The 144,179-nt window shown below is 48.2% G+C and overlaps 1 protein-coding gene across 1 annotated transcript; it reads right to left on the reverse strand.

The window, feature by feature from the left end:
- Positions 1-24,565: 24,565 nt before the first annotated feature.
- Positions 24,566-117,342, reverse strand: LOC138252602 (zinc finger and SCAN domain-containing protein 30-like). Its single transcript, XM_069205752.1, has 4 exons — positions 117,281-117,342; positions 98,611-99,473; positions 53,621-53,983; positions 24,566-30,190 (listed from the first exon to the last, which is right to left on the reverse strand). The coding sequence occupies exons 2-4, from the start codon at positions 99,245-99,247 to the stop codon at positions 29,439-29,441; spliced, it is 1,752 nt and encodes a 583-aa protein (XP_069061853.1). The 5' UTR covers positions 99,248-99,473; positions 117,281-117,342; the 3' UTR covers positions 24,566-29,438.
- Positions 117,343-144,179: the final 26,837 nt, after the last annotated feature.

Below are 144,179 nucleotides of genomic sequence, written 5' to 3' on the forward strand. Positions count from 1 at the left end.
TCTGTCCAAGTGACTCCCACAGTCCAGTGACTCTTCAGTCCAAGTTTGGTGTAGGTAAGTCCTTGCCTCCCCACGCTAGACTGCAAAGCTGTTTACCGCGTGATTTGCAGCTGCTCCAGCTTCTGTGCACTCTTCCATGATTTCCTTTGTGCACAGCCTAGCCTGGGTCCCCAGCACTCCGTCCTGCAGTGCACAACCTTCTGTGTTGTCCTCCGGCGTCTTGGGACTACCTTTTGTGACTTAGCGATGACACCGGTTCACTTTTCTTCTAAAGGTCTGTTGGGGTACTTTTGCAGGTGCTACCTGCTTCTGTGAGGGCTCTCTGAGTTGCTGAGCGCCCCCCGTCTCCTCCTCCAAAAGGCAACATCCTGGTCCTTCTTGGTCCTCAGCAGCACCCAAAAACCTCTACCGTGACCCTTGCAGCTAGCAAGGCTTGTTTGCGGTCTTTCTGCGTGGGGACACCTCTGCAAGCTTCATCGCGATGTGGAACATCCGTCTTCCAAAGGAGAAAAGCCTAGTCCTCTTCTTTCTTGCAGAACTCCAAGCCTCTTCCAACCGGTGGCAGCTTCCTTTCACCTTCAGCTGGGGTTTCCTGGGCTCGTGCCCCCCCTCGACACTGTCACAACTATTGGACTTGGTCCCCTTGTCTTACAGGTACTCAGGTCCGGAAATCCATTGTCAGTGCACTGCTGGTGTGTGTTCTTTCTGCAGAATCCCCCTATCACGACTTCTGTGCTCTCTGGGGGTAGTAGGTGCACTTTACTCCTACTTTTCAGGGTCTTGGGGTGGGGTATTTTTCTAACCCTCGCTGTTTTCTTACAGTCCCAGCGACCCTCTACAAGCTCACACAGGTCTGGGGTCCATTTGTGGTTTGCATTCCACTTTTGGAGTATATGGTTTGTGTTGCCCCTATACCTATGTGCTCCTACTGCAACCTATTGTGATTCTACACTGTTTGCATTACTTTTCTTGCTATTACTTACCTAATTTTGGTTTGTGTACATATAACTTGTGTATATAAGTTACCTTTTTACTGAGGGTACTCACTGAGATACTTTTGGCATTTTGTCATAAAAATAAAGTACCTTTTTAGTAACTCTGTGTATTGTGTTTTCTTGTGATATTGTGCATATGATATAAGTGGTAGAGTAGGAGCTTTGCATGTCTCCTAGTTCAGCCTAAGCTGCTTTGCCATAGCTACCTTCTATCAGTCTAAGCAGCTAGAAACACCTCTTCTACACTAATAAGGGATAACTGGACCTGGCACAAGGTGTAAGTACCTCTGGTACCCACTACAAGCCAGGCCAGCCTCCTACATTGGTTGTGCAGCGGTGGGATAAGTACTTGTAACTACTTACCACTTTGTCATTGTGTACTTTTCATAAGAGAATCATATACCAAACAGTTCAGTGTATGTACACTTAACCAAAAATGTTTGCTTTTCTTCTCTAAAACTTTTTACAAAGTTCTGAAAAGTTTCTTAAAACTTCTAAAAGTTCCTAAAAGTTAGAAAAACCTTTTTTTTCTCTGTGCTTTAAAAAGTTATGAAACTTTTTCTTCCTTCTCACTATCTCTAAACCTTTTGCTATCATGTCTGTGGTAGATTCAGCTCTCAAAACTGTCAATGCAACTTATGACAGTTTGAATTACAAGAGCTTAAGGAGTCTCTGCTTAGATAGAGAGTTTAGTTATAGGAAAGAACCCTACAAAAGAGTTTCTGTTTAACATGCTTATTGTAAATGATGAGTCCCAAGCTGGCCCATCAAATGAGAGGTTAGTGGAAGCTCCCCAGTCTGATTCAGAGGAACCCCTTGAGGAAGCTGGGGAGGGTTCTGATAAGGGTCTGCCCCCTAGCAGGACACCTAGTAATGTTGGTAGTAATGGAGGGTCCCATCACAGTAGGGCATCCTTTATTCCTAGAGGCCAAGTTACCAGGGTCCAGACAAATAGGGACAGCTCCCCCTCTGAAATTTCCTGTGTCAAAGCATTCCCAACCCACCCACCCTGAGGATAACTTGTTAGAAAGGGAACTCAAAATGTTGAGGGTTGAAGAGACCAGACTGAAGCTTAAACAGCAACAGCTGGCCTTAGATAGGGAATCCCTAGACATTGAGTAGGAAAGAAAGAGGTTGGGGTTAGGACCCCATGGTGGTAGCAGCAGTATTCCTGATAATCCTGTTAGAGAGCATGATTCTAGGAATCTGCACAAGATAGTCCCCCCTTACAAGGAGGGGGATGACATCAACAAGTGGTTTGCTGCACCTGAGAGGGCCTGTATGGTACAGGGGGTCCCTTAAAGGCAGTAGGCTGCTATTTTGTGGCTATCATTCACTGGAAAGGGTAGGGATATGCTCCTTACTGTTAGAGAAAGTGAAGCTAACAATTTCACAGTTTTGAAGGATGCACTCTTGGATGGATTTGGCTTAACCACTGAACAATACAGGATTAAGTTCAGAGACACCAGAAAAGAGTCCTCTCACGACTGGACAGGCTTTGTAGACTGTTCAGAGAAGGCCTTGGAAGGGTGGTTACATGGCAGTAAAGTATCTGACTATGAAAGCCTGTATAATCTTATTCTGAGAGAGCATATTCTGAATAACTGTGTGTCTGACTTGTTGCACCAATACCTAGTGGACTCGGATCTGACCTCTCCCCAAGAATTGGGAAAGAAGGCAGACAAGTGGGTCAGAACAAGGGTGAACAGAAAAGTTCATACAGTGGGTGACAAGGATGGCAAGAAGAAGGATGGTAAGTCTTCTGACAAGGGTGGGGAGAAAGTTAAAAATACTGAGTCTTCATCAGGCCCACAAAAATCCTCTGGTGGGGGTGGTAGGTCCAAATCATCTTCAAATAATCAACCTAAAAAGCCTTGGTGTTATTTGTGTACAGTTAAAGGCCATTGGGCAACTGACTCCAGTGGTCCAAAGAAAAACACCAAACCTCCCACTACCACAACCCCTGCTGCAAATTCTAGTGCCCCTAGTAATAGCAGTGGTGGTGGGAAACCTACAAATAGCCAAACCAAGGGTGTAGCTGGGCTCACTATTGGCAATGTAGTTGGGGTTGGTCTTGTTAGGGAGACCACAGAGGCTGTTTTAGTCTCTGAAGGTGCCATTGATTTGGCCACCTTGGTTGCTTGTCCTCTTAATATGGATAAGTACAAGAAACTTCCCCTAATAAATGGTATTGAGGTTCAGGCCTACAGGGACACAAGTGCCAGTGTTATTATGGTGATAGAGAAACTGGTCCACCCTGAACAACGCCTACTTGGTCAGCAGTACCAAGTGACAGACGCTCATAACAACACCCTTAGCCACCCCATGGCTGTTGTGAATCTCAACTTGGGGGGGGGGTTACTGGTCCAAAGAAAGTTTTGGTTGCCTCAGATTTACCTGTAGACTGTCTACTAGGGAACGATTTAGAGACATCAGCTTGGGCAGAAGTGGAGTTGGAGGCTCATGCAGCAATGGTGGGCATTCCTGGGCATATTTTTGCTTTAACCAGGGCTCAGGCCAAAAAGCAAAAAGGACAGGGTAACTTGGATCCTGGAACAATGGACCAAGTGCTCCCTAAAGCTAGGGGTAGCAAGGGTAAATCCCTACCCACTATCCCTCCCTCTACAGATGATTCTCCTTCTGAGGAAGAAGAATTTCCTCCCTGTGCAGAACCTTCACCAGATGAGCTGGCAGCAGACACTGCTGAGCTTTTGGGTGGAGGGGGGCCTGCCAGGGAAGAGCTGAGTGTGGCACAGCAAACCTGTCCCACAATAGAGGGTCTCAGACAGCAAGCTTTGAAACAGCAAAATGGGTATGTCAGTGACAGCCATAGAGTTTACTGGGAGGACAACCTCTTGTTCACAGAGGCAAGGGACCCAAAACCTGGAGCAGCCAGGAGATTGGTCATTGCCCTGCAGTACAGAGAGTTCCTCCTAACTCTTGCACATGGCATTCCTTTGGCTGGTCATTTGGGCCAGATCAAAACATGGGAAAGACTTGTCCCCCTGTTTCACTGGCCTAGGATGTCAGAGGACACTAAATATTTTTGCAAGTCTTGAGTGACCTGCCAAGCCAGTGGCAAGACTGGTGGCACCCCAAAAGGCCCCTCTAACCCCACTTCCAGTGGTTGGGGTGCCCTCTGAAAGGCTAGGGGTTGACATAGTTGGCCCCCTGGACCCTCCTACTGCTTCAGGCAATAGGTTTATCTTGGTGGTTGTGGACCATGCCACAAGATATCCTGAAGCAATTCCTCTAAGGACCACTACAGCTCCTGCAGTGGCAAAAGTCCTCCTGGGAATCTTTTCCAGGGTGGGTTTTCCTAACGAGGTAGTATCAGATAAGGGTAGCAACTTCATGTCTGCATACTTGAAAGCAATGTGGAAGGAGTGCGGTGTTACCTAAATGTTCACCACTCCTTACCATCCACAGACTAATGGACTGGTAGAGGTTTCATAAAACTCTCAAAGGTATGATAATGGGTCTCCTTGAAATACTCAGGAGGAGATGGGATGTCCTATTACCTTGCCTCCTTTTTGCTTACAGGGAAGTACCTCAGAAAGGAGTGGGCTTCAGCCCCTTTGAACTCCTCTTTGGACACCCTGTAAGAGGTCCACTCACTCTTGTGAAGGAGGGTTGTGAACAACCTTTAAAAGCTCCTAAACAGGACATAGTGGACTATGTACTTGGCCTAAGATCCAGAATGGCTGAGTACATGAAAAAGGCCAGTAAAAACCTTCAGGCCAGCCAGGAGCTGCAAAAGCAATGGCATGACCAGAAGGCTGTTCTGATCCAGTACCAACCAGGACAGAAGGTGTGGGTATTGGAGCCTGTGGCCCTAAGAGCACCCCAGGACAAATGGAGTGAACCCCATCTAATTGTTGAGAAAAAGGGTGAGTTTACCTATCTGGTAGACCTGGCAACTGCCAGGAGTCCCCTTAGGGTGATTCATGTCAACCGCCTGAAACCCTACTATGACAGGGCTGATCTCACCCTGCTCATAACAACAGATGAGGGACAGGAAGAAGAGAATGACCCTCTCCCTGATCTCTTTTCCACCACTGAAACAGATGCTTTAGTGGGGGGAGTAGTTTTGGCAGATTGTCTGACTGCAGAACAGAAAGACAACTGCATCAATCTCCTTGGACAATTTTCTGATCTCTTTTCAATTGTGCCAGGTACAACATCCTGGTGTGAACACACAATTGATACTGGAGACAGCTTGCCTGTCAAAAGTAAGTTTTATAGGGAGCCTGACCATGTCAGGAACTGCATAAAACAAGAGGTACAGAAGATGTTGGATCTGGGAGTGATTGAGCCTTCTGAAATCCCATGGGCTAGCCCTGTGGTGCTTGTACCAAAAGCTCACACCAAAGATGGAAAGAGGGAGATGAGGTTTTGTGTAGACTACAGAGGTCTCAATCAGGTAACAAAAACTGATGCTCACCCTATACCCAGGGCAGATGAGCTCATTGATTCACTGGCATCTGCCAAGTATCTTAGCACCTTTGATTTGACTGCATGGTATTGGCAGATCAAATTGGCAGAATATGCTAAACCCCAAACTGCCTTTTCAACTATAGGAGGGCACTACCAATTTACAGTGATGCCCTTTGGTTTGAAAAATGCACCTGCCACTTTTCAGAGGTTGGTGAACACAGTCCTGCAAGGGTTGGAGGCTTTCAGTGCAGCATATCTTGATGATATTGCTGTCTTTAGCTCCACCTTGGATGAGCACCTGGTGCACCTTTGGAAAGTTTTGGAGGCCCGGCAAAAGGCAGGCCTCACTATCAAGGCCTCAAAGTGCCAGATAGGGCAGGGAAAGGTGGTTTATCTGGGACACCTGGTAGGTGGAGAACGGATTGCACCACTGCAGGGGAAAATCCAGACAATCATGGATTGGGTTTCCCCTACACCTCAGACCCAGGTGAGAGCCTTTTTAGGCCTCACAGGGTATTACAGGAGAATCATTAAAAACTATGGCTCCATAGGAGCCCCTCTTAATGATCTCACGAGTAAGAAAATGCCGAAAAAGGTATTATGGACAGCTAGCTGTCAGAAAGCTTTTGATGAGCTCAAACAAACAGGCCATGTGCTCTGCACCTGTCCTAAAAAGCCCATGTTACTCCAAGAAATTCATTGTTCAAACTGATGCATCTGAATTAGGGGTAGGGGCAGTCTTATCACAACTCAATTCTGAGGGCGAGGATCAACCAGTTGCTTTTATCAGCAGAAGGTTGACCCCTAAAGAAAAGCGTTGGTCTGCCATAGAGAGGGAGGCCTTTGCTGTGGTCTAGGCACTGAAAAAGTTGAGGCCATACCTGTTTGGCACTCACTTTATTGTTCAGACAGACTACAAACCTCTACTTTGGCTAAAACAAATGAAAGGTGAAAACCCTAAATTGTTGAGGTGGTCCATATCCCTACAGGGAATGGACTATACAGTGGAACATAGACCTTGGAGTACGCACTCCAATGCAGATGGACTCTTCAGATATCTCCACTTAGACAATGAAGACTCATCAGGTCATGGCTAGTCTTATTGTCCTTCATTTGGGGGGGGTTGTGTAGGAAAGTACCATCTTGCCTGGCATGTTAACCCCATATTTCACTGTATATATGTTGTTTTAGTCTATGTGTCACTGGGACGCCCTGTATGTGTTCCCTGTGTGATGCCTAACTGTCTCACTGAGGCTCTGCTAACCAGAACCTCAGTGGTTATGCTCTCTCTGATTTCCAAATTTGTCACTGACAGGCTAGTGACTAAATTTACCAATTCACATTGGCATACTGGTACACCCATATAATTCCCTTGTATATGGTACTGAGGTACCCAGGGTATTGGGGTTCCAGGAGATCCCTATGGGCTGCAGCATTTCTTTTGCCAACCATAGGGAGCTCTGACAATTCTTACACAGGCCTGCCAGTGCAGCCTGAGTGAAATAACGTCCACGTTATTTCACAGCCATTTACCACTACACATAAGTAACTTATAAGTCACCTATATGTCTAACCTTCACCTGGTGAAGGTTGGGTGCAAAGTTACTTAGTGTGTGGGCACCCTGGCACTAGCCAAGGTGCCCCCACATCGTTTAGGGCAAATTCCCCGGACTTTGTGAGTGTGGGGACACCATTACACGTGTGCACTATACATAGGTCACTACCTATGTATAGCGTCACAATGGTAACTCCGAACATGGCCGTGTAACATGTCTAAGATCATGGAATTGTCACCCCAATACCATTCTGGTATTCGGGGGACAATTCCATGATCCCCCGGGTCTCTAGCACAGAACCCGGGTACTGCCAAACTGCCTTTCTGGGGTCTCCACTGCAGCTGCTGCTGCTGCCGCCCCCTCAGACAGGTTTCTGTCCTCCTGGGGTCCAGGCAGCCCTAGCCCAGGAAGGCAGAACAAAGGATTTCCTCTGAGAGAGGGTGTTACACCCTCTCCCTTTGGAAATAGGTGTGAAGGGCTGGGGAGGAGTAGCCTCCCCCAGCCTCTGGAAATGCTTTGATGGGCACAGATGGTGCCCATCTCTGCATAAGCCAGTCTACACTGGTTCAGGGATCCCCCAGCCCGGCTCTGGCGCGAAACTGGACAAAGGAAAGGGGAGTGACCACTCCCCTGACCAGGACCTCCCAGGGGAGGTGCCCATTGCTCCTCCAGACCTCTGCCATCTTGGAAACAGAGGTGTTGGGGGCCCACTGGACTGCTCTGAGTGGCCAGTGCCAGCAGGTGACGTCAGAGGCTCCTTCTGATAGGCTCTTACCTCTCTTGGTAGCCAATCCTCCTTCCTTGGTAGCCAAACCTCCTTTTCTGGCTATTTAGGGTATCTGCTTTGGGGAATTATTTAGATAACAAATGCAAGAGCTCACCAGAGTTCCTCTGCATCTCCCTCTTCACCTCTCACCAAAGGATCGACCGCTGACTGCTCCAGGACGCCTGCAAAACCGCAACAAAGTAGCAGGACGACTACCAGCAACATTGTAGCGCCTAATCCTGCTGGCTTTCTCGACTGTTTCCAGGTGGTGTAGCCTGCCTTCACCCTGCACCAGAAGCTCCGAAGAAAGCTCCAGGGGGGGGGCGGAATCTTCCCCCTGCTAACGCAGGCACCAAACGACTGCATCACTGGTCCTCTGGGTCCCCTCTCATCCTGACGAGTGTGGTCCCTGGAACACAGCAACTCTGTCCAAGTGACTCCCACAGTCCAGTGACTCTTCAGTCCAGGTTTGGTGGAGGTAAGTCCTTGCACAAGGTGTAAGTACCTCTGGTACCCAATACAAGCCAGGCCAGCCTCCTACACACGCTTCTTGCTGCACCCTCACAAAATAAATCAGCATGTATGAAGAACGAGGAACATGTCGTGAATGTGTTTACACCACAGCATTTCCCTGTAACTTGTGAGGAAAACTACATTGCATGTTTGTTTATATTGATACAAGCAAGTGTTGTCCCATTTGTGAACTGTGTGCCAAATGGTTTATGGAGATATCAAATTCCTTTATATGAATCCTCAGAAGTGTTTGATGACTCATCACCAGTCTATAAATAGAACTGCCAAGGTGTTTCCTGTGCTAGGCTTCAAGTATTCCTTCGTTCGCAGGTGTTCCCGTTCAGATGGAGTTTCCATGATTCTTTCTGGATTCGTCATTTCAGTATGAGGCTTCATCGGAGCTTCCCTCTCTGGAGTGGATTACTTTCGCAGCGGTTGGAGAATTTACGAACAGTATTCCATCTCCCTCAAATAATCGAAAACATTCCAGGAGAAGTCAAACGTGAGTAGTCCCCCTCTGGTTCCCCTGGTTTCAACCTTCTCGAGGCAAGCATTGAAGTTAAGTATTGAACTCCTGAAAGCATCGCTTGATATCTATGCAAAATTAGACGTTTATTCTGATTATTTTTGGAGCGACTCTATTGTGTGAAAATGAATAACAAAAGACAACTTCATAAGTTTGATTTTATGACGATTTTGTTGTGAATTACAAAAGCGTGTTTAATAGTTGAGCATTCAAGTGGTGATAATTATTGTGATTTTGCTGACAGGCTCGGTGATTGCTCAATCAAATTAGAATAATTATTGTTATTTTGCTGAAAGACTCTGTGATATTTGTAGTTCTTTTGTTTTTGATTTGTTTTTGGTCTTAGAAATTCCTGCACCAAACGCTGAAGCAACTTTCTTAGAACAACAGTGATGCTCCTTTGTGAACCAGTATTTTTGTTTCTCTTCCCTTCCCAAATCCCTGTTCCCTATCCCTTGCCCCCAGAGACTATGCGCTTGTTCCCTGTTCAGTTCAGATACGAGAGAATAGTGTTTAGGGGTGAGGGTTTTATTCTCTTCGCTCCAGTGGAACCTGGAATTCAGGTGAGTGGATATGGTCTTGTCAGAATCGTGTGATGAAAGATGTGTATGACCTTGATTCTAGGTGAAGTATTACCTAATGGTAAGCTGAGGAAAGGTCGATCACACTAAAACAACATGCCATACCAACTGTGCTCAACATTTCGTTTATTCTAGGGAGTGGAAACCATTCAACCTATATATTTGTGTTGAGGTTTCTAAGGTCTACACATAGGCATATCTCTCTTACCCATGCTCTATTCATTAATACAATCAGAGCGAGCCACTCGGAACACTCCATAGGCTCAATTACCCTTTGTTTTTCTAGTTTCTTTAATTCCTCTCTTAAAGGTTCTTCCCTTAGATGGGGTATAGCTCTCACTTTGTGAACTACAGGATAGGTATTGTGCTTTAACTTGATCCTATGTTGGTAATTGCACAAAAGGCCGAATTTACTGCCAAATAATTCTGGAAACTCCTCACATATTTCCTTGCCCATAAATGATCTCTCACACATTAAAACATCTTCAGGGTTATTTGGGTCTAAATTCATTCCTAATTCCTTTTGGTGTGTCCAGCCAAGTAGGTTGGAACACCATTCAGTAACATAAATTTTGCCAATAGTTGAACGTTCCTTGAATTCTATGCACATGGTCGTCATACCTAGTAAGGGAATGGGATCTCTGTTATACCCGCTAAGTTTAATGCCACCATTCTGTAATTTGTACCCTTTCCCTGCAAACTGGCTAACAAAAACATTCTTATCTATCAATGTGTAGGGCAAACACGAGTCAGCGAACATTTGTACTTTCACTCCATCTATAGTAACTTTACATGTGGAATGAGTTATGTATATTAGTGTCTGGTGTGTTCACTTGATACTTCATACTTTTCTTTACTGTCTTCCTCTCGGTCCACTGCACGCACTTGTTTATTTTCTGTGTTTTAGCATACCCTCACTTAATGACCTCTTTTGTTACATTCATGGCAGACAAAAGATTGAGCTGGACAATTAGGGTTATTTGCCATATGACTGCTATTCACACACCTATCACATCTTGTGTTTCCCCTTTCCTGGTTCAGTTTACTTTTTGCTTTGGAATCTGTATGTTTTCTATTTATCTTTATTACAATTGTACCTTCTTCCTTATTGTCATGTAGTTCATCATTATGCACTTACTAGTACACATTCAGCTGTGTGCTCAATGCTTTCGGCTATTCCTCTTGTGTCTTTAAGATCTAAGTAATCTTTCCTGTATTTTAATGTCATTTGTACACTTACCAATTGATCATGGATCAGAGAATCGCACAGTACCCTGCACTGGCATGTATTAGAAAGCCGACTGAGCACAGCAATATAACTGGCCACTTTTGCATTCTTCCCCAGTGCTCTGCTGAAAAGCTTGTCTCTCCAATACTACATTTATGTTTTGTGCAAAATGATCTTCTAATTTCTTGACTGTCACTTGGTACGTGTCTAACTGTTCCACATCGTCGTCTCCATCATTAACTGTACATGGATCACACAAGTTCTCACCCACTCCTTCCAGGGTAAAATAGGATCCCCTATGTGGGGCATTTAAAAAGGGTGAGGGCCTGGCTCGTACTAGTGGCTGCTATACCACCTAGAATAGTGTGACTGCACTAAAACCTTGCAGAACAGTCATCCACAGCAACACATGCGGCTGTAAATATTAGATATAAGACTAAGGGGCTGATTCTAATTCTGGCGGGCGGCGGAGGCCGCCCGCCAGAATTCCGCCCCCATAATACCGCTCCGCGGTCAGAAGACCGCGGAGGGTATTATGAGTTTTTCCCTGGGCTGGCGGGCGGTCTCCAAAAGACCGCCCGCCAGCCCAGGGAAAAACTCCCTTCCCACGAGGATGCCGGCTCGTAATCGAGCCGGCGGAGTGGGAAGGTGCGACGGGTGCAGTAGCACCCGTCGCGTATTTCAGTGTCTGCAAGGCAGACACTGAAATACCTTGCGGGGCCCTCTTACGGGGGCCCCTGCCGTGCCCATGCCATTGGCATGGGCACGGCAGGGGCCCCCAGGGGCCCCGCGACCCCCCCTACCGCCATCCTGTTCATGGCGGCTTTCCCGCCATGAACAGGATGGCGGTAGGGGGGGTCAGAATCCTCATGGCTGCGGAGCGCGCTCCGCAGCCATGGAGGATTCAAACGAGCAGCGGGAAGTCGGCGGGAGACCGCTGACTTTCCGCTTCTGACCGCGGCTGAACCGCCGCGGTCAGAATGCTCGTTGGAGCACCGCCAGCCTGTTGGCGGTGCTCCCGTGGTCGGTGGCCCTGGCGGCCACCGGCCGCCAGGGTCAGAATGACCCCCTAACTGTAATGTAAACCATGCCTTGGAATTATATCAGTTAATAAAATGTTTGAAACAGAACATTTACACACGTCTGCACTTTACAATACTCCCAGCATGACATATGGTTGTAAGCAAGGAGAACCTCTTGCTGGTGCTTACTCGACTAGAAGGAAAGAATTCCGTTTGGTAACGAGGAGGGGCGGTCCAAGGGCAGATCTCACCGGTAAGAGGAGACCGAGCCTCGGAGGAGAGTCCGGCAGGACACCCCTGGAAGTGGAGGGGCGGTCCAAGGGCAGATCTCACCGGTAAGAGGAGACCGAGCCTCGGAGGAGAGTCCGGCAGGACACCCCTGGAAGTGGAGGGGCGGTCCAAGGGCAGATCTCACCGGTAAGAGGAGACCGAGCCTCGGAGGAGAGTCCGGCAGGACACCCCTGGAAGTGGAGGGGCGGTCCAAGGGCAGATCTCACCGGTAAGAGGAGACCGAGCCTCGGAGGAGAGTCCGGCAGGACACCCCTGGAAGTGGAGGGGCGGTCCAAGGGCAGATCTCACCGGTAAGAGGAGACCGAGCCTCGGAGAAGAGTCCGGCAGGACACCCCTGGAAGTGGAGGGCGGTCCAAGGGCAGATCTCACCGGTAAGAGGAGTCCGAGCCTCGGAGGAGAGTCCGGCAGGACACCCCTGGAAGTGGAGGGCGGTCCAAGGGCAGATCTCACCGGTAAGAGGAGACCGAGCCTCGGAGAAGAGTCCGGCAGGACACCCCTGGCAGTGGAGGGGCGGTCCAAGGGCAGATCTCACCGGTAAGAGGAGACCGAGCCTCGGAGAAGAGTCCGGCAGGACACCCCTGGAAGTGGAGGGCGGTCCAAGGGCAGATCTCACCGGTAAGAGGAGACCGAGCCTCGGAGAAGAGTCCGGCAGGACACCCCTGGAAGTGGAGGGCGGTCCAAGGGCAGGTCTCACCGGAAAGAGGAGACCGAGCCTCGGAGGAGAGTCCGGCAGGACACCCCTGGAAGTATTCCGAGTCTGCCATAGTGTGTGCAAAGCGCTTCAGCAGTTCCTAGATAATATGTGAGAAGTATAGGTCTGTTGCTCTCGAATACAAACACTGCTGATTTAAAACAAATCACTTTCGTTATCAACACCCCACACGCTTACACCGTCTCAGAATTTGTGGAATTACAGGTGTTGCAGCCCAAGCGAGCAATGCAGCAGGCCTCCACAGAAATCCCAGTGACTGGTCATCTAGAGATCGAGCTGCTGACGCCCTGGGATCAGCGCATTCACTAGTACACTTGACATCTCCGTTGAACCTGTAGGGATGCGCGTTTAATGGGCCAAGCGAGACGAGGGTAGAGTCCCCGGTTATGCCCACAAGGGATGCCAGGGTGTTTTCAAAGGTTGGCGCAACCAGGGCTGTTGAGATATCTACTGCAGCGGTATGAAACCATGTTCGGTTGCGGTCCTGGGTGGAATTAGGTGGCTGAATTGCTGGATCACAGCACAGGAACGGTGGGTAGAGCATGTCTCTGGAGACACGCTCGTAGCTGACAGATCAAAGGTTTCCTCAGCACACGTGCCGCTGAGATCATCACTACAGTGTATATTTAGTGAAGACAACATAGACAGTACACTTATTTTTTCAAACAAGCTCTTTAGCAGAAACATTTAACCACTGCCACAACTCAGATGTGACTAAAGGTCTCCAATAGTAGTTACAATGCGCTGCACCAAACTCCACTGAGGGAAATAGTGTCCCGCCTCCAATCAACTTCAATTGTATCCTGCACCACTGTCTGTTGTATTCTGCAACAGCACCTCTTGATCACACTTACACGTCAGTACAACGTGGACCAGGTTTCCTCTGACAGGACTTCACGGCACTATGGGTGACCACACGGGGTAGGGGTGTCTACCCTGTCCCTTACACCGCTGAGCACCCCATCCTCACTGCCAGTGCTAAAATGAGGATTGAGGCCAGACCCAGTATATAGCTTACTAGTCACAACAACAACCTTCAACATCAATTCCTACAGCTCATCTGAGAGCATTCCAAGTGTCAGCTGGGAGCCCAGGACCATTCCAGCTGTGGGGGATGCAAGGAGAAAAGGCTAGGTGGGAGATACCATGACAATCAGATATGAGAATTTATGGCTCAATAATATCTTGACAGAAAACATGTCCTGAACTAAATAATATTAATTATAACAAACCCTTTGAGAACTTCTCTCTCAGCGACAAGGAGGGCATGCGGTAAGAAGCTTCTCAGGGAGGTTTGTGTGGGGTTACTCAGGCTCAGCAGTCAATACTAACCCCAGCAGTGCAATGAGATACAGCCCAGGGTTTCTCTTTATAAAAGAAAAGTCCTTTATTACAAAGAAAGCAAATTCATACACATTACAATCACACAGAATAGCCGATTAGTGTGTGCGAATTCTATGCAATTGAAAGAGGGTGCCCCCGACCCCTTCGAGGCATTCTGCCCACCCCTTCCTCCCATTAGCCAATATCGGGGTCCTGTGGTGAAGGATCTAGTTTAGGGTTGCAGCGGTGTACCCCACCTTTCTTAGCACTTAGTAACTGAGGGAGGTCTGCCCTTTCAGTTTTTCAGCCATTTCTGCTGGTGCGGCTTGGGGCGCGTTCAACCTTTCCGCAGGTGGCAGGTGGGGCCTGGATCCACGCACACATCAGTCCCGCTTTGAGTGAGCAGCTGCCGGCCACAGAGCGAGTCATGCTGAGGACTCTCTGGGAGGAGATGGTCAGTTCTCTTTTCCGTGTGTATTGTACTGTGACACACTCCTAGGTGCCATTCTGTGACATAGCGTAGGTAGCTCGACTGAGCACTCAGATCTTCAGTGCCTCGGCTGCCAGCTCTTCAGCACAAGGTGCCATTGGCATCTCTGCTTTCGAGTAGAGCCTCCTCCAGCCATCTCTTGGGCAGTCCCGTGTTCTCTACTCACTGGCGCTTCATGGTGGGGGAGGGGCACCTCTCAGCTACAGTCTTTTAACTCTTCACAGCGGACAGACTGCTCATACGGGGGCTGGTAGTGCCAAGGTCACGGCAGTGCTTAGTATGTGCCAAGGCCCTTCTCAGGAGGCCACTGCAGCTTGCACAACTCATTGTCTCTGCCAGCTATGTTAATGACAGTAGCAGCACAGGTACTAACTGTAGGAAAGTGCCCCTTTTTAGCAAGGTCACCTCCCACTTTTTGCTCACTGGTGCTAATGTTGTTGATTGGTAGTGCACTAGGTATCTGCTAACTAGGCCCCAGTGCCAGTGGTTGGTCCCTAAAATGAGACCAATGACAACTGTAACTCATTTGACAAGGACGTCAGCACCCCTGGAAGTCCCTAGTAAATGGTACACCTGATCCCAAGGTTACTAAAGAGGGTCCCTAAAGGCTGCAGCATGTACTATGCCACCCTAAGGGACCCACACTCAAATACATTTGGACTGCCATCACAGAACATGTGAAATGTCACAAGCCATTTTTAAAACACAACAAGGCACACACCCTGTGTGCAACGGCCACACCTACTACATGCAATATATGTAAGTGACCCCTACAACAGGCCTTGGAGCCCCAAGGCAGGGTGCATTATATTACATTTGACGGCATATCTACATGAACAGGTGTACCTTTGGGATGCCTAGTTCCATTGCTAGATTTTACAAGTGTTCAGGAAGCCATCTCGATAACATGTACTGGGCACTGGCCATTACCAGTTATCCAGCTACATGTTGACTTCACTGAAAATACTGGTGTTTGGTATCAAACACCTCGTCTTAATAAATTTGCACTGATTCCAGTACCAGAATTATTATTTCACGCACACAGAGGGCACCTTAGATATACCACCTGAAAATCTACTAGTCCCATAGTGTGCTGCCATCCTGCCTGCCACCACCGATGAGTTTCCAACCCCCTGCAGCTGAGATCCTGTGCTCTCTGAGGCCAGAAACAATGCCTGCCCTGGCAGAAGGTGATCACACCTCCTCCAGTAGGATGGCTAGTGATTAAGCATATCAAGGACGGAGGCTTCAAAGCCTCTGCCCCCTTTGATATGCAACCCTAGCTTCCCCCCAGACCTGGGAAATGCCACCTCCTGCCCCGAGGCCCATCTGGCACCAGAGGGGGTGGGAAATCAAAGAGTCAGAAGGTGGGTCACCCTTACAGGCTAGGCACACCCCCTTATGAAGTGGACAGTCGAAGAAAAGTTTAACCATCTTGGTTTTGGTGAGAACTCTGGGACAGGGTTATGCCCATTCTCCACAGCAAGTGGTCATTTAGGGGGTGTAGCCCATTGGCTACTACCCTACACTCCCCTTAATGCCCCTAAATTTAGTATTTAGGGAAACACTCAACACCAGATCAACAGATCTGACTACCCGGGAACATAAGATGGACAAAGAAGAGCGGTCACCGTGAGAACTGAGGACTTACACCAGACTTGGCATCAAACCCTGCTGTGCTGCTGGTACCCCAACAACTGAGCTGACTCGACCAAGAGCTGTGCATTCTCCCTGTCCTTGGAGGACTGCCTAGCACTTCGCCAACCATCTAGCATCTTCCTTGGGGTGGAGGAGCCATCCACCTGCACCTGCAGGTACGGACCACATTTGTCTGGTACAACGTTTGGCGGGCTATCAGGCCCACCAAGGGAGCACCAGGAGGAGGTTTTTGTGGCTCTATGAGGTCAGCCCATCTCTCTGCTAAGTTGTGAGACACTATAGCATCCAGCAGCCACACTACACCAATACCCCGAGTCCCGGAGAACTTACAGCAACCAAGGCTTGTTTATGACCAGCCCAGACACCACCACTGCCAAAACTCACCTGCCCAAGGGACTTCAGGACCCATGAGGCTCTAGTCAAGAGTGGCCCTGCTGTTGTGTTTTCTTCTCCTCTGCAGGTCAGACCAAGAACCATTGAGAGCCTGCAACACAAGTGGGCAGCTGGCCAAACACCTCTGCACCTGAGCCACACAGCCCGGGTTCCCGACTACCGACTGTGCCCCCTTGCTCTAAAGACCCTCACGAGCTGAGTACCCCCAGGGGTTCAACTGGACTTGTTGCCAAGTCCACCTTGCAGCCTTTGTTTGCAGGTGCCTTTTGCCTTCAACTTGTAGCCCTCGCGGCTATCAACCTGCCCAGCACTTCCGCACCAAGACACGCAAGGAAAGGTGAACTGAAACTGCCGGGGGTTCTTTGGGCCTTGGCCCCCTTGCACCTTAAGTTCCAGAAGGCACCCCCTTTTTGCAGAGTATGACTTTCCTCCCATAGGCCATCATTACCACGTTCAAGGCTACCACCTCAAAACTGTTATTTGTGTTTTCTTACAAAATTCATAACTCCAAAAGTACTTCCCTGATACGGATGATCTTGGTGAAAAAAAATATATAAGAATCTGCATCATTTTTATAAATTGGTCTTGTATTTCTTTTTGAGTATGCGTACCATTTATTGACTGTGTGTGCAACGAATGCTTAACACTTCCCTCTGATAAGCTTAAACTGCTCGACCACACTGCCAGAAACAGAGCACTTGGGATTACTAACGTAAGCTCTGTAAACCAAATTGGGTTGTCAGGACCTTTTGCATGGTGTGCCTTACACTGGCCCACCACATAAAAAGCCAGCTTCCTACACTAACCACCCCAATCCTATAAGTGTGACAATGTAGACTATTTCAGGTCACCCAAAGCTATAACAAAGGCTTGGGTGGTAGATATTAGTTATTTATTTTGAAAATCAAAATTATAAAATCACCGTTGGTGTGTTCATTTCTAAATTAGACAGTCACTGCCACCATGTGGTGGACTGTGATAATCACCGGTGTTGATAATTAAGTGCTCACAGGCTCAAATCAAACACTGGCAGGAGACAACCGCAGATGTCAAGCCCAGGCTTCACTCAGGGTGGCCAATCAGGAGCACTCTGCTCAACTGTCTTGGCAACGATTAGGGGGATGACTCAAGGAGACACTAAGGCACACTTTTGCAATTCCTCTGGGACTTCAGATTGCATTGATCATTCAGGTTGCTGTTGGATGAACTCCTCCACCTGGGTTAACTGCTACAGCCTCTTCCAAAGGTCTGCGGCCCTTGCAGGGTTGTCCTTTCCTCTTGCTCAGGCAGGACACCTTGGTTTCCAGGACAAGTCAGCAGTTCTCCTTTAGATTGGACTGCAGGTGATGGTCCCTCTGTGAGGCAGACATCAGCCTGGGTTGCGCAGTGGTCCTCCAAGTGCTCTGTGGCACGCTCCCTCCTCAGACGAAGAGAATTTAAAACTGGAACAATAAGTGGTTCAACAGCTCTAATTTTTATACACAGATGGGGACAGGGAGTGTAGATTCTCAGTCTCTGGTTCCCTTTGCCTGTGTCCTCCAGCCTCTGTCTTAAGTGAAGCCATTCAGGGCACGGCCGCCTCCAGGTTGGAGCTCCCACAACAGAGGTACAAAGAGGTCTGAGCAGTGAGCTCCTGACCATCAACATATCAACAGCAACACCAGACAGTGATCAGGAAGCTAGGCACCTGGTTGTTACCATACTAGGGACAACTTTATATCCAGAGGCAGAACCTGCAGTCCCATCCTCACCCCCGCCACCCACCAAATCAAATCAAATCATTAGCATTTATAAAGCGCGCTACTCACCTGTGCGGGTCTCAAGGCGCTAGGGACAAAGGGGGTGGTTATCGCTGCTCGAACAGCCAGGTCTTTAGGAGTCTCCGGAAAGCGGAGTGGTCCTGGGTGGTCCTGAGGCTGGTGGGGAGGGAGTTCCAGGTCTTGGCCGCCAGGAAGGAGAAAGATCTCCCATCCGCCATGGAGCGTCGGATGCGAGGGACGGCAGCGAGTGCGAGGCCAGAGGAGCGGAGGGGGCGGGTGGGGACGTAGAAGTTGAGGCGTCTGTTGAGGTATTCCGGTCCCTTGTTGTGGAGGGCTTTGTGTGCGTGGGTGAGAAGTCGGAAGGTGATCCTTTTGCTGACTGGGAGCCAATGCAGGTGTCTCAGGTGTGTGGAGATGTGGCTGCTGCGGGGTACGTCGAGGATGAGGCGGGCCGAGGCGTTTTGAATGCGTTGTAGGCGATTTTGGAGTTTGGCTGTGGTCCCGGCGTAGAGGGTGTTGCCGTAGTCCAGGCGGCTCGTGACGAGGGCGTGGGTCACGGTTTTTCTGGTGTCGGCGGGGATCCAGCGGAAGATCTTGCAAAGCATGCGGAGGGTGAGGAAGCAGGCGGAGGACACGGCATTGACTTGTTTGGTCATGGTGAGAAGAGGGTCCAAGATGAAGCCGAGGTTGCGGGCGTGGTCTGTGGGGGTCGGTGCGGTGCCGAGGGCCGTGGGCCACCAGGAGTCGTCCCAGGCGGACGGGGTATTGCCGAGGATGAGGACTTCCGTTTTTTCAGAGTTCAGCTTTAGGCGGCTAAGCCTCATCCAATCTGCGACGTCCTTCATGCCCTCTTGTAGGTTGGTCTTGGCGCTGGCGGGGTCCTTGGTGAGGGAGAGTATGAGTTGGGTGTCATCGGCGTAGGAGGTGATGATGATGTTGTGCTTGCGTACGACCAAACATCAGTCTCAGGGAAAACCATCAGCAGACCTCTGCATTAGAGAGGGCCTGATTGAATTTCTACTAGGAAGCCTTCTCTTCCATCACTGCAGGCTCTTGATTCCCTCCCTCGAGTATGAGGAATGTCAGCAACACACTTCCATTGTGTGGGAAAGAGCTGGACCTCCATCTTTTGCACAGGGATAGGCCAGAGGCTTCCAAAATTGAACCAGCAGGCCGGGATCATCTTAGTTCCCTCGGGCACTTGTGCAATCCACACGGACTTCACTAGTCTACATGCAGACATCCAGGTACACGGGATCCTGGTGCTCAGATTCCAGGTTCATAGGTGGCAGAACTTTAGGTGAATTGGCCAGCAGGCTGCCACTCACAAGGTGATGAGGATAAAAGTACTATATTAGTTAATAAAAACCATAAACACCTGGAAAGAATAGGCAAAGTTAGCACAGTACCAAGAGTGATCTTGCCCACTCACACATAACCCTCTTCTGTTGACATGCAAAAACTCGTATTTTCAATAAATTGAAAACGCAAAGGAGTCAAGTAAACATACAAATACTAAAAATATCATAAAACTACCTCCTATTTAAAACACCTACCACCCAGGAACAATACTTAGGCTGATATCCTACTGTCCCTTATGACATTACATATCATATTTGGTCTTTGCAAGCCGGGCTATTGTACTCACAATCCCAAAGTGCAGTACCTCATATTAAAAACACCTATAACCCGGGGACGATTATTAGGCTAGGATCCTACTCCATTACAACCCTACATATCAGGTTTAGTCTTTGCAAGCAGGGCTGGCCAACCTTAAAATAGTAAATCATCATAATAAAACACAATCATAAAGACATCTGTGTCCCTCGCACACCATGGCATAGGGTGACAGCCCCTGCAAGGAGAGGAGACAAGGGAAGCAAAGGTTCTCAAGAATTGGACTAGCCTGATGTTTAACATTCCTTTACTTGGGTCCAAAGCTGACATGACCACTGTCCTACAGAACCGAATTCCTAGGGCATTAAATTCCCTTCCCAGTAGTTTGCTTCTCTGTCTTTGGAGAACTGGACGTATACAGAACACATGGATCAATATCTCCCTAGTCTGGTGGCATAACCTGCAATCCTGGGACTGTATCCCAGCCTCCTTTTTCCAATTAGGTAAAAGATCAAGGGTTGGAAGAACTCCCAATCTATGCCATAATAGGCTCTGTTTAAATTTCGGGGGTAAAGGAGCAGACAGAATGGGTGACTGCATACCTAGCTTATATAAGTTTAAAACTAACCATCCATGGGATCTTTTGAATCACTCTTACGTATCTCCTAGCCAGCTCAAGATTTTAGCTGATTTATTTACTGCTTTATTAAAGGCAGAGGACGGCAATGATTTACCCCATAGTTCACCCAGCTCCAACTGTGCTATGCTTTTTTCCAAATGCTCCTTGAAGTTACCATTACCCCTCTCATAATTAATTTCCTACCAGAATAGGTTAGCTAGTGTTCCCTTAGTAGCATGACATAACTTATAGCAAGCCTTAATAAAAGCGGCCGACCTATCCAGGGATTGCTTTACTAGGGAGAATTCCAATCTAATTTGGGCAGGCGAGGCCGATCTGGGTACCCGAAAGACTTGCTTATATGATTTGATTAATAGCCTAACTAACAGGGCCACCTCCCCTCCCCTCATTATTTCTGTACCACAGGAGAGTGTAGGTAGTAATTTGGCTGTCATAACTATGGTCATCGGCTTAAGAAGACGCCCAAGGATTGATTTTGCTAGATTCCTAAAAGCACGATTTAGCTCTTGGGCCCTCTCCCTAATCACTTCCCTGTGGTCTGAAAATGTACCTTTTGAGTCAATCCTGACCCCCAGATATGTATACGCTGCCACTTCCTCTATATGGTGCCCATTCAAATACCACTTACGAGATATAGAGGGTTTACGGTTAAGGGGGATTATTTTCGTTTTACCTTGATTTACTTCCAGATCGTTGTCCTCCACATATCCTCCTAAACTGACCAGGAGTTTCTGTAGATCTACCTTAGAGTTGCTAAACAGCATTATGTCATCTGCATAAAGTAGGTTAGATATTTGGCAGCCGCCAACGGAGGGGGAGTGTGGAGCTAAAACACAACCCTGCTTTAATCCGGAAGTGGTCTTAATAGACCTAGATAGATGGGAGCCGTCCCCAAGTTAGATTTTTACCCAGGTATTTGAATAGAACAAAATAATGGCATTCAATAAATTTGCTTGGAGCCCCCATTGCTGTAATTTTGCCCACAGTTTTTTCAGAGGCACACAATCAAACGCTGCTTTAAAATCCACAAAGCACATATAAAGAGGCGTCCCTGTAGCCTTTGCTCTTTTAACTATTAAACTAAGAGCCATAAGGTTAGTTAGAGTGCGCTGCTTCTTAGTAAAGCCTGTTTGGTTAATGGGGAGCATACCACTGTCTGAGGCCCACCGTTCTAAGTGCTGCAGAAGACCTGTGGAAAAATAGTTGAGGTCCACATCCAGCAGGGCAATTAGATAGTTAGATGGTTGGGCTGTGTTCCCTCCCTTATAAATAGGATGGGTTATCGAGCCCATGCAGCTGTCCGGGATTATCCCTGTTGTCAAGATGTAATTAAACATATCAGTAAAGAAAACTGTTTAAACAGGGCCTGGGGTAGACCATTGGGGCCAGGTGCACAGTCTGTACATGTTTTTTCTATTATTTTAGTTAGTTTGAGTGGGGTACATGATGGAATCCTGGGCCTCAGACCCACCGGAGTCCCTCTCCCATTGAGCTAGGCCAGCATATGCCAAGGATGTTCCTTCAGGTGGGATTTCAAGTATCCCACGCATAACTCCTCATTAATATTTGTGTTGTTATCTACTCTGGGGCCTTTTTCAATATTATTAACCAATCTCTAGAAGCGTCTAGAGTTTACTGATGCAGATGAATGATGTAGTTTTGCCCTTGCTTTGATTTTTTAAAAAGCCAAATGTCCCGTTTTAGGAACTTTCTTTCCTCCCGTAGAGATTTTGAGATGGATCCATCTTCCGGTTGTTTCCGCAGTTGCCTCAAAAGTCTATTCACACTGATTTCCTTAACCGTACTGCACATGGCATACGTATGTTGTTACGATCTCCCAGATACGCACCCCTAGACCCTTTTGCCAAAGATTGATTAACAAGGTTCTTTGAGAATGATTCCCATATAGCAACTATGTTCTGAGGTTCGTTCACTGTGTTTTCCAGGATCACGACTGCTTCATCCGCTTGTGTTTTGACCGAACGGGAACTCCATTTTAGTCTCTTTAGATTTTCAGAACGGTGCTCACCCTTAAGGAGATTTGATTCTTCCTGCATACGTACTTTGCTTTGAACTGTAATTATTTGCAGGTTATGGTAGCTACCGGGATTATCTTGGATTCTGAAATCACTCACAAAATGAAATAAAGAAGCACTTACCAGGGTATAGTCGAGGTTTTGGTCTTGTCATACTACAATCATTCTCGAGGGAAGGTCTGGGCCCAAGCGCAAACGCAACACTAGTGTGAAGCTGGAGCCAAAATCTGAAAACTAAGATTCCAGACATGCAAACAGGGGTCACGACTGTACACTGTGTAGGGATACTCCAGTTGCAACGTCCAGCACGGCAAGTTAAGGGACTTATGAAAAGGCTGACAGAAAAGAAATTGCTGCTGTGCATGTGTTTGAACGGCAAGGCTCTTGAACTGTCTTTGGTTTTTAACATTGGGACGTGTATCTCTACACGTAGTTTAATGTATAACATTCAGTCTGTGTCCAGGATTTAGACTTGCCGGGTTATAAATATACAGGGAGTGCAGAATTATTAGGCAAATGAGTATTTTGACCACATCATCCTCTTTATGCATGTTGTCTTACTCCAAGCTGTATAGGCTCGAAAGCCTACTACCAATTAAGCATATTAGGTGATGTGCATCTCTGTAATGAGAAGGGGTGTGGTCTAATGACATCAACACCCTATATCAGGTGTGCATAATTATTAGGCAACTTCCTTTCCTTTGGCAAAATGGGTCAAAAGAAGGACTTGACAGGCTCAGAAAAGTCAAAAATAGTGAGATATCTTGCAGAGGGATGCAGCACTCTTAAAATTGCAAAGCTTCTGAAGCGTGATCATCGAACAATCAAGCGTTTCATTCAAAATAGTCAACAGGGTCGCAAGAAGCGTGTGGAAAAACCAAGGCGCAAAATAACTGCCCATGAACTGAGAAAAGTCAAGCGTGCAGCTGCCACGATGCCACTTGCCACCAGTTTGGCCATATTTCAGAGCTGCAACATCACTGGAGTGCCCAAAAGCACAAGGTGTGCAATACTCAGAGACATGGCCAAGGTAAGAAAGGCTGAAAGACGACCACCACTGAACAAGACACACAAGCTGAAACGTCAAGACTGGGCCAAGAAATATCTCAAGACTGATTTTTCTAAGGTTTTATGGACTGATGAAATGAGAGTGAGTCTTGATGGGCCAGATGGATGGGCCCGTGGCTGGATTGGTAAAGGGCAGAGAGCTCCAGTCCGACTCAGACGCCAGCAAGGTGGAGGTGGAGTACTGGTTTGGGCTGGTATCATCAAAGATGAGCTTGTGGGGCCTTTTCGGGTTGAGGATGGAGTCAAGCTCAACTCCCAGTCCTACTGCCAGTTCCTGAAAGACACCTTCTTCAAGCAGTGGTACAGGAAGAAGTCTGCATCCTTCAAGAAAAACATGATTTTCATGCAGGACAATGCTCCATCACACGCGTCCAAGTACTCCACAGCGTGGCTGGCAAGAAAGGGTATAAAAGAAGGAAATCTAATGACATGGCCTCCTTGTTCACCTGATCTGAACCCCATTGAGATCCTGTGGTCCATCATCAAATGTGAGATTTACAAGGAGGGAAAACAGTACACCTCTCTGAACAGTGTCTGGGAGGCTGTGGTTGCTGCTGCACGCAATGTTGATGGTGAACAGATCAAAACACTGACAGAATCCATGGATGGCAGGCTTTTGAGTGTCCTTGCAAAGAAAGGTGGCTATATTGGTCACTGATTTGTTTTTGTTTTGTTTTTGAATGTCAGAAATGTATATTTGTGAATGTTGAGATGTTATATTGGTTTCACTGGTAATAATAAATAATTGAAATGGGTATATATTTTTTTTTGTTAAGTTGCCTAATAATTATGCACAGTGATAGTCACCTGCACACACAGATACCCCCCTAACATAGCTAAAACTAAAAACAAACTAAAAACTACTTCCAAAAATATTCAGCTTTGATATTAATGAGTTTTTTGGGTTCATTGAGAACATGGTTGTTGTTCAATAATAAAATTAATCCTCAAAAATACAACTTGCCTAATAATTCTGCACTCCCTGTATGCTCTAGAAGCCACTACTGCATTGAGAATATTTTTAATTTAGAAAAAGAGGACTATTTTATACATATTTATAAGTGTTGTATTTTACAAATAGAAATATTGTACGTTGTAGGGCTTTGCCAATGAAAACATTTGAGTAAATGTGAACTTGAAATGAGTTTATGAAGGCTGCCTTCCTGTTAATTATTCCATGTCCATCGGACTAGGACCTAGAGAGTGTTCCAGTACGCAATCCTTTGATTAGCTTCTTGGGTTTTAAATATGCCATAGAGAAAGGTCTCAATCACATGAAACTGGCAGGATGTGCGTCCGGTCCGCAGGGTCTGCTTAATGACCTGTTCAAACCAGAACTAAGAACTAAACTGTCCTTTGCCAAACTCCAACTCACATCATTGTCATGTGTAGGATCCACAACGAGGCCTTCCCAGTGTCAATCATCACGCCACTTGCAAGGGATCTTTGTTGAGAGAGAGAAGGGAGCAGGTGTTTGTGTGCTACAAGTCAGTGGCATTGGAATCAGAAGTCTGAAACAGCAGAAGATGTTGGTCAATTAAGGGCACAAGATGTTGGCCCGTGAAGGGCACAAGATGTTGGTCCATGAAGGGCACAAGATGTTGGTCCATGAAAGGACCCTTTTGTGTGGCTCCTTCACAGCCAGTGAAACAGTAAAGAACTTCCTCAGATATTTTTAGGAGGATATCTTGCTTAAGGAGGATAGTGAAGAAGGATACTTTGAGGAGGACATGTGGGAAGGCATTCTTGTTCCAACTGATGGGCTGCTTAAGAATAATTCTATTTAGTAGAATGAGCCACAACTACCCAAGCTCTTCGCTCTTGTGGCTGAGGGTCCACAGTGCTTCTGTCCACCACTCAAAGCTCTAGAGACACACTGACTCATGTCATGGCTCCTGCTGGTGCTTGGGGCAAAGGTAAATTATATCATCTTCAAATCTTATTCTACACAACATCTAAAAAAAACAAAAAAACTTGAAGACAGGCCAGAAAAGGCTTCAGTACGATTTACTGCTGCTGCTGCTACCAAGGAGAACGAGCAGGTGGGGACGCTCAGGAACTAGCACCATGAATTGCCCACAAAAACATCTTTTGAAACACTGAGAACTATTTTGAAAAATGTAAGCTACACTGCTGTTTACTAAAGCTTTCTTATAAACTAAAACTCATTACTATTTAGCTTTTATTGGTAAATTCAGTTAGTCCAGTGCCAAACATGCCATTTTCCATCTATATTTGTCTTTCTTTTTAAAGCAGATTTTAGTTTAGTGTGAGTAAGGATTAGGTAAGGGAGAGGGTTGTGGTCAACATGAGATTTAGGGATGTAGATCAGTTACGGCTAGTGCCGGGGTTAACGAGTTGGCTGCAGGTTAGAGAGTAGTCAAGGGTTGAGTCACTGTAGAGAGCAACAGTCAATGTGAGTGTTAGGGTGATGGATCAGGTATGGCTGGGGTAAGGGTTAGGTGAGGATGAAAGGTCACAGTTTGGTGGAGGGCTGGGTCAGTTATAGATTATGGTTAGGGTGACGATTAATGTAAAAGGTCAGAGTCTGGTGAAGGGCTGGGTCAGTGATAGATTATGGTTAGGGTGACCATTAAAGTGAAGGTCAGAGTTTGGTGAAGGGCTGGGTCATTGATAGATTATGGTTAAGGTGCCCATTAAAGTGAAGGTCAGAGTCTGGTGAAGGGCTGGGACAGTGATAGATTATGGTTAAGGTGCCCTTTAATGTGAAGGTTAGAGTCTGGTGAAGGGCTGGGTTAGTGATAGATTATGGTTAAGGTGACCATTAATGTGAAGGTTAGAGTCTGGTGAAGGGCTGGGTCAGTGATAGATTATGGTTAAGGTGACCATTAATATGACGGTCAGAGTATGGTGAAGGGCTGGGTCAGTGATAGATCATGGTTAAGGTGACCATTAATATGAAGGTTAGAGTCTGGGGAAGGGCTGGGTCAGTAAATAGATTATGGTTAAGGTGGCCCTTAATGTGAAGGTCAGAGTCTGATGAAGGGCTGGGTCTCTGATAGATTATGGTTAGGGTGACCGTTAATGTGAAGGTCAGAGTCTGGTGAAGGGCTGGGTCAGTGAATAGATTATGGTTAAGGTGACCATTAATGTGAAGGTTAGAGTCAGGTGAAGGGATGGGTCAGTGATAGATTATGGTTAGGGTGACCATTAATGTGAAGGTCAGAGTCTGGTGAAGGGTTGGGTCAGTGAAGAGATTATGGTTAAGGTGACCACTAATGTGAAGGTCAGAGTCCGGTGAAGGGGTGGGTCAGTGATAGATTATGGTTACAGTCACCATTAATGTGAAGGTTAGTGTCTGGTGAAGGGCTGGCTCAGTGATAGATTATGGTTAAGGAGAAGGTCAGAGGTTGGAGAAGGGCTAGGTCAGTGAACAGATTATGGTTAAGGTGACCATTAATGTGAAGGTTAGAGTCTGGAGAAGGGTTGGGTCAGTGATAGATTATGGTTACGGTCACCATTAATGGGAAGGTTAGAGTCTGGAGAAGGGTTGGGTTAGGACTAAGGTTATGGTTAACATGCGGGTTAGGGTGATGGGCCAGTTACGTCTAGGGTAAGTAGTTGGGTGTACATTACAGGTCAGAGTGTGCTTGTATTCCGTTTAAGGTTAAGCAGGGAGCTGGAGGAAGTGAGTAAAAAACATTTTCTTTAAGGGGAGTGTGTTCTAATGGGTCTGTTGTGTCACATGAATAAAAGGTAGTTTGGTTATGGTGGATTCTCTCTAATAACATAATCCCTAAAAAACAAATCACAATTAGTACACATAGTACTCACATGAATTCTGAGTTGAAAAAATAATTTAGAAGGAGGTATCTAAAATGTTGTTTATGATAACTACATATGTTTTTGTTTGCCAGAAGACAAGGTTGAATTCAGCAATGGAAGTGGGCTTGACCAGCTAATCCCCCGCCCTCGCCCATCCCAAAAAGTATTATCTGTCAGATGGAAAAAACACAGTCCAGTGAATGGTTCAAAAAGGAGGCCAAGACTGACATCACATTGACCACCAATCCCAATATTCTGCGAAGACCACTCCATCTAGATTCTGTAGGGGACAGTCTGCCCATGTCTCTGTTGATTAGAAGGCAGCACGCTTCTGAATGCAAGTTTTGGAAACTGCAGGAAATGACTAAAGGAGCAGGAGAAGCCTACCCACCTCTCATGTTAAGTTTCATAGCCTGCAAGCAATGCAGTGCTAGGCAGGACTTGGGGCTATAATGCATCGGGGCGAAAGAGAGGGGCAGGGCAGCAGGGGGAGACTGGTCCCAAAAGAGGATGGTTTACAGGCAAGCAGATGACAGAAATACAAATCAGAATCTTGCACAACCGTGGTCTGATGAACCAGCAGCACTGGCCAGCATCCCAGCACTGGTCGACGTCCCACCAGTGCCCGATGTCCCACCAGTGCCCGATGTCCCACCACTGGCCGGCGTCCCACCAGTGCCTGTCGTCCCAGCACTGGCCGGCATCCCACCACTGCCAGGCGTCCCACCACTGCCAGGCGTCCCACCACTGCCAGGCGTCCCACCAGTGGTCCCAGCAAAGGCTGGCGTCCCAGCAATGCCCGGCGTCCCAGTACTAGTCAGTCTCTAGAGATGTCCATACTTCTTTCATGTTACCTTTGGTGATGACAGTAGATAAGCCCTTCCTACCATCAGTCTGTCTGGATCTCCTTCAAGTATCTACTGAGGTACTGTCAGGAATGATACGCCATTGAGGTGCTCCCGCTGTGAGGAGTCACTATTTTCCAACAGGCTCATCTGTTGAAAAGCTGCACACATTATTTCTAATTCAGGTCTTTTTGTGTCACCCATCTGCATTTCATCATTGTGTACTTGTGTGGCACAGTTAGCAGGTAGCAAGAGAAGATACTTTTCAAGATTATTTTTTTCCTGATTATTCATGAGTTGTGGGCACTACCCTCAGAGGCTGCTGTGAACCCCCCACATCATCCTTTAGCCGGGTCTAGTCTGAGGCATGGGTGACTGAAGCACTCCAATTCGGAGTACAAAGCCCTTGGGTGTTGAGCACATGATACCTACATGTACGGAAGGCCCATGGCTTTTGTCGTTAGTGTTGCAAACACAGATGTGTTTTTTAGCACCTACGGCATTTTCATCTTATGCAAATAACTCTAAGTAGTTTCTAAAACAGCCACAAGTCTGCATTGCACCATCTTCAGGATTTGCACACATGCATGTATCCATTTGGGGTTCCTGGTAGGCCCTGATGTAGCCTACACAATACATGTGACTTGCGCCTACTTCTCTCCAGTTGCATCTTTTCCCATGGGATGATCACCTTCTTTCCCTCCACGGGACCGGTTGAGACATAGGGGTACTCTACTGTGGTCAGCCTAAGGGTACTCCACTGTGATCAGCCTAAGGGCACTCTACTGTGGTCAGCCTAAGGCCACTCCACTGTGGTCAGCCCAAGGCCACTCCACTGTGGTCAGCCCAAGGCCACTCCACTGTGGTCAGCCCAAGGCCACTCCACTGTGGTCAGCCCAAGGCCACTCCACTGTGGTCAGCCCAAGGCCACTCCACTGTGGTCAGCCCAAGGCCACTCCACTGTGGTCAGCCCAAGGCCACTCCACTGTGGTCAGCCCAAGGCCACTCTACTGTGGTCAGCCCAAGGCCACTCTACTGTGGTCCGCCCAAGGCCACTCTACTGTGGTCCGCCCAAGGCCACTCTACTGTGGTCAGCCTAACAATAGCCACTGTTCTCTGGTACATGGTTGTTTCAGTGAATAGAAGGCCTCTACTGGATTGGTACAGCTACTCTGCCGGGCTCCTCTGAGCGCACTATTTCTGCCACAGGCACATGGCATCAAGAAACGAGGTTGGGGAATGTCTCCAACGCTGCATGAGGGAGGCTTCCCTAGGCTGCTTCATTGTCGTCCTTTTCTTGCCCGTGTGCAGTCTCTGATGAGTTGCCAAGTGTGATGACTGGCTGAAGCTTTTCCCGCACACATTACAAACAAATGGCCTCTCGCCAGTATGTATTCGATGGTGTCTCACCAGCAGTGAAGGCCACCTAAAGCTCTTGCCACATTCATAGCAAGTGTGTGTTTTATCTCCTGTTTGGATCTGTTCATGCGCGACCTGGAGAATTGAGCTGTTGGTCCTCTTATCATAGCTGTGGTACACGTATGGTTTTGCTCTTGTGTGCATCTGCTGGTGCATGATCAGAGTTGATGCTCGGCTAAAACCTGTCTCACATTGGCTGTATGTCAAAGGCACATGCTGATATGTCCCCTGATTGGACAAATTGTTCAAATTATTATCAGAATCACTGAGATCCCGTTCTTGTGTGTTTGTCTCTTTTTGCTCGCAACTGTCATCTGATGTACTGACATCACTTGTGCATTCAGTGGGCCCGGATGGTCCTGCCTCACTACGTGTCACCAGCCTCCTTCGTGCAGCATCCAGCCTCTTGTTGGATTCTCCCATCTCAGGACTCAAGAGAACCTTTCTTTTGTGTCTTCCCGAAATCCTCTCGTCTGACTCTTGTGTTACAGTAAATCCTTCAATTCTGTTCTTATAGCTGCTGTGCTCTGTGGATTGAGAGAAATACACAAATAATGAATGGCGCTTTCTAAAACAGTCAGACAATTCCAGAGAATAGGGCATTGAACAAGCTCATTTGCAGCTGGCCACCAGGCTTCAGACTGCCCCCAGAAACAAGACTACTCAGGAAGACATGAACAAAGACAAAGTGGAAGCAGGACCAGCACCAACGCGGTCATACATCAAGGAGAAGAAGATTGCTGTCACACAACAGTGAGCGGGAACTATGTCAATACTCTCAAATATTAGGTAGAAGGAACAAAGCAACAATGTCACACATCACAGAGGAGGAAGAGACAAACAACTTTCACACATTACAGTGGAGAAAGAGAGACAACACTGTCACACATCACAGAACAGGAAGAGATACAAGGCTGTCCCATCACAGAGGAGGAACAGGGACAACACTCACATCACAGAGGAGGAAAAGAGACAAGGCTGTCACACATCACAGAGTAGGAAGAGAGACAAGGCTGTCACAGAGAAGGAAGAGATGCAAGTCTGTCACATTACAGATGAGAAAGAGATACAAACCTTTCACACATCACAGAGGAGGAAAGGAGACAAGGCTGCCACACATCACAGAGGAGGAAGAGATACAAGGCTGCCACACATCACAGCGGAGGAAGAGAGACAAGGCTGTCACACATCACAGAGGAGGAAGAGAGACAAGGCTGTCACACATCACAGAGGAGGAAGAGAGACAAAGCTGTCACACATCACAGAGGAGGAAGAGATGCAAGGCTGTCACACATCACAGAGGAGGAAGAGAGACAAGGCTGGAAGTGAAGTTACGAGTACATGTTTGCGCAGAGAGTTTGAGGATGTCTTTACTGGCAAGTTGGGTTGTCTCACTAACTATGTTCATAAGCGCATTCAAAGATGGAGCGGAACCTGTATGCTACATTGTACGAGGTGTTCCTATAGCCTACGCAAAGCCATGCTCTCGGAACACAAGTTGAAAAATTAGGGCATAATTGTTGAGACAGAGGCAACTAAATGGCTTTCGAGCAAAGCTTCTGGTGAAGTAAGGCAGTACATGGATCTGAGAGGTCTCAATAAGAACATAGTTGCAGACAGATATCCACTACCCATCATCACATATATGCTTAGCTTACTTGATGGGGCTGTTGATTTTTCTACCCTAGATCTCAGGGCAGCGTATCATCAAATCAAGTTAGACAACGCCTTTATGAATCTGACCTCTTTAGTCACTCCTTTTGACATGTTCAAATTCACGAGGCAACCTCTTGGGTTGAGCTCATCAGCCTCCATGTTTCAAAGAGCTATGGAAGATGTCTTGGGGCCGTGGGTGGGGGGTGTTTCAGTGGTTAACATTTACCAAGGCGATGTCCTAGAATTTGGCGCTACCCAAGAGGAACATGATGACAGGATTGAACAGGTTTTGGGTAGATTTAAAGAATGGGTTCTTACCTTGAGGGAGAATAAGTGTAAATTAAATATTTTCGATATTGAGTATCTTGGTCACAGGCTTGCCAAGGATGGTGTTAGATCAAAGAATCAATTTGTGAAGACCATAGAAGAACGTCCCCCTCCTAGGGATGATTTGGTCACCTTTTTAATAATGGCTGAATATTATAATAAGTTTGCGCCCAGGTTTGCAAGTCGCACCTATTATATGAGAACACACCTTAATAAAGGTATTAAGCTTTCAAGGTACACTCGTGATTCAGCGTTTCGAGATGTTAAGGACACATTACACAACGCGCCCTCTTTGTGAACTTTGATACTGGAAGACAATCCATTGTAGTCACAGATGCCAGAGCCAAGGGTTTGGGTGCTGTTTTGAAACAAGTTAAAGGGGTGGGGTGTAGGGGGGTAGAACGAAACTATAATGTTTTTGTCCAGGGCTTTCTGAAAAACACTACTGAGTGATTGCCCACTAGATGCAAAGAGCTTCCTTCTCAATCAAGAAACTCAGAAAGCTCCTCTGGGGTGAAACCTTTGTGGTCAGGTCGGGTCATAAACCTTTCAGGGAAGTTTTCTCAAAGAAGGGTTTGGATGCCATTTCGAGTCAAGTATATTCCAGCGCCTAAGAATAAGGTAGCTGACTGTCACAGCTGGTTAATGAACAAATTGAGAGTAAGGATGATTCAAGGGAAGATCTGTGGGATTTAGAGGACTTTAGTGTCTGTGAAATCACTGAGGGAGTGGTTAGTGAGGAGGTGTGGAAAACTCATTTAGCAGAAGATGCCATAATACAGAAAGTCTGAATACAGATTTCTCGTGGACGGTCCAGTAAGAATATTTTATGCGAAGAAATTTAAAATTATTGGAATGCGCGTGACGAACTCTCGTCAAGGAGGATCTTTTCTAGAGGGGTACAAAGTAGGTACCTCCTGGTCAAGTCCGGGAGAAGATTATTCACCTTGGTCATACAGGACATCAATACATTTCAAAGACTAACAAGAGAATCATATTATACTTCTGGTGGCCAGGTGTTGATGTGCAAGTTGAGAGGGCAGTGTAGAAGTAGATTGGCTGTGTTGCTAGTGATAACGTGTGTAAGACAAGGATTCAACGTATGATTGTAGGAGGCTGGACTGGCTTGTAGTGAGTACCAAGGGGTACTTGCACCTTGCACCAGGCCCAGTTATCCCTTATTAGTGTATAGGGTGTCTAGCAGCTTAGGCTGATAGATAATGGTAGCTTAGCAGAGCAGCTTAGGCTGAACTAGGAGACGTGTGAAGCTACTACAGTACCACTAGTGTCACTTGTACAATATCATAAGAAAACACAATACACAGATATACTAAAAATAAAGGTACTTTATTTTTATGACAATATGCCAAAGTATCTCAGTGAGTACCCTCAGTATGAGGATAGCAATTATACACAAGTTATATGTACACAATACCAAAAATATGCAGTATAGTCTTAGAAAACAGTGCAAACAATGTATAGTTACAATAGGATGCAATGGGGACACATAGGGATAGGGGCAACACAAACCATATACTCCAAAAGTGGAATGTGAACCACGAATGGACCCCAAACCTATGTGACCTTGTAGAGGGTCGCTGGGACTATTAGAAAATAGTGAGAGTTAGAAAAATAGCCCTCCCCAAGACCCTGAAAAGTGAGTGCAAAGTGCACTGAAGTTCCCCAAAAGACAAAGAAGTCGTGATAGAGGAATAATGCAGGAAAGACACAAACCAACAATTCAACAACTGTGGATTTCCAATCTAGGGTACCTGTGGAACAAGGGGACCAAGTCCAAAAGTCACAAGCAAGTCGGAGATGGGCAGATGCCCAGGAAATGCCAGCTGCGGGTGCAAAGAAGCTTCTACTGGACAGAAGAAGCTGCGGTTTCTGCAGGAACGAAAAGGGCTAGAGACTTTCCCTTTGGTGGACGGATCCCTCTCGCCGTGGAGAGTCGTGCAGATGTGTTTTCCTGCCGAAAGAACGCCAACAAGCCTTGCTAGCTGCAAATTGTGCGGTTAGCGTTTTCGGACGCTGCTGAGGCCCAGGAGGGACCAGGAGGTCGCAAATTGGACCAGGAGAGAGAGGGGACGTCGAGCAAGACAAGGAGCCCTCTCTGAAGCAGGTAGCACCCGGAGAAGTGCCAGAAACAGGCACTACGAGGATGCGTGAAACGGTGCTCGCCGAAGTTGCACAAAGGAGTCCCACGTCGCCGGAGACCAACTTAGAAAGTCGTGCAATGCAGGTTAGAGTGCCGTGGACCCAGGCTTGGCTGTGCATGAAGGATTTCCGCCGGAAGTGCACAGGGGCCGGAGTAGTTGCAAAAGTCGCGGTTCCCAGCAATGCAGACTAGCGAGGTGAGGCAAGGACTTACCTCCACCAAACTTGGACTGAAGAGTCACTGGACTGTGGGAGTCACTTGGACAGAGTTGCTGGATTCGAGGGACCTCGCTCGTCGTGCTGAGAGGAGACCCAAGGGACCGGTAATGCAGCTTTTTGGTGCCTGCGGTTGCAGGGGGAAGATTCCGTCGACCCACGGGAGATTTCTTCGGAGCTTCTGGTGCAGAGAGGAGGCAGACTACCCCCACAGCATGCACAAGCAGGAAAACAGTCGAGAAGGCGGCAGGATCAGCGTTACAGAGTTGCAGTAGTCGTCTTTGCTACTATGTTGCAGTTTTGCAGGCTTCCAGCGCGGTCAGAGTGGTCACTCCCCTTTCCTTTGTCCAGTTTCGCGCCAGAGCAGGGGCTAAGGGGTCCCTGAACCGGTGTAGACTGGCTTATGCAGAATTGGGCACATCTGTGCCCAAGAAAGCATTTCCAGAGGCTGGGGGAGGCTGCTCCTCCCCTGCCTTCACACCATTTTCCAAAGGGAGAGGGTGTAACACCCTCTCTCAGAGGAAGTCCTTTGTTCTGCCATCCTGGGACAAGCCTGGCTTGACCCCAGGGGGGCAGAAACCTGTCTGAGGGGTTGGCAGCAGCAGCAGCTGCAGTGAAACCCCAGGAAAGGCAGTTTGGCAGTACCAGGGTCTGTGCTACAGACCACTGGGATCATGGAATTGTGCCAACAATGCCAGGATGGCATAGAGGGGGCAATTCCATGATCTTAGACATGTTACATGGCCATATTCGGAGTTACCATTGTGAAGCTACATATAGGTAGTGACCTATATGTAGTGCACGCGTGTAATGGTGTCCCCGCACTCACAAAGTTCGGGGAATTGGCCCTGAACAATGTGGGGGCACATTGGCTAGTGCCAGGGTGCCCTCACACTAAGTAACTTTGCCCCTAACCTTTACCAGGTAAAGGTTAGACATATAGGTGACTTATAAGTTACTTAAGTGCAGTGTAAAATGGCTGTGAAATAACGTAGACGTTATTTCACTCAGGCTGCAGTGGCAGGCCTGTGTAAGAATTGTCAGAGCTCCCTATGGGTGGCAAAAGAAATGCTGCAGTTCATAGGGATCTCCTGGAACCCCAATACCCTGGGTACCTTGGTACCATATACTAGGGAATTATAAGGGTGTTCCAGTAAGCCAATGTAAATTGGTAAAATTGGTCACTAGCCTGTTAGTGACAATTTGAAAGAAATGAGAGAGCATAACCACTGAGGTTCTGGTTAGCAGAGCCTCAGTGAGACAGTTAGGCACCACACAGGGAACACATACATATAGGCCACAAACTTATGAGCACTGGGGTCCTGACTAGCAGGGTCCCAGTCACACATAACAAACATACTGAAAACATAGGGTTTTCACTATGAGCACTGGGCCCTGGCTAGCAGGATCCCAGTGAGACAGTGAAAACACCCTGACATACACTCACAAACAGGCCAAAAGTGGGGGTAACAAGGCTAGAAAGAGGCTACTTTCTCACAATGATCATAAGGGAAAAGCCCGCAGGAGCTTGGCAGGAGGTGGCTTTGGCTGTACTGAGGCCTGTGACCACCAAGACTAAACAGTTTTATGTTCTAGTTTTGTTGGACATGTATTCAAAGTGGCCAGAGATTTGTGTCACTCAAAATATAGCAACACAGAAAGTTATTGAATTTCCGGAGAATCTATTTGATAGAGAAGGTCTACCTGCATACATCTTGACAGATGTTCAGTTGGTTTGTAAAGAAATGGAAGAATTTATTCCTAGTTGTAGACATAAAAAATGTTCTCTCTATTTCCCTGAGACTAATGGGATTGTGTGGGGGGGGGTTAACGAGGTGCGGAATGAAGTCATACAAAGAACAAAATCTCAGAACGGAGACTAGAGGTCAGAAATTGTTGAAAGAGTGAAAATGTATCACCTCACCCCTCATTCATTCCAAACAAGATGCCTTATGAACTATTAGGGGCTGTAAGACTATCACTATGGTGTGTCCCGCGTGGATGAGCTGCCAGGATACAGGCACGTGCTCAGCCTCAAGTGACGGGAGGCAACTCGGGATGTGATGGTGGAGCAGCGCAAGATTAATTTTGACATGAGACACGCTGTCCTGTTGACTAAAGTGAACGTAGGAGGCATGGTGAGGTTTCCCCAGAAAGGGAGATCTTCTAAATGTTCTACACCACTGGAAGTGGTTACTTACTTCACAATGCTGTCAAATTGAGTGATAATCACATTTCGAACTGAAGCAGAGTGGCTGTTGTTCCTAATGACAACAAAAATCTGGAGGGCGTTGGGGGTACAGAAAGTGTTCCCGCTACTTTGAGGAGTAGTGGACGCACAACTTTACGTCCCACACATTTGGGAGATTTTGTGTAATAACCTTGTGGGTTCTTACCCTAGAGCCGTTGAACATATGTTTATGTTCACATAATTTTCAGTTATTACATTGTGTATATGCATGTTATATTGTAACTGTACAAGTTGTATGCTTTGCCCAGTCGTGTTGGGAGGGAGGTGTGTGGTCACTGTCTCTTTAAACAAGGATGTAAGAAACAGAACTTAGAACTCTAAGATAGAGGTCAGGCAGAGATAGGATGATGCTGGTGAGTTGGTATCCACAGCTGGCATGGATGGGCTTTTTCTATTGTGTTGAGGTAAGTGAATAAACTTGTTTCAACATTAACCTTGGAAGAGCACTGCTTCACAAAAGCTTAAGTTGAAAAACAAGCAGTAGGAACAGGGCACAAAGGACCAAGGAACCTGGCTACAGAGAACGGTCTCTGCTCCCTCACCAGCAGTAACTGTCCTGCTACTGGTTTCCAGCTCATAATTGTGGTATCTTGTATTTCCTGTGTTGGTTCATCCATGGCCCAGGTGTCCCCTCTGACCCTTATCATAATGGGCTCTCCCACCAGGATTCCAGGAGGAGAGCTTAGACTGTCGAGGGTGACAAGGACTGTGATGTGAGGTGGCTGGGGCGTTGCATTATTAAACTTATCATTTCACTGTCATCGCTTTCCTGTGTGATCATTGGCCATCTCTAAATTGGCGACGAGGATGGGATCCGGTGATGCAAAAGAGAACACGCCCCAACACGGCAAGTTGTGAACAGCACATACGAACTGTGAAGAAGGATTAATTGAGCACTGTGGTCCTGAGACAGATTCCGGTGAGGCAGTGTCTTACTTTTCACGAGGGATGGTGAAATTTAAATGTAACCCTGAAGTGTAGAGGCAAAGCCATCGGATGTGAAAGCTTGCGTAACGACGAGTGAACATCTGTCCTTTTAGCCAGCACTCTTGCACTGGAACATTTAGGCAGTCTTGCCACATTTAATTAACGGACATTACTATTTCTGTCCAGCTCAGCATGTGAGGAAAAGTGTAGTGGCTACGAATGTCAACTGTTTGTTACCTGGAAGTCTCTATGTTTAGCAGCTAAATCGTGGAAATAACTCTCCAGCTAAAGATCAAAGGTGTAAAGTGGTTTAAGTCTGAATCGGCTGTGAGGCATGCTGATTAGATCAATAATTGTGCCTCGGGGAATTCACCACGAAGGCCAGCAGCTATAAATCTGCAGCGCACTCTGGGCGTTTTATTTACAATGTTCATATCACCTCAGGGAATTCCTCTCAGCTGATGCAGAGCGCACGCACTTTGCATGTATAACCAAGGAAGAAACAAATAGTTCAAGGAATCTTCATGGCCATATGACTTAAACAACTGCTGTATTTAAAAAATGTGTAACATTTTATAGAACTGAACCTTAATAAGGGACATCAAGTCGTTTTTCTCAAGATACAGCTGCCATTTCTCCATAATAGAATTTATGTGCTATTCGCACCATCTAGTGGACAAACTTGAAAGGTTTCAGGCAGCAAGAAAACAACATAGGAGGTTTCAGCAGACCTCTGTGTCTGAATCGAACACATTAGAACAGTGGGCACTAAAGAGATACAGTGATCCACAAACTAGAAATATTCAGAGTACAAAGGAAAGAAATGTTTGCAGAGTTAACAACAGTTGTGATACTCAAATTACAAATAATAAGATTGAAGGCACCCTTATGTATTACAATACTATTACATATGGTGTGTGTATTGATTACTTCAGAATTTAATAATAGAATATTCATGTGAAGTGCAAATAAATGTAATCAATATGTATATTTAAAATCAAGTGAAGCGCTACAAATGTATAAAATATGAGGTTGTAGGTGCATATATGTGACAAATAGTTTAGTACACAGGGATTTGACAAAGCACATAACTCGAATAGCATCTAACCACACAGTTTCCCACCATGCAAAACATCACGCAACCCCCATTCTTCTTAAACACCACAGGGGAACCATGAATGACATGGAATAAGTGGAAAAAGGTTTTTAATAACTACCTTATAGTGTGTGGTCCTAATATAAATGTCGAGAGAAAAGTTGCGCTACTAGCACACTGCTTGGGAGCGGAAGGACAGGAAGTCTTAGAACACCTTCCAGATTTGTCAGATGAGGAAGGAAACAATTTGAATACATGAAATATGTATAAAGAAGCTAGATAAACACTACCTACCCAGGATTAGTACCATTCTAGAGAGGTATCATTCTGGCAAACGCTCACAGAGGAAGGGGGAGAGCATAGAGGACTTTGTGTCTGAGCTAAGGAGATTGGCTTCATCCTGTAAATTTGGTGCAACCTTGGAAGAACGCATTTGTGACCAATTCTTATTAACATGCAACATTGAGAGGGTCCGTAAGGAGTTATGCCTCAAGGATGACCCCCCCTCAATGAGGTATTAATAGTATCAAAACAGGTAGAACATATGCTCTTGTGTGTAAAAGAACTTAGAGTTGAGAGTAAAAGTGCAACATCTGAGAATAAAGCAGAAGTAAACGTGGTGAAAGAGAAGAAGAAGGAAACTCAAAATACACCTGATAAAGAGTGTAGAGGACAGTGTTTCAGATGCAGAATGACAGGTCATATGGCCTACTGGAAAGGGTTCCCAGTATGGAGGGCAGTATGTAAAGGGTGTGGCAAGAAAGGCCATTTTGTCACATGAAATAACACTGTCAAAGTTTCTGAGGTTTATGATGAAATTATGTTGCAAGTGAACGATTCAGGCGAAGGTAATCCCAAAGACATCATAAAAATAGATAACACTGAGGTTGAAGCAATGTTTGATTCATGTTCACCTCTAACAATCATTTTTGACCAGGTATTTTGTAGAAATTTTGCAAACAAAGTAAAATTGTATGAAATAGACATACAACCTTGCGGGTATGGGGGTCAGCCAATAGCCATGAGAGGATACTTTTGGGGAACTATTCAATATGGAGAATTAGAAACACAAACTAAAGTCTATGTAGCAGAAAGGGGTGACAACATTTTAAGCTGGCATGTTAAAAAAAAAAACTTAGGAGTTATCTTGGACCCTAATGCATCACCTCAAATCAAAGTTCAAGAAGTACAAGAAAATTACTTTGTAAATACATTTCCATAAATTTTCACTGATAAACTGGGATGCCTCAAAACATACATTCACAAAATAAAACTGAAGCAGAACGCAATCCCAGTTGTTTCTAAAGTCCGATGACTACCAATAAGTATCCTAGATGCTGTGAGGGATGAGTTAGAGAAACTTTGTAAGCAAAATGTAATTGAACCTGTTGAAGCAACGGAGTGGCTTGCTCCGATTGTAGTGGCTCGCAAAGCGGATAATAAAGTGAGATTATGTGTGGACTTGCGTGCACTAAACAAGGAAGTGGTAGTAGATAGATTTTCCCTACCTACTTTTGCAGAAATGTTCACCGCCCTAAAAGGAGCAAAGGTCTTTTTAACCCTAGATCTGGCCTCAGCATATTACCAAGTCAGATTACACCCAGATTCCCAAAACCTAACCTCTTTTATCACACCTATAGGTGCATATAAATTCAAACGTATGCCTTTTGGATTAATGTCAGCATCATTTGTCTTCCAAAGAGCTATGACGGAAATGCTAAAAGGTATTCCAGGCGTTTTCTACTACCAAGATGATGTGCTAGTTTGTGGAGCAACCAACATGGATCATCAAGCTAGGGTTGAACAAGTCCTCAAAAGATTTAAGAAATTTGGCCTCGCAGTGAGAGCGGACAAATGTCAATTCGCATGTCCAGAGATATCCTACCTAGGACACAAAATTTCAGGCAAAGGGATCGAACCGAAGGGAGATCTTGTGAAATCAATAATAGATTTATCAACTCCATCAAACAAAGATGAACTTCGATCATTTCTTGGGATGGTGGAATTTTACAGTAAGTTCATTTCTAACGTCTCTGAAAGAACATTCCACATGAGATCATTTTTGAAATCCAAAACAGAATTTCTGTGGGACTCCTTGTGTGATAAAGACTTCCAGGATGTGAAACAGTGCCTCAGGAATGTACCCAACCTCAGTGCCTTTATACCAGGGAGGAAAGTGATAGTGACCACAGACGCCAGCACAAAAGGTCTGGGAGCTGTCCTATCCCAAGTTGATAGTAAAGGAGAAGTCACCATAGCGTTTGCCTCAAGATCTTTGAGAGGAGCATAAGCCAACTACTCAGTGATAGAAAGAGAGGCATTGGCTGTATAAGGGGCCCTCCAAAAATTAAAAAACTTAATTTAGGGTAGTGAATTCAAGGTCAGAACTGATCACAAACCGCTAAAGGAGATATTTGAGAAGAAAGGTCTAGATGCTATATCAAGTCGCATTAGGAAGTGGATAATCAATCTGCAGGAGTACACATTCACAGTTGACTACACCCCAGGTGTAAAAAACAAAGCAGCAGACTGCCTATCGAGATTACCTCCTAGCACAGATAGTGTCGGGGGTGACAAACAACTTTCAGAGGAGGAAGATGTTGTGCTCTCAAATGTCTGCGTAATATCTGAAGGGGTGATAACAGAAGCAGAATGGAAAACAAACCTCAGAGAAGATGAGGATCTGAATTTGGTCGGGCAGTACTTGAACAGCAAATGACCGTCTAAAACCCAAATCAAAGACAAACTGAAGGCATTTTGGTGTGTGAGGAATGAATTAGCAGAACATGATGACTGCTTGTTTAGAGGTACAAAACTGATACCCCCAAGTAATCTAAGACTGAAACTTATAAACAGAGCTCATGAGGGTCATTTTGGTGTGTCCAAAACCAAAGAGAGAATACGAATGGACTTTTGGTGGCCTGGTATGGATATCCAGATAGAAAGTTGCATATGGGAGTGTGTACCCTGCAATGAGAGTGACAAAATTCTAATAACAAGAAAACCACTAATGCAGTTGCGTAAACTCCCAAAACACCCCTGGGATGAACTGGCACTGAACATTATAGGTGAACAGGTCACACCATATATCATAGTTGTAATCGATTTGTACTCTAGGTGGCCTGAAATAAAAATCACAGCCAACATCAGCTCCAGTAGTATCATAAAACTTTTAAGTGAACTATTTATAAGAGAAGGATTACCAACATCAATACAAACGGGTAATGGTGTCCAATTCTGCTCAAATGAAATGCAAACATACATGAAAGAGAATGGCATAACACATTGTCGTTCAGCTTTATACCACCCAGAGACCAATGGAGCCGTTGAACGATTTAACAAAACTTTAAAAGAGATCATTCAGCTTGCTAAAGTAAATTCCCTCAACTGGAAGATGGAAATAGCCAAAATAATTATTGAATATCGCATGACTCCACACCAAAGCACTCGGAAAACACCTTTTGAACTACTTGAAGGGAGAAAGCCCCATTCACAACTACTTCCATCATGGATGAAATGGGGAAAAGGATGGGTCACGATAAAGACGAAACAGCCATGGAGACAGCAGGAAATCCGAAAATAGGAGAGGAGAAAGGAGAAATATGACAGAGATAATCACACAAAAGACAATAAGGTTTCGGTAGGTGACTGAGTAAAGGTCAAGGCTCCCACGGGAAGTGCTAAGGACTCGAAATTCACCAGTGCAATTAGAGTGGTCAAATTGTTCCGCAATGCTGTGAAAACTGATGATGGCAGAATATGGAACCTAGGCAGGATAGCTATAATCAAGCCTTCCTCAATTGGATATACAACCAACAATGCCAGTAAACGAGGATCAAACAAAAATAAACAACATTGAATTGTGGAATCCTCGTCAACACCGCGTGAAAGTGAAGGCACCTCATGGAGATATCCCTGTAGAGTACGAACACGACCTGTTCGACCACCAAAATATTTAATGGACTATGTCTGTAACTGAAAAGAACCTCATATTATTTTCTGATTTGTGCAGGGTGTCTATTGTATGTTTTTCTTCATTCTTCATTATATATTAACAGCAGTGGTTATTTGATGTATTACACATATGGTTAAAAAGCATCACATGTTCCTTTTAGATTTAATTAAGTTCTAGTTCTTTCCCCTGTTCACCCCTTTTCCCTACTCTGTGATCATCGGTAACTAACTTGTTTCTGTAATGAAAGGGGGATGTGTGGTATCTTGTATTTCCTGTGTTGGTTCATCCCTGGCCCAGGTGTCCCCTCTGACCCATATCACAATGGGCTCTCCCACCAAGATTCCAGGAGGAGAGCTTAGACTGTTGTGGGAGATCTGAGGGTGACAAGGACTGTGATGTAAGGTGTCTGGGGCATTGCATTATTAAACTTATCATTTCACCGTCATCGCTTTCCTGTGTGATCATTGGCTATCTCTACAATAATCTTCTTTTAACCAGTTTCCAACCTAATATGTTGTTACCAGACTTGTAGGATGCGTAGCTGCCCAGACAGAGGGCTTTCCAGCACTAGTCACCAACACACATCCTATGAAATTAGGCCAAAAAAAAAAAAGAATTAGGACGAGAAAAGCCTGGTCCATAAGGCTTCCCTAAAAGACAGATGATTTTCCAGATTCTTCAGCGCAAGAGATAGAGATTTCCATAGATGCTGGGCTATTGCCCAAAACGAGGGGCCTCCCTCACAAGCTCTTAATGCGGGGAAAAACCGCCTGCCTAAGGCAGGCTGGGCACAATGGGCCAAAGGCTGATAGAAGGTCAGCATACTCGCCGAAGTGGGCACCCCCCCTGAGAAAGCAGGATTTTATTAGTAATGCACAGGGCTTTAAACTGAACACACCTCTCCCCCTGGAGCCAGTGCAGTTTATATAGTAAGTCAGAGGCAGAGCAGAACTTGGGGAGGGAGAAGAGCACCCCGGCAGCAGCATTATGTAGTCGCTGAAGTCTGCAAACCACAGATTTATTGGCTCCCAAGTAAAGGATGTTAAAATAATCCAAGTGTGGAAGAATGGCCACCGGTACAATGACTCGGTGGACATCAGGAGCAGAAAAACGAAGTATAGGCATGAGATTAGGCAAACGGCCAAAACATGTACCTGTGACTGATTTTGCTTGTGTTTCAAACATGAGATTGCAGTCCATCCAGACGCCAAGGTTTTTTTTTACTGTGGAAAGGAAGGCCACCAGCTCCTATCCCAAAGAAAGGGGGTCTGTACCAGGCCCCATGACTTTGGTTTTACTAGTATTCAGACGTAAACAGTTGGGACCCATCCCCTTCGCTACCTCAAGTAGGCCCTTCCGAAGGAGAGCCAAGTCCGCACTGGAGTTGCGCTGGGGGCTGGATGTAGATATTAAATACGTTTGGGCTTAAAGCAGACCCCTGCGGAACACCAAGGTGGAGGCAATGAGTTTGGGAGCTGTGGGCGGGAGGAACAGGAACCTTAAAGGAACGCTCAGCAAGCTACGAGGCGAACCACCCCGGAGCAGTCACCAGTGCTAGTCCTCCTTCAGCACTGGAGTAAAGTTTTACAGGCACTGTGCCAACTCAGATCAAGCAGGACCAAGGCCGCAGGTCTCCCCAGGTCTAAAGAGCCTCAGAGATGCTAAGTACAAGCAAGGACAGCAGGCTCTGCATGGTGTCCAGGCTTCAAGTTGTTTTGAGAACTATCTAAAGACTGATTGACTTTTAAGTCTTCGGTTAAAATTGAGTTTAAATATTTTTCAGTCACTTTCGCATAAAAGGCAACAACGAGATAGGAGGGTAGTTTTCCGGATCAGAGGCATTTGAAGATAGTTTCTTCAAGCGGGGAATGACTTTGGCGTGTTTCCAGATGCCACATCAGACAAAGGTTAATAAGCTGAAGGTTGAGGCAGACGGGGGTCTTGCAATGAGCCAAAGCTCTCTGGCTGAGGATCCGCAGGAGAACCCGGCCTTACCTGATGATGCGACCTCGGGCAGCAACATCAGGGAGGAGAGAGCCGAGGAGGAACAGCAGGGCAGGGTCCGAGGAGCTCAAAGCAACGGCCTGGGATCAAATGTACTCTATCTGGCCATCGAAATGCTTCGCTACGTTCCCACACTGAGCATTAGGTGATTCTAAAGGAATGGCACTGAGTCTAGTTTTAGTAAGGCTGTTTAAGAAAGTAACATTTTATTTTAGAGGAATTACTGCTGTGCTTAATTTTATCCACAAAATGGTCTGCCCGTGCCTTCCGGATAAATTCATGGTAGGCCCTAACAGCGGTTCTATACTGATGTTTTAGCACAGGATGATAAGCTTTCCTCCAGGTGCTCCAGGAGTTTGCAATCAATCAATCAATCACAGAAATTTATAGAGCGCGCTACTTACCCGTTAGGGTTCCAAGGTGCTGGGGGAGGGGGACTGCTACTGCTCGAAGAGCCAGGTCTTGAGGAGTCTTCTGAAGGCGAGTAGGTCTCGAGTCTGTCGGAGGTAGGTAGGGAGCGTGTTCCAGGTCTTGGCGGCGAGGTAGGTGAAGGATCTGCCGCCGGAGGAGGCTTGTTGGATGCGGGGAACGGTGGCGAGGCTCGCGGATCGTAGATGGCGGGTCGGGGTGTAGAAGTTGAGTCTGTTGTTGAGGTAGGAGGGGCCGGCGTTGTGGAGTGCTTTGTGTGCATGGGTGAGGAGCTTGAAGGTGACCCTTTTGTTGACGGGGAGCCAGTGGAGTCCTTTGAGGTGAGGGGTGATGTGGCTGTGGCGGGGTGCGTTGGTGATGAGTCGGGCTGAGGCGTTTTGGATGCGTTGGAGTCGCTGTAGGTGTTTCACTGGGATTCCTGCATAGAGTGCGTTGCCGTAGTCCAGTCTGCTGCTGACGAGGGCGTGGGTCACTGTCCTGAGGATGAGGATTTCTGTCTTGTCGGTTTTGAGCTTCAGGCGGATATTTCTCATCCAGTCGGCGACTGCTTTCATTCCCTCGTGGAGGTTGGCTTTGGCGGTGGCAGGGTCGTTGGTGAGGGAGAGGATGAGCTGGGTGTCGTCGGCGTAGGTGATGATGTTGAGGTCGAAACGGCGGGCCACTTGTGCGAGGGGGGCCATGTAAATGTTGAACAGCGTAGGGCTCAGGGAGGAGCCCTGGGGGACGCCGCAGATGATGTTGTTGGCTTCTGATCGGAAGGGTGGGAGGCGTACGGTCTGTTTTCTGCCGGAGAGGAAGGATGAGGTCCAGGCTAGGGCTTTTTCCTGGATTCCGGCTTCTTGGAGGCGTGACAGTAGGGTGTGGTAGCAGACTGTGTCGAAGGCCGCGGAGAGGTCTAGGAGAATGAGGGCGGAGGTCTCGCCGCGGTCCAGTTGGCGTCTGATGTCATCTGTTGCGGCGATGAGGGCGGTCTCGGTGCTGTGGTTGCGTCTAAATCCGGTTTGTGAGGAGTCGAGGACGTTGTTGTCTTCGATGTGGGGTGTCAGCTGAAGGTTGACGATCTTTTTTGTGACTTTAGCTGGGTAGGGGAGGAGGGAGATGGGGCGGAAATTCTTGAGGTCCTTGGGGTCGGCTTTTGGTTTCTTGAGGTCCTTGGGGTCGGCTTTTGGTTTCTTGAGAAGGGCGTTGATGTCTGCGTGCTTCCAGCTTTCTGGAAAGGTGCCTGTTTCGAAGGAGGCGTTGATGATCTTGCAGAGTTGGGTCGCGATGATCGAGTCGGCTTTGTTGAAGATGTGGTGGGGACAGGGGTCAGTCGGTGATCTGGAGTGGATGGAGTTCATGATTTTGCGTATTGCATCGTCGTCGATGTTGGACCAGGCGGTGATGGGGTTGGTGATGCTAGGGTACGAGGTGGTGACGGAGGTGGGTGAGGTAGGGGTGTTGAAGCTGCTGTGGATGTCGGCGATCTTTCTGTGGAAAAAGGCGGCGAGGGAGTCGCAAAGTTCCTCAGATGGCGGGATGTCGTTGGCCTTGGTGCTGGGGGTGGATAGTTCCTTCACGATGCGGAAAAGCTCTTTGCTGTCATGTGCGTTGTTGTCTAGGCGGTCTTTGAAGGAGGACCTCTTGGTGGTCCTGATGGGGTGGTGGTGTCGGCGGGTTGCGTCTTTGAGGTCAGCGTGATTGTCTGGTGTGCGTTCTTGGAGCCATTTCTTTTCCAGTTTCCTGCAGGTGCGTTTGGAGGCCAGGAGTTCGTTGGTGAACCAGGAGGCTTTCTTGCTGGTGGGGTTGTTGGGGGGTTTCTTCAGTGGGGCGAGGATGTTGGCGCAGTTGTTGATCCATTGACTGAAGTTGCAGGCCGCGGTGTCTGGGTCGGTGGGCTCGTTTGGTGGGTTCTGGGAGAGGGTGCTGAGAAGTTGTTCTTTGGTGACTTTGCCCCAGTTGCGGCGGGGGAGTTGGCGTCTGTGGTGGTGTGCGGTGGTTTTGTTGTAGGTGAACTGGACGCAGTGGTGGTCGGTCCAGTAGGGTTCGGTGGTGTCGTTGAAGGTAACGTGGTCGCTGGGCGAGAAGATGGCGTCCAGTGTGTGTCCGGCGGCGTGGGTTGTTGACGTGACAAGTTGTCTGAGTCCGAGGTTTGCAAGGTTGTTGATCAACATGGTGGAGTTGTGGTCGTTGTTGTTCTCAAGGTGAAAATTGAGGTCCCCGAGGAGTATGTAGTCCGTGGAGGCGAGTGCATGGGTGCTTGCGAGGTCGGCGATGGAGTCGCAGAACTGGGCCCGTGGTCCGGGGGGCCTGTAGACGAGCGTTCCTCTGAGGGTGGTGTTGGGGTCGGTGTGGATACGGAAGTGTAGAAGCTCTGCGGTGTTGAAATGGTCATCGGTGTGGGTGGTGATCTTGAGGGAGGATTTGTGGACAATGGCGAGTCCTCCTCCGTAGCGGTTGGTGCGGTCCCTGCGGGAGATCTTGTAACCGTCTGGGATGGCGATGGCGATGTCTGGTGCAGATGATTCGTTCCACCATGTCTCTGTCAGGAAGGCTACTTCCGGGACGGTGCTGTCGAGCAGGTCCCAGAGTTCTACGGCGTGTTTGCGTGCGGAGCAGGTGTTGAAGAGTATGCAGCGGAGGAGGTTCGGTCTGGCGGTCGTTGGTTTGGAGGTTCGGTCGCAGGAGAAGTGGCAGGTGCGGCAGGCGAACGGTCCGTGTGTGTGCTTCGGTGCGGCTAGGTAGCAGTGTTGGTTTTGGTTTCGGCCGTTGTTGAGTGCGTGGAGGGCGGTAGCGTCGTAGCTGAGCCTGGGCGGGGTGTGGAGCGGGGGGCGAGGGCCAGGGGTTCTGCCGCTGGACGCGGTCTGGGCGCGGACGGGCGCAGACGGGCTTGCCTCTGGCGCGCCTCCGGTGCGCCTCCGGTGCGCCATCGGCACAGTCGCACAGCGACCAGCATTAAGAGGGGGTGGAGGGAGGGAGGAGGAGCTGGGGGCGGGACCGAAGCGGCGAGAAAAACGGGCGAGGGAGCGGCGAGTGTGGAGGGGGGTTGGAAATAGCACTGGGTAGCTAGAGGGGAGGGGGAGGTGGGAGGGCAGGGGGTGTAGAGAAGGGGAAAAAATCAGGGAAGCGGGCGGATGGCGATGGATTGGGGGTGGGGGGTCAGAGGAGGAGGGAGACGCTCAGGGGAAAGAGCGGGATTGAGTGCACAGAAAAGGCAATAGCAATAGAGTCACTACTGGGCAATACAGCTACAGAGTACAGATACTAATGAACACAGTGGGCACAATAGGGACAACAACAACAGCAACACAACAGAGACAGAAACGAAAGAGACAAACAAGGAGAATACAGAGACACGACAGAAGCAAACCTTACTGCCCACCACTGGGCCACCAGGGATGAGGCGCAGGCGGGGGCCTACGGGTGGAGGAGGGCCTCGAACACGGGCAGCAGCGGCAGTCAGGGAACAGGGCACCTGCAGGGTGCGCTGCGCGGCGGGGGGAGCGTCCTGTCCTGACAACGAGGTCAGAGAACGCCATGCAATGTTTCTTGGCCTGCCATCACAGGTTCACTGATCCAGGGCGCAGCACCAGATTCCTTGGAGTTTGTCGGTCTCAGAAGAACGAGAGAATCCAAGGCTCAGGTGATGCATGCCTCTGTTCCCTTACTCATAGACTCTGCTCTCGTAGTTGCCAGTGGACCACTTATTGAAATAAGTCGCTCAAATTTTCAGATGTCAAGTTTATGCGAGGGGCACTTGAAGGTAGGGCTGAGCCACAGGGTCGCTTAGTGAACCCCAGGCGGACAGCCATCGAGACCGAAAACTGGTCCGTCCAGGACAAAGGCAGGGGGCTGGCTCCTGACAAAGCAGGGAGATTGGAAATGCAGGATCTAGGGGTGCCAGCGAAATGTGTCGTCCCGGAAACAAATTGGGTTAACTGACATGCTGCCAAGTCCTCTATCAGGTGTGAACTGTCCCCGCCTTGCAGAGTTTCCAGGTGAAGATTAAGATAGACAAGAATACTAACATTTGCAGATCGAGTGACTTGTGCAGCTGTAAACGTTACTAGAGCTCCCCTAAAGGCTTTATGTGGACCAGGAGGACTGGAGATCAAAATGCCAGCTAAAGTGAAGTTGCTATTAATCTGTATTTGAAAGAGGGCACTTCCGCATTCTGAGATATCACACCGAGCAAAGCTGCAACTGTAGCTCTCTCTATAAATCACAGCAATGCCCCCCAATCGGTGGGGTTGAGGCTGGCAGGCGGGTCTGAGGCTGGCATGGGGGTTTGAGGCTGGCAGGAGTGTGTGAAGGTGGCAGGTGTGTGTGTGAAGGTGGCAGGTGGGTCTGAGGCTGGCAGGTGTGTTTGAGGCTGACAGGTGGGTCTGAGGCTGGCAGGTGGGCCTCAGGCTGGCAGGTGTATTTGAAGGTGGCAGGTGTGTGTGTGTGAAGGTGGCAGGTGTGTGTGTGTGTGTGTGTGTGTGTGAAGGTGGCAGGTGCATCTGAGACAGGCAGGTGTATTTGAAGGTGGCAGGTGTGTGTGAAGGTGGCAGGTGTGTGTGTGAAGGTGGCAGGTTGTGTGTGTGTGTGAAGGTGGCAGGTGTGTGTGTGAAGGTGACGTGCATCTGAGGCTGGCAGGTGGATATGAGGCTGGCATGTCTGTTTGAAGGTGGCAGGTCTGTTTGAAGGTGACAGGTGGGTCTGAGGCTGGCAGGTGTGTGTGAAGGTGGCAGGTCTGTTTGAAGGGGACAGGTGGGTCTGAGGCTGGCAGGTGTGTGTGAAGGTGGCAGGTCTGTTTGAAGGTGACCGGTGGGTCTGAGGCTGGCAGGTGTTTGTGAGGGTGGCAGGTCTGTTTGAAGGTGGCAGGTGGGTCTTAGGCTGGCAGGTCTGTTTGAAGCTGGCAGGTGGGTCTGAGGCTGGCAGGTGTGTGTGAGGGTGGCAGGTCTGTTTGAAGGTGACAGGTGGGTCTGAGGCTGGCAGGTGTGTTTGAAGGTGACAGGTGGGACTGAGGCTGGCAGGTGTGTTTGAGGCTGATAGGTATGTTTGAGGCTGGCCGGAGTATTTGAAGGCGGCAGGTGTATTTGAAGGCGGCAGGTGTATTGGAAGGCGGGAGGTCTGTTTGAAGGCGGCAGGTGGGTCTGAGGCTGGCAGGTGTGTTTGAAGGTGGCAGGTGTGTTTGAAGGTGGCAGGTGTGTTTGAAGGTGGCAGGTGTGTTTGAAGGTGGCAGGTGTGTTTGAGGCTGAAGCCCTGAGAGCACTGGCGGTGAGGGTGGCATTATTCCAGTGAGCAGCACACTGCCCTGCAGAACATCTTTTACAGTTCAGCAGTTGTCATTACCGTCAGCTGCCACTGAACCCCCAGTTTCCAATTCCCAGTCTGACGTGGCAGAAGTTTTAAGTCCTGTGACCGCCATCACCACTCTGTGCTCCTCCACCAATCAGAGATCACAGCCATGATTGGCTAGTTTAAAAATAACGGCTGGAGACTTCGGTGCATCGAGGGACATACCTTTGGGTGCTGCTTCGTTCCGGCACCAGTGGTCCCTGAACATGGACTGTGATACCAGTCAAGACTTTGTTAGCAGCCACTCTCACCCAAAGGCTTGTTCCTGGGTGGCCCACTACTGCATCGTGGGAGGCAGAAGCTTGGGCATATTTGTTTTTGGGCTGTTTTGTTGCAATCTCACCCAGTTTAATCCAGGTGTGTTGAGAAACTAGGGCAGAGATTGTGAATTCAGCAGGATGGACTGTGTTCACTGTGCCCCACTGACTGCTCTAGGAGTGCCAAGGACACACAAACCTTTCCTTGTAGACTCACAGCACCCACAGGACCCCACGTTACTAGTAATCTTCCACATTATCCTCTAAAGAATGCAACAGCATTACAGTCCTTACCCAGCCCAAGAAGGTGCACTGGTTGATATTCTTCATGTTAAAGGCCCACCTCTTGTAAAAACAAGTACAGAAGTACACATCACACAGTTGTGCGTTTACTAGGAGTGTAACTGCAGTCATACGTCGTCCGAGACGCATACCTACCCCAGCCTGTAGCAATCCTTGAATGAATCACTTAATTACACTGCCTTCCACAATAAAATTATGACATGTGAGCGACTGTTGCAACTGAGTTTTTCACACTATTGTTTTAATGTGAAATACATCCTCATGTCAAAATTAGACACAAGGAAACCTTTTGTGCTGTGTTATGGTGTACAATGAAGGATTTCCATTTTGCCCAATTATGTATAACTTTGTGTATTTCCTTGAAATTTAATGTGATTATGCAAATTACACACATTTTTCACCCCCTACTCATTTTTGGACTGTCAAGTGTATAAGGGGCTGTGCCGGTTATCCAAATGTGGCACAGCCCCAAAGGCACTGGTGACACAGGACAGTGCACAGTATGCAGGGAAAGCACCTGTGCTCTGACAGAACCTACTGTCCTGTGGCATCTCACCTCGATCAGTCTAATGCCCTTTATCTTGGGCTATCGGGGTACCAACATTCCTGACTGGTGCAGACCTGTGCTGCCCCTTTGTTACTCAGTCGACCACACCATGCCCCCTATCTCCAACCACCTTCTTCCACTCCTGTGGCTTTCAGAGGACAGACAGATTCTTTAAAAAAGTCTTTGCATCTCTTCAAATGCAGTGTATGACCGACAGCAGGCGTTCAACAAACACGTGTGCTTGGTCCATTCCATCAAGTACTCTGCATTCAACAAACATGTGCTTCGTCCAGTCCATCAAGAACTCTGCATTCAACAAACACGTGTGCTTCATCCAGTCCGTCAAGTACTCTGCTTTCAACAAACAGGTGTGCTTCGTCCAGTCCATCAAGTACTCTGCGTTCAACAAACACATGGGCTTGGTTCATTCCATCAAGTACTCTGCGTTCAACAAACATATGGGCTTGGTCCAGTCTATCAAGTATTCTGCGTTCAACAAACATGTGTGCTTCGTCCAGTCCATAAAGTACTTTGCGTTCAACAAACACGTGTGCTTCGTCCAGTCCATCAAGTACTCTGCGTACAACAAACACGTGTGCTTGGTCCATTCCATCAAGTAGTCTGCGTTCAACAAACATATGGGCTTGGTCCAGTCTATCAAGTATTCTGCGTTCAACAAACATGTGTGCTTCGTCCAGTCCATAAAGTACTTTGCGTTCAACAAACACGTGTGCTTCGTCCAGTCCATCAAGTACTCTGCGTTCAACAAACACGTGTGCTTGGTCCATTCCATCAAGTAGTCTGCGTTCAACAAACACGTGTGCTACGTCCAGTCCATCAAGTGCTCTGCGTTCAACAAACATATGTGCTACGTCCAGTCTATCAAGTATTCTGCGTTCAACAAACACGTGGGCTTGGTCCATTCCATCAAGTACTCTGCGTTCGACAAACATATGTGCTTGGTCCAGTCTATCAAGTATTCTGCGTTCAACAAACGTGTGCTTCGTCCATTACATCAAGAACTCTGCGTTCAACAAACATGTGTGCTTCGTCCAGTCCATCAAGTACTCTGCGATCAAACATGTGTGCTTCGTCCGTTCCATCAAGTACTCTGCGTTCAAACATGTGTGCTTGGTCCAGTCCATCAAGTATTCTGCGTTCAACAAATGTGTGCTTCGTCCATTACATCAAGTACTCTACGTTCAACAAACATGTGTGCTTTGTCCAGTCCATGATGTACTCTGCGTTCAACAAATGTGTGCTTCGTCCATTACATCAAGAACTCTGCGTTCAACAAACACATGTGCTTCCTCCAGTCCATCAAGCACTCTGCGTTCAACAAACATGTGTACTTCGTCCTGTCCATCAAGTACTCTGCGTTCAACAAACACATGTGCTTCCTCCAGTCCATCAAGTACTCTGCGTTCAACAAACATGTGTACTTCGTCCTGTCCATCAAGTACTCTGCGTTCAACAAACACATGTGCTTCCTCCAGTCCATCAAGTACTCTGCGTTCAACAAACATGTGTGCTTCATCTAGTCTATCAAGTACTCTGCGTTCAACAAACATGTGTGCTTCATCTAGTCTATCAAGTACTCTTCGTTCAACAAACACATGTGCTTCGTCCTGTCCATCAAGTACTCTGCGTTCAACAAACATGAGTGCTTCGTCCAGTCCATCAAGTACTCTGCGTTCAACAAACATGAGTGCTTCGTCCAGTCCATCAAGTACTCTGCGTTCAACAAACACGTGTGCTTGGTCCATTCCATCAAGTACTCTGCGTTCAACAAACACTTGTGTGCTCGGTCCAGTCCATCAAGAACTCTGCGTTCAACAAACATGTGTGCTTGGTCCAGTCCATCAAGTACGCTGCGTTCAACAAACATGTGTACTTCGTCCTGTCCATCAAGTACTCTGCGTTCAACAAACACATGTGCTTCCTCCAGTCCATCAAGTACTCTGCGTTCAACAAACACATGTGCTTCCTCCAGTCCATCAAGTACTCTGCGTTCAACAAACATGTGTGCTTCATCTAGTCTATCAAGTACTCTGCGTTCAACAAACACATGTGCTTCGTCCAGTCCATCAAGTACTCTGCGTTCAACAAACACGTGTGCTTGGTCCAGTCCATCAAGTACGCTGCGTTCAACAAACATGTGTACTTCGTCCTGTCCATGAAATAATCTGCGTTCAACAAACACTTGTGTGCTCGGTCCCGTCCATCAAGAACTCTAAGCTCCTCTTCCGCCCACCTCCTTTCGAGTCCTGGGAGCCTAACCAAACTGAGGTCGCTCAAAACATGGTTGTTTACTCAGTAGCTTCTTGTGCTTAGCTTTGCCAGATCTCAGCTACTGCGAGAACACTTTTGGTTAACTGAGCGCTTTACAAATTCCATAAATTAAATAAATAGATAACTAACAGGAGGACATACATAAGTGGTTCAAATCAAGAGGTTTATAGAACATCTCCCTACTGACAGCACCCCCAATTAAACACACATCTCACCTTTATAGGAGCTTTGAATGCTTTCTTTGGCGTCAAGGTCATTCTCGTCTTTAATCTTCAAACTCCCTGTACCCATGTGATCACAGGAATTCAGCGTCCCGTCTTGCTTTATCCTCAGCCATCTGGGGTCCAGGTCATCGCAGGCAGACAGCACCTCATGGCGTTTTATCTTCAGCCATTTGGGGTCCAGGTGATCAGAGGCAGACAGTGATTCCTTGACACCTGGGAAGCTCAGGTGTCCACTGAAGGGTGATGTGTCTTCTTCCTCAGTTTGTAACACATGAGAGGTCGAGTGACTGCTGACGGGCAGGTCCACCTCCTCCTTAATCTTTGGAATCATCTCAGAAATCACAGGAACAACCCCTGAAAAAGAAGGACAACATGTGTTACTGTGCACAGACGAGGCCACAATGCTAGACATTAGCATTCTGCCCCACCGCATAGATAGAGTATTCCTCTGCCCAAGATCCTCTGTGTAACTGAACCAAAAAGCTTCCTCTAAACCAGTGGTTCCCAACCTTTTGACATCTGTGGACCCCACTTTATCAATACTGGAACCCGGGGACCCCCAGTGAATCATTATTGGAATCCGGGGACCCCCCAGTGAGTCATTTCTGAAAGCTGGGGACCTAATCTATTAATATTATTTAATTTCTCAGAAGTCACGGACCCCCCTGAGGAGGCTTTGTGGACTCCCGGGAGTCCCCGGACCACAGGTTTGGAACCACTGCTCTAAACTGTTGCATCCTGTGTCCCTGTACAAATAGCTTCCTCTGAACATTCACATCCGGTGTCACTGCACAAATAGCTTCCTCTGAACATTCACATCCGGTGTCACTGTACAAATAGCTTCCTCTGAACATTCACATCCGGTGTCACTGTACAAATAGCTTCCTATGAACATTCACATCCTGTGTCACTGTACAACTAGCTTCCTCTGAACATTCACATCCGGTGTCACTGTACAAATAACTTCCTATGAACATTCACATCCGGTGTCACTGTACAAATAGCTTCCTCTGAACATTCACATCCGGTGTCACTGTACAACTAGCTTCCTCTGAACATTCACATCCGGTGTCACTGTACAACTAGCTTCCTCTGAACATTCACATCCGGTGTCACTGTACAACTAGCTTCCTCTGAACATTCACATCCGGTGTCACTGTACAAATAGCTTCCTCTGAACATTCACATCCGGTGTCACTGTACAAATAGCTTCCTCTAAAGCTTCCCGCCCTGGAATTTCCATCCCACCTGGAGGAGGTCTCAACGCCGCCTCCTCTTGGCCACAAGAGCACTGGATCTCACCCTAGTGGCTGAAGATGACTGATGGTGGCTATGGTGGCTGAACTGGCCAGGACCAGTCAGTTAAGACTACTAGTTGGTAGATTTTTAGGGGGTACCTCTAAGGTGCCTTCTGGGTGCCTGTACAGGTAAATCCAACACTGACATCAGTGTAGGTTCACCAATACGAGAAGTTTGATACCAAACAGCACTATCTTCAGTGAAGCCACCATGTAGCTGAGGAACTCATAGTGAACAGTGTCCAGGACATGCATTTAAAATGGCTTCCCTGGTCACTCACCATGTCTGGGAATTGACAGAGGCATAGCAGGGGGATTTATGTTTGTGCAGATGTGCCCTCACATGTCATATAATGCACCCTGGCTGAGGGCTGTAAGGCCTGCTAGGGGTGTGACTCACATACATTACATGCAGGGTTGGGGGACATGGTGCCATGTCATGTTTTCACTTTTGTCTGCACCAAGACATGCAGCCTGCAATGGCAGTCTGTCATGTGCTTGGTGAGGGGTTCCTTAGGCTGGTACAATCAGTGCTGCAGCCCTTAGGGTTCCTCTTTAGTACCCCAGGTCTTAGGAAGCAAGGTTACCATTTACTAGGGACTTAAATAGGGTGCTAAAGGGTTTGCCAATTGGCGAAACCACTGTGCAGTTTTTTTTGGGAAGAGATCTGGCACAGGGAGCTGGTTGGCAGGAAGCCAGTGCACTTTCAGTCAAAATTACATCAGATACCAGGCAAGACGTGGGGGCTAACCATGCCAAAGAAGGTGCTTCCCTAAAGTCTTCAACATCCCATGTCACTGCACACAAACAGCAGCATCCCCAACGTTCACATCCTGTGTCAATGCACAGCAGTCTTCTGTGGATACACATCCTGAAGAAAGACAAGAACATTTATATTTAGGGTCACAAATTTAGAGCTTCCACTGAATATATACCACCTGTGTCACACATATGGTGCCTCCTCCTGGGCATCTACATCCTGCGTCACTGCACGTACACACACAGTGTCATCCTGAATATCCATATCATGTGTCAATGCACACACACACACACACACAGCGTCATTCTGGGCATCCACATCCTGTCACACTGCGCACACACACAGTGTATATTCACATCCTGTGTCATTACACACACAGCATTGTCCTAGATAGTCACATCCTATGTGACAGCGTTCACACACACACACACACACACACACAGCATTGCCCTAGATAGTCACATCCTGTCACAGCACACAAACACACAGAGCATTGTCCTAGATACACATCCTATGTCACAGCGCTCACACACACACACACACACACACAGAGCATTGTCCTAGATACACATCCTATGTCACAGCACTCACACACACACACACAGCATTGTCCTAGATAGTTACATCCTATGTCACAGCACACACACAGAGCATTGCCCTAGATATTCGCATTCTATGTGACAGCGCACACACACAGAGCATTGCCCTAGAAAGTCACATCCTGTCACAGCACATACACACACAGCATTGTCCTAGATAGTCACATCCTATGTCACAGCGCACACAGAGCATTGCCCTAGTCACATCCTATGTCACAGCACACACAGCATTGTCCTAGATAGTCACATCCTATGTCACAGCGCACACACAGCATTGCCCTAGTCACATCCTATGTCACAGCACACACACACAGCATTGTCCTAGATAGTCACATCTTGTGTCACAGCACACACAGAGCATTGCCCTAGATATTCGCATCCTATGTGACAGCGCACACACACACAGAGCATTGCCCTAGATAGTCACATCCTGTCACAGCACACACAGAGCATTGCCCTAGATAGTCACATCCTATGTCACAGCGCACACAGAGCATTGTCCTAGATACACATCCTATATCACAGCGCTCACACACACACACACACAGAGCATTGTCCTAGATAGTCACATCCTATGTCACAGCACACACAGAGCATTGCCCTAGATAGTCACATCCTATGTCACAGCACACACAGAGCATTGTCCTAGATAGTCACATCCTATGTCACAGCGCACACAGAGCATTGCCTTAGATATTCGCATCCTGTGTCACTGCGCACACACACACAGCGCATTGCCCTAGATAGTCACATCCTATGTCACTGCGCACACACACAGCGTCATCCCGAGTATCCATATCCTGTGTCAATACTGTGAGAAGGTAGCCTCTTTCTAGCCTTGTTACCCCCACCTTTGGCCTGTTTGTGAGTGTGTGTCAGTGTGTTTTTACTGTATCACTGGGGTCCTGCTAGCCAGGACCTCAGTGCTCATAGTTTGTGGCTTATGTGTGTGTTGTCTGTAGTGCTTACTGTGTCGCTGAAGCTCTGCTAATCAGAACCTCAGTGCTTAGGCTCTCTCTTAGACTTTACATTTGTCACTGCAGGATAGTGACTAAATTTACCAATTCTAATTGGCACATTGGAACACCCTTATAATTCCCTAGTATAGGGTATTGGGATTCCAGGAGTTCCTTACGGGCTGAAGCATTTATTTTACCACCCATAGGGAGCTCAGACAAATCTTACACAGGACTGCCACTGCAGCCTGAGTGAAATAACGCACCCGTTATTTCACAGTCATTTTTACTGCACTTAAGTAACTTATAAGTCACCTATATGTCTAACCTTCACTTGCTGAAGGTTAGGCGCAAAGTTACTAAGGGTGAGGGCACCCTTGCACTAGCAAAGGTGACCCCACATAGTTCAGGGCCATTTCCCTGGACTTTGTGAGTGCGGGACACCATTACACGTGTGCACTACATATAGGTCAATACCTATATGTAGCTTCACAATGGTAACTCCGAATATTGCCTTGTAACATGTCTAAGATCATGGAATTGTCCCCCCATTCCAAATCTGGTATTAGGGAGTCACTTCCATGCATCCCGAGGGCTCCACTATGGACCCCCAGTACTGCCAAACCAGCTCTCTGGGGTTTTCTCTGCAGCTACGGTTGCTGCCAACCCACAGACAGGGTTCTGCCCTCCTGGGGTCTGGGCAGCCCAGTCCCAGGAGGGCAGAACAAAGCATTTTCTCTGAGAGAGGGTGTTACACCCTCTCTCTTTGGAAATAGGTGTTAAAGGCTGGGGAGTGGTAGCCTCTCCCAGCCTCTGGAAATGCTTTGAAGGGCACAGTGCCCTCCTTGCATAAGCCTGTCTGCACCGGTTTAGGGAACCCCCAATTCCTGCTCTGGCATGAAACTGGACAACTGGGGTGGTGACCAGAGATCCTCCAGTGTGTCTCAGACCATCTTGCTTCCAGAGGTGTGAGGGCACTCTGGAGGCCTCTGAGTGGCCAGTGCCAGCAGGTGACGTCAGAGACCCAGCCTGACAGGTGCATACCTGACTAGGTAGCCAATCCTCATTTGAGGGCTATTTAGGGTCTCTCCAGTGGGCTTTTCCTCAGATTACGACTTGCAAGAATTCATCAGGGTTCCTCTGCACTTCTCTCTTCGAATTCTGCCAAGGATCGACCGCTGAACTGCTCCAGGACACCTGCAAAACTGCAACAAAGTAGCCAGAAGACTACCAGTGACATTGTAGCGCCTAATCCTGACGGCTTTCTCGATTGTTTCCTGGTGGTGCATGCACTCAGGGCTGCCTGCCTTCACCCCACACTAGACGCCACGATGAAATCTCCAGTGGGTCGATGGAATCTTCCCCCTGCTTCAGCAGGCACCAAACTTCAGCTTCACTGGTACTCTGGGTCCCCTCTCATCCTGCGAACGTGGCCCCTGGAACACAGGTGGTGGACCCAAGTGACCCAGACTGTCCAGTGGTCCAACTGTCCATATTTGGAGGTGGTAAGTCCTTGCCTCCCCTCCCCAGACAGTAATCCTGTGCACTGCGTGATCTGCAGCTACAAGGGCTTCTGTGCACATTTCCAAGAAATCCTGCATGCACTGCCTAGGTCCCCAGCACTCCGTCTTGCGATGCTCAGCTCCCTGAGTTGATCTCCGGTGTTGTGGGACCTCTCCTGCAGTGTTGAGACAACTGCCATGTGAAGACTTCTGTGGGTGCTTCCTTCCTGTACGTGGGCTCTCTACATTGATGAGGGCCCCCTCTGTCTCCTCTCCCAAGTGGCGACATCCTGGTCCTTCCTGGGCCCGAGCAGCACCCTTTTTCTCCAACCACGACTCTTGAAGTTAGTAAGGCTTGTTTGCGGTATTTTTCCAAGGAGAAAACTCTGCATCCTCCAGCACGCCGTGGGACATCTTCTGCACGAAGAAGAACTTCCTACCTCTTTTCGTTGTTGCAAAACCTGCAGCTTCTTCCAACCGGAGGCAGCCATTTTTGCACCTTCATCCGGGGTTTAGTGGGCTTCTGCCCCCCCTGGACACTTTAGCAACTCTTGGACTTAGTCCCCTTCCTTTGCAGGGCTTCAGGTCCAGGAATCTGTCTTCAGTGCTTTGCAATCTGTTGTGGTCCTTGCAAAATCCTTTATCACGACTTGTGTGTTTTTGAGGAAATAGTAGTACTTTACACCTACTTTACAGGGTCTTGGGGTGGGGTCTCCTTTACACCCTTAGTGTTTTCTTACACTCACAGCGACCCTCTACACAGTACACTAGCCTAGGGACCCATTCGTGGTTCGCATTCCACTTTCTTAGTATATGGTTTGTGTTGCCTCTAGGTCTATTGCATCCTATTGTATTCTGTAACCTGATTTGGTTAGTTGTGTATATTTTGTGAATGCTACTTACCTCCTAAGGGAGTATATCCTCTGAGATATTTTTGGCACATTGTCACTAAAATAAAGTACCTTTATTTTTAGTAACTATGAGTATTGTCTTTCTTATGCTATAGTACCTATATGATATAAGTGGTATTGCACGAGCTTTGCATGTCTCCTAGTTCCGCCTTGGCTGTTATGCTATAGCTACCTCTATCAGCCTAAGCTGCTAGAACACTACTACACTCTCCTAATAAGGGATAACTGGACCTGGCATAAGGTCATAAGCCAGGCCAGCCTCCTACAAATACACACACAGTCCATTGTCCTAGATATTCACATCCTTTGTCACTTCACATGCACACACATAGCACTGCCCTAGATATTCACTTTATGTGCCACTGTGCACGCGCACACACACAGCATCACCGTGAACATCCATATCATGTCTATACACGCACAGCCCATTGTCCTAGATATTCACATCCTGTGCCCCACACACACACACACACACACACACACCATTGTCCTGGATATTCACACTCGCACAAACACACACACAGTCATCCTAGACATCCACATCCTGTCACGCTGCACACACATACACAGCACCATACTGAATATTCATATCTTGAGTCAATGCACGCACAACATTGTTCTGTATATACACATCCTGTGTCACTGCATACACACATAGCATTGCCCTAGATATTCACATCCTGTGTCACTGCACAGACATGAGCACACATTCACAGGATTGTCCTAGATATTCACACCCTGTTTCACTACACACAGCATTGTCCTAGATATTCACATCCTGTGACACTGCACGCACACAGGCACACACACTATTGTCATGGATATTCACATCCTGTGCCACTGTGCGTACACAGACACACACACACAGTGTCATCCTGGTCATCCACATCCTGTCACACACACAGCTTCATCCTGAATATTCATATCCTGTTAATACACACACACACACACACACACCGTCATCCTGGACATCTACATCCCGACACACTGCACACACACAGCGTCACCTGAAAATCCACATCCGGTGTCACTGCACGCACACAAACAGCATTGTCCTGAATATTCACAACTTGCGCCACCGCGCACGCACACACACACACACACAGAGCGTCATCCTAAATATCCATATCCTGTGTCAACACACGCACAGCCCATTAACCTAGATATTCACATCCTGTGCCACTGCGCGCGCACACACACACCGTCATCCTAGACATCCACACCCTGTCACACTGCATAGTCACAGCTTCAGCCTGAATATCCATATCCTGCGTCAATTAATTCTCATTCATATTCTTTTTTTTTTTTTTTTTTCTCGCTCTCTCTCTCTCACACACAAACACACATATATATATATTCTGGTCATTCACATTCTGTGTCACTTCACAAAGACAGCTCCCTGCAGGACCACCAGACCAGGTTTGCTTGCACTGTACTGGTGCTTCAGTACACTCAGAGTACCACGCAGGTGCATGGGGATCTAGGAATGATGCAGAATGGATTTCCCAAAACACAAGTAGTAAAACACGACACAAGTAAGGTACTGAAAGGTTAACTGTAGCTTATGGCCGAATTCTACAATGAAGCAAGAAGCAAAGCCAAGAGGTGCCTGTAGAGCAGTGGAAGTAGACAGAGCATACAAGTGTTCATGTTCTCAACACTGGAGCTTCACAGAGTGTGAGCATTCAGGTTCCCCACAATGACTTGGAGGCAGTCTTGGGACCCAGCCCTCAAGACCAGAAACAAAGAAAGAAGAGTAGATGGTGTCCTGCCTGGTAGAATACCTGCAAGGGCACATAAAGCACAATGAAAGGCCTAGATGGTCCTTGAGCAAGAAGATGTTGGTATGGCAGTTGTAGGAAAATGGCTCCCTGTTGCAGTTACCCCCCGCTTTTTGCCTGATATGGATGCTGACTTGACTGAGAAGTGTGCTGGCCCCACCACCAGTGTTCTTTCACTTAAAATGTACCATTGTTTCCACAATTGGAACACCCCGGAACACAGATAAGTCCCTTGTAAAAGGTACCAGTGGTACCAAGGGCCCTGTGACCAGGGAAGGTCCCTAAGGGCTGCAGCATGTGTTGTGCCACCCTAAGGGACCCCTCACCTAACACCTAGGTAAGTCACCCCTCTTGCAGGCCTTAAAGCCCAAAAGGCAGGGTGCACTATACTACAGGTGAGGGCATAGCTGAATGAGCAATATGCCCCTAAAGTGTCTAAGTCCATTCGTAGACTTTGTAAGTACAGTGTGGCCATATTAAGTATATGGTCTGGGAGTTTGTCAAAACAAACTCCACAACTCCATAATGGCTACACTGAATACTGGGAAGTTTGGTATCAAACTTCTCAGAATAATAAACCCACACTGATGCCAGTGTTGGATGTTTTACAAAATGCACACAGAGGGCATCTTAGAAGATGTCCCCTGTATTTTACCCAATCCTTCAGTGCAGTACTGACTGGTCTTTGCCAGCCTGCCACTAAGACGAGTTTCTGACCCCAAGGGTGAAAGCCTTTGTGCTCTCCGAAGCCAGAAACAAAGCCTGCACTGGGTGGAGGTGCTTAACACCCCCCCTGCAGGAACTGTAACACCTAGCAGTGAGCCTCTAAGGCTCAGGCTTCATGTTACAATGCCCCAGGGCACTCCAGCTAGTGGAGATGCCCGTCCCCTGGACACAGCCCCCACTTTTGGCGGCAAGTCCAGAGGAGATAATGAGAAAAACAAGGAGAAGTCACCTACCAGTCAGGACAGCCCCTAAGGTGCCCTGAGCTGAGGTGACCCCTGCCTTTAGAAATCCTCCATCTTGGTTTTGGAGGATTCTCCCAATAGGAATAGGGATGTGCCCCTATCCCCTCTGGGAGGAGGCACAAGGAGGGTGTAGCCACCCTTAAGGACAGTAGCCATTGGCTACTGCCCCCCAGACCTAAACACTCCCCCAAATGTATTATTTAGGGGTGACCCTGAACCCAGGAAATCAGATTCCTGCAACTTACACAAAGAAGAACTGCTGAACTGAAAGCCCCACAGAGACAACGGAGACACCAACTGACTTGGCCCCAGCCCTACCGGCCTGTCTCCAGACTCACAGAACCTGCACAGTGACACATCTGACAGGGACTAGCGACCTCGGAGGACTCAGAGGACTGCCCTGAAACCGAAGGAACAAGAAACTCCTGAGAACAGCTGCACTGTTCAAAAACAGCAACAACTTTGAAACTATTTAGCAACTTAGAAAGAACTCTCCCTTCCTGCAAGAAGCGTGAGACTTTGCACTCTGCACCCGACGCCCCCGGATCGAGCTCCAGAGAACAAACACTGCAGAGAGGACTCCCAGGCGACTGAAACGTCGTGAGTAACCTGAATCGAACCCTCTTCACCCCCACAGCGATGCCTGCAGAGAGGATCCAGAGGCTCCCCCTGACCGCGACTGCAAGGAACCGGACGCGAGGAACAAGCACTGCACCCGCAGCCCCCAGGACCGAGAGGAACCACCTTCCAGTGCAGTAGTGACCAGCAGGCGGCCCTCTTCCTAGCCCAGTTGGTGGCTGGCCCGAGAAGCCCCCCTGTGCCTTGTCTGCATCGCCTAATTGACCCCCTGGTCCCACCATTGCTTTCTATAGCAAACCAGACGCTTACTTAGCACACTGCACCCGGCCACCCCTGTGCCGCTGAGGGTGTGTTTTGTGTGCCTGTTTATGTGTCCCCCATTGCTCTACAAAACCCCCCTGGCCTGCGCTCCGTGGACACAGGTACTTACCTGCCAGAAGTCTGGAACCGAAGTACCCCTGTTCTCCATAGGGGCCTATGTGTTTTGGGCCCTCCTTTGACCTCTGCACCTGACTGGCCCTCTGTTGCTGGTGAGGTGACTTTGGGGTTGCCTTGAACCCCCAGCGGTGGGCTGCCTATGCCCAGGAGACTGACTGTGTAAGTGCTTTACTTAGCTGAAAAACGTAATCAAACTTACCTCCCCAGGAACTGTTGATTTCTGCACGGTGTCCACTTTTAAAATAGCTTATTGTAATTTTAACCGTAACTGTGTGTCCTACTGTTTTAAATCAAAGTTCTCTACTTACCTGTGTGAAGTACCTTGCATTTTATGTACTTACCTCAAATCTTGAGGTTCTAAAATGAATTAAGAAAATATTTTTTTTCTATGTAAAAACTATTGGCGTGGAGTTAAGTCTTTGAGTGTGTGTTCCTCATTTATTGCCTGTGTGTGTACCACAAATGCTTAACACTACCCTCTGATAAGCCTACTGCTCGAATACACTACCACAAAATAGAGCATTAGTATTATCTGATTTTGCCACTATCCCCTCTAAGGGGAACCCTTGGACTCTGTTCACACTACCTCTCACTTTGAGATAGTGTATACAGAGCCAACTCCCTACAGCAGTGTTTTGTAGATTTAAGTCTGCACTACATACATGTGGGTGAAACTCAACGATGACCTAAGGCCAAGGTGTGGCTGTAATTCCTGAGGGTGCATTGCAGGGAAAAACTGGACTTATATCTGCATACAAATAGAAGCAAGGCATTGCAAAACCAAACTAAGCAGGAACCACACCTTCAAGGGACACATCATGCAGAGAACCAATATGGCCAGCTCCAGTCCCAAGAAAGAAAGTGAAGCAGATCCTTCCAGAAAACAACTTCAGAACCATTGTGCTCCACAGACTCCGAGATCCACTCTGGCTCCTCTAAACGGTATCCTACAGGCCGCAGCACACGTCAAGGGCCTTAAATATATTCACAATACCCCTCCACTGGCTTTCCTTGTCAGACTGCAATATCTCTAAAGATCGGTATAGCATCTACAAAGCCATCATGACCACCTATCAGACTGATAAGCTCACCTCTGCTGGAGGTTTTTCTCACTGCTGCAGTCAAGACACCATCAGCCGTGGAGACAGAGACGCACAAAAACAAACCAAAAACAGATCTTCTCCAGTCAACAACCCGGACCGCCAGAGTGGGGAGATAAATATTGAAAGTACTGGAGCCAACACAGGAGACCAGTGCTTATTCTCCTCTGTCATCCAAGACAAGGTAATGAAGTGTGTTTCGCCCTCGAAGTATCTGGTGAAGCACCAAACCTGGAGATGCAGTGGCCAGTGTGATCTACTCCTGGAGAGCATGCAACCAGGCTGTCCCTCTCTGGCCGGTGTAGGCTGATCCATGGAAATGTGGATGTGTCCAAGCAGCGAAGGCATCTCTCCAGTAAATGACAATAACAAACAGGTAAAGGGGCTATAGCTGCATGAAAGGAATATTATAGACTATCTCCTCCCGCCCATCAAAGACAACTGGTATGCTCTAAAGTCCAAGACTGAATGGGGCAATTCAGCATGTGTCACCAGCATCTTTCTCATCCACACACCAGGAGACCAAAGGACTTTAGCACTCACCCATCTAGGCACACATGACACCACACACACACACACACCACTATGTATACGTTTAGGGCATCGCATACATGCCCCATATGCAAAGGTGAAGCAACCCAGTTATGGGTACTAAGAGATTTGTACGAAAGAATTGTTAGTAGGGTGTCCTGCAAAGGGTCTCGGGCAATCTGTAGACTACGCTGCCACCACTCGTGGGCCCTCACAGTCACAGCAAGGTGGGCAGTACCTCCCTTCACAAAAGAATGAAGGACTCTGGAAGCCTCCTTCACATAAGAGGGCAAAAGTGATGTCCATACAGTAGTAAAAAATGAACTAGCACCATCAAGGACTTCTGCGGGTGCTTCCTGCTTGTGCGTGGGTTCTCTACGTTGCTGAGGGCCCTCTCTCTCTCCTCACCCAAGTGGCGACATCCTGGTCCTTCCTGGGCCCGAGCAGCACCCTTTCACTTCAACCACGACTCTAGCAGCTATCAAGGCTTGTTTGCGGTCTTTTGCCAAGGAAACAACTCTGCATCCTCCAGAACTCCGTGGGACATCTTCTGCACAAAGAAGAAGTTCCTAGCACCTTTCGTTGTTGCAGAATCTTCAGCTTCTTCCATACGGAGGCAGCCATTTTGCACCTTCATCTGGGATTTAGTGGGCTCCTGCCCCCCCGGACACTTTCACGACTCTGGGACTTGGTCCCCTACCTTTGCAGGTCCTCAGGTCCAGGAATCCATCTTCGGTGCTTTGCAGTCTGTTGTGGTCCTTGCAAATCCCTTATCACAACTTTAGTGTGTTTCTGTGGAAATAGTAGTACTTTACTCCTACTTTCCAGGGTCTTTGGGGTGGGGTATCTTTGACCCTCTACACACTACACTAGGCCCGGGGTCCATTCGTGGTTTGCATTTCACTATTAGTATATGGTTTGTGTTGCCCCTAGGCCATTTGCATCCGATTGTATTCTACTGTGTTTGCAGTACTTTTTGACTGTTTTACTTACCGGATTTTGGTTTGTGTGTATATTTTGTGTATTTTACTTACCTCCTAAGGGAGTATATCCTCTGAGATATTTTTGGCACATTGTAACTAAAATAAAGTACCTTGATTTTTAGTAACTCTGAGTATTGTCTTTCTTATGATATAGTACCTATATAGGTGGTATGTATAGTAGGAGCTTTGCATGTCTCCTAGTTCAGCCTTGGCTGCTCTGTTATAGCTACCTCTATCAGCCTAAGTCACTAGAACAATACTACTCTACTAATAAGGGATAACTGGACCTGGCACAAGGTGTAAGTACCATTGGTACCCACTATAAGCCAGGCCAGCCTCCTACAGAGGCTCTATGGGGTTCTGCATATGACGGCACACCAGAACAGTGAGCAGGCAGCACTGCTATCCCTCGATGCTAAAATGGCATTCGATAGTGTGGAGTAGCCCTATATTATGGAAGTCCTTAGAAGGTCTGGGGTGGGCCCGCAGTTCCTGGCCTGGATTCAACTGCTATATTGCGATCCGGTGGCTTGGGTGCGGGTCAATGCAACGCTCTCCTGGCCCTTCGCTTTACATAGGGGCACACGTCATGGATGTCCGCTCTCTCCGATCCTCTTCGCGTTGGCACTCAAGCCATTGGCAGAATGGGTCAGGCAGGATCCTTTGATACAGGGCATTGATTCTGGAGCTACATGGGAGGAATGTGTCTCCCTGTATGCAGATGATATTTTGCTGTATGTTACCAGACCCCGATGGTTCATCGACAGGATTATGCAGATTCTTCGCAAATTCAGGGACCACTCCGGCTTTCGGATTAACTGGGCCAAGTCGTTGATATTCCCTTTGGCGGGGGTCCCCCGACCTCGCCCCTGGATTGTGAAGTTCAGACCTCACCAGATGGGTTCAAATACTTGGGGATATAGGTGACCAGGAATCAAGAGATTTTTCTACTGGGAAATTTGAAGCCAGTGCTTGACAGATTTCGTAGAGATGTGGCCCACTGGAGGACTCTGCCTCTCTCCCTAGTGGGGAGAGCAGCCATCTACAAGATGATGACTTTGCCTCGTCTGCTATATGTTTTTCAGAACACCCCCTATGGGGTCCCGGCGGAGGTGTTTCGCCATCTGGACCGTGACATTAGGCTATTGTTGTGGGACGCAGCAGTTCCCGTGTGGCGCTGACAAAGCTGAAACTCGGGGTGTACAAAGGTGGGTTGGCTGTTCCCTGCCCACTCTGTTACTACTGGGCATCCCAGCTGGTGACTGTTAATGACTGGGTCTTCGCGGACCAAGGAGACCCAGCTTTTCGAGTAGACAGACAGATGATGGCTAAGGGCGGCTATGAGCGGGCCTTTTACACCCCTGCTAGTGGGTGTACGCTGCCAGTGTACACTTGACAGTGGTGAAGGCTTGGTGCGACGCTACCCGTTTCCTTGGTTGGAGTATCACCTTGACGGCATGGGCACCCTTGTGGTGTAGCGATAAACTGGGTGACCTGCAGACTCTGGGCAGATTCCGCTGGTGGTCTCTATTGGGGATTGAGCATTTGGGAAATGTCTGAAGAGACCAGGCACTCGTAACTTTTGATGTCCTCCAGCAAGAATATGATATGGCAAGCTCAGAGTGATTCAGATACTTGCAGCTTCACCACGCTCTGGGCAGATACGTCCCGGAGCAGGAGCAGTTGCCTGAGGCGCCCCCCCCTGGAGAACCATCTGTTGACGAAGCCTCTGGCGGCCAAGGCCATTTCCCTATTGTACAAGTCATTGATGAATAATTGCTTTGACCCGATGACTGTTCTGCACACAAAATGGGAGGTAGACGTAGGGGTCCTGGATGATGAGGACTGGGGGGAGGCGAGACGGGGCCCTCGGGTGGTGGCAATTAAAGCGTGATTCAGATCGATCCAGTTGCAGATCCTACACCAAGCTTACTACTCCAGGGTGGTGCTGCATAAGATGGGCAGAGCGCAAATCTCGCAGTGCCTGCGGCGATGCGGGTTGGAGGGTACATTTTATCATATCCTATGGTCCTGCCCAGTTATGCAAACATATTGGATGGGGATCATCGGGGTGGCAGCCCGAGTGCTGGGGAAGGAGGTCCCGTTGGACCCGAAGCTGCTTCTGCTTAATATAGCAGGGGAGGAACATTGGCCAAAACATCACACACTATGGCTGGCTATCGTTCCAATTGTTGCTAAACGAAACATAGCGCTGGCGTGGGGCACTGACTCTTCGCCCTCTATGGACTGGTGCTGCAGCACTGAAAAAGTAGTCTATGAGAGCAGGGGCTGCCCCAAGAAGTGGGAGAAAATATGGGGAGGATGGGGGGCTAACAGGCACACGGCGTGATGAGCGGCGGGCTGGGCTCGGGTGAGTGGGGGCGTGTGATTAACGAGCACCTGTATATTAGACGAGGTGGGATGTCTGACTGACATGTCAGAACCTGGAATATAAATAAATACTATGACTGGTTCGTATGTATCAGATCGCTGATGGGATTTGTTTCACTGTCCGCTATAATGTACAATGGCTGTTTAATAAAAAGAACAAAAAAAAAGAAGAACTAGCATCAATGTCAAGATCACTGGGGGAAATAAACATGAATAATATAAATATGGCTGTTCACAACCATAGAAGGCAGAGGTGGTTCAGCTTCCCAAAGTCATGTTGTGGATTTATGTCTGAAAAAGAGCTCCGTGTCAGACACCCACAAAAGACCTGCAGCAGAGCTTAATTTGTAAAATACTAAGTGCTGGTGCCCAAAGTTTTTCTTAGAAGACCGCGGCCAGTGCTGCCGAATGTGGGTTGCGCAATACCAAGGCTGCTTAACCTTGAGTCCAGTCACCGTACACTCCCTTCTATTGTATCCCACATGTTCAGCTGATTTGTCATACTTGTTTTCTCCCTTTGTTGCAGTTTTTCATTCTTTGTATTGCTCCTAGTTTCCCCGTTTTCTACCTTTCTCTCTGTTGTTTTGGGTCAAAATCAGATGATGAAAAATAAGTACCGGCCCCTACAAATGAGTGCCATTAGAGCCCAGCTCAACCACCGGCTCAAATTAAGCGCTCCCTGAAGGTAGTCCCCTCCCTTTATGTCTGCCTGGCAAGTCACCTTCTCCTACCGGTGCATAACTACAAGTCACTGGCATCTTGAGGGTGCCTGCTCGGTGACCCAGACCAGCCACGGTGACTATTTTACGATAAACTCGCCAGGGAGAGGTTTTGGTTCCATGGGGGAGGGGCAGAGGTCACCCGGACCTCCAGGATGTCTCTTGTGTATTCTGCCGCTCTGGAACAAGTCCCTGCATCTGAAGCAGGAGCTGGTGTGCCAGTGGTAGCCTTGAAGGTTGACCACTAGTGAGCGGCTGTTCCGCTTGGGGTTTAGGACACTGTGCTGAGAAGTCTGAAGGAGGAGCAAGGGCATGGAGGACTGGAGAATCAGAGGTGCTGGACAGATCAAGGGCAGAAAGGGAAATATTTGGTGTCTCTTCTCGTTCCTGCCCTACAAAGGCAAGCTCACTTCTTTAAGAAGGTTGATGTGCTCAGGCTTCTATCCACTCCTAACCAAGAAAGATGTCAATCCAGTTTGCTTCCCTAAGTGTTGGAAATGGCTCTTTCTCCAGGGTCACCCCCAGACCTTTTATCTTCCACCTCCCCTTTTTGCTGAATTTGAGATTTGTTGTTGTTTTGATCTCGTTTTACTCTGATAAATATTCTCTATTTCTTGAATCTGGTGTGGGATCTTTTTAGTGTTGTCTTTCACTGCGTTACTGTAATTATGTGTTGCACAAATACTTTACACATTGCCCCTTTAGTTAGGCCTGACTGCTCTGTGCCAAGCTACCGGAGGGTGGGCACAGACTCATTTACAGTGTGTATTGGACTGTCCCTGACGAGGATTGTGGTCCCTATTTGGAGCTGGTGCATTCAGCTGCCAACTAGAGACCCCATTTCTAACACTAATTTCCAATTACTTCAGTTTCAGCCTAGCCCATACATAAGAAAGATCTTGTCTGAGAAGAATGCGTCGCGATGCTTTCAGATCTGCTATTCTTCATCGTGTTCACCCCCTACCTTGAATGCCTTGTCTCGGACTTCTGACTTGTTTCTGCAGCAGTTTGCCCATTGCTGCTCCTGCCTGGAAGACCATATTCCTCTTCTACTCTCTCTCTGGATAGTGTTGGGGTCTTGCTTTACAGCTCCTGTAAAACTCTTCATCTTCAATCAAAAGCCAATATTGCCAGGAAGAACTTTTTTGCCCTTTGTGGCTTTTCCTTCCAAGCTGGGCCCTATTACGGAGATGTCACAGCTTTTACATGTATAGGTTAGGTTCAAGATGGCACCATTGCCAGTGGGAGGAATCGCCATCTATCGATCGAGAGGAGAGCGGGAGACCTTCACATGTATGTAACAGGCTCTGTTCACTACAAGTAGCCCTCTGTCTGACCATCACTAACCAGACGCCCTCTGTCTGACTGTAAGGAAATGCCTCCTTGGCTTGGTTGCCCCCTGACTTTTTGCCTTTGCTGATGCTATGTTTACAATTGAAAGTGTGCTGAGGCCTGCTAACCAGGCCCCAGCACCAGTGTTCTTTCCCTAACCTGTACTTTTGTATCCACAATTGGCACACCCTGGCATCCAGGTAAGTCCCTTGTAACTGGTACCTCTGGTACCTAGGGCCCTGATGCCAGGGAAGGTCTCTAAGGGCTGCAGCATGTCTTATGCCACCCTGGGGACCCCTCACTCAGCACAGACACACTGCTTGCCAGCTTGTGTGTGCTGGTGAGAACAAAATGAGGAAGTCGACATGGCACTCCCCTCAGGGTGCCATGCCAGCCTCTCACTGCCTATGCAAGTATAGATAAGTCACCCCTCTAGCAGGCCTTACAGCCCTAAGGCAGGGTGCACTATACCATAGGTGAGGGCACCAGTGCATGAGCACTGTGCCCCTACAGTGTCTAAGCCAAACCTTAGACATTGTAAGTGCAGGGTAGCCATAAGAGTATATGGTCTGGGAGTTTGTCAAACACGAACTCCACAGCACCATAATGGCTACACTGAAAACTGGGAAGTTTGGTATCAAACTTCTCAGCACAATAAATGCACACTGAAGCCAGTGTACATTTTATTGTGAAATACACTCCAGAGGGCACCTTAGAGGTGCCCCCTGAAACCTTAACCGACTATCTGTGTACGCTGACTGGTTCCAGCAGCCTGCCACAACCGAGACATGTTGCTGGCCCCATGGGAGAGTGCCTTTGTCACTCTGAGGCCAGTAACAAAGCCTGCACTGGGTGGAGATGCTAACACCTCCCCCAGGCAGGAGCTGTAACACCTGGCGGTGAGCCTCAAAGGCTCACCCCCTTTGTTCCAGCACCGCAGGGCACTCCAGCTAGTGGAGTTGCCCGCCCCCTCCGGCCACGGCCCCACTTTTGGCGGCAAGGCCGGAGGAAATAATGAGAAAAACAAGGAGGAGTCACTGGCCAGTCAGGACAGCCCCTAAGGTGTCCTGAGCTGAAGTGACTCTAACTTTTAGAAATCCTCCATCTTGCAGATGGAGGATTCCCCCAATAGGGATAGGATTGTGACCCCCCTCCCCTTAGGAGGAGGCACAAAGAGGGTGTACCCACCCTCAGGGCTGGTAGCCATTGGCTACTAACCCCCAGACCTAAACACGCCCTTAAATTTAGTATTTAGGGCTCCCCTGAACCTAAGAATTTAGATTCCTGCAACTTACAAGAAGAAGAGGACTGCTGAGCTGAAAACCCCTGCAGAAGAAGAAAGAAGACACCAACTGCTTTGGCCCCAGTCCTACAGGCCTGTCCCCTGCCTTCCAAAGAAACCTGCTACAGCAACGCTTCCCCAGGACCAGCGACCTCTGAATCCTCAGAGGACTGCCCTGCTTTAAGAAAGACAAGAAACTCCCGAGGACAGCGGCACTGCTCCAAAAAGACTGCAACTTTGTTACAGAGGAGCAGATTTAAAGACCCCTGCAAATCCCCGCAAGAAGCGTGAGACAATAAACACTGCACCCGGCGACCCCGACTCGACTGGTGGAGAACCAACACCTCAGGGAGGACCCTCCGGCGACTCCGAGACGGTGAGTAACCAAAGTTGTCCCCCCTGAGCCCCCACAGTGACGCCTGCAGAGGGAATCCCGAGGCTCCCGCTGACCACGACTGCCTGACTCTAAAATCCCGACGGCTGGAAAAGACCCTGCACCCGCAGCCCCCAGCACCTGAAGGAACGGAACTTCAGTGCAGGAGTGACCCCCAGGAGGCCCTCTCTCTTGCCTAGGTGGTGGCTACCCCGAGGAGCCCCCCCCTTGCCTGCCTGCACCGCTGAAGAGACCCCTTGGTCTCCCATTGAAACCTACAGAGAACCAGACGCTTGTTTGCACACTGCACCCGGCCGCCCCCGCGCTGCTGAGGGTGTACTTTCTGTGTGGACTTGTGTCCCCCTCGGTGCCCTAGAAAACCCCCCTGGTCTGCCCTCCGAAGACGCAGGTACTTACCTGCTGGCAGACTGGAACCGGGGCACCCCCTTCTCTCCATTGAAGCCTATGTGTTTTGGGCACCTCTTTGACCTCTGCACCTGACCGGCCTTGAGCTGCTGGTGTGGTAACTTTGGGGTTGCTCTGAACCCCCAACGGTGGGCTACCTTGGACCCAAAACTGAAACCTGTAGGTAATTTACTTACCTGCTAAAACTAACAATACTTTACCTCCCCCAGGAACTGTGAAAATTGCACTGTGTCCACTTTTAAAACAGCTATTTGTGTTTCATGTGAAAAGTATATATGCTACTGTAATTATTCAAAGTTCCTAAAGTACTTACCTGCAATACCTTTCAAATGAGATATTACATGTAGAATTTGAACCTGTGGTTCTTAAAATAAACTAAGAAAAGATATTTTTCTATAACAAAACCTATTGGCTGGATTTGTCTCTGAGTGTGTGTTCCTCATTTATTGCCTGTGTGTATGTACAACAAATGCTTAACACTACTCCTTTGATAAGCCTACTGCTCGACCACACTACCACAAAATAGAGCATTAGTATTATCTCTTTTTGCCACTATCTTACATCTAAGGGGAACCCTTGGACTCTGTGTATGCTATTCCTTACTTTGAAATAGCACAGACAGAGCCAACTTCCTACATTGGTGGATCAGCGGTGGGGTAAAAGACTTTGCATTTGCTGGACTACTCAGCCAATACCTGATCACACGACAAATTCCAAAAATTGTCATTAGAAATTGATTTTTGCAATTTGAACTATTTTTCTAAATTCTTAAAAGTCCTGCTAGGGCCTTGTGTTAGTCCCTGTTTAGCATTTCCTTTTAGAGTTTAAAAGGTTTGTGAAAGTTTGAATTAGATTCTAGAACTAGTTTTAGATTCTTAAAAAGTATTCCAACTTTTAGAAGCATAATGTCTAGAAAGATGTGAATGTGGTGGAACTCGACACCACACCTTACCTCCATCTTAAGATGAGGGAGCTAAGGTCACTCTGTAAAATAAAGAAAATAACAATGGGCCCCAGACCTTCCAAACTACAGCTCCAGGAGCTGTTGGCAGAGTTTGAAAAGGCCAACTCCTCTGAGGATGGCAACACAGAGAATGATGATAGTGACTTGGAGGAAAATTCCCCCCTACCAGTCCTATTTAGGGAGAACAGGGCCTCTCAAGCCCTGACTCCAAACATAATAGTCAGAGATGCTGGCTCCCTCACAGGAGGGACCAACATCTCTGAAATCACTGAGGATAGCCCCAGTGAAGAGGACATCCAGCTAGCCAGGATGGCCAAAAGATTGGCTTTGGAAAGACAGATCCTAGCCATAGAAAGGGAAAGACAAGAGATGGGCCTAGGACCCATCAATGGTGGCAGCAACTTAAATAGGGTCAGAGATTCTCCTGACATGTTGAAAATCCCTAAAGGGATTGTAACTAATTATGAAGATGGTGATGACATCACCAAATGGTTCACAGCTTTTGAGAGGGCTTGTGTAACCAGAAAAGTGAACAAATCTCACTGGGGTGCTCTCCTTTGGGAAATGTTCACAGGAAAGTGTAGGGATAGACTCCTCACACTCTCTGGAAAAGATGCAGAATCTTATGACCTCATGAAGGGTATCCTGATTGAGGGCTTTGGATTCTCCACTGAGGAGTATAGGATTAGATTCAGGGGGGCTCAAAAATCCTCGAGCCAGACCTGGGTTGACTTTGTAGACTACTCAGTAAAAACACTAGATGGTTGGATTGAAGGCAGTGGTGTAAGTAATTATGATGGGCTGTACAATTTATTTGTGAAAGAACACCTATTAAGTAATTGTTTCAATGATAAACTGCATCAGCATCTGGTAGACCTAGGACCAATTTCTCCCCAAGAATTGGGAAAGAAGGCGGACCATTGGGTCAAGACTAGGGTGTCCAAAACTTCCACAGGGGGTGACCAAAAGAAAGGGGTCACAAAACCTCCCCAGGGGAAGGGTGGTGAGACAGCCAAAAACAAAAATAGTAAAGAGTCTTCTACAGGCCCCCAAAAACCTGCACAGGAGGGGGGGCCCAGAGCCTCTTCACAAAACAATTCTGGGTACAAGGGTAAAAACGTTGATCCCAAAAAGGCCTGGTGTCGTAGCTGTAATCAGCCTGGACACCAAACTGGAGACAAGGCCTGTCCCAAGAAAACAACCACTTCTAACTCCACTCCAGCTAACACTGGAATGGCTAGTCTCCAAGTGGGATCAACAGTGTGTCCAGAGCAAATCAGGTGTCACACTGAAGCTACATTAGTCTCTGAGGGTGGGGTGGACTTAGCCACACTGGCTGCCTGGCCCCCTAACATGCAAAAATACAGGAAGCAGCTCTTAACTAATGGGACAAGTGTAGAAGGCCTGAGGGATACAGGTGCCAGTGTCACTATGGTGACAGAGAAACTGGTTTCCCCTGGCCAATACCTGACTGGACAAACCTATCCAGTCACCAATGCTGACAATCAAACTAAAGTACATCCCATGGCAATGGTAACTTTAGAATGGGGAGGGGTCAATGGCCTGAAACAGGTGGTGGTTGTAGGAGGCTGGACTGGCTTGTAGTGAGTACCAAGGGGTACTTGCACCTTGCACCAGGCCCAGTTATCCCTTATTAGTGTATAGGGTGTCTAGCAGCTTAGGCTGATAGATAATGGTAGCTTAGCAGAGCAGCTTAGGCTGAACTAGGAGACGTGTGAAGCTACTACAGTACCACTTAGTGTCATATGCACAATATCATAAGAAAACACAATACACAGTTATACTAAAAATAAAGGTACTTTATTTTTATGACAATATGCCAAAGTATCTTAGAGTGTACCCTCAGTGAGAGGATAGGAAATATACACAAGATATATATACACAATAGCAAAAATATGCAGTATAGTCTTAGAAAACAGTGCAAACAATGTATAGTTACAATAGGATGCAATGGGGAAACATAGGGATAGGGGCAACACAAACCATATACTCCAAAAGTGGAATGCGAACCACGAATGGACCCCAAACCTATGTGACCTTGTAGAGGGTCGCTGGGACTATTAGAAAATAGTGAGAGTTAGAAAAATAACCCTCCCCAAGACCCTGAAAAGTGAGTGCAAAGTGCACCAAAGTTCCCCTAAGGACAAAGTAGTCGTGTTAGAGGGAAAATGCAAGGAAAACACAACTCAGCAATGCAACAACGATGGATTCCTGACTGAGGGTACCTGTGGAACAAGGGGACCAAGTCCAAAAGTCACAAGCAGCTCGGAGATGGGCAGATGCCCAAGAAATGCCAGCGGTTGGTGCAAAGAAGCTCTTACTAGGCTGAAGAACTGTGAATACTGCAGGAACGACAAGGGCTAGAGACTTCCCCTTTGGAGGATGGATCCCCCACGCCTTGGAGAGTCGTGCAGAAGTGTTTTCCCGCCGGATGGACGCCAACAAGCCTTGCTACACGCAAATCGTGCGTTTGGCGTTTTTGGACGCTGCTGGGGCCCAGGAGGGACCAGGAGGTCGCAAATTGGACCTGCAGAGAGAGGGGACGTCGAGCAAGACAAAGAGCCCTCACTGAAGCAGATAGCACCCGGAGAAGTGCCAGAAACAGGCACTACGAGGATGCGTGAAACGGTGCTCGCCGAAGTTGCACAAAGGAGTCCCACGTCGCCGGAGACCAACTTAGAAAGTCGTGCAATGCAGGTTAGAGTGCCGTGGACCCAGGCTTGGCTGTGCACAAAGGATTTCCGCCGGAAGTGCACAGGGGCCGGAGTAGCTGCAAAGTCGCGGTTCCCAGCAATGCAGCCCAGCGAGGTGAGGCAAGGACTTACCTCCACCAAACTTGGGCTGAAGAGTTACTGGACTGTGGGGGTCACTTGGACGGTGTCGCTGGATTCGAGGGACCTCGCTCGTCGTGCTGAGAGGAGACCCAAGGGACCGGTAATGCAGCTTTTTGGTGCCTGCGGTTGCAGGGGGAAGATTCCGTCGACCCACGGGAGATTTCTTCGGAGCTTCTGGTGCAGAGAGGAGGCAGACTACCCCCACAGCATGCACAAGCAGGAAAACAGTCGAGAAGGCGGCAGGATCAGCGTTACAGAGTTGCAGTAGTCGTCTTTGCTACTATGTTGCAGGTTTGCAGGCTTCCAGCGCGGTCAGCGGTCGATTCCTTATCAGAAGGTGAAGAGGGAGATGCAGAGGAACTCGGCTGAGCTCATGCATTCGTTATCTAAAGTTTCCCCAGAGACAGAGACCCTAAATAGCCAGAAAAGAGGGTTTGGCTACCTAGGAGAGAGGAAAGGCTACTAACACCTGAAGGAGCCTATCACAAGGAGTCTCTGACGTCACCTGGTGGCACTGGCCACTCAGAGCAGTCCAGTGTGCCAGCAGCACCTCTGTTTCCAAGATGGCAGAGGTCTGGAGCACACTGGAGGAGCTCTGGACACCTCCCAGGGGAGGTGCAGGTCAGGGGAGTGGTCACTCCCCTTTCCTTTGTCCAGTTTCGCGCCAGAGCAGGGGCTAAGGGGTCCCTGAACCGGTGTAGACCGGCTTATGCAGAATTGGGCACATCTGTGCCCAACAAAGCATTTCCAGAGGCTGGGGGAGGCTACTCCTCCCCTGCCTTCACACCATTTTCCAAAGGGAGAGGGTGTCACACCCTCTCTCAGAGGAAGTTCTTTGTTCTGCCATCCTGGGCCAGGCCTGGCTGGACCCCAGGAGGGCAGCTGCCTGTCTGAGGGGTTGGCAGCAGCAGCAGCTGCAGAGAAACCCCAGGAAGGGCAGTCTGGCAGTACCAGGGTCTGTGCTACAGACCACTGGGATCATGGAATTGTACCAACAATGCCAGGATGGCATAGAGGGGGCAATTCCATGATCATAGACATGTTACATGGCCATATTCGGAGTTACCATGGTGAAGCTACATATAGGTAGTGACCTATATGTAGTGCACGCGTGTAATGGTGTCCCCGCACTCACAAAGTTCAGTGAATTGGCTCTGAACAATGTGGGGGCACCTTGGCTAGTGCCAGGGTGCCCTCACACTAAGTAACTTTGCACCTAACCTTTACCAGGTAAAGGTTAGACATATAGGTGACTTATAAGTTACTTAAGTGCAGTGTAAAATGGCTGTGAAATAACGTGGACGTTATTTCACTCAGGCTGCAGTGGCAGGCCTGTGTAAGAATTGTCAGAGCTCCCTATGGGTGGCAAAAGAAATGCTGCAGCCCATAGGGATCTCCTGGAACCCCAATACCCTGGGTACCTCAGTACCATATACTAGGGAATTATAAGGGTGTTCCAGTAAGCCAATGTAAATTGGTAAAAATGGTCACTAGCCTGTCAGTGACAATTTGGAAAGAAATGAGAGAGCATAACCACTGAGATTCTGATTAGCAGAGCCTCAGTGAGACAGTTAGTCACTACACAGGTAACACATTCAGGCACACTTATGAGCACTGGGGCCCTGGGTTACCAGGGTCCCAGTGACACATACAACTAAAACAACATATATGCAGTGAAAAAATGGGGGTAACATGCCAGGCAAGATGGTACTTTCCTACACAACCCCCCCCCAAACGAAGGACAATAAGACTAGCCATTACCTGATGAGTCTTCATTGTCTAAGTGGAAATATCTGGAGAGTCCATCTGCATTGGAGTGGCTACTCCCAGGTCTATGTTCCACTGTATAGTCCATTCCCTGTAGGGATATGGACCACCTCAACAATTTAGGATTTTCACCTTTCATTTGTTTTAGCCAAAGTAGAGGTTTGTGGTCTGTCTGAACAATGAAGTGAGTGCCAAACAGGTATGGCCTCAACTTCTTCAGAGCCCAGACCACAGCAAAGGCCTCCCTCTCAATGGCAGACCAACGCTTTTCTCTAGGGGTCAACCTCCTACTAATAAAAGCAACAGGTTGATCCTGGCCCTCAGAATTAAGTTGTGATAGGACTGCCCCTACTCCTAATTCAGATGCATCAGTTTGGACATAGAATTTTTTAGAGTAACAAGGGCTTTTCAGGACAGGTGCAGAGCACATGGCCTGCTTCAGCTCCTCAAAAGCTTTCTGACAGTTTGCTGTCCATAATACCTTTTTAGGCATTTTCTTGGATGTGAGGTCATTAAGAGGGGCTGCAATGGAGCCATAGTTCTTAATGAACCTCCTGTAATACCCAGTGAGGCCTAGGAAGGCTCTCACCTGAGTCTGAGTGGTAGGGGGAACCCAATCAATAATAGTTTGGATTTTCCCCTGAAGTGGTGCAATCTGTTCCCCACCAACAAGGTGTCCCAGATAAACCACCTTACCCTGCCCTATCTGGCACTTTGAAGCCTTGATAGTGAGGCCTGCCTTTTGCAGGGCCTCCAAAACTTTCCAAAGGTGGACCAGGTGATCATCCCAGCTGGAGCTAAAGACAGCTATATCATCCAAATATGCTGCACTGAAAGCTTCCAGCCCTTGCAGGACTGTGTTCACCAACCTCTGAAAAGTGGCAGGTGCATTTTTCAAACCAAAAGGCTTTACAGTAAACTGGTAATGTCCTCCAATGGTAGAAAATGCAGTCTTAGGTTTAGCATCTTCTGACAATTTGATCTGCCAATACCCTGCAGTCAAATCAAAAGTGCTTAGATACTTGGCAGATGCCAGTGTATCTATGAGCTCATCTGCCCTGGGTATAGGGTGAGCATCAGTTTTGGTTACCAAGTTGAGACCTCTATAGTCTACACAAAACCGCATTTCTTTCTTTCCATCTTTAGAATTGGGTTTTGGTACCAGTACCACAGGAGAAGCCCATGGACTGTCAGAGTGCTCAACCACTCCTAGTTCCAACATTTTCTGAACTTCTAGCTTTATGCAGTCCCTGACATGGTCAGGCTGCCTATAGATCTTACTTTTGACAGGTAAACTGTCTCCAGTATCTATAGTGTGCTCACACCAAGAAGTGGTGCCTGGCACAATGGAGAAGAGTTCTGAAAATTGTCCTAGGAGATTTATGCAATTATCTTTCTGCTCAGCAGTAAGACAATCAGCCAAAACTACACCTTCCACAAGAGCATCTTGTTCTGTGGAAGAGAAGAGATCAGGTAGAGGATAACTGTCTTCTTCCTGTCCCTCATCTGTTGCCATGAGCAGGGTGAGATCAGCCCTGTCATAGTAGGGTTTCAGGCGGTTGACATGGAGCACCCTAAGGGGACTCCTGGCAGTGCCTAAGTCAACCAAGTAGGTGACTTCCCCCTTCTTTTCAACAATTGTGTGTGGACCACTCCATTTATCTTGGAGTGCTCTTGGGGCCACAGGCTCCAAGACCCACACTTTCTGCCCTGGTTGGTACTGAACCAAAACAGCCTTCTGATCATGCCATTGCTTCTGGAGCTCTTGGCTGGCCTGAAGGTTTTTACTGGCCTTTTTCATGTACTCAGCCATCCTTGATCTGAGGCCAAGTACATAGTCCACAATATCCTGCTTAGGAGCTTTTAAAGGTTGTTCCCAACCCTCCTTTACAAGTGTGAGTGGACCCCTAACAGGGTGTCCAAAAAGAAGTTCAAAGGGGCTGAAGCCCACTCCTTTCTGGGGTACCTCCCTGTAGGCAAAAAGGAGGCATGGTAGAAGGATATCCCATCTCCTGCGGAGTTTTTCAGGGAGCCCCATAATCATGCCTTTGAGAGTTTTATTAAATCTCTCCACCAGTCCATTTGTTTGTGGATGATAGGGTGTTGTGAACTTGTAAGTTACACCACACTCCTTCCACATGGCCTTTAAGTATGCAGACATGAAATTGCTTCCTCTGTCTGATACTACTTCCTTTGGGAAGCCCACCCTGGAAAATATTCCCAGGAGGGCCTTTGCCACTGCAGGAGCTGTAGTGGTCCTTAAAGGAATTGCTTCAGGATATCTTGTGGCATGGTCCACTACCACTAAGATAAACCTATTGCCTGAAGCAGTAGGAGGGTCAAGGGGGCCAACTATGTCAACCCCTACCCTTTCAAAGGGAACCCCAACCACAGGCAGTGGGATAAGGGGTGCCTTTGGAGTGCCACCTGTCTTGCCACTGGCTTGACAGGTTTCACAGGACTTACAAAATTCTTTTGTGTCCTCAGACATCCTAGGCCAATGAAACAATGGTACCAATCTGTCCCAAGTTTTCATTTGACCCAGGTGCCCAGCTAAGGGAATGTCATGTGCCAGTGTTAGGAGGAACTTTCTGTACTCCTGAGGAATCACTAATCTCCTGGCAGCTCCAGGTTTAGGATCCCTATGCTCAGTGTACAAGAGGTTGTCCTCCCAGTAAACTCTGTGTGAGTCACTGACATCCCCATCAGCCTGTTTGACAGCTTGCTGTCTGAGACCCTCTAATGTGGGACAGGTTTGCTGTGCCACACTCAGCTCCTCTCTGGCAGGCCCCCCTTCACCCAAAAGCTCAGCAGTGTCTGCTTCCAGCTCCTCTGGTGTAGGTTCTGCACAGGGAGGGAATTCTTCTTCCTCAGAAGTAGAATCCACTGTAGAGGGAGGGATAGTAGGAAGTGGTTTGCTTCTACTAGCCCTAGCTTTAGGGAGCACTTGGTCCATTGTTCCAGGATCCAAGCTTCCCTGTCCTTTTTGCTTTTTGGCCTGAGCCCTTGTCAAAGCAAAATTATGCCCTGGGATGCCCAGCATTGCTGCATGGGCCTCCAACTCCACATCTGACCAAGCTGATGTCTCCAAATCGTTCCCTAATAGACAGTCTACAGGTAAATCTGAAGCTACCACAACTTTCTTTGGACCAGATACCCCCCCCCCAGTTGAGATTTACAACAGCCATGGGGTGGCTTTGTGTTATGTTGTGAGCATCGGTTACTTGGTACTGGTGTCCAAGTATGTGTTGTTCAGGGTGCACCAGTTTCTCAATCACCATTGTGACACTGGCACCTGTGTCCCTGTAGGCCTGGACCTCAACACCATTTATTAGGGTTAGTTGCTTGTACTTCTCCAAGTTATGGGGGCAAGCAACCAAAGTGGCTAAGTCAATAGCCCCTTCAGAGACTAAAGTAGCCTCTGTGGTCTCCCTAATCAGACCAACCCCAACTAAATTACCAAAAGTGAGCCCAGCTACTCCCTTGGATTGGCTATTAGTAGGTTTGCTCCCACCACCACTGCTATTAGTAGGGACACTAGGTGTAGCAGTAGGGGTTGTAGTGGTAGGAGCTGTGGTGCCTTTCTTTGGACAACTGGGATCTGTTGTCCAATGGCCTTTTATCTTACATAAATAGCACCATGGTTTCTTTTCCTTGTTCTGATTAAAGGAGGATTTGGGCCCACCACCCCCACCAGAGTGTTTTTGTGGGCCTGATGAAGACTCATTTTTAGATTTGTCCCCACCCTTGTCAGAAGACTTACCATCCTTCTTTTTGTTGCCATCTTTGTCACCCCCTGTATGAACTTTTCTGTTCACTCTTGTTCTGACCCATTTGTCTGCCTTCTTTCCCAATTCTTGGGGAGAGGTCAGATCAGAGTCCACCAAGTACTGGTGCAACAAATCAGACACACAATTATTAAGAATATGCTCTCTCAGGATCAAGTTATACAGGCTGTCATAATCAGTAACTTTACTGCCATGTAACCACCCCTCCAAGGCCTTCACTGCCTGGTCAATGAAATCAACCCAGTCTTGTGAAGACTCCTTTTTGGTATCTCTGAACTTTATCCTGTACTGTTCAGTGGTTAAGCCATAACCATCCAGGAGTGCATTCTTAAGAACTTGGAAATTGTTAGCATCATTTTCTTTTACAGTAAGGAGCCTATCCCTACCTTTTCCAGTAAATGATAGCCATAGGATAGCAGCCCACTGCTTTTGAGGGACATCCTGTACAGCACAGGCCCTCTCAAGTGCAGCAAACCACTTGTTAATGTCATCCCCCTCCTTATAAGGGGGAACTATCTTATGCAGATTCCTGGAATCATGCTCTTTTGCAGGATGACTATGGGGAATACTGCTGCTGCCACCATGGGTATCTAAACCCATCTTCTGTCTTTCCCTCTCTATTTCTAAAGACTGTCTATCCAAATCCAGCTGTTGCTTCTTGAGCTTCAGTCTGGTTTGTTCCACTCTCAATCTATTGAGCTCCCTTTCTAACAATCTGTCATCAGGGTGGGTGGGAGGGACATTTCTAGATACAGAGGTATGATGGGAATGAACAGAAGGAGACCTGTCCCTTACAAGGGGCACCCTAACAGCTTGGCTACCAGCATAATGTGAGAGCACATCATCAGTATGATGTGATTCAACCTCTGTACCAACTATGCTAGACTGTCTAGTAATGGGCAGGCTGAGAAGTTTCTTTCCTGAACCTTTTCCTGGGGGAGTCCCTGGATCAGATTGAGAACCATTAGCTACTTTTTCTACAGATTGGGCACTTATGGCCTTATCCTGTACTCTAAGCATATTAATTAACAGTTCTAAGGAACGATTCTTCCCTACACTCAAACCTCTCTCTATGCAGAGACTCCTTGCTCCTTTCCAGCTAAGGTGATCATATGCAAGTTTGGACAGTTCAACTTTTTGGCCTGTGCCAGACATTTTTTAGAGAGAGTTAAAGTGATAGATAAAGAGAAAAAAGTTTTCAGAACTTTTTGGAAAGACAGAAAAAAACTTTTTAAACTTTTAAGAACTTTTTGAAAGTTTAGAAGTACTTTTCAGCACTTAGAAAAGAGTGAAAAGAGGAAATGCAAAACTTTTTGGCTATGTGTATATACACTGATCTTGTTTTGTATATTTTTCTCTTATGAAAAGTACAATGACAAGAGTGGTAAGTAGTCTCAAAGCACTTATCCCACCGCTGCACAACCAATGTAGGAGGCTGGACTGGCTTGTAGTGAGTACCAAGGGGTACTTGCACCTTGCACCAGGCCCAGTTATCCCTTATTAGTGTATAGGGTGTCTAGCAGCTTAGGCTGATAGATAATGGTAGCTTAGCAGAGCAGCTTAGGCTGAACTAGGAGACGTGTGAAGCTACTACAGTACCACTTAGTGTCATATGCACAATATCATAAGAAAACACAATACACAGTTATACTAAAAATAAAGGTACTTTATTTTTATGACAATATGCCAAAGTATCTTAGAGTGTACCCTCAGTGAGAGGATAGGAAATATACACAAGATATATATACACAATAGCAAAAATATGCAGTATAGTCTTAGAAAACAGTGCAAACAATGTATAGTTACAATAGGATGCAATGGGGAAACATAGGGATAGGGGCAACACAAACCATATACTCCAAAAGTGGAATGCGAACCACGAATGGACCCCAAACCTATGTGACCTTGTAGAGGGTCGCTGGGACTATTAGAAAATAGTGAGAGTTAGAAAAATAACCCTCCCCAAGACCCTGAAAAGTGAGTGCAAAGTGCACCAAAGTTCCCCTAAGGACAAAGTAGTCGTGTTAGAGGGAAAATGCAAGGAAAACACAACTCAGCAATGCAACAACGATGGATTCCTGACTGAGGGTACCTGTGGAACAAGGGGACCAAGTCCAAAAGTCACAAGCAGCTCGGAGATGGGCAGATGCCCAAGAAATGCCAGCGGTTGGTGCAAAGAAGCTCTTACTAGGCTGAAGAACTGTGAATACTGCAGGAACGACAAGGGCTAGAGACTTCCCCTTTGGAGGATGGATCCCCCACGCCTTGGAGAGTCGTGCAGAAGTGTTTTCCCGCCGGATGGACGCCAACAAGCCTTGCTACACGCAAATCGTGCGTTTGGCGTTTTTGGACGCTGCTGGGGCCCAGGAGGGACCAGGAGGTCGCAAATTGGACCTGCAGAGAGAGGGGACGTCGAGCAAGACAAAGAGCCCTCACTGAAGCAGGTAGCACCCGGAGAAGTGCCAGAAACAGGCACTACGAGGATGCGTGAAACGGTGCTCGCCGAAGTTGCACAAAGGAGTCCCACGTCGCCGGAGACCAACTTAGAAAGTCGTGCAATGCAGGTTAGAGTGCCGTGGACCCAGGCTTGGCTGTGCACAAAGGATTTCCGCCGGAAGTGCACAGGGGCCGGAGTAGCTGCAAAGTCGCGGTTCCCAGCAATGCAGCCCAGCGAGGTGAGGCAAGGACTTACCTCCACCAAACTTGGGCTGAAGAGTCACTGGACTGTGGGGGTCACTTGGACGGTGTCGCTGGATTCGAGGGACCTCGCTCGTCGTGCTGAGAGGAGACCCAAGGGACCGGTAATGCAGCTTTTTGGTGCCTGCGGTTGCAGGGGGAAGATTCCGTCGACCCACGGGAGATTTCTTCGGAGCTTCTGGTGCAGAGAGGAGGCAGACTACCCCCACAGCATGCACAAGCAGGAAAACAGTCGAGAAGGCGGCAGGATCAGCGTTACAGAGTTGCAGTAGTCGTCTTTGCTACTATGTTGCAGGTTTGCAGGCTTCCAGCGCGGTCAGCGGTCGATTCCTTATCAGAAGGTGAAGAGGGAGATGCAGAGGAACTCGGCTGAGCTCATGCATTCGTTATCTAAAGTTTCCCCAGAGACAGAGACCCTAAATAGCCAGAAAAGAGGGTTTGGCTACCTAGGAGAGAGGAAAGGCTACTAACACCTGAAGGAGCCTATCACAAGGAGTCTCTGACGTCACCTGGTGGCACTGGCCACTCAGAGCAGTCCAGTGTGCCAGCAGCACCTCTGTTTCCAAGATGGCAGAGGTCTGGAGCACACTGGAGGAGCTCTGGACACCTCCCAGGGGAGGTGCAGGTCAGGGGAGTGGTCACTCCCCTTTCCTTTGTCCACTTTCGCGCCAGAGCAGGGGCTAAGGGGTCCCTGAACCGGTGTAGACTGGCTTATGCAGAATTGGGCACATCTGTGCCCAACAAAGCATTTCCAGAGGCTGGGGGAGGCTACTCCTCCCCTGCCTTCACACCATTTTCCAAAGGGAGAGGGTGTCACACCCTCTCTCAGAGGAAGTTCTTTGTTCTGCCATCCTGGGCCAGGCCTGGCTGGACCCCAGGAGGGCAGCTGCCTGTCTGAGGGGTTGGCAGCAGCAGCAGCTGCAGAGAAACCCCAGGAAGGGCAGTCTGGCAGTACCAGGGTCTGTGCTACAGACCACTGGGATCATGGAATTGTACCAACAATGCCAGGATGGCATAGAGGGGGCAATTCCATGATCATAGACATGTTACATGGCCATATTCGGAGTTACCATGGTGAAGCTACATATAGGTAGTGACCTATATGTAGTGCACGCGTGTAATGGTGTCCCCGCACTCACAAAGTTCAGTGAATTGGCTCTGAACAATGTGGGGGCACCTTGGCTAGTGCCAGGGTGCCCTCACACTAAGTAACTTTGCACCTAACCTTTACCAGGTAAAGGTTAGACATATAGGTGACTTATAAGTTACTTAAGTGCAGTGTAAAATGGCTGTGAAATAACGTGGACGTTATTTCACTCAGGCTGCAGTGGCAGGCCTGTGTAAGAATTGTCAGAGCTCCCTATGGGTGGCAAAAGAAATGCTGCAGCCCATAGGGATCTCCTGGAACCCCAATACCCTGGGTACCTCAGTACCATATACTAGGGAATTATAAGGGTGTTCCAGTAAGCCAATGTAAATTGGTAAAAATGGTCACTAGCCTGTCAGTGACAATTTGGAAAGAAATGAGAGAGCATAACCACTGAGGTTCTGATTAGCAGAGCCTCAGTGAGACAGTTAGTCACTACACAGGTAACACATTCAGGCACACTTATGAGCACTGGGGCCCTGGGTTACCAGGGTCCCAGTGACACATACAACTAAAACAACATATATGCAGTGAAAAAATGGGGGTAACATGCCAGGCAAGATGGTACTTTCCTACAGTGGTCTCCTCAAATATCCCAGTAGACTGTTTGCTTGGAAATGACCTGGAGTCCTCAGCATGGGCTGAGGTAGAACTGAAAACCCATGCAGCCATGCTGGGTATCCCTGCTCTGGTGTGTGTCAAGACAAGGGCACAGTGCAAGGCACAGGGTGAAAAAGTAGAGCTGGAGTCTGGAAGAAAGGCCCAGCCTACCAAGAGAAAAGGAAAGTCAGCTGGGAAACCAGCTGCAACACAACAAGAAAAAGAGAACCTCTCTTCTCAGGAAGAAGTTCTGCCCTCTGAGGGAATTGAGCCTATGGAGCTGGAACCTTATCAGGTTGAGCTCTTGGGCCCAGGGGGACCCTCAAGGGAAGAGTTGTGTAAGGGACAAGAAACCTGTCCCTCTCTTGAAGGCCTTAGGCAGCAAGCTGCTGAAGAGTCCAATGGCAAGAAAACTGGAACACATAGGGTCTATTGGGAAGATGGACTCCTCTACACTGAGGCAAGAGATCCCAAACCTGGTGCCACTAGGAGAGTGGTAGTGCCTCAGGAGTTCAGAGAGTTTATTCTGACCTTAGCCCATGATATTCCACTTGCTGGGCATTTGGGACAAACCAAGACGTGGGAGAGGTTAGTCAACCACTTCTACTGGCCCAACATGTCCCAGAAAGTTAAGGAGTTTTGTGTCTCCTGTACCACCTGTCAAGCCAGTGGTAAGACAGGTGGACATCCAAAGGCCCCCCTCATTCCACTTCCAGTGGTGGGGGTCCCCTTTGAAAGAGTGGGTGTGGACATAGTGGGTCCACTTGAACCTCCCACAACCTCAGGAAATATGTACATCCTAGTAGTGGTGGATCATGCTACTAGGTATCCTGAAGCTATTCCCCTTAGGACGACTACTGCCCCTGCAGTAGCCAAGGCCCTCATTGGTATCTTTACCAGAGTGGGCTTCCCTAAGGAGGTGGTGTCTGACAGAGGTACCAACTTCATGTCAGCATACCTGAAACACATGTGGAATGAGTGTGGAGTGACTTATAAGTTCACTACACCATATCATCCACAAACTAATGGCCTTGTTGAGAGATTCAACAAGACATTAAAAGGGCATGATCATGGGGCTCCCAGAAAAACTCAAAAGGAGATGGGATATCCTCTTGCCATGTCTGCTTTTCGCTTACAGAGAGGTGCCTCAGAAGGGAGTAGGGTTCTCACCCTTTGAACATCTGTTTGGCTACCCTGTAAGGGGACCACTTGCTCTTGTTAAAGAAAGCTGGGAGAGACCTCTTCATGAGCCTAAACAAGACATAGTGGACTATGTACTTGGCCTTCGCTCAAGAATGGCAGAGTACATGGAAAAGGCAAGTAAAAACCTTGAGGCCAGCCAACAGCTCCAGACGTTTTGGTATGACCAAAAGGCTGCAATGGTTGAATTTCAACCAGGGCAGAAAGTCTGGGTTTTGGAGCCTGTGGATCCCAGGGCACTTCAGGACAGATGGAGTGGCCCTTACCCAATCCTAGAGAAGAAGAGTCAGGTCACCTACCTGGTGGACCTAGGCACAAGCAGGAGCCCCAAGAGCGTGATCCATGTAAACCGCCTAAAACTCTTCCATGACAGGGCTGATGTAAATCTGTTGATGGTAACAGATGAGGACCAGGAAGCTGAGAGTGAGCCTCTCCCTGATCTCCTCTCCTCAGACCCTAAAGATGGCTCAGTGGATGGAGTGATCTATTCAGACACCCTCTCTGGCCAACAGCAATCTGACTGTAGGAAGGTCCTGCAGCGGTTTGCTGAGCTCTTTTCCCTAACCCCTGGTCAGACACACCCGTGTACCCATGATGTGGACACAGGAGACAGCATGCCTGTCAAAAACAAAATATTCAGACAGTCTGATCAAGTTAAGGAAAGCATCAAGGTGGAAGTCCACAAGATGCTGGAATTGGGAGTAATTGAGCACTCGGACAGCCCCTGGGCTAGTCCAGTGGTCTTAGTCCCCAAACCTCACACCAAAGATGGAAAGAGAGAAATGAGGTTTTGTGTGGACTACAGAGGTCTTAATTCTGTCACCAAGACAGATGCCCATCCCATTCCTAGAGCTGATGAGCTGATTGATAAATTAGGTGCTGGCAAATTCTTAAGTACCTTTGACTTAACAGCAGGGTACTGGCAAATCAAAATGGCACCTGGAGCAAAAGAGAAAACAGCATTCTCCACACCTGATGGGCATTATCAGTTTACTGTTATGCCCTTTGGTTTAAAGAATGCCCCTGCCACCTTCCAAAGGATGGTGAATCAAGTCCTTGCTGGGTTGGAATCCTTTAGTGCAGCTTATCTTGATGATAATGCGGTCTTTAGCTCCACCTGGCAGGATCACTTGGTCCACCTGAAGAAGGTTTTGAAGGCTCTGCAATCAGCAGGCCTCTCTATTAAGGCATCCAAATGCCAGATAGGGCAGGGAACTGTGGTTTACTTGGGACACCTTGTAGGTGGAGGCCAAGTTCAGCCACTCCAGCCTAAGATCCAGACTATTCTGGACTGGGCAGCTCCAAAACCCCAGACTCAAGTCAGGGCATTCCTTGGCTTGACTGGGTACTATAGGAGGTTTGTGAAGAGATATGGATCCATTGTGACAGCCCTCACAGAACTCACCTCCAAGAAAATGCCCAAGAAGGTAAACTGGACTGTAGAATGCCAACAGGCCTTTGCCACCCTGAAACAAGCAATGTGCACAGCACCAGTTCTAAAAGCTCCAGATTACTCCAAGCAGTTCACTGTGCAGACAGATGCCTCTTGTCCTGCCATTTAATGGAGTTTGTTTGACCAATGACTTTGTGTTTCACCACTGCGCTTATTAGTTGCTCAATGTTCACCAGTAGCACATTGTATGTTTTGTTCAGTTTAGCCGCCTATTGGCATTTGACATTGCATTAGCCATTACATTCTGTATTCTGCCTATTGACTTTGACATGATGTATTCAGTTTAGCTGCCTATTGGCTTTGACATGCTATTAGATATTACATCCTGTATTCAGCTCAGCTGCCTATTGGCTTTGACATGATATTATACATTGCATTTTGTATTCAGCTCAGCTGCCTGTTGGCTTTGACATGACACTAGACATTGCATTTGATACTTAGGTTAGCTGCCCATTGCCTTTAACGTGGAGTTAGACATTGCAGATGAGAATTCAAGCTGTATTTTTCCAAGCTGTGTTTTTGCACAAGATGAACCAAGATGTTTTTCTCACAGTAGACTAGACCTGATAAGAGAGGGTACACTGGGTGTTTTTCTCTCCGCTTGAGCCTGGGAAGAGGAGAAGTCTCGGAGACCTGGCCAGTCTGCAAAGGCTTGCTCAGCTTTCCCGAGTCTGAGAGGAGGGGGCACACCTTTGTAACGAATGTCACAGGCTGCAGAGATTCAGATTCGAATCTGCCGGACCTCGTGCTGGAGCTTGGCGCCAGCTGCCAGCAATCCCGTGTGGGTAGATGAATCTCTTTCTCGCGGCTGACAGGGGGTCATCAGCTTGCAGACCTTAGAAAGATGAAGCTGTAAATAGTTTCCCACACGGTGAAGTATTTGTTTTGCTTTGCATTCAATATCTTATAAATATAACCTGCTGTGTATATTGCAAACTGATATATTTTGTTTGATTAACGCGGGCTTGAAAGCTACTAATTTGTCATTCATAAAAATTGTGGTTGGGGAAGAATTAACAACAATAAAAGTCTTCTTTGAACTCAGAAGTGCATTTCTGGTGTGTTATGTTAGTGCTTAGAAACTAGATAAGAGACAAGCACTACAATTGATACCAGAAGTGGGGTCGATCATTAAGAGTTGATTAAGGGGTTTGACGAGTTAGTAGATTTCTACGTGCACACTTTAAAAGTGTAATTGTTTTTTGTTGTTTGGAGAATTACAGGAATTGTTTTTTGTTGTTTGGAGAATCACAGTAGCACGGCAGACCATGTCTGAGAATGCATGTGTTGTTAAACTGCCCGATGGTGCTATGAAAAACTGTGAATTGTTTTCTGTTTGGAAAATTACAGAAGCACGGCAGACCATGTTTGAAAATGCATGTGTAGCTAAACGGCCTGATAGTGCTTTGAGAAATAATTTCTGTTGTACATATGTAGAAAATGTGTCTTTTGGAAGTAATGATGACAGAAAGGTCTGGATATCTTTATCTGCTTATAGAGAAATGCAGGAGAAATGTAGGCACTTGGAACATGAAAATAGGAATTTACGTGAGCAAATTAGCCAGAATACAATAATTCAAAATAATGCTGAAAGTTATAAAAATGCTGTTGTAGAAGAATCTTTCTTTTCCCATTCCAGTAATGAGGGGGTTAAGACAGCTCCGAGCTGCTTTGAGTTTTCGTGTGAGCCAGGGTTTTTGGCAGCCAAAATGCATTCCTTTACTGATAACACGGACAAGAGAGACCAGAATGTGATTTACGAGTTACCGTTGCAAAATGCCCAAGTAAAACAAAAGATTTTAGAGAAAGAGACACAGAGTTTCATTAGCTTGTTTGATTTTAGGAAACAGAATAGCCCTCATCTGAGTGAAATCCTAACACTTTGGTATATGGTCACTGTGAAAAATAATATGCAGCTGCGCGCTTGTGATTTGGCAAATGAAATAATGCAGACTTTAGGTTTCTGCGCAGTGCAAGAAGGAAATACTTATGTACATGTAATTCAAGAACAAGGGAAGAAAATAGTGCCCCTAGCTAGAATCATACAATGGATTTGGTACTTGCAAGACAGGGCTAGAGTACCACAGGTAAAACAGTCAACAATGAAGTTGAGTGCACCATTTGAATTCGTGTCCACTGAAGATAAAAAGCATGTTTGTTTTACTAATGATTCATTGACTGAAATGTTGTTTTCTGGCACAGGAGAAGGAATAGAGTTGTATAATGTGTGTCAGATTTTAAAGCAAGAGCTACGTGAGATGTGTCATTTTTACGCAGATTTTTGGTTCTTTGCTAATGTTTTAGCTGTTTGTTTTTCCACATGGCTTGTACCTAACTGGTTCAATTACCTTGCAGATGTTAATGAGAAAAATTCAGAGAGAGAAGTGTTCACCCAGAATTCTGCCTTAGTGGGGATGGCTAAGTGGGTGCCCCAGAAATGTGAACAGCTGAGAGAAAAGGCCACTTACAGGTGGGCAGAGATGAGAGAGATGCACATTCCCCTAGATTTGATAAAAACTGTGCAGCACGCACAAAAGCAATCTGTCATGCAAGCAGTCACAGAGCAGTTGGGGAGAGGAAAGTTACCAGGACAGAAATGGCAAATTGATCAGGTTTTAGGGAGAGTGATTGCTGCAAACTACCAAGGAAAAATCGAAATTATGCTGATACCTAGAAAAGAATCTGATTCATTCATACAAATTGGAGACAGAATGGCCCAAATTGACAAAAGTACAGTGAATGGAGGTTTGGTAAAGAATGAGTCTGCCCCAGCCCTTCTGACAGTGCAAGAAAAGGGAAGCTGTGGTGCAGCAGATAAAAACCTCAGTGCTGATGTGTGGGCTGAAGCCCCAAGTGATCCTCCAGAACCTGCAGAGAATATAACAAAGGGCCCCAAAAACGTCCTGCTGATTATAAAACAGGGAAAGAAAGAAGAAGGGTGCAGTTTAAATGAAAAATGTTATTTGCAAGAAAAGTCATACTTGTTTCTTTTGCAGATCCTACCACGTTTCGCTACTGTCCCTGAGTGTGCTGTGTGGTCCCCCTTCCGGTGTGTGCATGTGGGGTCGGGGAAGGGACCGAACCCCCAATCTGAACTTGGCTGAGTAAAGTGCCAGCACCATGGATCCATTTTGCGCAAACTGCGCCTTCAGTTCAAGTTCAACTTGTTTCATTGCATTCTTCCACTGGAACTAAGCTGTGTTTTATTTTTTTTCCCCCTTTCGTATGGAACTCTGACTTTTGCTTACCTTCCAGCATACCTTTCAGGTGGACCGTGCACCTTTACATGAGTAGAACTCATGCTACATCAAATTGCTAACACTGTTGAATTAGAGACTCATTCAGAGTACAAATTGCTCAGTCTTTTCTATGTAGATGTATCTGAGGTGAAAGGTTATGAGATCAATGTGTTAATTCACTTCTATTGCTTTACAGGGATTGCTTTGATCATTCAAATGTGACTTGCTGATAATGTTTTTTTTTGTGCTGATGTTTTTTTTGTTTTTGTTTGAAACAAGAGATATGTGAAACAAAAATTCATTGGTCAAAGGGCGGAATGTCCTGCCATTTAATGGAGTTTGTTTGACCAATGACTTTGTGTTTCACCACTGCGCTTATTAGTTGCTCAATGTTCACCAGTAGCACATTGTATGTTTTGTTCAGTTTAGCCGCCTATTGGCATTTGACATTGCATTAGCCATTACATTCTGTATTCTGCCTATTGACTTTGACATGATGTATTCAGTTTAGCTGCCTATTGGCTTTGACATGCTATCAGATATTACATCCTGTATTCAGCTCAGCTGCCTATTGGCTTTGACATGATATTATACATTGCATTTTGTATTCAGCTCAGCTGCCTGTTGGCTTTGACATGACACTAGACATTGCATTTGATACTTAGGTTAGCTGCCCATTGCCTTTAACGTGGAGTTAGACATTGCAGTTGAGAATTCAAGCTGTATTTTTCCAAGCTGTGTTTTTGCACAAGATGAACCAAGATGTTTTTCTCACAGTAGACTAGACCTGATAAGAGAGGGTACACTGGGTGTTTTTCTCTCCGCTTGAGCCTGGGAAGAGGAGAAGTCTCGGAGACCTGGCCAGTCTCCAAAGGCTTGCTCAGCTTTCCCGAGTCTGAGAGGAGGGGGCACACCTTTGTAACGAATGTCACAGGCTGCAGAGATTCAGATTCGAATCTGCCGGACCTCGTGCTGGAGCTTGGCGCCAGCTGGCAGCAATCCCGTGTGGGTAGATGAATCTCTTTCTCGCGGCTGACAGGGGGTCATCAGCTTGCAGACCTTAGAAAGATGAAGCTGTAAATAGTTTCCCACACGGTGAAGTATTTGTTTTGCTTTGCATTCAATATCTTATAAATATAACCTGCTGTGTATATTGCAAACTGATATATTTTGTTTGATTAACGCGGGCTTGAAAGCTACTAATTCGTCATTCATAAAAATTGTGGTTGGGGAAGAATTAACAACAATAAAAGTCTTCTTTGAACTCAGAAGTGCATTTCTGGTGTGTTATGTTAGTGCTTAGAAACTAGATAAGAGACAAGCACTACACCTCTGAACATGGGATAGGGGCAGTTTTGTCCCAAACAAATGATGATGGCCTTGACCAGCCTGTTGCTTTTATTAGCAGGAGGTTACTCCCCAGGGAGCAGCGTTGGAGTGCCATTGAGAGGGAGGCCTTTGCTGTGGTTTGGTCCCTGAAGAAGCTGAGACCATACCTCTTTGGTACTCACTTTGTAGTTCAAACTGACCACAGACCTCTCAGATGGCTGATGCAAATGAAAGGTGAAAATCCAAAACTGTTGAGGTGGTCCATCTCCCTACAGGGAATGGACTTTATAGTGGAACACAGACCTGGGACTGCCCATGCCAATGCAGATGGCCTTTCCAGGTTCTTCCACTTAGAAAATGAAGACTCTCTTGGGAAAGGTTAGTCTCATCCTCTTTCGTTTTGGGGGGGGGGGGGGGGGGTTGTGTAAGGAAATGCCTCCTTGGCATGGTTACCCCCTGACGTTTTGCCTTTGCTGATGCTATGTTTTGAATTGAAAGTGTGCTGAGGCCTGCTAACCAGGCCCCAGCACCAGTGTTCTTTCCCTAAACTGTACTTTTGTATCCACAATTGGCACACCCTGGCATCCAGGTAAGTCCCTTGTAACTGGTACCTCTGGTACCTAGGGCCCTGATGCCAGGGAAGGTCTCTAAGGGCTGCAGCATGTCTTATGCCACCCTGGGGACCCCTCACTCAGCACAGACACACTGCTTGCCAGCTTGTGTGTGCTGGTGAGAACAAAATGAGTAAGTCGACATGGCACTCCCCTCAGGGTGCCATGCCAGCCTCTCACTGCCTATGCAAGTATAAATAAGTCACCCCTCTAGCAGGCCTTACAGCCCTAAGGCAGGGTGCACTATACCATAGGTGAGGGCACCAGTGCATGAGCACTGTGCCCCTACAGTGTCTAAGCCAAACCTTAGACATTGTAAGTGCAGGGTAGCCATAAGAGTATATGGTCTGGGAGTTTGTCAAACACTAACTCCACAGCACCATAATGGCTACACTGAAAAATGGGAAGTTTGGTATCAAACTTCTCAGCACAATAAATGCACACTGATGCCAGTGTACATTTTATTGTGAAATACACCCCAGAGGGCACCTTAGAGGTGCCCCCTGAAACCTTAACCGACTATCTGTGTAGGCTGACTGGTTCCAGCAGCCTGCCACACACCAGACATGTTGCTGGCCCCATGGGGAGAGTGCCTTTGTCACTCTGAGGCCAGTAACAAAGCCTGCACTGGGTGGAGATGCTAACACCTCCCCCAGGCAGGAGCTGTAACACCTGGCGGTGAGCCTCAAAGGCTCACCCCCTTTGTTCCAGCACCGCAGGGCACTCCAGCTAGTGGAGTTGCCCGCCCTCTCCGGCCACGGCCCCACTTTTGGCGGCAAGGCCGGAGGAAATAATGAGAAAAACAAGGAGGAGTCACTGGCCAGTCAGGACAGCCCCTAAGGTGTCCTTAGCTGAAGTGACTCTAACTTTTAGAAATCCTCCATCTTGCAGATGGAGGATTCCCCCAATAGGGATAGGATTGTGATCCCCTCCCCTTGGGAGGAGGCACAAAGAGGGTGTACCCACCCTCAGGGCTAGTAGCCATTGGCTACTAACCCCCCAGACCTAAACACGCCCTTAAATTTAGTATTTAGGGCTCCCCTGAACCTAAGAATTTAGATTCCTGCAACTTACAAGAAGAAGAGGACTGCTGAGCTGAAAACCCCTGCAGAAGAAGAAAGAAGACACCAACTGCTTTGGCCCCAGTCCTACCGGCCTGTCCCCTGCCTTCCAAAGAAACCTGCTACAGCGACGCTTTCCCCAGGACCAGCGACCTCTGAATCCTCAGAGGACTGCCCTGCTTCAAGAAAGACAAGAAACTCCCGAGGACAGCGGCACTGCTCCAAAATGACTGCAACTTTGTTACGGAGGAGCAGATTTAAAGACCCCTGCAAATCCCCGCAAGAAACGTGAGACTTGCAACACTGCACCCGGCGACCCCGACTCGACTGGTGGAGAACCAACACCTCAGGGAGGACCCTCCGGCGACTCCGAGACCGCGAGTAACCAAAGTTGTCCCCCCTGAGCCCCCACAGCGACGCCTGCAGAGGGAATCCCGAGGCACCCCCTGACCGCGACTGCCTGACTCTAAAATCCCGACGGCTGGAAAAGACCCTGCACCCGCAGCTCCCAGCACCTGAAGGAACGGAACTTCAGTGCAGGAGTGACCCCCAGGAGGCCCTCTCTCTTGCCTAGGTGGTGGCTACCCCGAGGAGCCCCCCACTTGCCTGCCTGCACCGCTGAAGAGACCCCTTGGTCTCCCATTGAAACCTACAGAGAACCAGACGCTTGATTGCACACTGCACCCGGCCGCCCGCGCTGCTGAGGGTGTACTTTCTGTGTGGACTTGTGTCCCCCCGGTGCCCTACAAAACCCCCCTGGTCTGCCCTCTGAAGACGCAGGTACTTACCTGCTGGCAGACTGGAACCGGGGCATCCCCTTCTCTCCATTGAAGCCTATGTGTTTTGGGCACCTCTTTGACCTCTGCACCTGACCGGCCCTGAGCTGCTGGTGTGGTAACTTTGGGGTTGCTCTGAACCCCCAACGGTGGGCTACCTTGGACCCAAAACTGAAACCTGTAGGTAATTTACTTACCTGCTAAAACTAACAATACTTTACCTCCCCCAGGAACTGTGAAAATTGCACTGTGTCCACTTTTAAAACAGCTATTTGTGTTTTATGTGAAAAGTATATATGCTACTGTAATTATTCAAAGTTCCTAAAGTACTTACCTGCAATACCTTTCAAATGAGATATTACATGTAGAATTTGAACCTGTGGTTCTTAAAATAAACTAAGAAAATATATTTTTCTATAACAAAACCTATTGGCTGGATTTGTCTCCGAGTGTGTGTTCCTCCTTTATTGCCTGTGTGTATGTACAACAAATGCTTAACACTACTCCTTTGATAAGCCTACTGCTCGACCACACTACCACAAAATAGAGCATTAGTATTATCTCTTTTTGCCACTATCTTACCTCTAAGGGGAACCCTTGGACTCTGTGCATGCTATTCCTTACTTTGAAATAGCACATACAGAGCCAACTTCCTACATTGACCATCACTAACCAGACGCCCTCTGTCTGACCATCACTAACCAGACGCCCTCTGTCTGACCATCACTAACCAGACACCTCTCCGATACATGTCTCAATGTGCGTCCGGCTGCTTTCTCACCCATGACCATCACTAACCAGACACCCTCCACACCATGTCTCAATGTGCATCCGGCTGACATCACACACATAGCTACTCTAATCAAGCACAGGGTTTCTGGGAGAAATGCTTGCTCAAAATAAATACAGTTTTGAAGCCCACAAACGTACTCATAAGATACATCTATTCTCTATTACACTCTTACATAATACGCATTCATCTGTGGAACACAGCAGTCGTGCACCTTAATACGTGCAAAGTGCACACTGGTCCATGCAGGTCCTTCCTCACAATATATCTGCCCCTGTGTCATCTTCATTCATACAGCGCTCTCATCTGAACATTAGTCACATACACTGATCAATCAAGGTGACACTTGTCACAAAGCTCCATTTCCACTGCTTCCTGCTTCGCGCACAAACACAGGGCAAGCGTCTCCAGTTTCAAATGACCATGAATTCTGAAAACGCTCTGTTGGCAGTTTTCTAGGTCACTTCAGAACCAGAGAACCAGCTTTTCTGAAATGTTTACCTGGGTGATGAAGAACCCACAGTTCAAGGTATCAGTCAGAGTCTATTGAGTAAAAAAGAATCTGTGGTTAAGATTCGCAGACAAAATCAACTAAGTTGATGACTATCAGCAAAAGGTTTCACCATCCAATCGTCTCCATGGAGGAAACGGTACCACACATGAGTAAGCGATCAAAGAGGCGACTACGTCAGGCAAAGTATTAGACTTCTAGACCAAGTTGGCCTCAGTGGACACTACTGAAAGGGTGCGTAGAAAAGTCCACTTTGACTGGTCCCAGAGTGATGCACCCAAGTGTGTGGCATTGCTACAAGCTCAGCAGAACCCACGTCCCATGGGCTCCTGACATGGACAGAAGGCAACACTCCCTCTTAGCTGGCACAACCACATATGAGTTTATTAAAATATTTGTGTATCCAGCAGCCACCGTGACATAGGTCTTGTGCCTTTAGACAAGTTAGGTTTGGACTCTAGCTAGGTGAAACAGACACAAGTGTCCTGCAAACCTCAAAGACTGAAGATGATTCTCAGCGTGCGGATGGTTTATTAGATGCACTTCCCATCCTGGGATATAAGAATAATTAACCAGGATCATAAAACATGGTGTCCTCGGTAGGAGGCCAGTGCAGCACCTCTGGCTTCACTGCCAGCCTAAGCAAGGTAGCGCTCTAGGCACTGGCTGCTCAGCAGATTCACTCTCGCTGACGCTCTGGTATGTATCTACATGCTATTCTAAAGCACGAGCCCAGCCAAAGGACAGCAGAGATATTTACAGAGCCTGGTCAAAGGACTCTAGCATTGGTGACAGATGGGCCACACTTGTGTCAAAGTGTGGCATGCTGAGGAAACAAACATTTCAATGGAGAGAGCCAGCCAGTGCGCCAACATAAACAGAAGGCTCTTTCAAGAGCCCAGTCTAGAAAGACTCCTACTTTTTTTTTCATGGTTTCAGACCTTCCCTCAGTTTCCTTCTCCCGCGTTGTCAGCTGTGCAGAAGGCACAGGGCACAAACAACACTTTTACGCATCACAGTTGTTGCTGTATGCCAAAGTTCTCATTTCAGACATGCGTTTCACAGCACAGCAAACATACAGGGCATTGGAAACAGAAGGGCATGGTTCCTATATTAAACTATGACTCCCCTTTTCACTGAGAGCTAGGAAGAGTGTTTACTTCCATGCACCTCCCCTTCAGCTGCAGTCTGGACGACTGGAAATGAGAGGACACCTCCCCTGTGTACTGCTAGACAACTTACCTTAAGGTTCTAGACAACTTACCTGCATTTGAGTGTTCACCCAGGAGGCCTGGAGCATTAGACGTGCAGTCCGCAGACACAAACCTCTCATCTCCTGCAGCCAAAAAGCCTTCGATTAACTGCACAGCGAGGTCCAGGGACTGCACTTGGTGGTGGCTCAACCATTCTCCTGCCACCTCTGGTAGAACACAGATGAACTGCTCAACCACAATGAGCTCCACAATCTCTGCAGCGCTACGAAGCTCCGGCTTCAGCCACCTGCGGCCCAGATCTCGCAGCTGGCAGGCCACTCTTTGCGGCCCTGAGGTGAAAGCAAGGCTGCGGAACTTCTTCCGGTAGCTTTCTTCACTGCGGTCCAGGTGATCCAATAAGGAGCCCTTCACCTGCTCGTAATCCTTGGCACTGTAATAGGACAGAGCTTGGTAAATGGCCAGGGCCTCTCCAGACAACAAGGGTGCCAGCCGAGAGGCCCACTCCTCCTTGGGCCACTGGGCATTCTCTGCTACACACTCAAACTTCCGGAGGAAGGCTTCCGGGTCATCGCCGGGGTTCATCTTCACAAGCTCCATGCTTTCGGCTGGATTCTGGGGGCACATGGACATCAGACTGGGCTCCCTCTGGTGGCTCTGCACCTGACCTTGTTTCCAAGACTGCACCATGGTCACAGGGACAAGTTCCAGACAGTCACTGACCTACACATTTGTAGATTTCTGTTGACATCACGTTTACAATGGACTGGGGGACACATAAGTCGGCAAAGGCCAATGACCAGCTCCTTTTTGTCTTTGGGAGGTCCAGGCTGTTGGCTCCAAAGCTGGTGCCTGTGGTACATCACATCTGTGCAGACCCATGAGATCTTCTCCCCTCCATGAACAGCAGTGGACTCTGAAACAATAAGCAGAACATGGAAAGGTGTCAATGGAAGCTCATGTCATGCCTTAATATGGTTGCAAACATTGCATCACTCATTAGGTAATTCTGGAAGTCCAACTAGTGAACAGCAGATGATAATAATACTACACTCACTGCTACTCACGGCTGATGCTGCAGATCACATCCCAAGCTTGCAAGTTACAAAGAGGGGGTGAGGTCAAGCCATTCATCGACACAAGGTGACCTCAAAAGTGCACCGTCCCATTCTAACACTGCATAAGATTTATAAGAGACTGGTTGAGGTCGACAGTTCTCATTCCAAAACAAAGTTATTTATAAATACTCCTTATTTTTATGACTGCGATTTCCAAAATCCAATTCAAATTAATAAAAGAACTGGCATTTATCACAAAGATTTATCAACATGTGTTTCGACTCTTAAAACACTGAGTTGTTGCTTCATCAGGGCAAGAGATAGTATGTTTTTGTTGAAAGATAAATCATACATTACATGATAAATCGCAGCTGAAGTAATATTGCTGTTATTTTCCGCAGTGGATACATGTAAAGAATAAGTTTCAGATTAAGGCCTTCTCACTTTCCAATTTTTGAATATGAAATAATTTGGGGAGTTTCCATTATAACTCAGATTATCTCAGGTCTGACAGCTAACAGCCCCGGATTAGCTTCAGCTATGGTTCATTTATCAAGTGATTTTTTAGTCAAGTGGATTTTGGAAAACTCAATAATAAACAAGAGGAGTGTTCAGACATAGCAGATCTCTCTAATAAATGTCAGTTCTTTGATTAGCTCTGATTTTTGAAATTGAGCTAAAAAATAAACTAAAGGAGCTTTGAGAAATAATGGTTTGTTTTTTAAACTGTTGACCTCACCAGTCTCTCTTACCAAACTAGCATCTAAGTATGCATCAACATTTGGCGCTCATGCAAATCTGAGCAAAAATCAAAAGCAGAAATTGAACACACCTTCACGTGGACTAAATCATCTTCAAGAAGGTAAAACCAGCTCTGATAGAGACAATCGCAAACACAATGATGCCCATTGCCAGACTTACTGCTCAGCGGTACATTAGTAATCAAGGCGGTTGTAGCTGTGAAACCTGAATTATTGGAAGAATCAGGTCCCTGGTATGTTGAGACAAGAGCACCCCAAAATCGAAAGAAGACGTTATCCATCCAGCGCTTAGTAAGTGTTTGGTACCCACAGATCCTTGGAGATTGCAAGTATGCAGAGTTTATGAAAAAATGTGGGTGTTCTACTTAAACCTCAAACCAGTTACTTGAACTGAACCAAAGTAAGGGCCCGATTTAGAAATCAGGGGAACGGGTTACACTGTGACAATGGTGCTGGAAATCCCGTCCGCCGACATCCAAATCCCATAGAATATAAACCGTCACCGTAATCCATCCACCAAGCTCTGCATCAGGCCCTAGGACACCTGCACCCTCACCAGGAAGAGAAGGGCTGGCACATTCCTCGGAGAAGCACATTGAGAGCATGTTGGACGCAGAAGCAGCTGGTGGCCTTGAATAACTGCTTCATCTTTGTTGGAAAAGGCTCTTTTTGCAGAGTCATTGTAGGAAGGTAGCCTCTTCCTAGCCTTGTTACCCCCACTTTTGGCCGGTTTGTGAGTATATGCCAGGGTGTTTTTACTGTCTCACTGGGATCCTGCTAGCCAGGGCCCAGTGCTCATAGTGAAAACCCTATGTTGTCAGTATGTTTGATATGTGTCACTGGGATCCTGCTAGCCAGGACTCCAGTACTCATAAGTTTGTGGCCTATATGTGTTCCCTGTGTGGTACCTAACTATCACTGAGGCTCTGCTAACCAGAACCTCAGTGTTTATGCTCTCTCTGCTTTCTAAATTTGTCACTGCAGGCTAGTGACTGAATTTACCAATTCTCATTGGCACACTGGAACACCCATATAATTCCCTTGTATATGGTACTTAGGTACTCAGGGTATTGGGGTTCCAGGAGATCCATATGGGCTACAGCATTTCTTTTGCCACCCATAGGGAGCTCAGACAATTCTTACACAGGCCTGCCACTGCAGCCTGCGTGAAATATTGTCCACGTTATTTCGCAGCTGTAAGGAAATGCCTCCTTGGCATGGTTGCCCCCTGACTTTTTTGCCTTTGCTGATGCTATGTTTACAATTGAAAGTGTGCTGAGGCCTGCTAACCAGGCCCCAGCACCAGTGTTCTTTCCCTAACCTGTACTTTTGTATCCACAATTGGCAGACCCTGGCATCCAGATAAGTCCCTTGTAACTGGTACTTCTAGTACCAAGGGCCCTGATGCCAAGGAAGGTCTCGAAGGGCTGCAGCATGTCTTATGCCACCCTGGAGACCTCTCACTCAGCACAGACACACTGCTTGCCAGCTTGTGTGTGCTAGTGAGGACAAAACGAGTAAGTCGACATGGCACTCCCCTCAGGGTGCCATGCCAGCCTCTCACTGCCTATGCAGTATAGGTAAGACACCCCTCTAGCAGGCCTTACAGCCCTAAGGCAGGGTGCACTATACCATAGGTGAGGGTACCAGTGCATGAGCATGGTACCCCTACAGTGTCTAAACAAAACCTTAGACATTGTAAGTGCAGGGTAGCCATAAGAGTATATGGTCTGGGAGTTTGTCAAACACGAACTCCACAGCACCATAATGGCTACACTGAAAACTGGGAAGTTTGGTATCAAACTTCTCAGCACAATAAATGCACACTGATGCCAGTGTACATTTTATTGTAAAATACACCCCAGAGGGCACCTTAGAGGTGCCCCCTGAAACTTAACCGACTATCTGTGTAGGCTGACTAGTTTTAGCAGCCTGCCACAAACCGAGACATGTTGCTGGCCCCATGGGGAGAGTGCCTTTGTCACTCTGAGGCCAGTAACAAAGCCTGCACTGGGTGGAGGTGCTAACACCTCCCCCAGGCAGGAATTGTCACACCTGGCGGTGAGCCTCAAAGGCTCACCTCCTTTGTGCCAACCCAGCAGGACACTCCAGCTAGTGGAGTTGCCCGCCCCCTCCGGCCAGGCCCCACTTTTGGCGGCAAGGCCGGAGAAAATAATGAGAAAAACAAGGAGGAGTCACTGGCCAGTCAGGACAGCCCCTAAGGTGTCCTGAGCTGAAGTGACTCTAACTTTTAGAAATCCTCCATCTTGCAGATGGAGGATTCCCCCAATAGGGTTAGGATTGTGACCCCCTCCCCTTGGGAGGAGGCACAAAGAGGGTGTACCCACCCTCAGGGCTAGTAGCCATTGGCTACTAACCCCCCAGACCTAAACACGCCCTTAAATTTAGTATTTAAGGGCTACCCTGAACCCTAGAAAATTAGATTCCTGCAACTACAAGAAGAAGGACTGCCTAGCTGAAAACCCCTGCAGAGGAAGACCAGAAGACGACTACTGCCTTGGCTCCAGAAACTCACCGGCCTGTCTCCTGCCTTCCAAAGATCCTGCTCCAGCGACGCCTTCCAAAGGGACCAGCGACCTCGACATCCTCTGAGGACTGCCCCTGCTTCGAAAAGACAAGAAACTCCCGAGGACAGCGGACCTGCTCCAAGAAAGGCTGCAACCTTGTTTCCAGCAGCCTTGAAAGAACCCTGCAAGCTCCCCGCAAGAAGCGTGAGACTTGCAACACTGCACCCGGCGACCCCGACTCGGCTGGTGGAGATCCAACACCTCAGGAGGGACCCCAGGACTACTCTGATACTGTGAGTACCAAAACCTGTCCCCCCTGAGCCCCCACAGCGCCGCCTGCAGAGGGAATCCCGAGGCTTCCCCTGACCGCGACTCTTTGAATCCTAAATCCCGACGCCTGGGAGAGACCCTGCACCCGCAGCCCCCAGGACCTGAAGGACCGGACTTTCACTGGAGAAGTGACCCCCAGGAGTCCCTCTCCCTTGCCCAAGTGGAGGTTTCCCCGAGGAACCCCCCCCTTGCCTGCCTGCAGCGCTGAAGAGATCCCGAGATCTCTCATAGACTCACATTGCGAACCCGACGCTTGTTTCTACACTGCACCCGGCCGCCCCCGCGCTGCTGAGGGTGAAATTTCTGTGTGGGCTTGTGTCCCCCCCGGTGCCCTACAAAACCCCCCTGGTCTGCCCTCCGAAGACGCGGGTACTTACCTGCAAGCAGACCGGAACCGGGGCACCCCCTTCTCTCCATTCTAGCCTATGTGTTTTGGGCACCACTTTGAACTCTGCACCTGACCGGCCCTGAGCTGCTGGTGTGGTGACTTTGGGGTTGCTCTGAACCCCCAACGGTGGGCTACCTTGGACCAAGAACTGAACCCTGTAAGTGTCCTACTTACCTGGTAAAACTAACAAAAACTTACCTCCCCCAGGAACTGTGAAAATTGCACTAAGTGTCCACTTTTAAAACAGCTATTTGTCAATAACTTGAAAAGTATACATGCAATTTTTATGATTTGAAGTTCCTAAAGTACTTACCTGCAATACCTTTCGAATGAGATATTACATGTAGAATTTGAACCTGTGGTTCTTAAAATAAACTAAGAAAAGATATTTTTCTATACAAAAACCTATTGGCTGGATTTGTCTCTGAGTGTGTGTACCTCATTTATTGTCTATGTGTATGTACAACAAATGCTTAACACTACTCCTTGGATAAGCCTACTGCTCGACCACACTACCACAAAATAGAGCATTAGTATTATCTATTTTTACCACTATTTTACCTCTAAGGGGAACCCTTGGACTCTGTGCATGCTATTCCTTACTTTGAAATAGCACATACAGAGCCAACTTCCTACAGCAGCCATTTACCACTGCACATAAGTAACCTATAAGTCACCTATACGTCTAACCTTCACCTGGTGAAGGTTGGGTGCAAAGTTACTTAGTGTTTAGGCACCCGGGCACTAGACAAGGTGCCCCCACATCGTTAAGGGCAAATTCCCCAGACTATGTGAGTGTGGGGACACCATTACACGCGTGCAGTATACATAGGTCACTACCGATGTATAGCGTCACAATGGTATCTCCGAACATGGCCATGTAACATGTCTAAGATCATGAAATTGTCGCCCCAATGCCATTCTGGCATTGGGGGGACATTTCCATGATCCCCCGGGTCTCTAGCACAGAACCCGGGTACTGCCAAACTGCCTTTCCGGGGTCTCCACTGCAGCTGTTGCTGCTGTCAACCCCTCAGACAGGTTTCTGCCCTCCTGGGGTCCAGGCAGCCCTGGCCCAGGAAGGCAGAACAAAGGATTTCCTCTGAGAGAGGGTGTAACACCCTCTCGATTTGGAAATAGGTGTGAAGGCTGGGGAGGAGTAGCCTCCCCCAGCCTCTAGAAATGCTTTGATGGGCATAGATGGTGCCCATCTATGCATAAGCCAGTCTACACCGGTTTAGGGATCCCCCAGCCCTGCTCTGGCGCGAAACTGGACAAAGGAAAGGGGAGTGCCCAGAGCTCCTCCAGTGTGTCCCAGACCTCTGCCATCTTGGAAACAGAGGTGTCTGTGGCACACTGGACTGCCCTGAGTGGCCAGTGCCAGCAGGTGACGTCAGAGGCTCCTTCTGATAGGCTCTTACCTCTCTTGGTAGCCAATCCTCCTTCCTAGGTAGCCAAACCTCCTTTTCTGGCTGTTTAGGGTCTCTGCTTTGGGGATCTCACCAGATAACGAATGCAAGAGCTCACCAGAGTTCCTCTGCATCTCCCTCTTCACCTTCTGCCAAAGGATCGACCGCTGACTGCTCAGGACCCCTGCAAAACCGCAACAAAGTAGCAAGACGACTACTAGCAACCTTGTATCGCTTCATCCTGCCGGGTTTCTCGACTGTTTCCAGGTGGTGCATGCTCTGGGGGTAGCCTGCCTCCTTTCTGCACCAGGAGCTCTGAAGGAATCTCCCGTGGGTCGACGGAATCTTCCCCCTGCAATCGCAGGCACCAAAAGTCTGCATCACTGGTCCTCTGGGTCCCCTCTCAGCACGACGAGCGTGGTCCCTGGAACTCAGCAACTCTGTCCAAGTGACTCCCACAGTCCAGTGACTCTTCAGTCCAAGTTTGGTGGAGGTAAGTCCTTGCCTCCCCACGCTAGACTGCATTGCTGGGTACCGTGTGATTTGCAGATGCTCTGTCTCCTGTGCACTCTTCCAGGATTTCCTTCGTGCACAGCCAAGCCTGGGTCCCCAACACTCTAACCTGCAATGCACAACCTTCTGAGTTGTCCTCCGGCGTCGTGGGACTCCCTTTTGTGACTTTGCGTGGACTCCGGTTCACTCTTCTTCCAAGTGCCTGTTCAGGTACTTCTGCGGGTGCTGCCTGCTTTTGTGAGGGCTCCCTGACCTGCTGGGCGCCCCCTCTCGTGGCGACATCCTGGTCCCTCCTGGGCCACAGCAGCATTCAAAAACCTCTACCGCGACCCTAGCAGCTAGCAAGGCTTGTTTGCAGTCTTTCTGCGTGGGAACACCTCTGCAAGCTTCAACGCGACGTGGGACATCCATCCGCCAAAGGAGAAGTTCCTAGTCCTCTTCTTTCTTGCAGAACTCCAAGCTTCTTCCAACAGGTGGCAGCTTCCTTGCATCCTCAGCTGGCATTTCCTGGGCTCCTGCCCACTCTCAACACTGTCACGACTATTGGACTTGGTCCCCTTGTCTTACAGGTACTCAGGTCCGGAAATCCACTGTTGTTGCATTGCTGGTGTTTGTTCTTCCTGCAGAGGGTCTTGGGGTGGGCTATTTTTCTAACCCTCACTGTTTTCTTACAGTCCCGGTGACCCTCTACAAGATCACATAGGTTTGGGGTCCATTTGTGGTTCGCATTCCACTTTTGGAGTATATGGTTTGTGTTGCCCCTATACCTATGTGCTCCTATTGCAATCTACTGTAATTTTACACTGCTTGCATTACTTTTCTTGCTATTACCTGCATAATTTTGGTCTGTGTACATATATCTTGTGTATATAACTTATCCTCATAATGAGGGTACTCACTGAGATACTTTTGGCATATTGTCATAAAAATAAAGTACCTTTATTTTTAGTACTTCTGTGTATTGTGTTTTCTTATGATATTGTGCATATGACACCAGTGGTATAGTAGGAGCTTTACATATCTCCTAGTTCAGCCTAAGCTGCTTTGCCATAGCTACCTTCTATCAGTCTAAGCTGCTAGAAACACCTCTTCTACACTAATAAGGGATAACTGGACCTGGCACAAGGTGTAAGTACTATAGTGAATCCTAGTTTGTTTTAACGGGATAACAGGAGTTAGCTTAGCCGTAGGCTTGTAAGCTCGTGCCCCAGTCACCCAGTGACTTTTAACCTACTTAGCTTGCTCTGTCTAAGTCCATTTAATTATTTATTTCCTTTAAGATGGCGGCCTTGTTTATAGTTAGGCCACTTGTTATGGGTTTTATTATCAGTGTCACTGCGCCAAGGCGTCAAGATCAAGCACGAAAGACACACATACAGTAGGTATTCACACTTAGGGATTTTCCCTCTCTATACTTTCGAGGGATTGTTGATATTAATTGCCGTCCCAAGCATGCCTGTTATCTATTGTTATGAATAACACTTATGTCAGGGGACCTTGTAGATCTGTATAAATACAACACACTTTTAGACAGATATTCAGAGGGATTCCGACCAGAGGGCATCGCCACCATCGCTGATACCGATGCTGCAGTCATCTTGAAGCTGACCCAGTCTTCGTGTCCCTGCGGAGTCTGAGATAGAGACCTCATTCCAAGGTAACGAGGGTTGGTGGCTCCTCTCATGGACACAGGTTTGGCAGATCAGGTTTAACGAACCCAGCTCTCCATGCAGGTAGGAGGTTAGACCTATTCTCCTTAGGGTATTAGGGCTTATTCCATCTTATACATATACATATATTTTTCTCATATATTGCATAATGGTGGGGGTCTTTATAACAATGACTCTCTTCTGCACAATAATATTGCTTGGTATATTCATTATCCTAATCATTGCAATTCATGCAACTTATCACAAATTGCAGTTATGTTGAATAAAAACTATTATAACTTTACTGCATCTGTGTTATTGCCTTTGTTTGTATGAGACATAATAAATCTGTGAGAAAAGGGTAATTTCCGTTTAACCACGACAACCCTGAGAGATCTTACTTTGAGTCCATGCGTAAGCGACTGCTCTGGTGAGGTACTACTAGTAAGCCGGTAAGGTTTGGACAACAGTTACAACTAGTTGTAGGAAAAACTTAGTCACCTACAAACGAAAGTACTGTCATCCTGAGACTAGCAGTCTTGCTCAGAGCAAGAGTCCAAACTACGACAGTACCTCTGGTACCCACTACAAGCCAGGCCAGCCTCCTACAGCCCCTACCCCTAATTCAGATGCATCAGTTTGAACAATTAATTTCTTGAAGTAACATGGGCTTTTTAGGACCGGTGCAGAGCACATGGCCTGTTTGAGCTCCTCAAAAGCTTTCTGACAGCTAGCTGTCCATAACACCTTCTTAGGCATTTTCTTGCTTGTGAGATCATTAAGAGGAGCAGCTATGGAGCCAGAATTCTTGATTAATATCCTGTAGTACCCTGTGAGGCCTGAAAAGGCTCTCACCTGGGTCTGAGTTGTAGGGGGAACCCAATCCATGATTGTCTGGATTTTCCCCTGTAGTGGTGCAATATGTTCTCCACCTACCAGGTGGCCCAGATAAACCACTTTCCCCTGCCCTATCTGGCACTTTGAGGCCTTGATAGTGAGGCCTGCCTTTTGCAGGGCCTCCAAAACTTTCCAAAGGTGGACCAGGTGATCATCCCAGGTTGAGCTAAAGACAGCAATATTATCAAGATATGCTGCACTGAAAGCCTCCAACCCTTGCAGGACTGTATTCACCAACCTCTGAAAAGTGGCAGGTGCAGTTTTCAAACCAAAGGGCATTACTATGAATTGGTAGTGCCCTACTATGGTAGAAAATGCAGTCTTTGGTTTAGCATCTTCTGCCAATCTAATCTGCCAATACCCTGCAGTTAGATCAAAAGTGCTAAGATACTTGTCAGAAGCCAGTGTATCAATGAGCTCATCTGCCCTGGGTATAGAGTGAGCATCAGTTTTGGTTACCTGATTGAGCCCTCTGTAATCTACACAAAACCTCATCTCCCTCTTTCCATCTTTGGTGTGAGGTTTTGGTACAAGCACCATTGGGCTAGCCCATGGGCTTTCAGAAGGTTCAATCACCCCTAAATCCAACATTTTCTGCATCTCTTGTTTGATGCAGTCTCTGACATGGTGAGGCTGCCTATAAATTTTACTTTTGATAGGCAGGCTGTCTCCAGTGTCAATTGTGTGTTCACACTAGGATGTTGTACCTGGTACAAGTGAAAAGAGGTTTGAAAATTGGCTTAGGAGATTGATGCAGTTGTCTTTCTGTTCTGCAGTCAGGCAATCTGTTAAAACTACTCCCTCCACTAAGGCATCTGCTTCAGTGGTGCAGAAGAGATCAGGGAGAGGGTCACTCTCTTCTTCCAGTCCCTCATCTGTTGCCATAAGCAGGGTGAGTTCAGCCCTGTCATAGTAGGGTTTCAGGCGGCTGACATGAATCACCCTAAGGGGACTCCTGGCAGTGCCTAGGTCTACCAAATAGGTAACCTCACCCTTCTTCTCAACAATTAGATGGGGTCCACTCCATTTGTCTTGAAGTGCTCTTGGGGCCACAGGCTCCAATGCCCACACCTTCTGTCCTGGTTGGTACAGCCTTCTGATCATGCCTTTGCTTTTGCAGCTCCTGGCTGGCCTGAAGGTTTTTACTGGCCTTTTTCATGTACTCAGCCATTCTGGATCTTAGGCCAAGTACATAGTCTACTATGTCCTGTTTAAGAGCTTTTAAAGGTTGTTCCCAACCCTCCTTCACAAGAGTAAGTGGACCTCTTACAGGGTGCCCAAAGAGGAGTTCAACGGAGCTTAAGCCCACTTCTTTCTGGGGTACCTCCCTGTAAGCAAAAAGGAGGCAAGGTAACAGGACATCCCATCTCCTCCTGAGTTTTTCAGGGAGTCCCATTATCATTCCTTTGAGAGTTTTATTAAACCTCTCAACCAGACTATCTGTTTGTGGATGGTAAGTGGTGGTGAACTTGTAGGTAACACCACACTCCTTCCGAATTGCTTTTAGGTATGCAGACATGAAGTTGCTACCTCTGTCTGACACCACCTCTTTAGGAAAACCTACCCTGGAAAAGATTCCCAGGATAGCTTTTGCCACTGCAGGAGCTGTAGTGGTCCTTAGAGGTATAGCTTCAGGATATCTTGTGACGTGGTCCACTACCACCTAGAAAAATCTATTGCCTGAAGCAGTAGGAGGGTCAAGGGGGGCAACTATGTCAACCCCTACCCTTTCAAAGGGCACCCCAACCACTGGATGTGGAATTAGAGGGGCCTTTGGAGTGCCACCAGTCTTGCCACTGGCTTCGCAGGTCACACAGGACTTACAAAAGTCTTTGGTGTCCTCTGACATATGAGGCCAGTGAACCAAGGGGACAAGTCTTTCCCATGTTTTCGTCTGGCCCAAATGCCCAGCCAAAGGAATGTCATGGGCTAGAGTGAGAAGAAACTCTCTGTACTGCACGGGAATGACCAATCTCCTGGCTGCTCCAGGTTTTGGGTCCCTTGACTCTGTGTACAAGAGGTTATCTTCCCAGTATACTCTATGAATGTCACTGACATCCCCATTTTGCTGCTTGACAGCTTGCTGTCTAAGACCCTCTAATGTGGGACAGGTTTGCTGTGCCACACTCAGCTCTTCCCTGGCAGGCCCCCCTCCACCCAAAAGCTCAGCAGTGCCTGCTGCCAGCTCCTCTGGTGTAGGTGCTGCACAGGGAGGAAATTCCTCTTCCTCAGAAGGGGAATCATCTGTAGAGGGAGGCATAATGGGTAGGGATTTACCCTTCTTACCCCTAGCTTTAGGGAGCACTTGGTCCATTGTTCCAGGATCCAAGTCACCCTGTCCTTTTTGCTTTTTGGCCTGAGCCCTGGGTAAAGCAAAAATATGCCCAGGAATGCCCAGCATTGCTGCATGGGCCTCCAACTCTACTTCTGCCCAAGCTGATGTCTCCAAACCATTCCCTAGTAGACAGTCTACAGGTAAATCTGTGGCTACCACAACTTTCTTTGGACCAGTAACCCCCCCCCAGTTGAGATTCACAACAGCCATGGGGTGGCTAAGAGTGTTGTTATGAGCGTCTGTCACTTGGTACTGCTGACCAAGTAGGTGTTGCTCAGGGTGGACCAGTTTTTCTATCACCATGGTTACACTGGCTCCTCTGTCCCTGTAGGCCTGAGCCTCAACACCCTTTATTAGGGGTAGTTGCTTCTACTTATCCATATTAAGGAGACAAGCAACCAAGTGGCAAAATCAATGCCACCATCAGAGACTAAAACAGCCTCTGTGGTCTCCCTAACAAGACCAACCCCAACTACATTGCCAAAAGTGAGCCCAGCTATACCCTTGGATTGGCTATTAGTAGTAGATTTCCCACCACCACTGCTATTACTAGGGGCACTAGAATTTGCAGCAGGGGTTGTGGTGGTGGGAGGTTTGGTGTTTTTCTTTGGGCAACTGGAATCAGTTGCCCAATGGCCTTTGACTTTACACAAATAACACCAAGGCTTTTTAGGTTGATTATTAGAAGAGGATTTGGACCCACCACCCCCAGAGGATTTTTGTGGGCCTGATGAAGACTCAGAATGCTTACTTTTGTCCCCACCCTTCTCAGAAGACTTACCATCCTTCTTCTTGCCATCCTTGTTACCCCCTGTATGAACATTTCTGTTCACCCTTGTTCTGACCCATTTGTCTGCCTTCTTTCCCAATTCTTGGGGAAAGGTCAGATCCGAGTCCACTAGGTATTGTTGCAACAAGTCAGACACAGTTGTTCAGATAATGCTCTCTCGGAGTAAGATTGTACAGGCTTTCATAGTCAGAAACTTTACTGCCATGCAACCACCCTTCCAAGGCCTTCACTGAACAGTCCACAAAATCTGTCCATTCTTGAAAAGACTCTTTTCTGGTGTCTCTGAACTTAATCCTGTATTGTTCAGTGGTTAAGCCAAATCCATCCAAGAGTGCATCTTTCAAAACTTTGTAGTCATTGGCTTCACTTTCTCTGACAGTAAGGAGCCTATCCCTACCCTTTCCAATAAAAGATAGCCACAAAATAGTAAAAATTAGTAAAAAGTTTTAGAATGGAAAAGTAAACTTTTTGGGTTAAGTGTACATACACTGAACTATTTGGTATATGATTCTCTTATGAAAAGTACAAAATGACAAAGTAGTAAAGCGGTTTCAATTACTTATCCCACCGCTGCACCACCAATGTAGGAGGCTGGCCTGGCTTATAGTGGGTACCTTGTGGTACTTACACCCTCTGCCAGGTCCAGTTATCCCTTATTAGTAGAATAGAGGTGTTTCTAGCAGCTTAGGCTGATAGAAGGTAGCTATAGCAGAGCAGCTTAGGCTGAAATAGGAGACATGCAAAGCTCCTACTATACCACTTATATCATATGCACAGTATCATAAGAAAACACAATACTCAGAGTTACTAAAAATAAAGGTACTTTATTTTTATGACAATATGCCACAAGTATCTCAGTGAGTACCCTCAGTAAGAAGGTAAGTAATATACACAAGTTATATGTACACAAACCCAAAACAGGTAAGTAAGAGAAAGAAAAGTAATGCAAACAATGTAGAATTACAATAGGATGCAATAGGCAAACATAAGTCTTGGGGCAACACAAACCATATACTCCAAAAGTGGAATGCGAATCACGAAAGATACCCCACCCCAAGACCCTGAAAAGTAGGAGTAAAGTACCCCTACTACCCCAATAGGACACAATAGTCGTGATAGGGGGGATTCTGCAAGAACCACAAACACCAGCAAAGCACTGAAGACCGATTCCTGGACCTGAGGACCTGCAAGGCAAGGGGACCAAGTCCAAGAGTCGAAATAGTGTCCGGGGGGTGGGGGGGCAGGAGCCCAGGAAACCCCGGATGAAAGTGCAAGAAGGCTGCCTCCGGGTGGAAGACGCCGAAGATTCTGCAGCAATGAAAATAGCTAGGAACTTCTCCTTTGGATGGAAGATGTCCCACGGCGTGCTGGATGTTGCAGAAGTGTTTCCACTGAGAAATACCGCAAACAAGCCTTGCTAGCTGCAAGGGTCGCGGTAGAGGTTTTTGGGTGCTGCTGGGGACCAGTAAGGACCAGGATGTCGCCCCTTGGAGGAGGAGACAGAGGGGGCGCTCAGCAACTCAGAGAGCCCCCACAGAAGCAGGCATCACCCGCAGAAGTACCAGAGCAGGCACTTAGAAGATTTGTGAAACAGAGCTGGCTCAGGGTCACAAAGGAGGGTCCCACGACGTCGGAGTCCAACTTAGAGGGTTGAGCACTGCAGGACAGAGTGCTGGGGACCCAGGCTAGGCTTTGCACAAAGGAATCCTTAGAGAAGTGCACAGAAGCCGGAGCAGCTGCAAATCACACAGTACACAGGTTTGCAGTCTAGCGTGAGGAAGCAAGGACTTACCGCCACCAAACTTGGAATGAAGGATCACTGGACTGTGAGGGTCACTTGGATATAGCTCCTGTGTTCCAGGGACCACGCTCATCAGGATGAGAGGGAACCCAGAGGACTGGTGATGCAGTCTTTTGGTGCCTGCGTTAGCAGGGGGAAGATTCCGTCGACCTACAGGAGATTTCTTCTTGGCTTCCAGTGCAGGGTGAAGGCAGACAGCCCCCAGAGCATGCACCACCAGGAAAACAGTCGAGAAGGCGGCAGGATGAGGCGCTACAATGTTGCTGGTAGTCGTCTTGCTACTTTGTTGCGGTTTTGCAGGAGTCCTGGAGCAGTCAGCGGTCGATCCTTGGTAGAAGTCGAAGAGGGAAGTGCAGAGGAACTCTGGTGAGCTCTTGCATTCGTTATCCGAAGAATACCCCAGAGAAGAGACCCTAAATAGCCAGAAAAGGAGGTTTGGCTACCAAGAAAGGAGGATTGGCTACCAAGAGAGGTAAGAGCCTATCAGAGGGGGTCTCTGACGTCACCTGCTGGTTCTGGCCACTCAGAGAAGTCCAGTGTGCCCCCAACACTTCCGCTTCCAAGATAGCAGAGGTCTGGGACACACTGGAGGAGCTCTGGGCACCTCCCCTGGGAGGTACTGGTCAGGGGAGTGGTCACTCCCCTTTCCTTTGTCCAGTTTCGCGCCAGAGCAGGGCTGGGGGATCCCTGAACCGGTGTAGACTGGCTTATGCAGAGATGGGCACCATCTGTGCCCATCAAAGCATTTCCAGAGGCTGGGGGAGGCTACTCCTCCCCAGCCCTTCACACCTATTTCCAAAGGGAGAGGGTGTAACACCCTCTCTCAGAGGAAATCCTTTGTTCTGCCTTCCTGGGCCAGGGCTGCCCAGACCCCAGGAGGGCAGAATCCTGTCTGAGGGGTTGGCAGCAGCTGCAGTGGAAACTCCGGAAAGGCAGTTTGGCAGTACCCGGGTTCTGTGCAAGAGACCCGGGGGATCATAAAATTGTCCCCCCAATACCAGAATGGTATTGGGGTGACAATTCCATGATCTTAGACATGTTACATGGCCATGTTCGGAGTTACCATTGGGACGATATACATAGGTAGTGGCCTATGTATAGTGCACGCGTGTAATGGTGTCCCCGCACTCACAAAGTCCGGGGAATTTGCCCTGAGTGATGTGGGGGCACCTTGGCTATTGCTGGGGTGCCTATACACTAAGTAACTTGGCACCCAACCTTCACCAAGGGAGGGTTAGACATATAGGTGACTTATAAGTTACTTATGTGCAGTGAAAAATGGCTGTGAAATAACGTGGACGTTATTTCACTCAGGCTGCAATGGCTGTCCTCTGTAAAAATTGGCTGAGCGCCCTATGGGTGGCAAAAGAAATGCTGTAGCCCATAGGGATCTCCTGGAACCCCAATACCCTGGGTACCTAAGTACCATGTACAAGGGAATTATATGGGTGTACCAGTGTGCCAATGAGAATTGGTAAATTTAGTCACTAGCCTGCAGTGACAAATTTAGAAAGCAGAGAGAGGATAACCACTGAGGTTCTGGTTAGCAGAGCCTCAGTGAGACAGTTAGGCATCACACAGGGAACACATACATATAGGCCACAAACATATGAGCACTGGGCCCTGGCTAGCAGGATCCCAGTGAGACAGTAAAAACACCCTGACATATACTCACAAACAGGCCAAAAGTGGGGGTAACAAGGCTAGAAAGAGGCTCCTCTCCTACAGCTAGCTTCTGATTTCCCAACAATCACATCCATTAAAGTACATTATATGATGTGCCGGGTGTGAGGGGAGCTTAGGGAGCAGGGGGAGGGAGAGGTATGTGGATTGTGAGGGGGTCTTAAAGCTCAGTATTTTGTAAAATAACCGTTTTAAAGACCCAAAACAGAAAGAAGAGTGCTTTTGTCTGTATATGTATGTACAAATCCCAACTGAAAGCTGACAGACACTTCACCATACCCGACTCAAAGCTCCTGTACCCAACTATTGGAGAATACGTTTATTCTGTGGATGTTTCACCCTAAACATCCCGCCTGAAGCTATGTCCCTGGGTTTAGCCAACAAATGGTTTAAGCTGTCTGTAGCCAAGACTGCAGGGCGATTCCTAACTGAGTCATAAGAAAGTCTCTCACCTCGATCATAGTCTTTCCTCACTTACCATGGAACTCACTCTAACCATATTCATCTGGACAGAGCCACTGAGGTACGTACCCTCCTCTGGCCAAGTAAGAAAAACACAATCTCCCTAGTTTCAGACATAAAAGCTTCCAACTGGCCCCTGTTCTTGCCAGAACTATAATCCAAATTTGCACTTTCAAATATAGATGTATGTAACATTTTAACACTTAGAACCTGTATCTCAGAGTTATCTGGGTAAGATCCCTTGACCTCCTGGTGATCCTGAAAAAATGGGTAAGGAAGGGCCACTTTTCAGATGGTTAGCCCCCACTTTTTGCATTGAACATGATGTGGTTTCGAACTGCAAGTGCCCTGAGCCCCTGTTAAACAGGTTCCCAAGGCCAGATCTCTTCCCTAAAACTGTACGATTGGCACTTCAGCCTCCCTTGTAAGTCCCTAGTAAATGCCACCCCTGGTACCTAGGGCATGGTTAATGAAGAGGCACCTCAGAGCTGAATCACCAACTGTGCCACTCTGAGAGCCCAACATCAGCCTCATGCAGACTGCCACTGCAAGTTGCATGACAAGGTGTCCCCTAAATTGCAAACTCGATATGGCACTCACCCTGGGGGCCATGTCCACTAACACTGAATGTAATATGGATGTCACCCCTCTAACGGGCCTTACACTATAATGCATGTGAGGGTATGTTTGCATGAGCAGATACACCCCTACTGTGTCTTTGGTAATTCCTAGACATAGTAAGTGTACAGGGGAGACATTGTAAATGCATGTGCTGGACACTGGTCACAGCGAGTTTCCCAGCTACAAGATAGCCACTCGGAACCCTGGGTTGTTTGGTATCAAACAACTGAGTAATACATCTACACTGATGCCAGTGCAGGATGTATTATAAAATGTACCCAGAGAGCCCCTTAGAGATCCCCCTGGAAAAGTGGGGGCTAACTATGAATAAAGAGGCCTTTTCTCACTCTCTCCTAGCTCCACTCCATGAGGACAGACACCCCAGCTCTCTCCCAGGGGCCCTCCATGAGGAGAGACCCTGCCCCTCTCCAGGACCTCTGAATGAGGGCAGACCCTCACCTCAGAGGGCAGGCTCCCTCTCTTCCAGGACTCCTGTATGAGGGTAGAGCCCTCACACTGCACCCCTCCAGGCTCCCCCTCCCCTAGGTCCCTTCTATGAGGTTAGACTCGTCTCCTTGCCCCTCTCCGGGTCCCCTCAACTGAGGCAGAGGCCACCCATGACTGGTGACCAGAACTTTAAATCCCACAACTGGGACGTTTCACAAAATGATGGTAGGATTACAATTTATATAATGAAGAAAAAAGTCACCGACCCAGAAGAGGGTGGTGCTGAGGCACTGTCCTACCCCCACAGGGGCAGGAGACACCCATCCCAGGGGTAGATACACTCTTCCAGGGACAGGAGGCACTCACCCCTCCCAGGGGCAGAAGAGACTCTGACAGGGGCAGGAGTCACTCTCCCCTCTCAGGGGCAGGAGTCACTCTCCCGGGGGCAGGAGTCACTCTCCCGGGGGCAGGAGTCACTCTCCCCTCTCAGGGGCAGGAGTCACTCTCCCAGGGGCAGGAGTCACTCTCCCGGGGGCAGGAGTCACTCTCCCCTCTCAGGGGCAGGAGTCACTCTCCCGGGGGCAGGAGTCACTCTCCCGGGGGCAGGAGTCACTCTCTCGGGGGCAGGAGTCACTCTCCCGGGGGCAGGAGTCACTCTCCCCTCTCAGGGGCAGGAGTCACTCTCTCAGGGGCAGGAGTCACTCTCCCCTCTCAGGGGCAGGAGTCACTCTCCCGGGGGCAGGAGTCACTCTCCCAGGGGCAGGAGTCACTCTCCCGGGGGCAGGAGTGCGAACCCGGAGGGGGGGTGAGTGACAGCTTCACACCGGCCGCCGCAGCGATCCTTAGATGGAGCTGTGAGAAGGATGAAGGCTGGTGCTGCCCTGCGGCGGGTCAGTGGAGGATCCCAAGGAGGAGGGATCTGCCGGGAGAGGGCAGCGGACATCGGGACTGGCCCGGCCAACCCGGGAGGTCTGGTCACTGCAGCCGGGGCCTGTGGGAGAGGAGGCCCCCCCGCGGGGACAGACCCCGGCCCCCCCCCCTGCCCCCTCACCTCTCCTCCGCCCCGCGCCGCCTGTGCTGCCTCCGCCGCCGCTGACCCGGAAGTACATCCGCGGAGGCCCGGGGGCGGGGCAGAGGGATCACAGGGGGAGAGCAGGACCCTCCCCCGGAGATACACCCCCCCCCCCCGAGCAAAGGCACTGCTCTACCCCCCCCCATGGGGGCCATGAGATACACCCCCCCCCCGAGCAGAGGACCCCCCAAGGGGCAGGAGAGACCCCCCCAGGGGCAGAGGACCCCCCCCAAGGGGCAGGAGAGACCCCCCCAGGGGCAGAGGACCCCCCCCAAGGGGCAGGAGAGACCCCCCCTCAGGAGCAGAGGACCCCCCCCAAGGGGCAGGAGAACCCCCCCCAAGGGGCAGGAGAACCCCCCCCCCCCCGGAGCACAGGCACTGCTCTACCTCCCAGGGGCAGGAGAGACCCCACCCCGGGGGCAGCATACTCACCCCCCCGGGCAGGATAGACCCCCCCCAGCGGCAGAAGATTCACTCTCTCTCCCAATCCCCCCCCCCCCCCCCCCGGGGCAGAAGACTCACCCCTCAGGAGCAGGAGAGACACACCTCCAAGTACATGAGGGTCAGTTGTGGGCTGGTGCATGAGGGTCAGTTGTGGACCGGTACATGAGGGTCAGTTGTCAGCTGGTACATGAGGGTCAGTTGTGTGCTGGTGCATGAGGGTCAGTTGTGGACCGGTACATGAGGGTCAGTTGTCAGCTGGTACATGAGGGTCAGTTGTGTGCTGGTGCATGAGGGTCAGTTGTGGGCCGGTGCATGAGGGTCAGTTGTCAGCTGGTACATGAGGGTCAGTTGTGGGCTGGTGCATGAGGGTCAGTTGTGGGCCGGTACATGAGGGTCAGTTGTGGGCCGGGCGTGACGGTCAGTTGTGGGCTGGTGCATGAGGGTCACTTGTCAGCTGGTACATGAGGGTCAGTTGTGGACCGGTACATGAGGGTCAGTTGTGGACCGGTACATGAGGGTCAGTTGTGGGCCGGTACATGAGGTCAGTTGTGGGCCAGTGCATGAGGGTCAGTTGTGGGCTGGTGCATGAGGGTCAGTTGTCAGCCGGTACATGAGGGTCAGTTGTGGGCCGGGGCATGAGGGTCAGTTGTGGGCTGGTGCATGAGGGTCAGTTGTGGGCCGGTGCATGAGGGTCAGTTGTCAGCTGGTACATGAGGGTCAGTTGTGGACCGGTACATGAGGGTCAGTTGTGGGCTGGTGCATGAGGGTCAGTTGTGGGCCGGTGCATGAGGGTCAGTTGTGGGCTGGTGCATGAGGGTCAGTTGTGGGCCGGTGCATGAGGGTCAGTTGTCAGCTGGTACATGAGGGTCAGTTGTCAGCTGGTACATGAGGGTCAGCTGTGGGCTGGTGCATGAGGGTCAGTTGTGGGCCGGTGCATGAGGGTCAGTTGTGGGCCGGTGCATGAGGGTCAGTTGTGGGCCGGTGCATGAGGGTCAGTTGTGGGCCGCTGCATGAAGGTGAGTTGTGGGCTTATGCATGAGGGTCACTTGTAGCCTGTTAGACCTGACAGCCATAGTGTGGTCATCCCCCAACTTTTAGCCTGACTCCCTCCACTTTTCTGATACTGTTTTTACTGGTTTTAGGACTCTGCACACTTTACCACTGCTAACCAGTGCTAAAGTACATATGCTGTCTCCCGTAAACACGGTAACATTGGATCATTCCTAATTGGCATATGTAATTTACGTATAAGTCCCTAGTAAAGTGCTCTACATGTGCCCAGGGCCTGTAAAATGAATACTACTAGTGGGCCTGCAGCACTGCTTGTGCCACCCACATACATAGCCCGTTAACCATGTCCCAGGCCTCCCATTGCAAGGCCGGTCTGTGCAGTGTCACTGCCACTTTGACTTGGCATTTAAAAGTACTTGCCAAGCCTTAAACTCCCCTTTTTCTACATATAAATCACCCCTAAGGTAGGCCCTAGGTAACCCATAGGGCAGGGTCTTGTGTAGGTAAAAGGCCCAATTTCTAACATAGCCCGATGGAATTGAATTATGTGGCATTGAGTGGTATTATGTGGCATTTAATTATGTTGTGTGGTATAGAACTGTGTGGCACTGAATTGTGTAGTGATCACTTAGAACCCAACAAGGTAAGTTAAGTGGCTGCCAGGAGAAGCAGCATGGTAAAATAGAGTTGTGATCCTTTGGCGTGGGGTGGCGGCTTAGGAGGGTAGAGATGTTGGGATGGTGTTGTTATAGTACTCCGAAGCCTCTCTGATGAATTCAGACTAGGGTGTGATTTGCCAAAGCTCACACTGAGCGTCCGTTAGGACTCAGCAGAGCTGCTTTTCTGTGCAGTTGGAGCCGTCAATGAGATTGTTTTCACCAGTGAACTCGCAGAGTATGCAGATTGTGACTTCCCTGGGAGGTTTCTTCCACACAGCATGCAGCTGCTGCAAACACATATAGATAGAGACTCTTCAAGAGGCTCCACTGTTTATTTGGCGAACTGATTAAAAGATGATGACGCACAAATATAAAATGCCATCACCTTCCTGAAAAAGGAAAATAGCAGACAGCCTTTCATTCCTTTGTCACATTTGATTGTCAGTTTAGTTAGATGAAGTGCTCTGTGTGCAGTAAAACTAATAATCACATCGCAGCACATAGATTGTTTTCTGCCTGACGTTGGTAAAACAGCGCCTCATTTACGAGGCCCTAGTGGCACACAAAGCCACTGGTGGCATAGTGTGTCGGCCCATATTCACAAACGCCTTGCGTGGCTTTTCATGGTCTTGTAAATATGGAACCTTTCTTTCATAACACTGTTCCCACGCAACACCCGCAGAGCCCGAAGGAATGTGATGCAGATTTACAAGTCTGGGAATAAGTCCGATTCCTGCGCCACCCCTCAGGGGTGGCGCAGGAGTAATGCAAACATCTTTATTTCTCCCCGTTCTTTCCTGTTTCTAAGTGTACTGCATTCTGCAGCACACACAGAAAAAGGAAAACACCTCTTGTGATTGTCCCTTCCTGCACGAAACAATCATCTCCAGAATATGTGCTCTACAAAGACATGGAAATCCCAGATTTGTTTTATGTGGTGTTTTATTTTATTACTTCCGGGCTGACTACAATGTAATGTTCATGTCCAACAATAACTGCCAATACTTGACGCATTTTTCTGTGTTCCACATACTAGTGTGAGAATATCGTAGTATCTGGATCTGCTTGTTTTGTTGAGGGCAGTTGATACATAGAAAGCCGTGCTGTTTCACTGAGGCCGTCAACAGGATGTGGTAAGCACCTCACTGACACAAAACAAGACAACAGACAGTCCCAGAAGGAGAGTCTTTCAAGGCACAGTAAAAGAGTGCTGATGACCACTGCTCGGCCTTCCTGGTGCAGGTTCATTGTTTATTACAAGCCTGATTAATGCTGCTGTTTTTAATTGGATCACACTCTAGCCCAGCGCCACCTCTGCTCAGGGTTTATTGTGTCACTGTACCCTGGTTCTCACCCATCATACCCCCGTGTCCTCCCGCTGCACCCCTCTACAGTGAACATTAGTTAGAGTAACCGGGATGTTTAGCATTCTAGTTAAGAAGTGGGAAGGCGTCTTAGAGGAAGGGCGATGGCTCCCGCTCCCATTAAAGGACGTACACGCCTGATGGACCAGGCTAACAACTTTTAAAAACTACTTTATTTCATTCTTTGTACAGCGCCTCCGACGCCCACAACCATCAGGCCCTTTAAATAGATCAGCAGCATTTCACCAGTCAGGCGGAGCAATCGTATGAATGGCACAGCATGAATATACAACGCAGTGAGAGCAGGAAGTTCAGGTTTTACACAGAACACACCGGTTATCTATGTGATCATGAGCTCCACGGATACACAAAATCCAAAACACTTGTGATGCACTTGAAGGCTATATCTAGGTGCGCTGGGCAACAATTTGCAGAGCTAATTATGAGAGCACAGGGTTGGGCGGAGGAACATTTGAAAGTAAAGTCTTCTTTAATTGAAGGCAAACAAAATCCTCTCTTTGATGAGAGAGTGCGCCTGCACTGACCGAGCAGAAGAGCAGCCCCCGTCGCAGCAGCTCTAATCAGAGCACAACAGCTGGTCTTTTCTGGCTTGGGAGGAGGAGATGAGAGGGATGAATGCCGCAGTAAAATTCAAGCAGCTACTGCCTGGAGCACCCACAGTGTAGTACGAGCAGGAAAGGAAAGCTAAAGTAGTCCCTGAAACCAAGAGATAATGAACAATGGCGTAAATATATTGTACTTAGTCCCTGCTCTTTGGGAGGAATGAAAGAAAAAAGGAGTGATAAACAGACAGGTCTGACCACTAGCAAGCCAGGATTGTTAAAGGACACTGAAACAAATAAATGAAAAGGCTTGAAGCCCACAAGAGAAGTATTGTAAAGTATACAAGAGGTTGTACGCTTATACTTGACCTTAAAACAAACAGTGCTGAGCGAAGAAGTCCATCATTTTAAGGCCCTTTACACATATTAGTTTCATCACCAGCTCCTTTCATGTGGTGTTATCACTACCTGAGCGTTTCATTTAAATGCGACTTGGATGGTGTTAAAGTATGCAGATATACTCTTTTAAGACACGTTACAAATATGTTTCGCCTGTAACCGCTAGCTTTAACCCACCTGTGAGTCTGGAAGAACGTCGTGACCCCTAAGCTCTCCTCAGGCTACCTGTGCGGCCTCTGCGACTCCTGTCAGCTAGCTATCTAGAAGCATACCGGAGGCCGCAGGAAAACAAGAGCTAAAATTAAAAAACAAGAATTGAAATTCAAAAACAAGAGCTAAAATTCAAAAAACAAGTTTTGAAATTCAAAAACAAGAAGAGCTAAAATTCAAAAACAACAATTGAAATTCAAAAGCAAGAGCTAAAATTCAAAAACAACAATTGAAATTCAAAAACAAGACCTAAATTCAAAACCAGGAGTTGAAATTCAAAAACAAGAGCTAAAATTCAAAAACAAGAGTTAAAGTAAAAAAACAAGAGCTAATGTTCACATTTCCGCGGCTGGAGGGTCTTCTTCACGAGTGCGCCCCACACTTCATTCCCATGGCTCGAGTACAAGTTCGGCACCTTCTGTCGCTCATAATGCCCATGCGCCGGACCCTCAGAAGCACAAAGGGTCACATTCGGGTCAGAGGAAGTACCGGAGTGTGCCATTTTTGATTGGTAATTTATTTCAGCTGCTCAGGGCCAGACGTGCAGGGAACCCCGCATGAACTGGCTCTTCCACAGAAAGACAGCGCTGCCTGTGTGGCTCTGTCTCTCCTGCTCGCATTCATTCTCCCATTTCGTTCATCTACCTTATCGTCTACAGTTTCTGTTTGTTTCCTTCACCCCTCCATTTCTTCCTTCTCTTCTTTACTCATTCTCTTTTCACTTGCTATTCCCCTTCAGTCCTATTTTGCCTATTTCCTGTTCTCTGTTTTCCTTCTATCCTTTCTTCCCTCCTTTCTTCATTCTCTTTTCATCTTCTTCCATCTCTCCTCCCTTTTCTACTCTTCAATACTGTCTCTCAGCTCTCTTCTTGTCTACCTTCTTTTACTTTTTTTTCTCACTTTTATTTGTTGACGTTTTACATAGCGCAAACCAGCCAAAGGGCATGGGAGTGGTGAACATTGTGAGAGGAGGCCTCTTTTTGCCTGGTGTATGATGTGTCCTAGAAGTTGTAAGTGCCCGGACCCTGCAAACCAGGTCACTCAGCCAGATCTCTTTCCCTAAAACTCTTGTGATATATTGACACACTTGGCAACACCTCTAGCTGTCACTATAAGCCCCTAGTAAATGGCACTTAGGTACCCAGGGTATGGGGTACTAAGGGTAGGCTGTGAGGCCAGCACCACAGATTGTGCCACCGTCCAGGGCCATGCTTCCAGGTGCACCCAGTACTGCCGTAGCAGGCTAAGTGTCCTGGTGCAGTCCTATAATGCAAACTCAACATGGCACACTACTTGTGTGCCCTGTCCACTACTCACTGCATGCAATATAGGTGAGTCACACTTCTGGCAGGCCTTCAAGCCCTAAGGCAGGGTGCTCTATACTGTATGCATGGGCATAAATGCATGAGCCATGTGCCCCTACTGTGTCCCTGCCAAGCCTGGAACATAGTGACTGAACAAAGAAGCCGTTTTAAGTATGAGTATGAGTTTCCCAGCTACATGATGGCTACTCTGAACCCTGGGTTGTTTGGTATCAAACACCTCAGAATGATAAATCCAAACTGGGACTAGGATTATATTTATTGCAAAATGTACCCAGGGATCACATTAGAAGTGCCCTCCCACAAAAGCTAATTACCCTGGCATGGTTGCTGGCCAGTCACATCCAGCCTGCCACCACCAGACAAGATTCTGGAACCCTGAGATGAGAGTTTCTGCACTCTGGGATGCAAAACAAAACCCTTCCTGGGTGGAGGTGCCACCACCTCCCTCCTCAGGAATGTGCACAACTCTGCTAGCGAGGCTGAATCTCAACCCCCAAGCCAGCTGCTAGCAGCAGATGGCCACCCTCCATTGGAAACCCCCTCTTTTGGCAAGAGCAATGGTGGGAAAACACACAAAAGACAGATGGAGTGGTCAACCCCAGCTGGCACCTAAGGTGTTGCATGCAAGGTGACCCATCCAATTCATTTTCCTCCTTCTTACATGGAAGGACAATAGCCAATCAGGTGTACGGAAGTGTCCTCTGCCCACATAAGTGGTCACTTAATGGGTGTAGCCAACCTAAGGTAGATGACCCATTGGTCACTACCAGGTACTCCCCTAAACGCCCACTAAATACAGTATTTAGAGGGCACACCTAGACCAGAGATTCAGATTCAAAGAGCACAAGAAGACTAGCAACAAAGAAGACCCAAGATTTAAGAACTGAAGTCCTGATGCACCAGGAAAAAGGCACCAAGCCCTGCCTACTGCACCCAGAACTCGACAATCCCTGCTGAGGTGATGCTCGTAAATCAGACGGACTCTACAAACCCCCAGAGGACCTCAGCACTTGTGAAAATTGCTGAAGATCTCCATCCAGAGTGAAGGCATCACTTTTCTGGAACAAAGAAGCAAAGAACCACTGAAGTCTACTTAACTGACTGGCTGCTTCTGACCAAGGAACCGGATGCCACAGCGGCAAAACCATGCTATTGCCCCAGGTAGTGGTCTACTAACGTTGGACACCCAGAAGCCTGGTCCACTCCGGACTGTTAAAATACCAGGAGGAAGCCCCAGTTAGGGGACTTCAGAAAGCACCAGGACCTCCCACCAGAGTGCCTCTGCTGACCTGCAAGCGACCATCAAAGCAACTGACCTCCTGCTTCTGAGGCTTCCTGCTTCCTAGCTCACCGATTGGCTCTGCACGCACACGCCCTCTGCCCTGCACTGAACATACAGCTGTGTTCTAAGGGTCCCACACTCCTTCCGGCCTCAACACTCCAAGGGGACTCACTGGACTTACCTTTAAGTTTACCTGTGCAGTGCTTTTCCAAGTGGTCCTCCGCAGTGGCCTGACACCAGCTCCATCAAATCAAATCAAATCAAATCGGGGTTTATAGAGCGCAACTACTCACCAGTAAGGGTCTCCAGGTGCTAAAGGGGTTTGTCCTCTGAGCTTCAGTTGAAAAGCCAGGTTTTAAGGTCCTTCCTGAATTGGGGTAGTGATGGTGACTGCCTGAGGTGCAGGGGCAGGGTGTTCCAGCTCTTTTCCGTGATGTAGGCGAAGGATCTTTGACCTGCCGAGGTCTTCCGTGTGTGGGGGTACGGTGGCTAGTGCTTGTTGAGCAGAGCAGAGAGGTCTGGTAGCGGAGTAGACGGTGATGCTGTGGTTGAGGCAGGCGGGCCCTAGGTCGTTAAGGGCCTTGTATGCATCGACGAGGAGTTTGAAGTTAATTATTTTCTCAATAGGAAGCCAGTGGAGGTCTCTTAGGTGATTGGAGATGTGTTTGGTGCGGGGAATGTTCAGGATGAGTTTGGTGGAGGCGTGCTGGATGTGCTGTAGTTTCGTCAGATTTTTCTGGGTGGTGCCTGTGTCGAGGGCGTTGTGGTTTACAGTTTTGCGGCAGTCTTTTGGGATACATTTTTAGCGCTTCCGGAGTAGTCGAAGTGTGTGAAAGCAGGAGGATGCAACAAAGTTGACTTGGCAGGTCATGGTGAGCGATGAGTCCAGGATGAACCCAAGGTTGCGTGCGTGGTTTGTTGGGGCAAAGGGGGGGGGGCGCAGAGGGTGGCTGGCCACCAGTTGCCCCAGGCTGATGTGGATGGTCTCAGAATGGGGATCTCTGTCTTGTCAGAGTTGAGCTTGAGGCAGCTGTCCTTCATCCAGGTGGCGACTGCTTCCATCACGTTGTGGAAATTCTTCTTGGCAGTAGTGGGGTTTTCTGTCAATGAGATGACCAATCAATCAATCAGTGTAGGATAATGGCTCCCTGTTGCAGTTAATCCCCATGTTTTGCCTGATACTGATGCTGACTTGACTGAGAAGTGTACTGGGACTCTGCTAACCAGGCCCCAGCACCAGTGTTCTTTCACCTAAAATGTACCATTGTTTCCACGATTGGCACACCCCTGGCACACAGATAAGTCCCTTGTAAAAGGTACCAATGGTACCAAGGGCCCTGTGACCAGGGAAGGTCTCTAAGGGCTGCAGCATGTGTTGTGCCACCCTTGAGGACCCCTCACCTAACACATGCACACTGCCATTGCAGATTGTGTGTGTTGGTGGGGAGAAAAAGGCAAAGTCGACATGGCATCCCCCTCAGGGTGCCATGCACACAAAATACTGCCTGTGGCATAGGTAAGTCACCCCTCTATCAGGCCTTACAGCCCTAAGGTAGGGTGCACTATACCACAGGTGATGGCATAACTGCACGAGCAATATGCCCCTACAGTGTCTAAGTCTATTCTTAGACATTGTAAGTACAGTGTGGCCATAATAAGTATATAGTCTGGGAGTTTGTCAAAAATGAACTCCACAGCTCCATAATGGCTACACTGAATACTGGGAAGTTTGGTATCAATCTTCTCAGAATAATAAACCCACACTGATGCCAGTGTTGGATTTATTAAAAAATGCACACAGAGGGCATCTTGGAGATGCCCCCTGTATTTTACCCAATCCTTCAGTGCAGGATTGACTGGTCTGTGCCAGCCTGCTGCTGAGAGACGAGTTTCTGACCCCCTGGAGTGAGGGCCTTTGTGCCCTCTGAGGCCAGAAACAAGGCCTGCTCTGGGTGGAGGTGCTTAACACCTCCTCCCTGCAGGAACTGTAACACCAAGCAGTGAGCGTCAATGGCTCAGGCTTCGTGTTACAATGCCCCAGGGCACTCCAGCTAGTGGGATGCCCGCCCCCTGGACACAGCCCCCATTTTTGGTGGCAAGTCCAGGGGAGATAATGAGAAAAACAAGAAGGAGTCACCCACCAGTCAGGACAGCCCTTAAGGTGTCCTGAGCTGAGGTGACCCCTGCCTTTAGAAATCTTCCATCTTGATTTTGGAGGATTCCCCCAATAGGAATAGGGATGTGCCCCCCTCCCCTCAGGGAGGAGGCACAAGGAGGGTGTATCCACCCTCAAGGACAGTAGCCATTGGCTACTGCCCTCCCAGACCTAAACACACCCCTAAATTCAGTATTTAGGGGCTCCCCAGATCCCAGGAAATCAGATTCCTGCAACCTGAAGAAAGAAGAAGGACTGCTGACCTACAAGCCTGCAGAGAAGGTGGAAGACGACAACTGATTTGGCCCCAGCCCTACCGGCCTCTCTCCAACTTCAAAAACCTGCTCCAGCGACGCATCCGACAGGGACCAGCGACCTCTGAAGCCTCAGAGGACTGCCCTGGACTACAGGACCAAGAATCTCCTGTGAACAGCGGCCCTGTTCAAAACCTGCAACTTCTTTGCAACAAAGAAGTGACTTCCAAAGACTTCACGTTTCCCGCCGGAAGCGCAAGACTTCACACTCTGCACCCGACGCCCCCGGCTCGACCTGCATGTAGGAGGCTGGACTGGCTTATAGTGAGTACCAAGGGGTACTTGCACCTTGCACCAGGCCCAGTTATCCCTTATTAGTGTATAGGGTCTCTAGCAGCATAGGCTGATAGATAATGGTAGCTTAGCAGAGCAGCTTAGGCTGAACTAGGAGACGAGTGAAGCTCCCACAGTACCACTAGTGTCACTTGCACAATATCATAAGAAAACACAATGCACAGATATACTAAAAATAAAGGTACTTTATTTTTATGACAATATGCCAAAGTATCTCAGTGAGTACCCTCAGTATGAGGATAGCAATTATACACAAGTTATATGTACACAATACCAAAAATATGCAGTATAGTCTTAGAAAACAGTGCAGACAATGTATAGTTACAATAGGATGCAATGGGGACACATAGGGATAGGGGCAACACAAACCATATACTCCCAAAGTGGAACGCGAACCACGAATGGACCCCAAACCTATGTGACCTTGTAGAGGGTCGCTGGGACTATTAGAAAATAGTGAGAGTTAGGAAAATAGCCCTCCCCAAGACCCTGAAAAGTGAGTGCAAAGTGCACTAAAGTTCCCCAAAGGACAAAGAAGTCGTGATAGGGGAATTCTGCAGGAAAGACACAAACCAGCAATGCAACAATGATGGATTTCCAAACGAGGGTACCTGTGGAACAAGGGGACCAAGTCCAAAAGTCACAAGCAAGTCGGAGATGGGCAGATGCCCAAGAAATGCCAACGGTGGGTGCAAAGAAGCTGCTACTGGACAGTAGAAACTTAGGATTCTGCAGGAACGACAAGGGCTAGAAACTTCCCCTTTGGAGGATGGATCCCCCACGCCGTGGAGAGTCGTGCAGAAGTGTTTTCCTGTGGAAATACAGCCAACAAGCCTTGCTAGCTGCAAATCGTGCGAAAAGGGTTTTTGGACGCTGCTGTGGCCCAGGAGGGACTAGGATGTCGCCAATTGCGTCTGGGGACAGAGGGGACGTCGAGCAAGACAAGGAGCCCTCTCAGCAGCAGGCAGCACCCGCAGAAGTGCCAGAAACAGGCACTACGAGGATGCGTGAAACGGTGCTCGCCGAAGTTGCACAAAGGAGTCCCACGTCGCCGGAGACCAACTTAGAAAGTCGTGCAATGCAGGTTAGAGTGCCGTGGACCCAGGCTTGGCTGTGCACAAAGGATTTCCGCCGGAAGTGCACGGAAGCCGGAGTAGCTTCAAAAGTCGTGGTTCCCAGCAATGCAGTCTGGCTTGGGGAGGCAAGGACTTACCTCCACCAATCTTGGACTGAAGAGTCACTGGACTGTGGGAGTCACTTGGACAGAGTTGCTGGATTCAAGGGACCTCGCTCGTCGTGCTGAGAGGAGACCCAGGAGGCCGGTAATGCAGTTCTTTGGTGCCTGCGGTTGCAGGGGGAAGATTCCGTCGACCCACGGGAGATTTCTTCGGAGCTTCTAGTGCAGAGAGGAGGCAGACTACCCCCACAGCATGCACCACCAGGAAAACAGTCGAGAAGGCGGCAGGATCAGCGTTACAGAGTTGCAGTAGTCGTCTTTGCTACTTTGTTACAGTTTTGCAGGCTTCCAGCGCGGTCAGCAGTCGATTCCTTGGCAGAAGGTGAAGAGAGAGATGCAGAGGAACTCTGATGAGCTCTTGCATTCGTTATCTAAGGAATCCCAAGAGACAGAGACCCTAAATAGCCAGAAAAGAGGGTTTGGCTACCTAGGAGAGAGAATAGGCTAGCAACACCTGAAGGAGCCTATCAGAAGGAGTCTCTGATGTCACCTGGTGGCACTGGCCACTCAGAGCAGTCCAGTGTGCCAGCAGCACCTCTGTTTCCAAGATGGCAGAGGTCTGGAGCACACTGGAGGAGCTCTGGACACCTCCCAGGGGAGGTGCAGGTCAGGGGAGTGGTCACTCCCCTTTCCTTTGTCCAGTTTCGCGCCAGAGCAGGGCTAAGGGGTCCCTGAACCGGTGTAGACTGGCTTATGCAGAAATGGGCACAAATGTGCCCATGAAAGCATTTCCAGAGGCTGGGGGAGGCTACTCCTCCCCTGCCTTCACACCATTTTCCAAAGGGAGAGGGTGTAACACCCTCTCTCAGAGGAAGTCCTTTGTTCTGCCATCCTGGGACAAGCCTGGCTTGACCCCAGGGGGGCAGAAACCTGTCTGAGGGGTTGGCAGCAGCAGCAGCTGCAGTGAAACCCCTGAAAAGGCAGTTTGGCAGTACCCGGGTCTGAGCTACAGACTCGTGGGATCATGGGATTGTACCAACAATGCCAGGATGGCATAGAGGGAGCAATTCCATGATCTTAGACATGTTACATGGCCATATTCGGAGTTACCATTGTGAAGCTACACATAGGTAGTGACCTATGTGTAGTGCACGCATGTAATGGTGTCCCCGCACTCACAAAGTCTGGGGAATTGGCCCTGAACAATGTGGGGGCACCTTGGCTAGTGCCAGGGTGCCCTCACACTAAGTAACTTTGCACCTAACCTTTACCAGGTAAAGGTTAGACATATAGGTGACTTATAAGTTACATAAGTGCAGTGAAAATGGCTGTGAAATAATGTGTGCATTATTTCACTCAGGCTGCAGTGGCAGGCCTGTGTAAGAATTGTCAGAGCTCCCTATGGGTGGCAAAAGAAATGCTGCAGCCCATAGGGATCTCCTGGAACCCCAATACCCTGGGTACCTCAGTACCATATACTAGGGAATTATAAGGGTGTTCCAGTAAGCCAATGTAAATTGGTAAAATTGGTCACTAGCCTGTTAGTGACAATTTGAAAGAAATGAGAGAGCATAACCACTGAGGTTCTGGATAGCAGAGCCTCAGTGAGACAGTTAGTCACTACACAGGTAACACAGTCAGGCACACTTATGAGCACTGGGGCCCTGGCTGGCAGGGTCCCAGTGACACATACAACTAAAACAACATATATACAGTGAAAAAATGGGGGTAACATGCCAGGCAAGATGGTACTTTCCTACACAACCCCCCCCAAACGAAGGACAATAAGACTAATCATTACCAGATGGGTCTTCATTGTCTAAGTGGAAATATCTGGAGAGTCCATCTGCATTGGAGTGGGTACTCCCAGGTCTATGTTCCACTGTATAGTCCATTCCCTGTAGGGATATGGACCACCTCAACAATTTAGGATTTTCACCTTTCATTTGTTTTAGCCAAAGTAGAGGTTTGTGGTCTGTCTGAACAATGAAGCGAGTGCCAAACAGGTATGGCCTCAACTTCTTCAGTGCCCAGACCACAGCAAAGGCCTCCCTCTCAATGGCAGACCAACGCTTTTCTCTAGGGGTCAACCTCCTACTAATAAAAGCAACAGGTTGATCCTGGCCCTCAGAATTAAGTTGATAGGACTGCCCCTACTCCTAATTCAGATGCATCAGTTTGGACATAGAATTTTTTAGAGTAACAAGGGCTTTTCAGGACAGGTGCAGAGCACATGGCCTGCTTCAGCTCCTCAAAAGCTTTCTGACAGTTTGCTGTCCATAATACCTTTTTAGGCATTTTCTTGGATGTGAGGTCATTAAGAGGGGCTGCAATGGAGCCATAGTTCTTAATGAACCTCCTGTAATACCCAGTGAGACCTAGGAAGGCTCTCACCTGAGTCTGAGTAGTAGGGGGAACCCAATCAATAATTGTTTGAATTTTCCCTTGAAGTGGTGCAATCTGTTCCCCACCAACAAGGTGTCCCAGATAAACCACCTTCCCCTGCCCTATCTGGCACTTTGAAGCCTTGATAGTGAGGCCTGCCTTTTGCAGGGCCTCCAAAACTTCCCATAGGTGGACCAGGTGATCATCCCAACTGGAGCTAAAGACAGCTATATCGTCCAAATATGCTGCACTAAAAGCTTCCAGCCCTTGCAGGACTGTGTTCACCAACCTCTGAAAAGTGGCAGGTGCATTTTTCGATCCAAAAGGCATTACTGTAAATTGGTAATGTCCTCCAATGGTTGAAAATGCAGTTTTAGCTTTAGCATCTTCTGATAATTTGATCTGCCAATACCCTGCAGTCAAATCAAAAGTGCTTAGATACTTGGCAGATGCCAGTGTATCTATGAGCTCATCTGCCCTGGGTATAGGGTGAGCGTCAGTTTTGGTTACCTGGTTGAGACCTCTGTAATCTACACAAAACTGCATTTCCTTCTTTCCATCTTTAGAATGAGGTTTTGGTACAAGTACCACAGGAGAAGCCCATGGACTTTCAGAGTGCTCAACCACTCCCAGTTCTAACATTTTCTGCACCTCTTGCTTTATGCAGTCTCTGACATGGTCAGGCTGCCTATAGATCTTACTTTTGACAGGCAAGCTGTCTCCAGTATCTATAGTGTGCTCACACCAAGAAGTGGTACCTGGCACAGTAGAGAAGAGTTCAGAGAATTGATCTAGGAGATTTATGCAGTGGTCTTTCTGCTCAGCAGTAAGACAATCTGCACGTACAACCCCTTCCACTAGAGCATCTTGTTCTGTGGAAGAGAAGAGATCAGGTAGAGGATCACTGTCTTCTTCCTGTCCCTCATCAGTTGCCATGAGCAGGGTGAGATCCGCCCTGTCATAGTAGGGTTTCAGGCGATTGACATGGAGCACCCTAAGGGGACTCCTGGCAGTGCCTAAGTCAACTAAGTAGGTGACTTCACCCTTTTTTTCAACAATTGTGTGGGGTCCACTCCATTTATCTTGGAGTGCTCTTGGGGCCACAGGCTCCAAGACCCACACTTTCTGTCCTGGTTGGTACTGAACCAAAACAGCCTTCTGGTCATGCCATTGCTTCTGGAGCTTTTGGCTGGCCTGAAGGTTTTTACTGGCCTTTTTCATGTACTCAGCCATCCTTGATCTGAGGCCAAGTACATAATCCACAATATCTTGTTTTGGAGCTTTTAAAGGTTGTTCCCAACCCTCCTTGACAAGTGTGAGTGGACCCCTAACAGGGTGTCCAAAAAGAAGTTCAAAGGGGCTGAAGCCCACTCCTTTCTGGGGTACCTCCCTGTAGGCAAAAAGGAGGCATGGTAACAGGATATCCCATCTCCTGCGGAGTTTTTCAGGGAGACCCATAATCATGCCTTTGAGAGTTCTATTAAATCTCTCCACCAGTCCATTTGTTTGTGGATGATAGGGTGTAGTGAACTTGTACGTTACACCACACTCCTTCCACATGGCCTTCAAGTAAGCAGACATGAAATTGCTTCCTCTGTCTGATACTACCTCTTTTGGGAAGCCCACCCTGGAAAATATTCCCAGGAGGGCCTTTGCCACTGCAGGAGCTGTAGTGGTCCTAAGAGGAATAGCTTCAGGGTATCTTGTGGAATGGTCCACTACCACCAAGATAAACCTATTGCCTGAAGCAGTAGGAGGGTCAAGGGGGCCAACTATGTCAACCCCTACCCTTTCAAAGGGAACCCCAACCACAGGCAGTGGAATAAGGGGTGCCTTTGGAGTGCCACCTGTCTTGCCACTGGCTTGACAGGTTTCACAGGACTTACAAAAATCTTTTGTGTCCTCAGACATTCTAGGCCAATGAAACAAGGGAACAAGCCTGTCCCATGTTTTCATTTGTCCTAGATGCCCAGCTAGGGGAATGTCGTGAGCCAGTGTTAGGAGGAACTTTCTGTACTCCTGAGGAATCACTAATCTCCTGGCAGCTCCAGGTTTAGGATCCCTTGCCTCAGTGTACAAGAGGTTGTCCTCCCAGTAGACTCTGTGAGAGTCACTGACATCCCCATTAGCCTGTTTGACAGCTTGCTGTCTCAGACCCTCTAATGTGGGACAGGTTTGCTGTGCCACACTCAGCTCCTCTCTGGCAGGCCCCCCTTCACCCAACAGCTCAGCAGTGTCTGCTTCAAGCTCCTCTGGTGTAGGTTCTGCACAGGGAGGGAATTCTTCTTCCTCAGAAGTAGAATCCACTGTAGAGGGAGGGATAGTAGGTAGTGCTTTACTTCTACTAGCCCTAGCTTTAGGGAGCACTTGGTCCATTGTTCCAGGATCCAAGATTCCCTGTCCTTTTTGCTTTTTGGCCTGAGCCCTGGTTAAAGCAAAAATATGCCCTGGGATGCCCAGCATTGCTGCATGGGCCTCCAACTCCACATCTGACCAAGCTGATGTCTACAAATCATTTCCTAGTAGACAGTCTACAGGTAAATCTGTGGCTACCACAACTTTCTTTGGACCAGTAACCCCCCCCCCCCAGTTGAGATATACAACAGCCATGGGGTGGCTAAGTGTGTTGTTGTGAGCATCGGTTACTTGGTACTGGTGACCAAGTAGGTGTTGTTCAGGGTGGACCAGTTTCTCAATTACCATAGTAACACTGGCACCAGTGTCCCTGTAGGCCTGAACCTCAACACCATTTATTAGGGGTAGTTGCTTGTACTTATCCATGTTAAGGGGACAAGCAACCAAGGTGGCTAAATCAATAGCCCCCTCAGAGACTAACACAGTCTCTGTGGTCTCCCTAATCAGACCAACCCCAACTAAGTTACCAATAGTGAGCCCAGCTACTCCCTTGGATTGGCTATTAGTAGGTTTGCTCCCACCACCACTGCTATTAGTAGGGACACTAGGTGTAGCAGTAGGGGTTGTAGTGGTAGGAGGCTTGGTGCTTTTCTTTGGACAACTGGGATCTGTTGTCCAATGGCCTTTTATTTTACATAAATGGCACCATGGTTTCTTTTCTTTGTTTTGATTAGAAGAGGATTTGGGCCCACCACCCCCACCAGAGTGTTTTTGTGGGCCTGATGAAGACTCATTTTTAGATTTGCCCCCACACTTGTCAGAGGACTTACCATCCTTCTTCTTATTGCCATCTTTGTCACCCCCTGTATGAACTTTTCTGTTCACCCTTGTTCTGACCCATTTGTCTGCCTTCTTTCCCAATTCTTGGGGAGAGGTCAGATCAGAGTCCACCAAGTACTGGTGCAACAAATCAGACACACAATTATTAAGAATATGCTCTCTCAGGATCAAGTTATACAGGCTGTCATAATCATTAACTTTACTGCCATGTAACCACCCCTCCAAGGCCTTCACTGAATGGTCAACAAAATCAACCCAGTCTTGTGAAGACTCCTTTTTGGTTTCTCTGAACTTTATCCTGTATTGTTCAGTGGTTAAGCCATAACCATCCAGGAGTGCATTCTTAAGAACTGTAAAATTATTGGCATCACTTTCTTTCACAGTAAGGAGCCTATCCCTACCTTTTCCACTAAATGATAGCCATGGGATAGCAGCCCACTGCCTTTGAGGGACATCCTGTACAACACAGGCCCTCTCAAGTGCAGCAAACCACTTGTTAATGTCATCCCCCTCCTTATAAGGGGGAACTATCTTGTGCAGATTCCTTGAATCATGCTCTCTTGCAGGATGACTATGGGGAATACTGCTGCTGCCACCATGGGTTTCTAAACCCAATCTCTGTCTCTCCTTCTCTACTTCTAAGGTCTGTCTATCCAAATCCAGCTGTTGCTTCTTGAGCTTCAGTCTGGTTTGTTCCACTCTCAATCTATTGAGCTCCCTTTCTAACAATCTGTCATCAGGGTGGGTGGGAGGAACATTCCTAGACACAGAAGTATGGTGAGAATAGACAGAAGGAGACATGTCCCTTACAGAAGGCACCCTAACAGCATGGCTAACAGTGTAATGTGAGAGCACCCCATCTGTATGGTGTGACTCTACATCAGTACCAACTATGCTAGACTGTCTAGTAATGGGCAGGCTAGGAAGTTTCTTTCCTGAATCTTTTCCTGGGGGAGTCCCTGGATCAGATTGGGAACCATTTGCTACTTTTTTCACCAGATGTGGCCCCTATGGCCTTATCTTGTTCTCTAAGCATATTAAGCAACAATTCCAAAGAAGGATTCTTCCCTACACTCAAACCTCTTTCTACACAGAGACTCCTTGCTCCTTTCCAGCTATGGTGGTCATAAGCAAGTTTGGACAGATCAACATTTTGGCCTGTGCCAGACATTTTAGAAAGAGTTTAAGTGACAGAAAAAGTGAAGAAAAAGTTTTTCAGAACTTTTAGAAAAAGAAAAAAAACTTTTTAAACTTTTTAAGAACTTTTAGAAAGTTTAGAACTACTTTTCAGCACTTAGAAAAGAGCGAAAAGAGGAAATGCAAAACGTTTTAGCAATGTGTACACACACTGAACTTGTTTTGTATATTTTTCTCTTATGAAAAGTACAATGACAAGAGTGGTAAGTAGTCTCAAAGCACTTATCCCACCGCTGCACAACCAATGTAGGAGGCTGGACTGGCTTGTAGTGAGTACCAAGGGGTACTTGCACCTTGCACCAGGCCCAGTTATCCCTTATTAGTGTATAGGGTGTCTAGCAGCATAGGCTGATAGATAATGGTAGCTTAGCAGAGCAGCTTAGGCTGAACTAGGATACGAGTGAAGCTCCTACAGTACCAATAGTGTCACTTGTACAATATCATAAGAAAACACAATACACAGATATACTAAAAATAAAGGTACTTTATTTTTATGACAATATGCCAAAGTATCTCAGTGAGTACCCTCAGTATGAGGATAGCAATTATACACAAGTTATATGTACACAATACCAAAAATATGCAGTATAGTCTTAGAAAACAGTGCAAACAATGTATAGTTACAATAGGATGCAATGGGGACACATAAGGATAGGGGCAACACAAACCATATACTCCAAAAGTGGAATGCGAACCACGAATGGACTCCAAACCTATGTGACCTTGTAGAGGGTCGCTGGGACTATTAGAAAATAGTGAGAGTTAGGAAAATAGCCATCCCAAGACCCTGAAAAGTGAGTGCAAAGTGCACTAAAGTTCCCCAAAGGACAAAGAAGTTGTGATAGGGGAATTCTGCAGGAAAGACACAAACCAGCAATGCAACAACAATGGATTTCCAAACGAGGGTACCTGTGGAACAAGGGGACCAAGTCCAAAAGTCACAAGCAAGTCGGAGATGGGCAGATGCCCAAGAAATGCCAACGGTGGGTGCAAAGAAGCTGCTACTGGACAGTAGAAACTCAGGATTCTGCAGGAACGACAAGGGCTAGAAACTTCCCCTTTGGAGGATGGATCCCCCACGCCGTGGAGAGTCGTGCAGAAGTGTTTTCCTGTGGAAATACAGGCAACAAGCCTTGCTAGCTGCAAATCATGCGAAAAGGGTTTTTGGACGCTGCTGTGGCCCAGGAGGGACCAGGATGTCGCCAATTGCGTCTGGGGACAGAGGGGACGTCGAGCAAGACAAGGAGCCCTCTCAGCAGCAGGTAGCACCCGCAGAAGTGCCAGAAACAGGCGCTACGAGGATGCGTGAAACGGTGCTCGCCGAAGTTGCACAAAGGAGTCCCACATCGCCGGAGACCAACTTAGAAAGTCGTGCAATGCAGGTTGGAGTGCCGTGGACCCAGGCTTGGCTGTGCACAAAGGATTTGCGCCGGAAGTACACGGACGCCGGAGTAGCTGCAAAAGTGGCGGTTCACAGCAATGCAGTCTGGCGTGGGAAGGTAAGGACTTACCTCCACCAAACTTGGACTGAAGAGTCACTGGACTGTGGGAATGACTTGGACAGAGTTGCTGGATTCAAGGGACCTCGCTCGTCGTGCTGAGAGGAGACCCAGGAGACTGGTAATGCAGTTCTTTGGTGCCTGCGGTTGCAGGGGGAAGATTCCGTCGACCCACGGGAGATTTCTTCGGAGCTTCTAGTGCAGAGAGGAGGCAGACTACCCCCACAGCATGCACCACCAGGAAAACAGTCGAGAAGGCGGCAGGATCAGCGTTACAGAGTTGCAGTAGTCGTCTTTGCTACTTTGTTGCAGTTTTGCAGGCTTCCAGCGCGGTAAGCAGTCGATTCCTTGGCAGAAGGTGAAGAGAGAGATGCAGAGGAACTCTGATGAGCTCTTGCATTCGTTATCTAAGGAATCCCAAGAGACAGAGACCCTAAATAGCCAGAAAAGAGGGTTTGGCTACCTAGGAGAGAGGATAGGCTAGCAACACCTGAAGGAGCCTATCAGAAGGAGTCTCTCACGTCACCTGGTGGCACTGGCCACTCAGAGCAGTCCAGTGTGCCAGCAGCACCTCTGTTTCCAAGATGGCAGAGGTCTGGAGCACACTGGAGGAGCTCTGGACACCTCCCAGGGGAGGTGCAGGTCAGGGGAGTGGTCACTCCCCTTTCCTTTGTCCAGTTTCGCGCCAGAGCAGGGCTAAGGGGTCCCTGAACTGGTGTAGACTGGCTTATGCAGAAATGGGCACAAATGTGCCCATGAAAGCATTTCCAGAGGCTGGGGGAGGCTACTCCTCCCCTGCCTTCATGCCATTTTCCAAAGGGAGAGGGTGTAACACCCTCTCTCAGAGGAAGTCCTTTGTTCTGCCATCCGGGGACAAGCCTGGCTTGACCCCAGGGGGGCAGAAACCTGTCTGAGGGGTTGGCAGCAGCAGCAGCTGCAGTGAAACCCCTGAAAAGGCAGTTTGGCAGTACCCGGGTCTGAGCTACAGACCCGTGGGATCATGGGATTGTACCAACAATGCCAGGATGGCATAGAGGGAGCAATTCCATGATCTTAGACATGTTACATGGCCATATTCGGAGTTACCGCAGAGTGAAGCTACACATAGGTAGTGACCTATGTGTAGTGCACGCATGTAATGGTGTCCCCGCACTCACAAAGTCCGGGGAATTGGCCCTGAACAATGTGGGGGCACCTTGGCTAGTGCCAGGGTGCCCTCACACTAAGTAACTTTGCACCTAACCTTTACCAGGTAAAGGTTAGACATATAGGTGACTTATAAGTTACATGAGTGCAGTGAAAATGGCTGTGAAATAATGTGTGCATTATTTCACTCAGGCTGCAGTGGCAGGCCTGTGTAAGAATTGTCAGAGCTCCCTATGGGTGGCAAAAGAAATGCTGCAGCCCATAGGGATCTCCTGGAACCCCAATACCCTGGGTACCTCAGTACCATATACTAGGGAATTATAAGGGTGTTCCAGTAAGCCAATGTAAATTGGTAAAATTGGTCACTAGCCTGTTAGTGACAATTTGAAAGAAATGAGAGAGCATAACCACTGAGGTTCTGGATAGCAGAGCCTCAGTGAGACAGTTAGTCACTACACAGGTAACACAGTCAGGCACACTTATGAGCACTGGGGCCCTGGCTGGCAGGGTCCCAGTGACACATACAACTAAAACAACATATATACAGTGAAAAAATGGGGGTAACATGCCAGGCAAGATGGTACTTTCCTACACTGCAGAAAACCAACACCTCAGGGAGTAACCAGAGACGACCCCCTGAGCCCCCACAGCGATGCCTGCAGAGAGATTCCAGAGGCTCCCCCCTGACCACGACTGCCTGTAACAAGGGACCCGACACCTGGAACCAACACTGCACCTGCAGCCCCTAGGACCTGAAGGAACGGGAACTTCAGTGTAAGAGCGACCACCAGGCAACCCTCTGCTTAGCCCAGGTGGTGACTGTCCCGAGAAGCCCCCCCCTGTGCCTGCAATGCTAGAGTGATCCCTGGGTCCCTCCATTGTTTTCAATCTAAAACCCGATGCCTGCTTTGCTCACTGCACCTGGCCGCCCCTGTGCCGCTGAGGGTGTACTTTGTGTGCCTTCTCGTGTCCCCCCGGTGCTCTACAAAACCCCCCTGGTCTGCCCCGAGGATGCAAGTACTTACCTGCTGGCAGACTGGAACAGGAGCACCCCTGTTCCAGTTAGGCGCCTATGTGTTTTGGGCACCTCTTTGACCTCTGCACCTGACCGGCCCTGAGCTGCTGGTGTGGTAACTTTGGGGTTGCCTTGAACCCCCAACGGTGGGTTGCCTAGGCCCCAAACCTGAGACTTGTAAGTATTTTACTTACCTTCAAAACTAACATTTACTTACCTCCCCCAGGAACTGTTGATTTTTGCACTGTGTCCACTTTGAAAATAGCTTATTGCCATTTTTACAAAGACCGTACATGATATTGTTTTCATTCAAAGTTCCTAAAGTATCTAAGGGCCCGATATATTAAACGGAATTGCATTCGCAAACGGTGCGAATCGCTAAATTTGGCCGTTTGCAAATGCAAAAACGTGGTCTGCGATGCATGAAAGGCATTCGCAGACCAAAAATAAGAAATCGCAAAAATAGCTATTGAAATAGCTGTTGAAATACCGAATCGCAATTAGCGAATCGGTATTTCAAGTCGGAAATCGCGATACGCAAAATGGGACACGCAAAACCCAGTCGCAATTCGATGCACCAAAAAATCACGAATTGCGTTTTTTCGCAGAATGGCCTTTTGCACATGCAAAATACCACTAAGTGAAACCAGGTGGTAACCAGGTGCAACCTATATAAAGAGGCCCAGAATGCCTCAGACTCTTTTCCACAGTGGCTGCACTCTACGTCATGGCGAGGAGGATGAGGATCTTGGCAGGTTTGAGGAGAGGGAGGAGGAGACCGGAGCGCATTTTCAGAGTGCGCATTACCCTTTTTGACCAGACTGAGGAGGAAATATTTGAGAAGTACAGGTTGAGCTCAGCCATGATACTTGACCTGATAGCTGAGCTACAACCCATACTGCAGTGCACAACACACAGGACAAATAGCATACCCACCCATGTGCAGGTATTATGCTCCCTGCACCTACTTGCCTCAGGGAGCTATCAAGGGGTCATGGCAGCAGCTGGAGGGGTATCACAGAGTGCCCTCTCTAGATTTTTCAACGCATTTATCAACGCCATGCTGAGCAGAATACACCAGTACATCCGATTCCCCCACACCCCACAGGAAATATAGCAGACAAAAATTGATTTCTACCAGATAGCACAGTTCCCCCACGTCCTAGGTGCCATTGATGGGACACATGTTGCAATCTGTCCACCATCAGCCACAGAGTATGTGAAACGCAACCGTAAATACCAACATTCCATACAGGTGATATGCAATGCCTCTTATATCATAACTGATCTAGTGGACAGGTACCCAGGGAGCACACAGGATTCGTACATCTTTCGCCACAGCAGGATTCACACACGACTGCTAGCTGGGGAGTTTGTAGAAGGATATCTACTAGGTATTGACCCTCTGTACAGTGGCGCATTGATGGCTTGGTGACGTCAGATGGCTCACTTACTCATCATACCATCTGTTCCTTCCAGGAGACAGTGCCTACGCAGTGCGCACCTACATGATGACGCCCTACCTCAATCCTGCAACACCTGCTGAATGGAGATACAGTGCAGCACACAGGGAAACCCGCAATGTGGTGGAGCGCACCTTCGGGCTGCTGAAGAGTCGCTTCCGGTGCCTCCACAAAAGTGGAGGTGCACTACAGTACAGTCCAGAGACCACATGTAGAATAGTGCACAATATAGCTACCACCAGGGGCATACCTGTGGAAATATCTGATTCTGAATCTGATGAGGATGAGGATGATGATCCCATACCACCCCTACAGCCAGCAGACAGGACCAGTGCAGCAGAGGGCAGGCAAAGGCGTGCTGACATCACACACAACCATTTTAGACGTAAGTATGAACAACACAACTCCACTGACATTTATACTTGTAGTTAGTAAATGTATTACCTTAATGTCGGGTAACATCAGTTTCACTAGCAGCAAAAATAAGATTATTTAACTTAAAACAAAAGCAGATAACAGTATCTCACTATTCAATCATAGTTTACTGTATGACACAAAGATAAACAGTCCCCTGTGGCCATTACTCTCACTTTCTACGGCCACGCAAGCCACTCGAGTGCGCAGTGCCCTCACTGGCACCTCTGTTTTCTGCCTCAGTGGCAGTGCTGTGCCTGGCACTGCGACGCCTAGCATCAGTTGTGGGCACTGCTACGCTGCTGAGGCTAGATGTGTCCTCAGTGTCCCCCAGTCCCAGTTCACTGGGTGTGGCGGAGCGATTACCCAGCATATTGTCAAGAACATTTGTGATCTGCACCAGTCCCTGTGCCACATCCCTACTGCTGTCGCTGCCTCCACCTGTGCGGCCACAGCACGCCGCGATATGAGGGCTGTTGAATTTGCAAGGCGATTGACTGAGCAACAAAAACCACCAAAACATCCCCATAAAATGTCTCTCCTTCCTGCGGTGGCTGACTCTGTCGTGGCGCAGCTCAGTACACAGTTCTCTCACTGACTTGTCAGCTCCCTGGTGTTCTCAGATGCTTGGATCTGTCCCTCATGCAGTTTCGTGAGGTTCGAATTGAGGCACTCCAACTGCCGATGCAGCCCCCCCCATGTTTGAATTGTGTGCCTGCATCTGCCTTTGTAAAGCAGAGATTTTCTTGTTTTGCAGGCGCTGCTGCTTCAACATAGCAGATTCCAGGCCAGAAAAGACTGATGGTCCCTCTCCTGCTTCAATATGCTGTGGCCTGCATACGTAGGCTTCCTGCAGGGTGTTGTGCTACGCTGGGGCTGGGACTCCTGCATACCAGTGATTCTGCCATCTGGGGAAGGTGTGTGGCCGTCATGCCGCATGTCATCAGAGTCCTGGCTCAGTTCGGGTAGCGGTACAGCCCTAGCCCTGCGTCTGATGGGCACTATAATCTTTGACTCACTGGTGATTGAGTCAGATGCAGGGTGGGTTTCAGTATCCCCTGCAACTGCACTTGCAGAAGCCGTTGGGCCTGGGCCACCTGCAACGACAATGTGCAGCATGTCAGTTATGTATGTATCACCAAAGGTCACACAATGGTAATAAATGTACAGTTACTTCTCATCACAATATTGTGGGTGTTGTGTTCTTCTGGGTGTCGCTCAGCATATTTACATTCTATGTGCTACTTTCAGCTCTGGGTTGTGGACTACCACTCCCATAAGGCATTGTTGTGCTGCTTCTACGATGTGGAATGGACTACTTCTCACAATGCTTTGCCTTACTTGCTAATTGCTAAGGGGCATTTGTACATACACATATGGGGATACATTTAAATATTGCACTTACCTTTACTGGTGCTTGGTGTGCCAGATGTATTGATGTCAGTGACCCCACTGACAGCTTCTGGGAGGAGTGTCGACCCCACCAGGTCTTCGATCGGGGTGGAGGGTGTCTCTGTGGGTGGGCTGCCTCCTGTGCTCCTTGCCTCCTGCAGTTGTCTTGCCACCCTCTCCTTGGCACGGGAACGCAGGTCATACCACCTCTTCTTTATCTCCTCCACTGAGCGCTGCGCAACTCCCACAGCTCAGATTGTTGTCTGAATGTCTGCCCAGAGTCTGCGCTTTTCACTCTCAGGGACCTGGAGTGAGCTTTTACTAAACAAACAGTCATGGCTCCTCACCACCTCCTCAGTGAGCACCTCCAGTTCCTGCTCACTAAACTTGAGTTTCCTTTTCCTTTCTCCCTTCTCCTTTCCCTGTGCAGAGGTGTCCATGATGGTTGTGCAGTCCTGCCTTCTTCACAGACTTGCTCACTGTGGCTGGGCTGTCTCTCTCTGAGTGCTCTTTTGGGTGTGGCACCTGCAAACTGCCTGGGATGACTCACTTCCTACTTGTGATGTCATCAGGATCCTCCAGGTGTGCGTTCTCGCAATTTGCGATTTACAATTACCGAATCGCAAATTGCGTTCTCGCAAATTGCAATTCGGTATTTGGGCCTCGCAAACCACAAATAGCGATTTTTAAGAAATCGCTAATTCCGAATCGCAAAAGTGATACATGGCATATTGCGACTCGGTAATCACTATTTGCGAGTCGCAAAGCCTTTTCTTGATCCATCTGGCCCTAAGTGAAGTACCTTACATTTAAAGTATTAACTGTAAATCGTGAACCTGTGGTTCTTAAAATAAACTAAGAAAATATATTTTTCAATATAAAAACCTATTGGCCTGGAGTAAGTCTTTGAGTGTGTGTTCCTCATTTATTTCCTGTTTGTGTACAACAAATGTTTAACACTACCCTCTGATATGCCTACTGCTCGACCACACTACCACAAAATAGAGCATTAGAATTATCTACTTTTGCCACTATCTTACCTCTAAGGGGAACCCTTGGACTCTGTGCACACTATTTCTAACTTTGAAATAGTATATACAGAGCCAACTTCCTACAATCAGTATTTGTAAGGGGTGACTACTCACCCATGAGGGTCTCAAGGTGCTGGGGGGGAGTGGAAGGGCCGCATCCAAAAAGCCACATCTTGATGTTCTTCCTGTAGATGGTGAGCGACAGGTGCAGGGCGAGTTTGTTCCAGCTCTTTGCTGCAGTGTAGAGGAAAGACCGTCCTCCGGCGGTGGTTTTGCGGATGCGAGTGATGGTGGCCAGGGCCATCTGAGCGGAGAGATCTGGCAGGGCTGTGGAAGGAGACCCGGTGGTTCAGGTAGGCTGGTCCTGCGTTGTGTATGACCTTGTACATGTGGGTGAGAAGCTTGATGGTGATTAGCTTCTCGACTGGAAGCCAGTGGAGGGTCCTCAGGTGTTGGGAAGTGTGTTCTCGGTGAGGTAGGTCCAGAATGAGTTCTGGATGAGTTGAAGTTTTTTGATTCTCCTAGTTAAGGTGCCGGGGTAGAGGGCATTGCCGTAGTCGAGCTTGCTTGTGACTAAGGCGCGGGTAACTGTCCTGCGACAGTCTGTTGGGATCCATCTGAAGATCTTCCAGAGTTTGCAGAGTGTGTGCCTGCAGAAGGAAGCAGCAGAATGTACCTGGCGGGTCATGGATTGGGAGGAGTCAAGGATAATAATAATAATAAGTTTCGGGCATGCTTGGTCAGGCCAGGGGGGGTGCTGAGGGATGTGGGCCACCAGGAGTCGCCCCAAGCTATGGTGGCGTTTTCCAAAGATGATGTGCTCTGTCTTGTCGGAGTTGAGCTTGAGGCAGCTTTCTTTCATGCAGGTGATGATGGCTTCCATTCCTGCGTGAAAGTTCCTTTTGCCTTTGTCTGGTTCTTCGGTGAGGGAAATGATGAGTTGT

The sequence above is a fragment of the Pleurodeles waltl genome, chromosome 1_2 (assembly GCF_031143425.1).
Source record: "Pleurodeles waltl isolate 20211129_DDA chromosome 1_2, aPleWal1.hap1.20221129, whole genome shotgun sequence".
Lineage (NCBI taxonomy): Eukaryota > Metazoa > Chordata > Amphibia > Caudata > Salamandridae > Pleurodeles > Pleurodeles waltl.

Bases quoted from the DNA above. Each gene is read 5' to 3' on its own strand.
- LOC138252602 (XM_069205752.1), bottom strand. From the start codon at position 99,247: ATGGTGCAGTCTTGGAAACAAGGTCAGGTGCAGAGCCACCAGAGGGAG. The intron at 53,984-98,610 runs GTAAGTTGTCTA...CTTCTTTTTCAG, and splicing joins GGGTGAACACTCAAATGCAG to GGGTTGTTCCTGTGATTTCT. The intron at 30,191-53,620 runs GTGAGATGTGTG...CTCAATCCACAG, and splicing joins CATTCAAAGCTCCTATAAAG to AGCACAGCAGCTATAAGAAC.